Below are 144179 nucleotides of genomic sequence, written 5' to 3' on the forward strand. Positions count from 1 at the left end.
CAGCCAGTCACATCACATCCACAGTTAAAGAGCAGAAATGCACGCGTCTATACTGCCTGCCTGCTTTTAACTGCTAGCTTTTACCTGCCTAGGCAATGGTGCTGGGCAGAATGGCCTTCCTATATGAACAAACAACTAGAAAGTCCTTACTTGAGACTCTTCCCAGGTGATTTTTAAGTTGTATCAAATTGATGTTGAAAACTAACCAGCTAACTGTACTGCCCAGAATAGGCAAATCCATAGAGCTTGAAAACAGCTTACAAGTTACCAGGGGCCTGGGGAAAGGCAATCATAGACAGACCCACTACTTAATGGGTACAAGCTTTTTTTTTGGGGGGGGTGAAGGAAATATTCTGAAATGACATAGTGATAATGATTATATACCAATGTGAACATGTTAAATTCCACTGAAATTATACACTTGAAAATGGGGAGTATTCCAATAGAAATAAATTGGTGGCTGATGCTCCTTGGGCTGAAAACATAGGTAACCAGGTTTCTAATAAGTTTTTCTTAAAGTAGAAAATGCGTATGCTATAATGCTAAGTGAAAAAAGCAAGGAACCAAAAAAAAAAAAAAAAAGTAATACCTGCACGTAGAGAGAACAAGTCAGAGGAAGTATACCAACATATTACCCACACCTGTCGCTCAGTGGAAGGGCTCTCTAGCCGACTTTGGTCTCATCTTTTTATTTTCTGATGATTTTCACTATTCCTTTAAAATAACACATACAGGGCTATAGATATGGCTCAGTGGTCAAGAGCACTTGCTACTCTTCTAGAGGACTTGGATTAAATTTCCAGCACCTACATTGTAACCATTTGTAACTCCAGTACTAGGGATATGGACTCTCTCTTCCAGGCACTAGGTATGCACCTAGTGTATGTATGTATGTATGTATGTATGTATGTATGTATATGTATGTGAGTATATGTGTGTATAGATATATGCACAGGCAAAATAACCACACACATAAAAATTTTAAAAATAAAAAATACATATGAAATCTAACTATTATGATGGAAACAACATCCCCCTTATGTAGTAAAAACAAATAGAGTTTAGAGTAAAAGGAGAGAGTGCATAAAGGTAAATACACAAAAAAAAAGAGTGCAAATCAAGAAAGAACACACTTTGGGGGAGCAATCATGCAATTTGGACTTGAGAATTGCCAGGGAACAGATGGCAGCATCCAAGTAGACATGTGCAATGGATAGCAAAATCATATGCAAAGACACAAGTGGCCTTTGAAGCAGGCCCTTGAGAGGCCCACTGAGGAGACTGTCTGCTTAGCCAAACAGAAAGGCCAAGGCCCTGTTCACTTCGTCATAGTGTTGCCTCCTCAGAGCCCTGCCAGAGACTTGGAGGTTTCCAGAGGGCTCAGAACAGTACAGAAGAGGTTGCAGAAGAAAGAGGTCTCTGCTGGTGACACAAGCAAACATAGCAGTTGACATTTACAAAGTACTTCACAGTTTGTAAACATTCTCACACCAATAACCTAAATGTTAGTATTACATCATCTTTTGTGATGTCCCTATCTCTCTCCCGTGTCTGGTGACTACTATTCCCATCTTACTATGGAAAGGGAAGCATAGAGAAGTGACAGGAATTGATTTGTTTAACATTTGTACAACTCTATTTATCTGTCTGTTTGTCTATCATCTATCTACCTGTCTATCTGTCTACCTACCTACCTATCTAGCCATCCATTAAATCAGCCATTTATCTCTATTTTCCTGATTATAAGTAATCAATGTTGTTTAAATATTTTTTAAAATATGAAGATATTCCACTAATAAATAGAATAGAAAATAAAAATCTCCCACAATCTCAACCTAGATAATAATTTTTAAATTAATGTGTGTTTTTTTTTCAATTTTTTTTTGTTCTTTTTGAAACAGTTTCTCTGTCTAGCCCTGGATCTTTTGGACTCACTTTTTAGACCAGGCTGGCCTCAAACTCACAGAGATTCACCTCCTCTGCCTCCCATGTGCTAGGATTACAGGTGTGCCACTGCGCCCAGCTTCTTTCAGATTTTTTAATACTTTTTTTTGAGACAGGGAATTACTGTGACTCTGAAGGACTTGGAACTTTCTATGTAGATCAAACTAGCCTTGAACTTGGTTTTGCCTCTTGACTGCTGGAATTAAAAGCATGTGCCACCATGAACTATATATACACTTGAGTGCCATTTCACAAACTACTTAACCTTGAAAAGTCTCTCTGTGACTACATGAGTGTACCTTATGTGTTTTCATACTCTGTTGCATAGAGGGAGCAGTATTTACAACCATTACTAGCCATTTATTGATACATTCAGGGACTTATACTTTTCTTCATTGTTATCCTTACAGATCTGAGTAACTGTTGAGAGTAAGTGACTATTGAGTGCTCAACTCTAAATAGGATATCTGTGTCACCGCTCCAAGTCCCAGGAAACATCATTCATGAGAGAATGGGAATGCTGAAGGAACTAGAAGATGGAGAGGAGTGAACTTAAGCTCTGTCTTTTGGATATGATATGATTGTAATTATAAACACACAGCAGCTGTGGTTACCTGCATAAGTTCCAGGGCAGCTTGGGCTATATACCAAGACCATATCTCAGAAAAAAATAGTATTTTTTTTTAAATTGGTCTACTAGAAAAAAATGGTGCATTGTTCTTTTAATATGTTTGAAAATAGTGAAATGTTATACTTTTCTTTTTTTTATATATTGTTAGTCTTTACATTTCTGATTTTGTAAACTGATCATTCCTTGCATTTGATAACTGGCTTTGTATTAGTGATCGAAAAGAGGCCCTCAGAGACCGCATAAGATTATGATATATTCTTTTTAAAGGGTTAAGTAAACTCTAGAGATTTATGTCCACCATAAACTGCACTCTTAAATGATTTGATGTCATTTTATTGAGCTGAACAACAACAACAACGTTAACCAACAGTAACTGATATCTGCACTTCATGGTGATTTTCATTTTGTGTCTTTAATAATTTATTAGCCACATGATGATAACATAATATAGTCACATAATCTAGGAATAGTAGGAGTTCCTGCATGTGGGCACAGTATATGTGTGTGTGTGTGTGTGTGTGTGTGTGTGTGCATGTGAAAATTTAAAATATGTGTTTGTACACATGCAATCTGAGGATATGTGGAAATGTGTGTGGATAGTCATGTACATATGAGTCTATGCTTTGGAGGATGATGAGTACAGGAATGGAGAGAAATGGAGACATTGCACGGCCACAGAATGACTGGAGACTCATTCGGCATCATCTCTCAGAAACAGGAAAGTGATTACTTCCTGTCAGCCTCTATAACGTGCTGTGTCATCTGTCACTGTTTCAGAGTGGTGGTCCTGATAATACCACCATAAATTAGTGGGTATTGGATATAACTGTATTCTGCCATGAAACTGTTGGGGTTGGCTTGGGCTGTGTGGGGACTAGAACTAGATTAATGTTGGAAGATCTTCAGATACTTGTGTGCTACTTTGGGACTCTGAGGTTTGTAGTGGTGATTGTACTTACACTAAATGGTATCTTATGACACAGGGGCATACTTAATTTCAATTTTCACAAGTACTGTAAGATTGCTTGTAAAAATACTGTACCACAGCTTGAAAAAGGCTCAGGAAACATTGTGGAAAAAGAGACAGAAAAGACTGTAAGAGACAGATGATGTGAAGGAGTGGTGTGAAATGCTGTCTTCTGGACATGACATGGGTGTTGCATCTATGAACTCACAGCTTCAGTGATGACCTACCCAAGGCTGGGTCCATTAGCATTTCATCACAGATGGAGGAAAGGATCACAAGACCTTCTCCAACCCATAGCAGTTATAAACTGTTAAAAGATATAAAGAGAGGGAGTCAAACTCCTTAGTGGTATAGACACTGGTACATTTTCCCCACTTGAGCAAATCTATCCCACCATCTCATGCATATAACCCTAATTGAATTCAGTGGATACATAAAACATAGACATTAAGGTAGGAAAGGAACTTTGGAAGAAGGGATTTGGTGGGAAGGGGAAATGGTTTAAGACAGGATAATAAAAACTTTGATCCAAGAACTTTATATATAATATATAAATAATATATAAATTATATATAATTTTATATATCATGTATATAAAATTGTAGAAGAATAAATAAAAATGAGTACTAATGAACTGTTTCAGTTATGTTCGAGAAAACTTTGTGAATACCATCTCATTTAAATTTCAAATAATCTTAAAGTACCGTGAAGGTAGGGGCTATCTGGAGTAGATGATAATGTAAATGATGGCTCCTTGTAGAGGAGATGTATGACCCTTTAGATTCCAATCTCTATTTCTCTGAAGCAAACACTAAGACTGAGGGAGGTTCAATTTCTTGCTCAAGGTTGGAGAACTGATGAATGTCAGAGCTAGGGATTCCAATCCCTCTGAAACTGATTCTGTGGATGTCTTGAGGTCTTTAAGTCAATTTGGGCCTTAGGAAGGGTATGAAAGGATGACCTTGGTTAGAGCTATGTTTTGAAGCCTAGAAAACACTCTAGAGCTTCTGTGCTGTCTGACTATGCGACACATAAGCCTTTATCAGGGCCTTTTAGTGAGAAGCAGTCTCAAGAGGCAAAAGAAATCAGTAATTTGGCTCAGAAAAAGGCATCAGAGAAACAAATTGCTGTTGCATCATGAATGTAATAAGGCAGTTAGGTGAGTGGAAATAATTTTCTTTTGATTATATGCATGAGGATTGTGTAGCAAATTTGAAGTCCATGTTACCTTTCCTTGGCCTTCTCCTCCCACTATCCATGTACTTATAACTACGTCTCCAAACTGTCCAGCTGGTGTGTGCTTGGGGGACACTAAGCTAACCTTATATATTAGCCCAGGCAAAATAGAATTAGGGAGAAATTCTTCTGCCAAAAGAGTCACCTGTCAATGTCAAATAGAGATGATTTTTGTGTATCTACTATTTCCTTATTTGCATCAAGCCTGACTCATAATTATATTGTACAATTTGACTATACTGCCAAAGATGATAGAAAAAAAATCTTTAACTGAAAATTTATTTGTTTTCTCTTTTCCTTTTCTCCAAATTTGGACAGATTCACTTTCACTGAAAGTGAAAGAAAAAAGGCTGGATTTTTATGGAGAAGGCAAGACATATGTCAGCCAGACCAACACCGTACCCGAACTCAGCCGACTCACAGTATGTATTGATCTGATATCCATGACTAACAGCTCACATTACTGGATGGCTTTCTTCTGTATTGCTAATAACACTCTCCTGGGCAGAGAAGATGTAGACCTTGAACTTGAGGGAGACCATCAGCAGCTGATACTGTACAACTTTGGCAATACCTTTTATATCAGTTATCACTTGATTCAATTTCACTGGCATACCACATGCTTGATACGGGATGGTGTGAAGGGCAGATTAGAACTCTTCTGGAACAAAGAAAGGATACAGCCTGCATCCTAATGGGACTTTGGCCCTGGGGCACTTTCTTAGGAACAGAAAAGGCCAGATTAAAACTGTGATACCTTGCTTTACCAGCAGCTTGTATTACTTTCAGGTCTGGGACCACCTTCTGGAAGATGAGGAGTTTATGACGTGTTTATATGGAAATGTAGTTAGTTGGGAAGATGATGTTTGGCTCATCCACAAGATAAGTCCAACTACTGACAAGAGACTGCGCTGCTGTGAGTAACTTATATTTTTTCCCCCTCAGCAAGAGTAGAATTGGCACATCACTACTGTGCTCACAAATAAGAATGAAAATATCCATTCCTAGATCAAGCCTCTGTCTTCCTCTAAGGCATCTAAGGTTCCCACAATTTTGCTACCTGCTTTTTGACGTAGAGAAAACACAGTTTTCTTTCCCTTTTTATTTTAATATAACTCTGAACTCATAGAAAATGTGTAAGAACAACAAAAGCCATAGATGGTTTACCCACATTTGTCAGTGGTTAGCCCATTTCCATCCACAAGCTTTATCATTCTTCCCATATTCATCTCTCTCCCTTATTTTCCTGCTATGCATTCATTCTATTTTCCCTCTGTCCACTCTCTTTCTCTGCATCTTTGTCTGTCACACACACACACACCATTTTCCTTGTTTTTGAGTCATTTGAGAGTAAGAAGAAGGCATGATTTCTGTTTACTACCATTTGTCTCAGTATATGTTCCTGAAGGATAAGAAATTATTTTAACCATGAGCAAAATAAAAAATTTTGACATAGCTACAACATTAACATATAATTTCTAGGTGATCCTAAGAATTAGCCAATCATCTTTATAATTTTCTTTGCAGCTATTTTTTTTGTTTGGCTTTATATCTGTTTTACAACCATGCATTACATCTACTTATCAAATCTCTTTACATCACCAGTCTTTTCCTTAAAAACAAAGCAAACAAACAAACAAACAAAAAACAAAACTGGATGTTTCTAGTATATAATCCAGTTGTTTAGTAGATCATGCCTTAGTTTGGCTTTGTCTACTCTTTTTTACAACTTCATTCTGACTGTGCATTTTTGGTAAGAATATAGCAAAAGTGATGATGTGTTTCCTCATGTCAGTAGAAACATGGGGTTAAATTGTCCTCATATTCATAATGATAAATTTGATCACTTGATTTTGATGTCTGCCAGATTTTGTCACTGGAAATGTGTTGTCCTTTTCTTTTGCAATTATTAATTAATTTCTAGAGAGATGTTCTGTGGCAATGTAAATGTCTGCCTATCCAACTTTCTTTTTTTATTTTTTCTTTTTCCTTTTTATTATTTTTATTTTTTAATTATATAATTTATTACAATTTATTCAATTTGTATCCCGGCTGTGGTGCCTTCTCTTATCTCCTCCCTATCCACTCTTCCTCCCTCTTCTTCCTCTATGCCCCCCTTCAGTCCATTGATAGGTGAGGTCCTCCTCCTCTTCTATTTCACCCTAGCCTATCAGATCTCATTGGGACTGGTTGCATTGTCTTCTTCTGTGGCCTGGCAAGGCTGCACCCTCAGGGGAAGGTGATCAGAGAGCCTGTCACTGAGTTCATGCCAGAGAAAGCCCCTGCTCCTCTTACTAGGGAACCCATGTGGAGGCTGAGTCTATGGGCTACATCTGAGGGGGAGGTTTTAGGTACTTTCCATGCATTGTCCTTAGTTGGGGTATCTTTTGGGGCCCCAGGGTTCAGGTTTTTTTTTTCTCTCTGTTAGTCTCCTTTTGGAGCTCCTATCCCCTCCAGGTCTTTCTATCTCCCCCTTCATTCATAAGATTCCATGCTCTGTGCCCAAAGTTTGTCTGTGAGTCTCAGCTTCTGCTTGGATACCTCAATCAGTAGAGTCTTTCAGAGGCCCTCTGTGGAAGGCTCCTATCCTGTTCCCTGTCTTCTCCTGCTTCCAATGTCTATCACATTTGTTCTTCTGAATGAGGATCGAGCATCTACCATAGGGTCTTCCTTGTTGTTTCACTTCTTTAGGAGTATAGAGTTTAGTATGTTTATCCTATATTGTATGGCGAATATCCACTTACGTATGAGTATATACCATATGTGTCCTTCTGCTTCTGGGTTACCTCATTCAAGATGATCTTTCTAGTTCTAACGTTTGCCTACAAATTTCATGATTTCCTTGTTTTTAATAGCTGAGTAGTATTCAATTGTGTAAATGTACCACAATTTCTGTATCCATTTCTCTGTTGAGGGACATCTAGGTTGTTTCCAGCTTCTGGCTATTACAAATAGAGATGCTGTGAACATGGTTGAGCAAAAGTTCTTGTTGTATAGTTGAGCATATTTTGGATAAATGCCTAGGAGTGGCAAAGCTGGGTCTTGAGGAAGCACTATTCCTAATTTTCTGAGAAAGTGTCAGATTGATTTCCAAAGTGGTTGTACAAGTTTACATTCCCACCAGCAATGGAGGAGGGTTTCCCTTTCTCCACATCCACTCTAGCATGTGTTGTCACTTGGTTTTTTGATCTTAGCCATTTTGATGGGTGTAAGGTGAAATCTCAAGGTTGTTTTGATTTGCATCTCCTTGATGACTAAGGACGTTAAACATTTCTTTAAGTGTTCCTCTGCCATTCAATATTCCTCTATTGAGATTTCTCTGTTTATCTCTGTAACCCATTTTTTTAATTGTATTACTTGGTTTGTTGGTGTTTAACTTCTTCAATTCTTTACATATTCTGGATATTAGCCCTCTGTCTGATATAGGATTGATGAGGATCCTTTTCCAATCTGTATGCTGTTGTTTTATTCTGATGATAGTGTCCTATTCACCAAATGGTGCTAGCCTAACTGGATGTCTATATGTAGAAAAAATGCAAATAGATCTATATTTATCACCTTGCCCAAAACTAAACATAAACCTCAACATAAACCCAGACATGCTAAACCTGTTAAAAGAAAAAGTCAGGAAGAGCCTTGGACTCATTGGCACAGGAGACTTCTTGAACAGAACACCAACAGCACAGGCTCTAAGATTGACATCAATCAACGGGACCCCGTGAAACTGAAAAGTTTCTGTAAACCTATCCAACTTTCTTTCAACAGTTTTACATTATATTCATGGCTTTTGCTTAGATCAGTCACAACTATGATGATGGTGAAGTTTCACATTAGCTTGTATTTATTCTATTTTAAACATTCTTCCCCTTCTTCCAAATTAGTTAATTCATGTTTATTTGTATAGGCATGAAATTCTGGATTCTAATTTTATTTGCAAGGTTTCCACCTGTTACTATTGTTTATTTTGATATAACCATTATTTCATATTTGGCCAGTGGGAGCCCTTCAATCTTGCTCCTGTGTCCTTTTGACACATTTCATCATTCTTCGCACATTTTCTGGCTTCCTGGCAAAAAAAGATAATTTAGGCTCATTTCATACTTTTTTCTGTTTGGCCAAAGAATCAACCATTTTGACAAGGAGTAGTGGTTCCTTTTGGTAAATATGTGTGTGTGTGTGTGTGTGTGTGTGTGTGTGTGTGTGTGTGTGTGTGATAATTTACTTTTTTGGTGGTATAATGATGTTAATCAAAGTCTTCTTGGCATTGTATATGTATATTTATCTTTCTTTCTAGTTTTGGGAAGGAAATATAGGGTGGCTTTTCCATCATGACCAACAGCAGCATCTCTAAAGTACATGTGGTCAGTGACAATATAATTTTTCACATTTCTGGAAATGTTTGTGTTTTGTTCTTTTTTTAATTTTATTTTTCTTATTAGTTACATTTTGTTAACTCTGTGTCCCAGCTGTATCCCGCTCCCTCATTCCCTCCCCCACCCCACACTCCCTCCCTGGTCTCCTCCCTGCCCCTTTCCAAGTCCACTGATAGGGAAGGACCTTTTCCCCCTTCATTTGACCCTGTTTTATCAGGTATCTTCAGGGATGGCTGCAAAGTCCTCCTCTGTGGCCTAACAGGACTGCTCCTCCCCTCGGGGGGGGGGGAGGTCAAAGAGCCTGCCCTTGAGATCCTGTTAGAAATAGTCCTTGTCCCCTTACTTTGGGAAACTACTTGGTTACTGAGCTACCACGGGCCACATCCGAGCAGAAGTTCTAGGTTATATCCATAGATGGTCCTTGGTTGAGTGTCAGTCTCAGAAAAGACCCTGTGCCCGGATATATTTGGTCCTTGTAGAGCTCCTATCCTTTCCATATCATGCTAACTCCCCTTCTTTTATAAGACTCATAACCAAACCCTCGGCAGAATGCAGTGTTTTGTTCTTTAGATTTTGGAGGCCATTTAGGGTAAGAATGGGGGCTAGGTCTAAACTCTGATTGTGGAGATTGTAGGTTGTAGGATTATGCTACCCCCAATAGTCTGGGTGCTAACTGGATTAAAGACAACAACACATTGCAGTGGGTTTTTGTTGTTTTGAGACATGCATGGACTGATGTAAAAGTCATTCCTTATGATTTTAGCTGAAGACACTCTTGTTGTTTTCTCTCTCTCTCTCTCTCGTGTGTGTGTGTGTGTGTGTGTGTGTGTGTGTGTGTGTGTGTGTTTAGGTCTTCCAAGAAAAAGAGACTAGTTTTAGCTGGCTGTAATGACAAAACTGAGTTAGAGATTCAGAAATCAAGCTTGAATAGCTTACACAGTGTGTTTAAAGTAACTTTACTTTTTTTCCTCTAAGAAACCAGAAGTCTAGCCCTTATAAACACACAAACTTTATGGCAGCTTTTGCAATTATAATGGAGTCTCCCCCTCCCCTATAATATGGCTAATAAATAATTAAGTCTAACTAGTGTTAGGGTGCTGCACAACCTCCATTGATTTTTCTCTCCTGTACAGTTTTTAATATACAACCCATCTTCTTGGGCTGATTGAGTCCTTGTGGATATAATACATAAATAACCCAACATAACAAACAGAGGAAAAGCTTTACCAAAAATGACAATTAAGAAAAATAGTAGAAAATGTTCTCTTTACTATTCAGGTTTCTTCAAGTGTTCTTTCTAAACCTTTGAATAGGAGGTCCTAAACTGAGGGCCAGTGTAGCCTAGACTGAGTTTAAAAAGTCCTTGAGATTGTCTAAAGTCGCCAAGCAGATTTTTTTTTTTCTGTTGAAGACAGAAGCTCTAGTTTCCAGCACATACTGATAATATCGGTTGCTTTTTTTACTAAGTTCTTACCAAGCTCTAGGCATTTTATAGATGAGAAAAGAGAGGTTACATCATTTTCTAAGGCTACTAATCAAGTAAATTGTGCAGCTGACAGTTGAACAGAGATGTGTCTAGTTATGTAGTCTGTGTTCCTTTCATTCTCACTGTCTAAAGCAGTGGTTCTCAACCTTCCCAATCCTGTGATCTTTTACTGTAGTTCCTCACGTTATGATGACCCTAACAATAAAATTATTTCATTGCTATGCCATAACTGTAATCTTGCTATTGTTATGAATCATAATGCAAATATCTGTGTTCTTCAATGGTCTTAGGTGATCTTGTGAAAGTATCACCTAAGAGGTCGAGACCCACAGGTTGAGAACCACTGGTTTATGGACAATCTGTGGCCCCAATAAGATTATGGGGTCTTGGGGGCTTCCTTTGCGGGGAATTACTGGTACTGATAAACTCACCTACAAGAATTAGGGAAGCAACTTGAGTCACTGCTATTCTCACCACTAAAGTGTAATAGAATAAAATTTTTTGCATTTCTGTCTTGACCATATGACAGCTAGGAAAATGGTGGATAAATATGAGTGATTACAACATGCTGAGTTCTAGCTTTTGCTTAATAAATAGCTATTTATTTTTCATAGAAGGATTATAACCCTTAAAAATAAATTTTAATGAGGACATTTGCAGGTTACAAATCTCAATAAATCTTTTTATGCATAATATATATATACATATATATTTATATTCATGAGAACAAGGCTTTGGGGGAACACATAACAGAAAACCATGAATCTGATCTGGGTTTAACGAACAAGTATTCACTACAGTTGGAGATAACTCAGAAATTTTTAAACAGCATGGTGATAAATAATAACAGTAAAAGTGCTAGTTATTGCAAATTTATTTCTGGGGAGATTGAAACTTCTTTTCTTTATTTTTAAAAATTTCACAGTGTAATATACATAGCTGTGAATAAAATATATTTTAACAATACAAAAGTGTGCAAAGCAAAACTTACCTTTCAGTTTTTCCATATCCTTAAGATATATTTTATGGTGTATATAAGTACATATGTATATATACATGTTTATGTATGGTATGTATAAGTTAATAACTAAAACATATATACATAACTACATATTGCTCTACGACTTAACAGTATTATTATTATTATCATGGGCATAAAAATACATTTAAATTTACTTTTGGAGCTGTCCATATTTTATGGTATATATGCAGCATAATCTATTTAGCTGAGCTACAAGTGATGGATATTTAAATTGCTTCAATGTTTTATCTATAAATGATGCCACAACAAATTTCAACATGTATGTATGCATCTCAATATACTTAGGCTTGAAATTTTGTGGAACACATTTCTAGATATATCATTTCTCAGAAAAAGTACGTGAGCTTTTGTAATTGTATTGAGCTTACATTTTGCTAGTTATTTTATTAATGTTTATTAAAATAATATACCTTTTTAAGTAAAATTAATAGATATATACAGTAAAAAACACAGAAAGATACAAAACCTAAATGAAATCTTTCACTTCAGTACCTTATCCCAAGCTACCTCAATTGTTACTGAAAAATAACAATTGTTAACGATTGTTAGATACGCATGAGCATGCAGAAAAATAACTTTGGTTTAGACATGAATATTTTACTTTTCACTATTGGGATCATTAGACAGTCTCCAGCATATTTTTTTTCTAAATTTACCAGTACAGATTGGTGATATTTCAATTTCAGAAAACGTAGATATCCCTAATTATTTTGGTATAGGCTATTGAATGATATAGTAGAGTAAGGCTATCCTATACTTTACTCCATAAGCTCAAATAATTTGAAGGACTTTTTGTTTCCAGTTTTTGCTTTTGACCAAAGTCTCCATGGTTTTTAAAAGTAGTAAGTGGCAACAGAATTCCTTGATGCACCAATGGTAAATTTCAGTTCTCTTAATTTTAGCACCAATGGTAAATTTCAGTTCTCTTAATTTTCATTCATACACATGGTACCCCCCCCAAAAAATAATTTAACCTAATGTGTGAATGTATGAAGACAATGAATTTTCCAAAGATACAGAAATCAAATTCCTCTAGGATTTGAGAGATCTCTTTTATTGAAAAGAATGAAATGATATGAATTGAGTCCATCCTGGGAAATCTACAGTCTGTTAAAAGCATAGCAATCCTCCATCTGGAGGCATTGATTTGTTGAGCTTTATTAATTGATAGAATGCTCCAGCTGCCTTGGATTACTTTATGAACTGTCCATTCTTGAAATATGCAGAGATGGATTGTATTGTCGGTGTACTTTCTAAAGGCCATTGTTTGGCTCACTATTAATCCCTCTATCCAATTATCAGTTCTCATACGTACAATTCTGTGGTGATGGGCTCTACAGCTAACAGGCAATTTGGTCTTGCCCTTGTACATCAGTTCTTTCTGCTATCCTCATTTTTCATGAGGAAAGATAAGCACAAAGAGTTTGTAGTTCACTTCAACCTCCCTTATTGATATTCCCCTGCACAGGTTGATATTCAATAGATTCATAGATGGAGCCTGTAGCCTGTCTCTCTCCCACAAGATTTATTTTTCATTTCCTTACTTGAAAACTGAAATCAGGCACAATTTTGGCAAACCAGTTTTGTATTATTCAAAGATACTAATTTTGGATTTCCATACCCCATGGGCAAATCTGTTTGTGGCAGTTTCTGGTCACCATTAGTTCTCACAAATCTAATCAACACATTGAATTATATTTACAGAGGTCGTGATTGAAAGAAAAGCCAGATGCAATATGTGAGCTAGAACAACACACAGATTTAATATGAGTTGATATATCCAAATCACAACAAGAATTTGGTATCTTTGTAAATGTTCTACTTAATATTCTGTTGGCAGGTATGTCTGCCACCAAATGCCTCATAAATATTCAGCTACTCTATACCTCTGGTCTCCAGCTCCAAATGATTACACTAACACAATTTAATCTGGAGTGAAAGAGCAAATGGCAATTAAGCCCATAGGTCCCTGTGAATTTGCATGTATTATCCCCACTTTAACATACAGACTGTAAGGCTCATGTATATAATTTGTGAAATGATCACTTGTTTATAAACAGAAAGAGAATGAGTGTGGCAATATAGGGAGCCCACGGATTTTGGTGTCCTTGCAGTACAAGAGGGTATTTGATATGGCTTTCACTACCTGGGCAATATGAGATTTTATATTTGCTTTGTTTTTTTTTAAATTATTTATTTATTTATTTCATGTGTGTGCTGTTTTGCCTGAATGTATTTCTGTATACTATGTGCATGCCTAGTGCTCAAGGAGGGCATAGAAGGGCATTTGATCCCTTGGGACTGGAGTTATAGATGATTGTGAGCAGCCACTTGGGTGCTGGGAATTGAGCCTTAGTCCTCTAGAAGAGCAGCCAGTGCTTTTAGCAACTGAGAAATCTTCCCAACCTTTATCACTTGCTTTGTTTTTAAACATTTTTTTAGTTAATTAATTAGTTAATTCATTTTAAATCTTTATTATAGCCCCCTCCCTCCTCTCCTCCCGGTCCCACCTTTCCTACCTCTTTTCCCCATCCCTCCTCTTCTATTCCTCAGATAACGGGACCCACCCACTCCAGCTCATCAAGTTGCATTAAGACTGTCTTTATCCTCTTCCCCTGAGGCCTGGGAAGACAGCCCTGCCAGAGGGAAGTGATCAAAAAAGCTGGCAACAGACTCCATGTCAGAGACTGCCACCACTCCCCTCACAGCCTGAGCTACAAATATGCTACATCTGTGTAGGGGTCCTAGGTCCAGTATATATATAGTCCTTGGTGTTCTTGGTTGATGCTTCAGTCTCAGCAAGCCCCTCTAGGTCCTGGTTAGTTGGCTCTGTTGGTCTTGTAGAACTCCTGGCACCTCCAGGTCCTTCTATCCTTAGCCTCACTTTTCCACAAGACTCCCTGTGTTCTGCCCAATGTTTGGTTGAGTCTCAGCACCTGTTTTTTTTTTTGGGGGGGGAGGGGGGAGCAGGAAGGCAGAAGGCCTACAGAGAAAAGAGAAACCGTGGGCAGCGACCTAAGACAGGCTAGGCTTCTGGGAGGATATGGAGGTGACTTTAGCTGAGACTCCTAGTAGCTGGGGTCATGGAGACTGAAGAGGACACCCTCTAACTAGACAGGACTCCTAGTGGAGGGAGGTGGAACACCAACCTACCCACAAAAACTTCAACCCCAAATTTACCCTGCCTCCAGGGTAAATAAGATAGAACAGAGATGGAGGGAATGCCCAACCAATGCCTGGCCGAATCTGAGACCTATCTCACAGGAGCGAGCCACCATAACACTATTAACAACATTCTGCTATGCTCACAGACAGAACCCTAGCATAGCTATCCTCTGAGGGGCTCTACACAGCAGTGGATTGAAACAGAGGCCGAGATTAAACAAAATCTTTAATAAAATAATTTTAGATTGCAGTACAGTTGGAGATTTCCTGCATACCTCACATAGTTTATCTCGATGGAAACATTATGTAAGAATTTATAATGAGCAAGGGGATACTGATACTGCTATAACCCATCAATACTATTTCAGATTCCTGTAATATGTATGCACATTCCAAAGAGATACTGATATTGCTATAACCCATCAATATTATTTTCAGATTCCTGTAGGTTATGTGTGCATGTTAAATTGTGTATGATTTTGTCATATGTATACATCAGTGTGCCTACCATTAGAGTCAAGTCTGAGTCGTTTTTATATCATTGACCTCTCTCACACTGAAGTTTTATAACCATAAGCAGCTCCTGTCCATCCTTGCCCTTCACATTTATTTTTGTCAAGTCTCTGTTCATTGATGACGATTATGCCCTGTATTCCTAAACATTTGTCATCTTAAAAAGATAAAAATATGGGGCCTGAGACATGGCTCACTCAGCTCTTTAGAAAACTGTCTGCTTTTACACAGGACCTAGGTTTGATTCCCAGCACCCACCCAGTAGCTCCCACACTGTCTGTAATTCCATTTATGAGGAATCCGTTTGCCATGTTCTGGCCTCTGAGGGTACTGAGTATGCCTGTGGGACACAAACATGCATGCAGATAAAACACCCACTCACAGAAATAAATTAATAAATAAAAATTATGAATGCAATTATGTAGCATATGGCCATTAAAGTGTGACCTTTTTCCCTTTAGCTGAGTTTTCTAGATAGTAGGTGGCTATGTGTTTTCATAGTTTGTTTCTTTTCATTGTGGATGGTATGGATGTTTCACAAAATTTCTCTTAACCTTTTAACCTGTGGTGAATATCTGGACCATTTCCAATTTGGAAAACCACAATTTTTTTTCCCCCTGTGGTAAACGCTTGTGGGCCACCATAGGTCTTTGCAGGCTTAATTTTATAAAGTACTGCTGTGCAGGTGGGTATTCATTCCTATGCACAATGGCAGAGTAATCCACTTTCTCTGCTTTCTTCAATGTTTTGTGTTGCCTATTTCAAACATGCTTGTAAATGTGTAGTGATTTTCATGGTGGTTTAAATTCACATTTCCTTGATGCCCAATGATGTTCAACATCTTTACCCTGTACTTAGTGGAAATCCATTTGTAAAATGCTTTTGTCTTTTGCTTTTTAAAGATGGAATTAGGGTGCTTGTTTGTTTAGTTTTTTTAAGAGTTTATTTATTTATTATGTATACAATCTTCTGTCTGCATGTCTGCCTGCATACCAGAAGAGGGTACCAGATCTCAATTTAGATGGTTGTTGGGAAATGAACTCAGGACCTTTGGAAGAACAACAGTGCTCTGAACCTCTGAGCCATCTCTCCAGCCCCTTACCATTAGTTTTTAAAGCTTGTATTCGTTAAATTTTATTAATTCTTTGAGAATTTTGTACAGTGTGTTTTAATCATATGCATCTAATTCCGCAACACTTTCCAGATCCACTCCCCTTCCCCATCCACCCAATTTAGTTTCAAATGTTCTTTATATGTTCTAGTCATTGTTGGATACATACTTTCAAATTACTTGATAACTACTGTGAAAATGTCTTCTGCTCCACAGAATTAAAAAAGAAACCTTCATATGGCTAATTTATCAATCTATTTTTGTAGATCACAGTTTTGGGGTAAAGTCTGAGGACTCCTAGGCCCAGACTCTATTGCTTTTTGTTTCTTTTTTTCTTGTATTACATTGAATGAATGTGGTGAGAGTTTATATCCTTTGCCTTATTTGCAATCCTTTAAAAATAAATTCATTTTTATTAATTACAGTTTATTCACTTTGTATTCCAGATATAGCCTCTTCCCTCATCTCCTGCCATGACCCTCGCAAGTCAAATGATAGAGGAGGGCCTCCTTCCCTTCCCTTTGACCATAGCCTATCATGACGCATCAGGACTAGATGCATTGTCTTCCTCTGTGGCCTTGTAAGGCTGCTCCCCTCTCAGGGGGAGGTGATCAGAGACAACAACAGAGTTCATGTCAGAGACAGTCCCTGTTCCCCTTACTAGGGTACCCACTTGGACACTGAGCTTCCATGGTCTAAATCTGTGCAGGGGTTCTAGGTTATCTCCATGCATGGTCCTTCTTTGGAGTATCAGTCTCAGAAAAGACCCCTGTGCCCAACATTTTTGGTTCTGTTGCTCTCCTTGTGGAGCTCCTATCCCTTCCATGTCTTTCTATCTCTTCCTACTTTCATAAGGTTTCCTGCACTCTGCCCAAAGTTTGGTTATGAGTCTCAGCATTTGCTTTGATACCCTGCTGGACAGAGGATTTCAGAGGCCCTCTGTGGTATGTTCCACTCCTGCGCCTTGTTTTCTCCCTCTTCTAATGTCCACCTCATTTGCCTTTTTGAGTGAGGATTGATCATCTTACCCAGGGTCCTCCTTCTTGCTTAGCTTCCTTAGGTGTACAGATTTTAGTATGTTTATTCCATATTATATTCTTAATTTCACGTATAAGTGAGTATAAACCATGTATGTCTCTCTGCTTCTTGGATACCTCACTCAGGATAATCTTTTCTAGTTCTCACCATTTGCCTGCAAATTTCATGATTTCATTGTTTCTAATTGCTGAGTACTATTCCATTGTGTAAATGTATCACAATTTCTGTATCCATTCTTCCACTGAGGGACATGTGGGTCGTTTCCAGCTTCTGGCTATTACAAATAGAGATGCTATGAACATGGCTGAGTAAATGTTCTTGTTGTATAGTTGAGCATATTTTGGATAAATGCCTAGGAGTTGTATAGCTGGATCTTGAGGAAGCAATATTCCTATTTGTCTGAGAAAGCACCAAAATGATTTCCAGAGTGGTTGTACAAGTTTACATTCCCACCAGCAATGGAGGAGGGTTCCCCTTTCTCCACATTGTCTCCAGCATGTGTTGTAACTTCAGTTTTTGATCTTAGCCATTTTATTGGGTCATTTTGATTTGCATTTCCCTGTTGACTAAGGATGTTGAGCATATTTTAAGTGTTTTTCTGCCATTCCATATTCTTCACTTGAGAATTCTGTTTAGCTCTGTACCCCATTTTTAATTGGATTACTTGATTTTTTTGCTGTTTAACTTCTTGAGTTCTTTATATATTCTGGGTATTAGCCCTTTGTCAGATATAGGGTTGGTGAAGAACCTTTCCCAGTCTGTAGACTGTCGTGGTTTTTTTGTTTGTTTGTTTGTTTGTTTTTTGTTTTTTGTTTTCTAATGACAGTGTCCTTTACTTTACAGAAGCCTTTCGTTTTCATGAGGTCATATTTATTGATTGTTGATCTTAGAGCCTGTGCTGTTGGTGTTCTGTTCAGGAAGTTGTCTCCTGTACCAATGAGGTCAAGGTTCTTCCCCACTTTTTTTTTTCTAAAAAGATTTAGTGTGTGTTGTTTTATGTTGAGTTCTTTGATCCACTTGGACTTTAGCTTTGCTCAGGGTGATAAATATCGATCTATTTGCATTTTTCTACTTGTAAATATCCAGTTAGACCAGCACCTTTTCTTTAAGATGCTGTCTTTTTTCCATTGTATAGTTTTGGTTTCTTTATCAAAAATCAGGTGTCCATAAGTTTATGGATTTCTTCTGGGTCTTCTATTTGATTTTCCAGTGTTTAACAAACCTTGCATATCTGGATCTAGAACCATTTGACCATGGTATGAATGTCTTCTACAGATTGATGCATTTAGGTTGCTAATATTTGTTGAAAGTTTTTGTATTTTCACATTAGGCAGTATGAGCCATATTCACAAAGCTGTATACAGCATGCTTTTCTCTCATGTGTGGAATCCAGAAAGTGGAAAAGATAAAAATAGATGGGGACTATTAGAGAAGAGGAGCAGGCTCAGTAAGAGGGTGGGATGAGGGTGCTATAAAGGGGTAAATATGATTAATGTATATCATATACATGCAAGAAAATGTTACAGTGAAACCCGTTACTTTGAACAATAAATTTTTGGTCATAATATTCAATAAACATTCTTGTCAGATAATTCCAACACCTGATTCATCTTGGTGTTACTATGAGTTGATTGTCTTTTCTCATTCAAATTGACTTAGTGTCTTGGATGTTTTGTCAGTATGAGGAGAGTCTGGGTGTTATTTAAATTCTTAATTTCAGCAGGCAGCATCTTGTTTAGGTTTAACACACTGGTCTTAATCTACCTGTGTGGTCTCTGCTTCTAAATACAGACTCGTCTTTAGAGTCTCTGTGGTGTTCCTTTGTCTTACTTGGTTTATTTGTGACTCTTTTGCTCCCATAGGTCCCTGGCGGTACTGCCTGTATGAGAAACTATAGTCCTAAAGAAGCTAAAAAACAAAGAAGACCCTAGGGATGAGGCTTAATCCTCATTCAGAAAGTCAAACAGAATAGACATCTGAAGTAGGAAAAGACAAGTAACAGTACAGGAACCTACCACAGGGGGCCTGGGAAAGACTCTACCCAGCATGGTATTGAAGCAGATACTGAGACTCATAGCTAAGCTTTGGGCAGAGTGCAAAGGATCTTATGAAAGAAGAGGGAGATATAAAGACCTGCAGGGAAAAAGAACTCCACAGGAGACCAACAAAACCCCAAAACCTGGGTCCAGGGGGTCCTGCAGAGACCAATACTCCAACTAAGGACCATGCATGGAGAGACCTAGACCTTATGCTTGGATGTAGCCCATGGCAGCTCAGTTTACAAGTGTGTTACCTTGGAAGGGGAGCAGGACAGTCTCTAACATGAACTCAGTGGCCAGCTCTTTGATCATCTCCTCCTGGAGGGTGCAGCCTTGCCAGACCACAGAGGAAGACAATTCAGTCAGCCCTGATGAGACCTGATAGGCTAGGGTCAGATAAAAGGGGAGGAGGTCCTCCCTTATCAGTGAACTGGGGAAAGGGCATAGGGGAAGAAGGGGAAAGGAGGGTGGGACTAGGAGGAGACGAGGGAGGGGGCTGCAACAGGGATACAAAGTGAATAAATTGTAATAAAGGTAATAAATTAATTAATTTTAAAAAGCAAAAAGAAAGGAAACTTAAAGGTTCTTTTCAGGTGGTGTATCCAGATTATCTCATGGTGGGGTTGAGTTGTGGTGTGATTTCTTGGTGATGGCTCTTGATTTAGCTTTCTGTGGCTCTGAACAAAAAGGGCCAGGCCACCTGCTGCTACTAGGCCCTTGTTGGTTGTCTGTTTTCTCTTTATGGGGAGAAAAATCTCATGGCTACAGATACAAAGAGGCTGCCTAGAGCAGACCACTTGCTGCTATTGCCTCTATCATTCCTTTTTTTTTAATTACTATTTATACATATGTATAGGTACAGACACTCTTGGGGCAATGGGAAAAAAGTCTTCCTAGACCAGGTGCTATGAAACAGGTGAAGCAAGCGGAGTCAGTCTTGGTAGGTGTAGAGAGCTGTTTATTTGGCTGCCTATTGGTAGCAGAACTCCCAGTCCTTTGCTGATGGTGTCAAGGTTGAAGAATGTTGTGAGAAAGCCTCCTTATTGATCCAGAAGGTGATTAAGCCTACTTGGATTGCATTCTATTCAAAACAAAACAAAACAAAACAAAAAACTATTGGAACCATGTGACTGCATTATCTATTTAAAATATTATAAAAAGGAGTTTTTAACAACAACAAAAAACCAAACAAAACAAAGAGCAAAACCCAAGCAAGCAAGCAAACAAAAAACCCAACTTGTTTGCCTAGATGGAGAAGCGATAGGTGCTGTCCCAGCTTGCTTTCTTGAATCTTCATCCAGGTTCTTCCTAATTCTTGTCACAGATTTTTTTTCCCTTACCTATGGTTCTCAACCTTTCTAATGCAGTAATGCTTTAATACAGTTCTTCATGTTGTGGTGACCCCTGCCCATAACATTATTTTCATTGCTATTTCATAACTGTAATTTTGCTGCTGTTACAAATAATAATGAAAAAAAACTGATATGTGACCACTGTGAAAAGGCTGTTTGATCCCCAAAGGACTTGTGACCTGCAGGTTGAGAACGATTGTTTTACACCGTTTCCAGGGCTTAGAGGTGAGGTGCAGGGGAGAATGGGTCTGTGCTATCTTGTTCAGTTGAGAAACATGTCTTTCCTTTTAACATCAGTTCTCAGGCAGTAGATGCTTGTGTGTGTGAGTGTGTGTGTGTGTGTGTGTGATTGTGTGTGCATGTGTGTGTGTATAGATAGATGGCATGCACCAAAATAACAGAGCTGACATGGTTTGCTTTGTAGCTGTCTCAATCACTTGCAAAATTTTATTTCTGAGGATAGTCATTATATTGAATGGGGATAAGTATACCATTTAGAGACCTTAAAAAAATCTTTACCACATGGAGAAAAGAGACAAAAAAAATGAAACTGAAGTACAGTGAATTTAACTTCTCCAAAATGATGGCTATATAGAAAGACCGTGTGGCTTAATTTAATGAAACCCAAAGTACATATGGATTAAGAACACCGATGAAACTATAGAAGCAGTTTATGTTCATAATCCGCTTGTATTGCACACTGATGACCCTGAACGCATTTGTTATCTCATTGTTACAGATTGCTAGACTTAGCATTTGAAAACACCAGAGGTTGCCTAGGAAATAATGCTTCTTATATTGCTCTATTTTTAACCATGGAAACTTAGGTTTGCATATTTCAGAAAAATATCCCATTGTATCTTTTGGATGCAAAATTCCTTCCTCCCAGAATGAATGCTATATTAACTCTCCATTCATAACAGATTCCTGTTTTAAAGAGCTATTGATATTTGATTGGTTTCTATCTGAGATATGAACAAGTTTAAGATAGATATTGTTCCAGAGAATGGCTATAATTTGAGATCCCCGTTGGTTTTCAATTCCTGGACTAGCAAGTTCACCGTAATGTTTCAGTTTAGCAGTATGATGCCCTCCTTTGAAATGTGTATATTGAATGCTATTTGGATGATTGCTATATTTTGGGCTGTTCAGCATTTGTAGAACTTAGCTTCTTAGTATCAAAGTTCGTTTCTACTTGGTTGTCTTGAGTACAGTCTGTATTTCTCTCTTTTGGGTTTGAAGTATTTGGGGGGCATGCATTTAGGGGTGCAAGTTCTTCCTTCCTCTTTCTATCCCCCCTCTGCTCTTTTTTCTTCTTCCAGCCTCTCTTCATCTGTTATTACATATGTATAGTTGTATGTAATTTTTGAATCTATAAAGAATTCTAGGACTCACAAGTGGAAGAAAATAATGTGTATTTGTCTTTCATATTTCACATAATACGATGATCTCTGGTTGCATCCATTTATCAGCAAAGGACATGGATTCTTCTTTATGGCTGAATAGAACTCCATTATGTATATATAAGATTTTTTTCTTCATTCATTATCAGTTGGCAGTCACCTAGGCTGATTCTATAACTTTGCTATTGTGAATACTGCTATGGTAAACATGGATGTGCAGATATGTCTGGGGTGTGCTGACTCAGACTCTTTCAGTTATATACCTAGCCCTGGCATAAAAAGGTAATATGGTAGCTACATATTGAGTCTTTTTGAGACACTTCCATTCCTCTATACTGATTTTCAAAATGCCTGGACCAGTTTGTATATTTACAAGGAATGTGTAAGTGTTCCCTTTCCTTCACAGCCTTGTCAACATTAGTTGACACTTTTTTTTTCTTGATGATTGAAATTGTGCTGGGGTGAAATACAATCTTTATGGTTTCTGGGTTTTTTTTCCCCTAAAGATACTGAGCAGATTTTCATGTGCTTATTGGCTGCTAGAGGGAAGCATAGTGAAAACACTAAAAGGTAATAGGAAGAACTTTCTGAAAAGGACTCCAATAGTTCAGGAAATATTAGGAATTGGCAGATTAGGTATTTTGAAATTAAAAGGCTTTTCAAAGAAAACAAACAAGAATGAGATAACTCCAAAATAAGAGAAAAATTTCAGTATCCACCAGACAAGTTAATATTTAGAGTATACTAAGAACTTAAAAAAAAAAAAACAAAAAAACAACCCTAAACACTAAAGGCCCAAACAATTCAATTAACAAATGGGCTAAAGGTCTGTGATTTTCAACAAATAAAGATTTAAATTATTACTAATAATTTTGTAAAGAAAAAATATAGATAGAAAAAAGCCTTTGCATCTGAAAGATTCAATGGGAAGTTTTCTGAAACATACAAACCTGGGTTTGTATATTTGTATAAACTTTGGGTTAACCTGGATCAATAGAAGATGCACAGTTTCCTAAGCCATCTCTAGTATTTAAAAGCCACATGCTTGGCAATTGCATTCCAACTCATTTGTTTTAACTATCTAAATCTTTGTTTCATTTTTGTTTTTAGAGGCAGGGTTTCTCTATGTAGCCATGGCTGTTTTGGAACCCACTCTGTAGACCAGGCTAGCCTTGAAGTCACAGAGATTTGACTGCTCCTGTCTCTGGATTAAAGGCATGCCACCACACATAGCTTTCTTTTTCTAGATCTTCTTTTCCTAAATCATAGTTTTCTTTTTGATATGCCTACTGGAAAGAGTAAAAATAGTTCTATATCTGTGGCTCAGCTCTTTCAGATAAAATTATTTCTGAGTCTTACTTCCCGTTTTGAAATATCAAAAATGTTTCCCATTAGATGTTACAGGTTACTTTAACAGTGCTTTCAATGCTCCATGTAGGTAGGTAACAGGCTTTTTTTTAATGATATTTAAGGTTTTTCCTACCCAAATAAAAACAAAACAATAACAACAAAACAAAACAAAAAACCTAATGGGAATTGTAACTCTTTCTCTTAGCGGTTAGCGTATTCAGAGAGTGACTCAAGCTCTGAGTTACCACACCCCCCGCATGTGTTAGAAGTGGGTCCTTCTTCAGAGAGAGTTGCAAATCCGATTGGCTGAGATGAAATCATTGTAAACCTAGAAACCAAAATCTTCCTAAAAAATAATTTATTTATCCTGATTGCAGCTCCCTTCTTCTCCTTCCAGTTCCATCCCCTTGCACACCCCTCCCCTACTCTCCCCTCTCCTCCTTAGGGAAGGGGTTGTTCCTCCATGGGTACCACTCTGCCCAGGTGCATTAAATTGCAGCAGGACTAAACACATCCTCTCCCACTGAGGCCAGACAAGGCAGCCCAGCTAGGGGAAATGGATCCAAAGGCAGGCAGCAGAGGCAGAGACAGCCCCTTCTCCCATTGTTAAGGGACCCATATGTTGACCAAGCAGCATATTTGCTACATATGTGTAGGGGGGTCTAGGTCCAGCCCATGCATGTTGTTTTGATTGGTGGTTCAGTCTCTGTGAACCCCCAAGGGCCCAGAATAGTTGACTCTGTAGGTATTCTTATAGAGTTCTTTGCCCCTCCAGCTCCATCAATCCTTCCTCCCACTCTTCCACAAGATACCTTGAGTTCAGCCAATTGTCTATGGGTCTCTGCATCTGTTTCCATCAGTTTCTGGATGAAGCCTCCCAGAAGAGTGATGCTAGGCTTCTGTCTACAAGCATAGCAGCATAACATTAATGTTGTCATGGACTGGTTCTCTTCCATGGGATGGGTCTCAAGTAGGACCAGTCTTTGGTTGGCAACTCCCTCAGTCTTTGCTCCATTTTTGTCCCTACACATCTTGTAGGCAAGACAAATTTTGGGTCCAAGGTTTTGTGGGTGGGTTGGTGTCCTTTTCCCTCCACTGGAGTCCTGCCTGGCTACAGGAGGTGGCCACTTTGAGCTCCATGTCCCCAGCTGCTAGGAGTCTTAGCTAGGATGGCGCCACCTTAAATTTCCTGAGACCTCCTCTATCCCAGGGCTCTGGCAAATCCCAGAGATGACACCCACCTCCAATTTCAGTTCTCTCCCTTGGGTCCTTTCTGTAACTTGGCATCTTTTGGTCTATTGGTCATAGCATGGTTATCCTGTATTTTATTGCTAATATTCACTTCTGAGTACACACTATGTATTCATGCAGTTTTGGTTACCTCACTCAGGATGATTTTTTTTCTAGTTCCATTCATTTTCCTACGAATTTCAAAATGTCCTTGTTTTTAACAGTGTTATTCTATTGTGTAAATGTGCCACATTTCTTCATCCATTCTTCAGTCAATTAACTGGTTTTTACAGCTGTTTGAAGACTTCCGATTCTTACTAGTTTTACTTTCACATGACAACAAAATCTTAAAGTACCCTATACACACTTGGGATTTTCTGTATATGCAAGCGGAATTAACTATCAAGGCTGTGACATAAGCTAGTAGTTGTCTACTACCATAATTATTTCTACTTTATAGATAATATGCTTCTGAGGAAGATTGATTCCAAATGCCAGTTTCTCTAAGATAAATACGCATGATTTTATTTTGAGAGATTTGAATTGAAAGATTGTGACTCACTTGTGAATTTTACCGAGTGTCATTTTCATGTGGATGTTCTGTCCTCACCTCAAGTTCTACATATGCGGGTCTAACAGCATATTTCCTTATTTCTGTGAACATTATCAGTCCTCTGTGATTTTCCCTGAAGCAAAGTGTGTAACCTTTGTGGGTTCTCTGTCTTCTTTGTGTCTTTTTGTTACCACACCATGCCAGCAGTTTCTCTATAGTAGCTGTAGGCACAGAGATCTTCCCAGTATTTTGACCTCATCCTTTCTATTTCTTTAGTAATCCACAAATTCTGTACCGGTCTAGGCACTCACTAGAAACTTAGTTTACAATGGTGAGCAGGGAAAGATGATGTTTTTGTCCATATGTCTTCCTGAGGAAGGCAGACATGTAGGAACACACTGTGTAAAACTGCAGCTGTAATAAATGCTATAAGAAAGAGGTAAGTGGCATCCCAATAGTTCTTGTAGATTAGCTTGAGCTTGTCATTGGCATTTGGGAAGGGAGGCTTCTTTGAAGACTTGATATCTGAAGGCTGAGTAGATGTTACTGACATGAAGAAATGTGGGGAAAAACTGTAAATAGTGGCAGAAGCACTTGTAAATCTCTTAAGGTGGAATTAAACTCTCGATTGGGGGAATCGAGAGTTGAGGGCAGAAACTCAGAAGAAAGGGTAGGGTAGAGCCCACAGTTACACTAGTTAAGTAGGTAGGAAATCAAATATGCTCTCTTAAGCAATATATTCTTCATTCTGTGAGTAATGGAAAACATCAAAGGTACGTGTGTGTGTGTGTGTGTGTGTGTGACAGAACAAGATTTACATTTCCAAATGTTCTTTCTTTTTGCATCTGAGACAGAATGGAAGGCACTCAAGAGTAGTGGCAGAGACTTCCCAGTTAACTGAAGAATACTGACAGTGGGAGAACACCCAGTGAAGAACACTCCAGTTGGTTTCCCAATACCAAATGCTCAGCCCAACACACACACACACACACACACACACACACACACACGTAAGATTATACAGACTGAGCAGGTTATATTTAGGAATGTATATACATAGACATATATATGCACATAAAAACAATTAATGAGAAAAGAGGCCATGAATTTTAAAGTGATCAAGGGTATATGGGAAGGTTGGGAGAGAATATAGGGAAGGGATAAACAATGTAATTATATTATCATTTCAAAAATAAGAGAAAAACAAACAAAAAAGATTATGATGCTGTTGAAAGGTAATAGAGATCAAAAGAAATTAATGAATATTAATGTAATAGAAATAAATAGGACTTATAGTCCAGGAGATATTTAGTAGGTATAATACCTAGGACAAGCTGATACATTAGTTATGGCAAGGGAGGGAGAGAATGGAAGAGGTACCTGGAGAAGTTTTAGGCTGGCATAACTGAATGGACTATTCAGTGAAGAAATACTAGAAGACCCAATATAGAAAGAAGATAACATGTTTAACTTAAAGTATGTTCAGTCTGAGGTATTAATGAAGTAGCCAAAAGATGGTGACACGTGAATGATTGGTTCTTAAAAATGTGGAGTTTAGAATAGAAATCTAGCCTAGAGAGATGAGATTCATTGGTGTAAATTGATAGTGTAGGTGGGTAAAAACCATAGAATAAAAGGAGAAGAAGGGTTAGAACAAAGCTTGGTCCAGGCAAGGAGCTAGAGGAATGGGGACATCTGGCATAAATAACTTTAAAGAATGTTAGATGTGATGGGGAGGGAGAGATGGGGCAGAGGTATATGGCATTTTCATTTTTACTGAAAGAGAGGAAATAAGTTTTAAACAAGGAGGGAAAGGCTCATTAGGGAAAAGAAAGGCAAAGTTTGAGAAATTGCAGATGACAGGATCTAAATTAGAGTTGAACTTCTGTCTGATGATCTCAATTACTTTTTCCTTTGAAGCAGGAGGCATGATTATCCGATAAACATGTGGAGGTGGTGCTTGACAATGGGGCATGTTTGAAAGGGTTATTGTAGAATAGGAGCATGAGCTGAACAGCAAGAATTAGTAAGAGGCTCTGTGGAAGGCTCATTTAAGGTTGGTGATCATGAGTTTTTAGAAGGAGAAATGTATCCTCTTGTGACTGGGTCCATCCATGATTGATTGCACAAACAGATGGGGAACCTGGAATTTCCAGATGAACTTATATTTCCCACAAAATGTGGTTTGGTGGATTAAACAAGATGGCATGCGGCACAGAACTTGGCTTGGAATAAGTGTTCTATACATGAAAATATGTTACTTTCCCTTTAGATCCCAGTCTCATCTGTATACTCTACCACCAATGTCTTCAGTACATAATGTCTCTCACTCCTAGGTAGACTGACTTTTTCCTCTATCCATCCATATTCAGTGCCATGTGTCTTTGTCTTCTCCACTCAAACCCCATGATTGCTCAAAGGTAGCCATCTTCTAAGAAGACACCTCTTTATTATCTTTGAGCCAGTTTTGCTCTTTTGCTGCACTGATTTTCTATTATGCATCAAAGGTATTTAGAATCTGACTATATCCCATTGTTGTCTTTATTAGAAATCCTGTATTTTTTCTTTTCCTTAAAGTATTATCTTTTTTTAAGAAAACAGTTCAAGCCTGGTGTGGTAGCACATACCTGTGCTTTTCAATGTTCAGCAAGATATGGTGGGAAGATCCTGAGTTGGGCTAGCCTATGTGACATAGTGAATTTTAGGTCTGAATTAAATGCTGAGACCATGTCTCAAAAAATAGAGCAAAATATTTCAATATGTAACTTTCCCAATAAGAGTATGAATTCTTTCAAGGAAGAAAACATGCTAGAAAACTTTCTATTTCTCATGGTATTCACCATGCTTGTGACATTTAATTGATTTGAAAGGAGTATAAGCTCTGCTGTTATAGTCTTCAAAGCAGGATTGTATTGTCATATGGAAAGAAAGACACTATGATAGGGTGCTAGAATTATTAACATTTGTTATTTATTTTATCCCAGCCTTTGACATTTTTATAGTGTTTATAATACAGATTTACAATATCTACAGGGATGTATTATCAATGCATATATACTCATATGGGTATACATAAATGGTCAAAGGGTCAAGACTTTTGGATCCTGAGGTTCCCGATAAGACCATTTTCAAACTTCAGTGTTCAAATGAGTGATAGAAATTTGACCAAGGGCAACCGCACTTGTGTGAATCTAAAGCCCACATTTTGGGGGAGATTTTTAACTTCACAACAGAGTTTCAGTAACGGATGTGAAACTAATCAAGCTATTGATTTATTCTTCCATGAGTTTTGATAGGTCCCTTTCCAAAAGTGAATCACCTCAATCAGTGTACAGTTTTGTAAAAGTGCCCATATCTTTTATGCAGATACTATATAATAGATGCTTTCTTACAAGTTATTTACCCAGGGTATTATGAAAATCAGCTAGAGATTTACAAAGTAGAAAATCATCTCAAGAAAAATTAAGTAATCAAACAACATGATTATATCTGATACTCATGTCTCTTTAAAATGAAAAGAAATTATAGAACTCTTTCTTAAAAAATTGTCCCTAATTTCTAAGGCTGAATCTCAAGTAACACATGCTTTCTGATTTTTCAGTTGTTTCTGAAAATATGAAAATTCAAGAAATGAGTACAACTGTTTCACAGCACATCGACCTAACAGCTCCTTCCCAAATTACTGGGCTAAATCCACAGAAGACTGTACATGCATCCACAGTGTTTCCAGAAAGCAAGCCTGCTTTTACAGTGAATCATGCAGCCATCACATATTCTCATACATTATCCTCACCTCTAGCAACAGTGAGTGCATCAAAAGAGTTAAGCACATCTACAGCCCAGACAGCTCCATTTTCAGCAGGTATCTTGTATGTGTCGACAACCATTCCTTTGCCTATCCAGTGTACATTCATTCATACTTCCACTGGCTCCACAAATATAACAGAACACCCATATCTAGGAAAAACAAAGACAACAAAAATGGTGGAAGCCGTGACTACGGAGGCCTTTCATCCAACTATAGCTACTTATTTATTTGACACATCTGTAATCACCAAGAATTATACTGTATCTGAAACTCTAGCAACTCAATCCGAGTCACCTATTGGGAAAACAACTTTATTCTCGATGAACCAGTCAACAATCATGTCTACAACATCTTGCCCCAAACACAAATCCACAGATGTGGCTATACCCCTTACCTCTAAATCTGGACAAGAATTTCTTATATCTTCAGCTGCCAGAACTTTGTCTTGGTCCACATTAGAAGAGACTTCAGCTATTGCTACTGATGTTGGGATTGCATCAGCCTTCCCACCAGAGTCTTTGCTCACCTCCGCAGTTGCTCCTTTGAATTCTGTATTTACTGGAAATCGGGTGGCATCTACCTTGCCAGGAACTGAGGTGGAAACACCTTTCACGGCCCATTCAGGGTTGCCTATGGAGACCATACCTTCCCTAAGAACACTGAAAACAGAGTCAGTGCCTACAAATTTCCATGATGTCTTTTCACCCGGTGTGGTGCATACTATATCTTCTCCCATGCTTAAAGAGACCTCTTCCACAGTCTTTTCTTCCATTACATCCTCTCCAATCACTGGAACCCAGGATGAACATATAGTTATTGATACTAAGAGTACACATCCAGCCTCACCTCCCAGAACCAAACTTGTTCCTACATTGGCTGAAGTCTCTCTTTTCTCCACCATGGAAGGGCTAGCATACACCCAGAATGCACCTACAACGGATGAGCCCATGCTTACTTTACTATTTACTAAATCACCTTCAATGTACAATACATCTGAATCAGGTCTCACACCTGTAACAAATAAAACAGACTGTCGGTTCACCAATGAGACAACTTTGATTTCTAAATCAGGTCAGACCTCATTGACCTCTATGAATACAACCACCATACCTACATTCATACCTAATAAAAATCTCACATTATTATTCCAAGGTAGTACTACTGATACAGATCATTCATCTATGACCGCTAATATCACCCCACTTGAAGCACCCACAGAGAACAAGGCTACCACCAGCTCTGATGCTACTACCGCCAGGTATACAATAGCTGTATCCAAACCAACATCCCAGGGGCTTAGTAACTTCTCCAGTGTGTCTGAAATCACCTTTATACCAAGTCAGCTTGAATCTCAACTCAGCACCTTAGTGGTGAAAAGCAGCTCTACACCCACAGTAGCTGCAAACAAACTTCCCTCAACACCAAGGGAGACAGTTGTTCCTTCGGTGGATATGTCTACCCTTCCTGACATTACACCACATTTTTCTACTGAAAAGAGCATTTCTGAAGCAACACAAATAGAAACAAATTATGTGAGCACAGTTGATGATACTATGGCCCCTCTACCAATGTCTGCAACGACACAGAAAGTCTTTACCACTGTGACAAACAAACCCACTTCCTGTCATCCTAAGGTAAAGTCATCCATAGCAGCAGTAGCTAAGGCTTCTCCATTTTCAGCAGTGTTGGAAACAACAGATGAATCAGCACAAATGGTGACAGCTTCTGTCACTGTTTCCCCTTTTCCAGATACAGAAGAATTGACTAATGCATTGAATAATGAAACTGCAACTGCTGAAATGGGAGTCAGTTGGCTTTCAACAAAAATGATGAAAAGCACACCTAGGAGTTCATACAATGGAACTACAGAAACCTCTAACAGGTCTCACACCTATGTAGTATATTGGACTTCAGAGACAGCTGAGGGGAATGGGGCTTCTCCACCCACTTCTGTGAGCACCCAGACATTCCCTGAACTTCTGACTTCTTCAATAACAAGGATGATGGGAACCACTTTCTCCACTGCTCCTCCACAGAAGACAGCTGTGTCTTCGTCGCTTGGTATCTCGCCTCAACAGACTGCAGCTCCTCACTCCTCAGCAACTCCTCAACTTATTACAAACATGCTCTCACTGCCAGTTAACAGCTTTGCTCTCACCTCTCCTGCCACCACTATGGTGGGTTTTGATGAGTCTAAGGTTACCTTGTCCCAGCCATCTACATTGGCCAGGGATTTCACTACATCTATGCTCTCGGTTGGCTTAACTGTACCAACAGTGACAAAGACCATAGAATTGGTGCTGCCAAGGAGTCCAAAAACTTCCACAAGCAGTGATATCATGTCTACCCACATAGACCCACTCCATGCCACTTCAGAAGTCACAGAGATCTCTTCCACAGCAGCATTCATGGCAGTTTCTTCTCTGAGAGAGACTTTGGTAACCTCGCTGAGACCTCCCACTCTTGTGATAACTAAAGCTATAACCACCCTTCCTTCCATCTCAGCTGATTTAGTAAATCCATCCATATACACTCTTGTCTGCTCAAGGCCTCCTGCTAATAACATTACCATTGTGTCCTCTACTTGCATTAGCTCAACTGCATCTACATCAGTAGCAACAACACCTGCATCTCATGTTGAGGCTTCAACTCATGGTTTTAGCTTTCCTTACACTTTTAGTAGTGCTGGAGATGTCAGTATGGCTTCTGGACCCACAGAGACCTCTGCTGGTGGTGAGAGCATGTCGCCCCACACCGCTGCCAATAGGTTTACTACCTTAGTCGACAGTGAATCTACCACAAATTTCATAAACACACCAGTCTCCACCCAACTGGTGGTTGCCACCTCTGTGTTGTCTTTGGACAAAGAGCAGACCAACATCTCCATGAAGAAAACCCCCAGGACTACAAGGGTGGCAGAAATTTTCCCATCCAAGAATTCCTTTATTTCAAACTCCCAGAGCACTTTCCCTTGGAAAATGACAGGCTCAGAATTTTCTGAGATCACAGAAGTCTCTAGCCACCAAACACATTTGCCTTCAGAGATTCTACCTGGTTATCCATCTTCTGGAAATGTAGGCACATCTTCTACTTCTGGGAGCAGACAGACCACACAAACATTGACCTCAAGTGCCAAAATATGTGTTCATGCTTCAGAAGGGTCAACTACTCTTGAGAAAACTGCACTCCCTTCACACGTTCCGACAATAACCAAGTCTTTGTCTCCTGATAAAGAAAGGACAAGAGCCCCTTCAGAATATCCTCCCAAGACTGTGGAAAAGATAGTGAGTTCTTCTCCTGTGACTCACCCAGCTACAGGTCACCAGGCTACTCTATTTGCAGATGCTTCCAGGACAACTAGAATATCACATCCTGTGCTCATCAACACAAGTCTTTCACACCTGCTTTCACTTAAGACACAACCTGCAGCGACATGGATTGCTTCTTCCACTTCTGGAAGCACACAGACTTTCCTCAAGTCCTTCTCTCCCTTCACAACTGGACTACTCAACACCAATTTTACTATGATCACTCCCGATGGGAGCACTACAGTCTTTTCAGTTCCAAATGAATTTACAAACTTTCCTGAGGAGACCTCTATGGAAATGTCCACTTCTATTGACCAAATGGCTTCATTGCCACTCAGTGTCACTGCCTTTACCTCCAAAAGAGTTTCTAACACTCCCACAATGCTAATGACTAAATCTTCTAGAACAACACACTCTGGTGATTTGAAATGTGTCTCCATAGGTACTTCTGGGCTTACGTCTGAGAAGTCCTCAATGCCAACTAATAACTCTGATTTCTTAACTACAGTGCTTTCTTTTGAAACTTCCATAAGACTTGGCACATTCTTTACTTCACTGTCTTCATCTCCTCCCAAGACTACTAAAACCACCCAAGCATCAACATTGGATATGACACCAGTGTATTCTGGGCCTACTTCAAAAAGCACAGTAGCTTCATCTACTTTCACTAATTCAGAAGTGGCAGAGGTACCATTCAATAACACAACTACACCTCTTTCCTCTCCAGTAGAACTAGATTTTTCATCTATGAAAACTATTCCAACCATTAGTGTGGCTCGGACAGTGACTTCAGTTATAGACATCACTCCCTCCTCTCAGCTCAGTTCTAAGAATACTGAAGATATTACCTCCATTCCAAAAACCAGGTTTTCATCATTACTTTCAACAACCCAACAATCACCACAAAAAAATGAGGCTACCACTCTGGACATATTACCTGGGATCACCAACAGTTTCCTATCTACTGAGAACAGTGGTGGAGTGACAGAGCTCATTAATGCCCATTCCAGAATAACTGTACCTGCAAGTGGGCTTTCATCTACTCCTTCAGATAGTTTTTATACTTCCTTGAATATTCAGGTTTTCCCATCTTTGACTAACTTTAGAGGCACCCTTAGACCTACAGAAAGTGTAAAGCCCACAGTAACACAACCTTCCCTTGATACAGGAAAGACAACTTCCTTGTCAGAGAATATGATCTCAAGCGAAGTAACAAAGAGCAGCACATGCTTGAATACTCCTGTTTTATACCCTTCATGGACCCAAGCCAGTACAACTACATCTTCTTTGACATCATTTTTTTACTCACCTCATAGTACTGAAGCCAAGTTTCCTCTTACATCTCAAAAGGATGAATTTCCAGCATGGGGTACAAGAATTACAAGTAGTATCACCAAGTCTCCACTTACAACTTCCAGAAACACACCCAGAGTTGAATACTCTCAGTTTCCATTTTTCACAACTACTGCAATGACACCCATCAGAATGGAAGCAGACCCTCTTCACTTTACTCCCTGGACTTTCTCAACATCCACAACATCTCAGATTGGTTTGGTCTCTAGAGATATTACAGCAATGCCATCAATTTTCACATCAGAAAGCCTTCCTACTTTTGGGATTTCTGGGAGTACTTCATTATCAACATCTTCCACATTTCTCTCAACCACTTTGGCTGCCATTAAGCATACATTTGAGAAAACATCCATGCTGGTAACCCCTGAAACCACACTCTCACCAAATTCTTCTGTAATTTCCAAGGCTACTTTATGGACTTGGAGCTTACCTAGTCTCCCTTCAGACTCTCTGACATCTGTATCTAACCCTCCTCAGTTTTTAACTTCACCTGCAGGAGAGATGTCGGAATCCACTTTTCCATCTTCTGACATGATAGCAACATACCCTAACTTTACAATAGGACTTCGTTCTGATAGAAGTGTCACACCCAAACAAGCTATTCCTGTAGCTATACTGGGTGTCATCACTCTTGACTCTTTGACTTCTCTCCCCATATCTACAAAACCCAAAGATGACAGTCTATACACATCTACATTCCTTGAATCATCCCCCAGAACTCCTGTGGCCAACAACTTCACAACTGTGCCTGAATCCATGTCCTTTAGTAGAATAAGTACATTGTCTTCTATAACCAGTTATGACCTATCAAACCCTATGGAAACATCTGTATGGAGTAAAGTACAAGATACATCACAATCCCACACTTTAATTTCTCCAGAATCCACACTGGACACTGTTATGCATATAACCACTACTACAGGTGCTTCATTTCCACTGATGTCTACTGAAATGACACACCCTTCTACAGCAACCGAGTCTTCACTAATCTCTTCATCTTTTGAGACAACTTGGATGAACTCCACATTTTCCTTCTTATTTACACAAGCATCTACTTCACCAATTACCACAGTGTCTACAGGTATTTTATTTATATACGCTTAACAGAGTGCGTGTTCTGTGTTCTGTGTTCTCCAAGTTCTCTGAAGGCAGAAAAGAGGAAAACCCGTGTATGTATTTCTTATTGCCTTAAAATCCTTGGCGCACAAGTACCTTCTCTAAGCACATAACTATCTAACTATATGTCTTGTCTTTGTTGAAATGTATTACAATTGGTTCTTTTTACTCAGTATGGCATCTTAAAACTTCCCTTTCAGTTGGTTTGTTCTTGATTTTCTCACTGTGACCCTTCCCATGTGAACACAGACTAGGAAACTCATCTTTACCATGTAAAAGGATCATACTGGGGGTGGGATAGGTGGAGAGATGGATTAAATAAGAGAACTGTCTGCTTTTCCAGAGGACCCTGGTTCAATTCCCAGCACTCACATGGAAGCTCAAAAGCCCCTGCCACTACATTTCCAGGTTATTTTACAGTTCCAGGAGATTTGACCCACTCTTCTGGCCTGCACAGATATGCATGTAGGCTAAATACATACATAAATAAGTAAACAAACAAATAAACAGATAAATAAAGGGTTATATACCCTTATGTCTGATTATTTTAATCACACAATAGAAAACACACACACACATACAGACACGCACACACACCCCAACCACACATACATAATGTACCTTGCCTTTTGAATTACTCCTGTGCAGGTCTGAGCCCTCTCTAATGCCTACATATAGCTGGATAGAATTGCTTATCCATAGTTAAGGAGTATTTGGCTTCCATATTCTTCAAATGTTGGACAGTACTACAACCTTATAAATATATTTTCTTAATTTGTTTCATTTTTGTTTTTTTTTTTTTTTTTTTTTTTACGTGTGTTCACCACATTCATGCCTGGTGTCCAAAGAGGCCAGAAAAAGGTGTCAGATATCTTGGAAATGGAACTACAGGTATTTGTGAGCCATCATACAGGTGCTGGGAACTGAACTGAACTTAGTTTCTCTATAAAACCATCTACCCACTATCTATCTATCTATCTATCTATCTATCTATCTATCTATCTATCTATCTATCTATGTGTGTGGACATGTGCATATCACTGTCTGCTTGTGGAAGAAGAACAACTTGTATTAGTCAGAATCAAACAAATCATCAAGGTTGGTAGCAAGAGCTTTTATTTGCTAAGCCATTTCCTTGGCTTGGGTCTGTAACTTTTAAGATTCTAAAATAAACATATGACAAGACAAGATTGAGAGGGGCATAAAGAGAAAACTCTAAAGGAGGAAGGAAGGCAGTGGGTAGAAAACAATTATTTTTTTAGGTTATATATCGTAAGACATATAGCACTTACTGTCACTGTTGCATGAGCTGGAAATCAGTTGACCAACGAGAGTAGAGAATTTAGGGGAGTTATTGCAAGTCCATCAACTGTTAGAAATCCAGGGAAATGGCCACATAATCAAAGCAAAAATTTCTCGGTTATGTAGCCAAAAATGTCAATTCTTAATATCAAAGTAAACAAAATTTAGGAATGAAAACGATCTTTGTTTTGTGTTCTTTACAATGGAGAGTACTTCTGATCTAATTTTTAGAAGTCAGGTTTCTTTTTCTTTCTTTTTTTGTTCTTTTGTTTTTTGAGATAGGGTTTCTCTGCATAGCCCTGGCTGTTCTAGAACTAGCTCTGTAGACTAGGGAGGCCTCAAACTCAGAGATATGCTTGCTTCTGCCTCTCAGGTCCTGGGATTAAAGGCATGTGCCACCACTGCCTGTAAAGAAGTCATATTCTTAACGTAAATAACTAAAATTAACCTATTTATTTTTATCTTTCATTACAGTTTCCTTCTACAATATCAAAATGAGCTTCTCTGTCTTTGATGAAGAGCCACGGGTCCTCATTACTACTGTTATACATGAATTTGCAAAAGATTGGGTAAAATACTTTTAAAAAATATTTATTTTTATTTTATTTACATTGGTGTTTGACTGCATACATGTCTATGTGAGGGTGTTGGATCCTCTGGAACTAGAATTACAGACAGTTGTGAACTGCCATGTGGACGCTGGGAATTGAACCAAGGTCCTCTGGAAAAGCATTCAGTGCTCTAAACCACTGTACCATCTCTCCAGCCCTGGGCCAACAGCTTTTTAAAATGCTGATGGTACTTTTTAAATACATGTGAGTAATACAGGATAAATTGAAAGTAGACTCTGTTTCTACTGATAATCCATTTCATAGTTAATCAATTTAGATCGTTTTCACTGCAATTTAATCTGTATGCAATACTCTGAAGATGTCTACCATCTCTTTCACAGTACTGGTGTTAAAAGCTTTTATGAGACGTTAGTATTTTCATTTCTTGAGATCTACATATTTTCCTCTACACACACAAATTTTAAGTCATTGCCAAATCTTCTTAGTTGGGAAAAATAGAGCAGTGATAACAAAATCTATGCATAGTGTTTACGTAACTTTATTTTCCATACTTTAATTTTTTCCTCTACAACACAGTGGACATTTTGCTTGTTTTTATGGTTTTTTTTTATTATAAAACTAATATATGCTGTGCAATTGAAGTTCATATAAAGACTTCCAAAACAGGTAATGTCTGACCTCTACTGCTGCTTTTAAGTTGAAGTGTATTCTGTGAGATTTGTCTTTTTTAATTTTTATTTTTTTATACTAATTACAGTTTATTCACTTTGTATCTCAAGTGTAGCCCCCCCCCCTCTCATTTGCTCCCAATCTCACCCTCCTCCCATACCCCTCCCCCCATCCACTGATAGGGGAGTTCATTCTCCCCTTCCATCTGACCCTAGCTTATCAGGTCTCATCAGGAGTGGCTGCGTTGTCCTCTTCTGTGGCCTGGTAAGGCTGCTCCCCCCTCAGGGGGAAGTGATCAAAGAGCAGGCCAATCAGTTCATGTCAGAGACAGCCCCTCTTCCCATTACTATGTAACCCACTTGGAGACTGAACTGCCATTGGCTACATCTGTGCAGGGGTTCTAGGTTATCTCCATGAGTGGTCCTTGATTGGAGTATCAGTCTCAGAAAAGATCCCTGGGCCCAGATTTCTTGGTTCTGTTGCTCTCCTTGTGGAGCTCCTGTCCTCTCCATGTCTTACTATCTCTACACTGTCATGGATGTGTGTTCTTTCAGAAAAAGAAATTGTGTCATACTTGTTAAACCACTTTTTAGTTTGATCCCTTGCCAGTTACCTGTGGATTATTTTTCAATTCTGGGGAACAAAGCCAGATCACTATACAGACTAGGCAAACAGCTTACACAACCGATGAACACCAGGGACACAATATTATGTAGTTATCATATTCGTGGTAGTGGAAATAGCTCTATAACACACAGTTTAACAGAAGCATAAGAATTTACTGTATGTCTGTAACAAAGACATTTATTTCATTTTCAAATCTTGATGTTTATTGGTAGGCATTCTTTTTTCTCTATTTTTAAAGGGTTCCACAAACAATGCTCTTCCAGTTATTTTAGAGGCCCTTGAATATTTTTATAATATTAATTTTTAAATTTTAAATCACTAGATCAAAAGTCAGGAACATTTTACATTTGAATAATTATCGTAAAATGGTCTTCAGAGGAGTAACAATATCAATGCACACCTTCGGCTCAGCAGCGAATGATCAGACTGCTTTTCCTTTTCTCCATTAGCACTTACATTGGAGTGTGTATGACCAAATTCTAAGCGCTTGCAAATAAGTGTTTCAGAGTGTTCAGGCTGCCTTACAAAGATGCACCAACAGAGTGGCTTTAAAACAGGCATTTGTCATCGCACAGTTCTAGAAGGGAGTCAGTACGAGGTAGACATTCAAGAGAAAAGGGCTAGAAGGGGTGGCTTTGGGTGAGCTTTCGTTGTTTGGCCTTCTTGCTGTGCCCTCCAATGGTAGCTCTTCTGTACACACACACTACTGCTCTCTCTCCATCCTCTTAGAAGGGTTACTGTTCCTATTGGACTTGGCTTCTACCTTTAACTTTTAAGCACGCCCCTAATGACTTTACCGACCAGTAGAACCAGATTGAGGGTTAGGGCTTCCCTGGTTGAAGTCACACTGGAGGGCATTGTAAGCTACACAGTTGTAGCTTAGCTCCCAACTGTGTAACAATGGTAACTGAAAAAACTGGAGCAGGTTTGGGAAGGTTGGGCTCACCGACATGACCACTGCAGTTCACATTGTCCTGTGAACCACTGAGTTAAAGCAGAAGAGTGGCTACACAAACACTGACATCTCTCTCTCTCTCTCTCGCTCTTTCTTTTTTTAGTTGAATTTCATGTTTCAAAACAGCGAATTTTCTCTTGCTAACTTGCGTATTGAAATTAAGAGCAGGTATGTGAATGACTTCTTCCATGAGCTGAAGGGAAATGGAGGGACCACCTGGGTCTATGAGTTTCCCTTGTTGTTATCTAAGATTGAAGAACACATTTGTCTCACTGTAGGTTGTAAAACCAAGGGAAGAACAAAACAAATCAAAACAAAACGAGAAAGGAACCAGTGAAAGCAGACTCATTTTGCAGCATCTCCCTCTCAATGTAATAAATTCAGTTTCAGGAGAGTGAAAATTCTTGTGTGAGAAAGGCTTTGGCTTATTTATAAAGCCTCTGATGGCAGGACCCAGACACCTCTCACTAGGTGCCACACAGTGCCATGTGTGGCTGCTCCTCCATATGCCTGCCTACTTTCTATATGTTGGCTCTTTGATTTCTCTTGCATGTTCAAACAACAATATGTTCATGAAAGTTTATGCACAAATGAAGATCATCATACTGTATTGCCTTAGTCTGGGCTAAAACAAAACAAAACAAAACAACATGTTAGAGACTGGTTGGCTTTAGCCCCAGCAAATGTTTTCCTCACACTTCATCTTCACATGCCAACGAACACAGACAGGAAGCACTTCTGTCTTTCCTCACTAGTTCACAAATGCTATTGTAGGAGTTCCACCTCACTTACCTAGTTACCTCCCAAAGAGCTCATCACCTAATATCAACTCACAGAATATTAGGCTTCAATGTAAGCATTTTGACTAGATACCAAAATTCAGCACCTCCCCACAAAAAGTCTGAAAGCAAATAGATATTCATAGTTTCCAATTTTGTTTTTAAAAGTCACATGTTGGCTTATTCAAAGCAAAAGTAATAATGTGGTCATTGTAAAATATATATAGAAATAATGTATAGAAACCTATAACATGGATATTGAAAATCTATGAAGAATAGATTGAAGAATGCCTGTGAACATCTAATGTCATATATTCCTGAAGGTTTTTCCAATGTGTTTAGTAAGAGACTGCCTACACTATATATTCTTTAACAACTTTCTTTTCCTGTTTCATACTACATCATACACACCTTCTATGTCAGAGTATAAAAGCCGTGTTTTTATTTTTTCCCTTTCTTTCTTATTTCCTTTTTTCCTTCTTTCCTTCCTTCCTTCTTTCTTTCCTTTCTTCCTTCTTTCCTTCCTTCCTTCCTTCCTTCCTTCCTTAATTCCTTCCCTCCTCTCTCTCTCTCTCTCTCTCTCTCTCTCTCTCTCTCTCTCTCTCTCCACACTGTATCAGTGTGTAAGTTCTGGCTATCCTGGAACTTATTATATATTTTTATGATCTCAGGCTGTCCTCAAATTCACAGAGATCCATCTGCTTTTGTCTCAGGGATAGTGGAATTAAAGGCATCTACCATCACTCCCAGCTTAGTCTATTAATTTTAATGATTGCATAGATATTTGAGAAATTCCCACCATCATACATGCATTTTTAAATACACTCTTGTTTATAACATGACAAGATTGGTTCCTGGATCTGTTGCTGACTAAAAGTCTTTCCACAACTTTAGTATGCAAATAACAATTAAACTCATTTTATGGGTCCCCTTTTTGCTCCAGCACTGCTGGAACTCTGCTACCTCACACCTTTCATTATCCTTACCTTGTGATCCATGCATTTCGTGCTACATTTCATTTTTCTATTATTTGTGATGCTTTTGATACAGACAGACTTCCAAAGAAGACATGGACATGTACAGACGTATTGTAAGTAAATTTTTAAATTGAAGCTACCTGTGACCCATCTTAAAAATGATTAGACATAAGTAAATAGCTCTTCTACTCAGGAGTATATTACTAAGAAAGTTCAGTGGTAAAAGTTGAGGGTCAAATTAAGTTATTCCATTTAGGATTGCTTCTTCTGAACTGACAGCGTGACAGCTTTTTGAGGAAGATTTTGTGGGCTGAGTGTGTAGAAGGACTCAGGATCATAAATGGTAGTATAATTTCTTGACTGTGAACACCTCACAGAAAAACCTCACTCTTCCAAGATTCAATTGTTTATAAATCTGCCGTTCACCTAACACAACCAATTCCTTCCTCTAAGGTATATTTGTAGTCAGAGTACAGCAAAATTGATCTCACATTATCTTTGACCTAAATTCCAGTACTATTTCAGCTCCTCAGAACTGTGCAATTGTATATTCTAAAATGGTTAGACACCACACAGCTTTCAAGGTATTTAAATGTGAGATAAATATTTTGACTATATAAAGTATAGAAAAATCCGATAGTGCATTCTATGTCATCTGCCATCATTGAAAATACTTGCTGTAAACAGCTGTCAGAATTTTAAAATGTAACACACAGCTAACACAATGGAACTGATATTTTCCTAACTCCTATGTGTGAAAGCTCTCATGTGGTACCCTGCCAAAGCACCCAGTTCCTTCTCATTTTGACTGTGGGACCTGGCACAAATTAATCAATCTTTCTGTGCCTCCATTTCCTTATTTATCAAATAAGTGCTGTTAGAAGGACAGAACTAACTAGTATCTCTTAAGTGCTTACCACAGCTAAGGATGATTTGATGGTTTCTGTTTATTATCACCAACATGCCAATATCCAGAAGGCTTGGACTGGGCTGCTGGGTAGATCATTAACATTCCTGAGAGTCAGTTATGTCATCTAGAAAGCAGAGGGACAGCCTTTAGGCTTGGTGTGTTGTCCAGCCTTCAGGCTTGGTGTGAAAACTAAACATAATAATGTGCTTATGGGATATTTGAAGAAGGCAGTGGTTGTGTAAATGTAAAGAATAATTATTCTCTTGTAAATGATAAGCCCTCTGTTTAAATTGGATGTTTGTTCAAAGATTTCACTGACTATGTACTTTCCTCTCCCCCCCCCGCACCCCGATGGGTTGGAACAGAGAAAAGGACAAGGAATGGCTACAATTTCTCATGTACCATACCGGTAGGAAATGAGTTTATTCATAGCTGGTGCATTTAATTCTGACTTTTCTTCCATTTAATTTTGTGTGTGCCATGTTCAGCCTTTTGGTCAGAGCTGGCAGAAGGAGATCAAAGTACCTGGTGCTTATTTCACAGATGCTCTAATTAGACTTTTACATTCACTGACTAGGTTGTTTCAATTGGTCACAGCATAGCCTATCTGTTGCCTTTTTGTAGTGAAGAGGAAATGGGGTTCAAAGTAGTCATAATTTGAGGATAGGGAAATCAATTGTTTGTTGTGGTCAATAAGGTCAATGAAATGCTAAGAAAACAACAACCCCATGAAAAACATCCCAGATCGTGTTCATACTCATGGGACAGCTTCTCTTGGAATAATGGCTCTTGCTGTTTGATATACACCATGCAGGATGTAGAGCAGTGGTTCTCAACCTGTGGGCCATGATCCTCATAGGCAGCTGAAAGACCCTTTCACAAAGGCCACATATCAGATATCCTGCATGTCAGCTATTTACATCACAATTGATAACGGTAGCGAAATTACAGCAACAAAATAATTTTATGGCTGAGCGTCACCACAGCATGAGGAACTGTATTAAAAGATCACAGCATTAAGAAGGTTGAGAACTACTGAGATAGAGCCAAAGGCAGCTCATGATGAGATCAATGATATGTACAAGGTGCTGGATTGAGGGCCAACTGCAATGGAGAGATTAAAAGAGTCTTAACATGACAAGATTGGTTCCTGGATCTGTTGCTGACTAAAAGTCTTTCCACAACTTTAGTATGCAAATAACAATTAAACTCATTTTATGGGTCCCCTTTTTGCTCCAGCACTGCTGGAACTCTGCTACCTCACACCTTTCATTATTTACAGTGGAAATAGGAACTTGGAGAAGAAAAAAGCTCCAATTAGAAGGGGTAGAATGCATGGGACTTAATTTACCACCTATAGGTCAGGGAAAGGATAAGTCATTCTTTTGATTTGCCATATGGAGAAGCTTGACATGAAGGCGGGGGCATCTAACTTCCGGTAATATTAGGATGCTCAGTAAGCATGTTCATCAAAAGCTGTATGCAAAATGGAAATGGAAAAAAAAAGGTGTAGGCAAATTTATGAATCTGAAATATTCTCTCTAGTAGCATACCAGAATAATCTAGAATACTTAATGTCCTTACTGAGGTCAAGGACAGCTCTATTTTTTTTTATTACTATCTTTTAGTGGACAAAAATACTTGGTAGAGTTTGCAGGAAACGTTATCTTCCTAAATCTCAGTTCTTTCATCTGTAGAATGCGAATAATAACATCCCTATCTCATAAGGCTGTAGTGAGAATGAAGTGAATCAAAACATGTGGAGCAAGAACTCCATAAATGTTCCTTACCGTTATCATCCTTAGTCTATTCTAGGACTCAGCCTTCTGCAGAACACCTCTGTATAGACTAACTCGATATGTGCCAATTTGCCTTCTTGCAGTAATGATGAATAAATTGAAGGACCAGGACAATAAAAAGGTTTCTTTCAAATAATAACTCCTGAGTACTCTGTCTTCCCTATTAATTACTACAAACTCCTAGAGAAATCTTCTGGCTAGGCTGGTTTCAACATAATACAAATGTTGTGGACCATTCTCTTTTTTTTTTTGCCTTTTTATAATTTTTATTATTAGTTACATTTTATTAACTCTGTATCCCAGCTGCATCTTGCTCCCTCATTCCCTCCCAATCCCACCCTCCTTCCCTCATCTCCTCCCTGCCCCTTTCCAAGTCCACTGATTGGGGAGGACCTCCTCCCCTTTCGTACAGCCCTGTTTTATCAGGTATCTTCAGGACTGGCTACAAAGTCCTCCTCTGTGGCCTAGCAGGACTGCTCCTCCTTTGGGGGGTGGGGAGGTCAAAGAGCCTGACATTGAGTTCCTGTCAGAGATATAGTCCCTGTTCCCCTTACTATGAGAAACCAATTGGTTACTGAGCTACCACGGGCTACATCCGAGCAGAGGTTCTAGGTTATATCCATACATGGTCTTTGGCGGAGTGTCAGTCTCAGAAAAGACCCCTGTACCCAGATATATCTGGTTCTTGTGGAGCTCCTATCCTTTCCACGTCATACTAACTCCCCCTTCTTTCATATGATTCCCTGCACTCTGCCGAAAGTTTGGTTATGAGTCTTAGTATCTGCTTTGATACACTGCTTAAGTAGAGTCTTTCAGAGGCCCTTTGTGGTAGGCTGTTGTCCTGTTACTTGTTTTCTCCTACGGTGGACCATTCTTTTGAAAATAGGTTTTGGATTGTCCTTTTTGGATGCATGCAAGAAAATTTATCAGACTATTTCCATGTATTGTCTTTCATCATTTCTCAATATCTATCATTTAATATTGATGGACTACCAATAAGCTATAGAGTTTCAGCAGCACCACCCAAATTGCACTCTGTTAACCTGACTGCAGTGTTTCTTTTCTTTTCTTTTCTTTTCTGCCCTGTTTTGTAGTTGTTCCTGCTGGGTCATTATAAAAGCCACCTCTTCTTTAGAGTCCGTGGAACTGATGAGCAGGATCCGAACTAAAATACACGGGAACCTCACTCATGGGAACTTCACCCAAGATGAGTTGACTTTATTGGTAAAGTCTGACCGTGTTGCAGTGAAAAAGCTAGGTAATTATTTTGGCAGGGCGCTTCAGTATAAATTCATTTAAAAATTATAAAACTCATAACGAATATACTGTTTGGGTGCTTCAATTCAACGAGAATAAAAGTCTTAATTTTGTTTAGACAAGGTCTTCCTCTGTATCCCAGGGTTGTTTGGAACTCACTATATAACCCAAGTAAGTCTTTAACTCATCAAATCCTTCCTACCTCAGCCTCCTAAGTGCTGGACGTGGGGCTTATAGTTATGAGTCACAAGGCCCAGCCGAGAAATCATTTTTCCACATAAACTTATGCTCACATATCCTCATGACTCGTCTACCTTTAAGAGCTTATAAATGAATATAATAACAAGGGACTATTGGTCAGCTGTGAATCTCAGCAGTGGGGTGGTCTACGAGTAGTGTGAGAGGATTGCCTTTCTGAAGCAAAAATCTGGAGGCATGGGGAATTTCATCATTACACACAATACATGCCCTATAGATAATTGCTAATTTATTGACCGATTCAGCCAACCTATTCATTTTAGGAAATGATCTGGGAACTGTCCCAGATTTCCCTCATGGTCATTTTATTTTGTAATTAGGAAAGCTTCAGTGGTAAAAGAGAAAGGCTACCAGACCACTCCATCTCTTTTTTCCTTTTCCCCAGTAGATTGCTGGAAAATCTTTTGAGTTAACATACAAGCATTAGCATGGACTGTCCTTGGCAACAAACAAATTAAATAGCAGAGGGTTGTGGATACATAAGATTAGAGTGGGATGAAGGCAGAGTAGAGTGGAGGCCACAGGCAGAGCCCACCATCATTTTCTTGCTTGTTTGTAAAGAAGAATGGACAGATATAACTGGGTCACTTCTTGATTCTCTCTGTCACCACCAAAGGGAAACATGTCTAGATTCTGGAGGTAGTGGACACACTGTAAGGACTGGGGACTTTCACATAGACAGCCTAGACTACATCTCTTTTAACATGACAAAGCAAAAACAGAGCTAAGTAGCCTTCATTGGGGAAGTTAGTCCCACTTTTCAGCATGATCAGACACATTGTGGCCCTGGGTGTATTGGCCCTAATAGGCATACTGATTTTATTGAAACCCAACCGCTTGAGACCATTAAAAAGAGATGACTACCATGGAATGGAGAAGAGATGTCTGCCCACACTTTCCTGTGTTTGCATAGCAAAGTGATAATAGGGCATAGTTCTCAAGAAAGATAATCAGAAGAAGGGGCTCCATGTATATTACTGTAGAACCTCTTTTGTGGTTTGATCTCTCCTCCCCAATGCATTGCATATATAGCACTTTAAAAAACAATTTTGAAATTGCATTGTTTACATGTTTGAAAGTGTCAAAGAATTTTTTTAAAGCGGGAAAAGCACCCCACTACCACCACCACCAATGGGTAGTTTTAATGAAAAGGATAGACTTGAGGTTATAATGAAATGTTTTGGTGTTTTTGTTTGTTTGTTTGTTTGTTTTTTGTTTTTTGTTTTTTAAACAAAGGCTGCATTTAAAACTGGTTTCCATGAAGCTTAGTTTAATGTCCTGGTTGAAATGGTTCCCTCTTGTATGTGCTGATGGTTGTGTGCAGGGTAATAATGATGGGTTATAATGGATGCTCGTGATACTTTTAAGTGCCTTTTGCCCTTGAAAATGTTGCATACATTTTTTTTTTCTTTGTAGAGCCAGGAAAATGTGAAGCAGATGAAACACCCTCAAAATACAAAGGAACATATAAGTGGCCATTAACTGACCCTACTGAGACAGCCCAAGAAAGGTGCATTAAAAATGCGAATAGGAATGCCACAAGAATTTGGTATGTATCTGTCAAGCTCCAAATGGTAGTGTACGAACAATGAGATCTGCTGCATTTGTGAGGTGTCATTTTTTTTTAGTCCATCTCCTTCACCCTTACTGCCAATCCTTTTCCTTTGTTTCACATTTTAGAGTTAAACATGTACGCATAATACAAATTTCAAGAGCACAAAAGAGAAAACTCATCCACAACCCCACCACCTCAACATACTTGTTTTTGGGTTGGCATGGTTTTGTTTTGTTTTGTCTCTCTCCAATCCCCAATCTGGCTCTTCTTTTTATGCCTTTAAGTTTTCTGTATTGGTAACCATGGTTTACATACCAATAATGCAATTTACCCTTTCCCTCAATAGTTTATCAAACATCTCCATGCTCTGCATTCATCTTTTTAATGATCAATTCGAAGCCAGCCTCAGCAGCTATCTGGTTGATGGGCCATCATAATTTACTTCATCACTCTTCTATTGTTCAGTTTATCATTTCCCCTTTTAAAATCATCAGCCCTCTTTTCTTACTCTCCGCTGCTAATGGTGTACGCCAAATAACCTAAATGGGCAAGAACAGAGGGGCAGCAGGTTTCGACAGAGGTTTAAAAGCACTGGTAGAAAGCCCCATCTCTGATTGTATCATACCCACCCCTGCTTACATCTAATGAGTCAAGAAAGCAAGCAACTTTGGCAGCCACAGTTGAAGCTCATGTGGAGCCTCTATTTTGTAGCCCACTTCTTGGTATAAGGCCTTTACTAGCATTTGCTTAGTATTATAGCTGTCTCCATGCTTTCTCACAGTCCGCTACTCCCCAGCACCAATTCAGTATGTTGCCAGCATGATTTTCTGAAGTCTGGATGCTACCATGGCAGACTTTTGTTAAAGAATGAAGTCCAAACCTCTATCACAGTCATCAAGACAGAAGGTTGCCTTTCCCATTATTGCTTGGCTCCATCCCTTCACCATGCACTATTGCCTATGAGATAATTTGTTACTGTAGACATGATGACCACTTCTGTGTGTCTCTTTCTCTGGCTGGTGACAGCAGGGAGGTATATATCCGTTCTGTGCCAGGCTTACCTCATAAATGTTTAAAGTTTTCCTTAACCAGACACGAGTACTTTATACCTGTAGTCACATAACTCCAAGAGTGAGACAGAATTGCTGTGAATTTAATATTAGATAGCACTCCTTAGGAAGTTTGAGAATAGTCTGGTTTACAGAGGAAGATCCTGTCTCAAAACAAACAAACAAACAAACCCTCAACAACAAATCAAAACCACCACCACCACAACAAACACATACAAAGGAAGAAATGAAAGAAAGAAAGAAAGAAAGAAAGAAAGAAAGAAAGAAAGAAACAAACAAACAAACAAACAAACAAAAAAACATAAAGCTTTCTTTGTGTGGTGTTTTGATAGATTCTATTTTATGTACATAACCTTTTCTTATGTTTTGTACAAGCCAGCATGTAGGACCACTCAATTACATGCTCCTGGTGAGTTTCAAGAGCCTGCCCTGTTTGTCTATGTCTCCTAATGCCATTCCTACAGTCTGTGGGTGCTCAGAGAGTGCATTGGCTGACTTGAATTTGCCTGAAGTAAATGAGGCACAGGTGAGAGTTGATAGTGAAGGATAATGAGTTACAGAGAGGATCCTTAATCACTTGGAGACATTTACCATGTAGAGACAAGACTATATTCCAATAAGAATTTCTCTTGAAAAAAGATGAGAGAGAAGAGTGATAGGGAAGAGTCATATCTAGAGGGACAAAGTCTCTTCCTTGATTCTTGGTGAGCTGAATCTTGCCCTACTCCATTCCTAGCCATTTAGCTCCTATCTGTCTTATTTAAGCCTGAAAGTTGGAAATGGACATGGGAAAGCATGCCATAGGTATAGAGAAATCCTCCCCAATGCTCTTATTTAATTGATTAATTAGTTAATGATAATTATTAGTAATTTTGAGACAAGGTATTACCCTATATCCCAATCTGCTCTGGAACTTATGGTGACCCTCATGCCTCAGCATCTCAAGTGATGAGATTATAGATGTGAGCTGCTGTACCCAGCTAGTACCATTTCCCTTAGTATTATCCTTGTCTCTTTCTTTAATGAGAAAGTGGGATAATTCCTCTTATTCCTCCTGTCTAATTTTTGCAGTTCCATCAACATCCAAACTGGCAAGTGTCAGTGGGAAAAACCAAGGCTTAAGCAATGCAAGTTGCTTCAAGGACTCCCTGATAAGATTATGGATCTTGCTAATATCACCGTAAGTGATGGTAAGACAGTTCTGTGCACATCAGAGAAATCATTGGATCTCTCTTAGTTTGCCTGCTTGATCTGAGATAAGAGAGTATAGGCAGAACTCACTCTATAAAAATTTACTTTACAGCAGCCCCATTTCAGAAGCCAGGTGCTTATTGGTGGAGGTGGCATTAGGGCAGGAGTTGGGACAATCAGACATCTATGTTTTGTTTTGTAGATTTTCATTTTATATTTTTAGTATTATTTTCCTATTCTTTACATATTTAAAAACTTTTAAGAGTCTGGCCTGGTGATGTATTTTTGTAATTCTAGCAATTAAGAGGCTGAAGCAGGAGGAGCTTGGCTTCAAGGCCACATAGTGAGAGATCCTGTTTCAAAAAAATTAAAATAAAATAAAACAACAACAATACACACATAATCACAAGACTTCCAAATCAGATATTTTATCAATTATAGAGAAAAAAAAACTGCTCTAATGAATATTACATGTGTCACAATATTTTTCAAATAGATTATTCAATTTTATAAACAATTTGGATAGTAGTGTGAATTAGTCCTAAGCATGAATTCTGAAAAGTGGGATTGATTAAGTCAATCATATGAAGTTAAATGTTCTTTTTAATAGTTGGATCAATTTATGATCCAGTTCATAGGGTATGGAAGTGCCTGGTTTAGGACGCTTTCATTCACAGAACATGTTATCAAACTTTGGAGTCTTGGGAAAATTGATTAGCAAAACCTGATATCTCAAAGTAGTGTAAAAACGTTTTTTTGTTGTTGTTGTTGTTGTTGTTTTTTTTGTGCGTGGTGATAGTTACAGGTTCCTCATTTAGCAACTATGATCTAGCGGGTCATTTTATTAGTGAGTTTTCCCTCTCTAACTTGGTTGTACAACCATCATTGTGAAACCTATAAGGCAGAATTGTTACAAAGAACCATTTCCATTATTAAAAGGATCCTTGTACTTGTTAACAAAACCCCTATTTCTCTTTCCCTATAGTTCCTGGCAAACATCAATCCACTTTCTACCTGTATGACTTTTGCTTATTGTAGCCATCTCAAAATGTTTGTGAAGATTTTTCATATTGTAGCATGGGCCAGTACCCTATTTTTTAATGGATGAGTAATATTATATTAAATTCATCTATTACTCATCAATTGATAAGCATTTGGTTGTTTTTGTGTCGGGCTATCATTTATAGACAGGTAGTGAATATTTGTAGTAGAATGACTGGTAGAAATGTTTTCTTCTCTTAGCACATACTAAAGAGTACGATTGTAAGAAAAAAAAAAAAAAGAAAAGAGTACGATTGTGGTTACCTGGTCTACTTAGTCTTTGAAGGAACTGCAAAACTGTTTTCCACAACCGCTGAGCCATTTTGCATCTTCGCTGACACCATTTAAAGGTTCCAATTTTCTCATGCTATAAACACTTGTCCATCTTTTAGTTACAGTTGGTGGCAGTACCTCCCCTCCCTAGTCCATACACTTTTATTCCGGATTTTTAGTAATTTGTGTCTTTTCTCTTCTTGCCCTGGTCAGTCTAGAGAAGAGGATTTGAATTTTTCATAAAATCTTGCTTTGAGGGAGAAGCAGATTTATAACAATATCTAGTCTTTTGAGATAGAGTCTTGTTAGGTATGGCCTGTATCCGGCTCTGTAGCTCATGATGGCCTTGAAGTTTTGATACTCTTGCCTCAGCTTCCTAAGTGTGGGGGTCCCAGGAATATGCCACTATGTCCTGAAACAACAGCAGTGAAGAAAATACAGAGCTTCTCTGTGTGCTTGCAACACGTTCACAGTCCTCCCTCACTGTCACTAGGGAGATAGCTCTGTTATAACGAATGACTCTACCCTGACATAGTTGACCTTTTATACTGGATTTCATTCTTGACACTGCACAGTATATGTCTTAGTTAGGGTTTCCATTGTTGTGAGAAAAACAACAACAACAGAAACAAAAAAACACCATGACCTTTTCAAATTGGGGAGGAAAGGGATTATTTGAGCTTACAACTCTCATTGAGGAAGTCAGGGCAGGAATTCAGCACAGGAAGCTGGAGGCTGGAAATGAAGCAGAGGACATGGAGAAATGATGCCTACAGGCTTGCTTAGTCTGCTTTCTTATATATACAGGGCACTTGTCCAGGGATGGCACTACTCAGAGTGGGATCAGTCATCCCCCATCAATCACTAATTTTAAAAAATGCCTGACAGATTTACCCCACAGGCCAAGGTGATGCACACATTTTCTCAATTGATCCCAAACAACTCAACTATAATCTGATTGGCCTGCTCTTTGATCACCTCCCCCTGAGGGGGGAACAGCCTTACCAGGCCACAGTAGAGGACAATGCAGCCACTTCTGATGTGAACTGATAGACTAAGATCAGAAAGGAGAGGAGAACCTCCCCTATCAGTGGACTTGGGGAGGGGCATGCATGCAGAAAGGGGAGGGAGGGTGGGATCGGGAGGGGAGGAGGGAGGGGCTTATGGGGGGATACAAAATGAATAAAGTAAAATTAAAAATTAAAAAAAACCTAACCAGGACAGTGCATACTTGTAACCATAGGTATCCATAGGTATAAATGGGTATGACATGTCTCTTATTTAGGGATACTATTGCTGCAATGATATACCTTGACCAAAAAAGCAAGTTGGTGAGGAAAGGGCTTAATTTGGCTTACACTTCCACAGTGCTGTTCATCATTGAAGGAAGTCAGGACGGAAACTCAAATAAGGCAGAAACCTGGAGGAAGGAGCATATGTGGAGGCCATGGAGGGGTGCTGCTTATTGGCTTGGTCCTCATGGCTTGCCCAGCCTGCTTTCATTTAGAACCCAGAATTACCAGCCTAAGGGATGTAAGGATCAGCATTTTTCTCAACTAAGGCTGTTTCCTTTAAGATAACTCTAGCTTATGTATCAAGTTGACATAAAATTAGCCAGCACAACATGTATCCACAGAATCACACCCCCTTAAAGCCTCCTTGTAGTACATTTATTAATTTCTTTCTCCCATCTAGTCTCTGGCACTCAGTGTTTGTTTGTTTGTTTGTTTGTTTTTGTATTGTCTCCATGGGTTTGTTTTGCTCAGAATGATACATAGTTGAAGTTATGCAATGTGTATGCTTTTCAGGTTGACTTCCTGCCCTTGGAAGTATATATCTCCATTCCCCTATGTCTGGTTATGGATTTCTAACTTGTTTATTTTTAGTACTGGTTAGTATTCCATTGCCTGGATGTATGACAGTTTATCCATTCTCCTACATCTGGTTTGCTTCTAAATTGTTCTCTTGCTCCACATCCTCTGTAGCATTTGCTGCTGTCAATATTTTGGATTCGAGCCACTCTAATAGATGCGGACTATTACCTCATTTCTTCTCTAATTTGGAGCTCCTTCATAACGTATGAATTGAGTATCTTCTCACATGCTTATCTGTCATTTACACATCTCTTTTGGTTAACTATGTTTCTGCTATCATCCCAAACCTCAGCCAAATGTATTTGTGTGGTGAAATCCTAATCTCAAAGTGATTGAGGCATTCCGAAGGTTATGAGTGTTGGTCCTTAATGAATAAGATTTGTGTTCCTACAAAAGAGGCCTGAAAAATCTTGTTTTTAATCTTCCACCATATATGGTTACAGTGAAAAAAGAGCTGTCTTTGAACCTGGAAGTAGGGCCTGAAAAATACAGGAAATTTGCTTTTCTCATAGGATTTCAGTCTCTGCATAACTTTGTAGGTGTGGCTGGCTGTACTGCTAGATTGGGTCTTCTCCTTAATGAGTAACCATCTATTGAGGCATAGATGCAAAACACCTTACAGAAGGACCAGAGAATTGGCCAGAAGTCAGAGCACTTCTTTGCCTTGTCTTCCTTATGGAACATTTGCATTTGAGATCTTTAGCAAAGAATGTGTCGCAGAGTTAGAAAAGTCAGCCCAACTCTGATGTCCTAGATGGGAAATCATGAAGCAAGGCAGGAGATGGTGCTGCAGGCTGGAGGAGTGGGAGGAGAGATAAAGGGCTTATCTCATGCTGATCTCCTTCCTCTGAGTGACACATTTGCTTTAGACATGCTAATAAGATTTTCTCTTTGTGGGCGAGAAAGTTAACAAATAACCATAACAAGAACAAAAGCATTGCACTGGGTTCAGAATTAAAAAAAAAAAAAATTAACTGAGAAGCTGCCACAGAGAAAGAGAACAGTTAATAGAGAGAAGGTGGCTCTAATGCATAGACTAGAAAGTAAACTACAAGCTTATTAACTCTGGAGGAATCCTCTTCTTTTAAGTTGGGACCGTAGCAACAATGAATAAAATGTAAAGGATAGAAATGAACTCATATTGAAACAATTTGTTTGCATTTCTTTTTAATTTTGGTGACAAACATTAGGTATCTTAGTAAGAAAAAGCTCTGTAGTTCTCCCATGTAAATACGTGCAAAACAAAAACAAAAACAAAACAAAACAAAACAAAAAACCTCCCTTATATCACACCATTAGAAAAAAGGATTCTTTTTTTTTCAAAGTTCTTTGAGTACTGTCTGGTTCCCTGGTTTTGTTATTCACTTGATACTGAAGATGCACCAAGCTAGAATGAAATGGGCTGTAGTTTCTCACCATCATGGCAGGCAGGACAGTGAGTGATTGACAGAGAATAGGGGATGTCGTAGAGCTCAGGTATGCTATCATGTGCAAGGCTCTGGGTTCCACCTTCTGCTTAAGGCAGAATGATCGGACAACACTGTTATTTTACCCCTACCATGTGGAGAAAAAAAAGAGAGGCTGCAGAGGCCGTAGCAAAAGGCCATACTTAAGGACTCAAGGGGCAAGAGAAGCTTATATTGTCTCTATGTTTCCATGTTTTAATCGGTGTGAAGGTGCTAGTATGAATAACCATTGTGTGAGGTTGTTTAATCCTTTGCTGATATAGTCCATCCTCAAAATGCCAAATATTATTTCATCCATCTTTTCCCACAGGACCTGGCTTGTGGCTGCTTAATGTGGTAGAATTTGACAATAGCAACACTGTCAATAATGGGCCTGATGTTTTAATTTTTTTTTAAATTCTTCTCTCATATGCTACATCGGAGCTTCAGTTTCCATTCCCTCCACTCCTCTCAGTATCCCGACACCCCCCCCCGCCTCCCTCAAATCCACTCCTCCTCCATTTCCCTTCAGAAAAGAGCTGGCCTCCCAGAGATATCAACCAAACACACATAATAAGACTAGGCACATACCTTCATATCAAGGCTGGAAAGGAGGAACTCAGTACGAGGAAAAGGGTCCCAAAAGCATGTGAAAGGAGCTCATGTTTAAGAGACTGTACCAAGAAAAAGGATACCTATATTTCAGTCTTCTTAAACATTACTATGCCTTGAGAAGTCCAGTTAGGTATGCTGAAGAATCTTTATCAAGCAATTCTACCCCAAAGGGTAATTAATGATTTGGAGCCTTTGCTATTTTTTATAATATAATATTCTCATGGCAAATACAAACTAACATATCATCAGTGTCCTGTGAAGTCAGTGAGGGTTGTACACAGAGACAATGGATGCAAATGGTTCAAAATGCATTAGTGAAATGTAGCCAAATAATAAGCAGATGGTAGGTTTTTGAGAATCCTTATTTTTTTTAACACAATTTCATTGTAAGTCTGTATAATTTAAATTTAGTGGTTGGCTGTGTTTAATAACCCAGACTACAAAAATAAAATCCCAGAGACTCCCAAATTGGGTTCTTGTAAGCTTATACAAGCTGGCTTTAGTACACACTGGATTCCGCGCACACCTCTGAACTGAAGTCACTAGAAGAGGCCATGTGGAGGGTGTGCCACTCACAGCCCCAGATAATTAATACCTGTTTAGCATCAACTGCTAGATGTGAGAGGAACTTCAAGGCTAGCCTATCCTCAGGTGGGTCCAGCCCTGGCTTCAATCCCACAGCAACTTCTCAAGAGAGAATTCTCAAGAATTGTTCAGTTGAGCCCAATCAACACACCAGAGGTGATGACTAACTGCCGTGTTAAGCTGTAAAGAGGGGGTGGTTTGCTATGCAGCATTGGTTCACAGCAATAGCACAGTAAAAAAAAAAAAAAAATAGATGCACTGATTGTTACGATTAGTGGCAGATGAACTGAAACAGTATTGCAAACAACAAGAATCCATTCTGCAACCCATAAAGGGAGATTCCTTTTCACTCTAGCTTAGGGACCTAAATTTTTTTTATGCCACAACTCTAATTCATCCTGAATTTCCTTTAAAAAGTATGTAACTCCGGATGAAAAGTCTGTAATTACTTTCCACAGTTTAGTTAGTCTCCTATTGGCCTGTTGTTTACTTTCATTCTGCCACAGCAGGGACAGCGCGAAGTGAAGTCGCACCACTGAAGCCCGAGGAATCATGACTAGGCAGCTCTGGCTGTTCCATTTTCAACAAAGCCTGAACAATTTCATAACAACAGTAGAAAGATCTGGAAAGGAGGACACACTTTGTTTTCTTCCATCACTAATTTGGTTTTTTTTTTCTTCGTTTCTTTTCAAAGTTTCATATTACATTTACTGAGTGTGTGTGTGTGTGTGTGTGTGTGTGTGTGTGTACAACTTGTAGGACTTGGGTTTCTCCTTCCACCATGTGGATCCCAGGGATCAAATTCAGGCTGTCAAACTTGGCAGCAAGCACCTTTTACCTGCTGAGCTGTCTTTTAAACCTGTGTTTTCTCTGTTTCTGAATGGACCATGAGGTAGCTAGTAATAGGGATGAAACACTAATTTAGAATCCATTGCAAAGTTTCTTATTTTTTTTTCTTTTGTGCCATTGCTTGCAAACTTGTTTCTACACAAACCAAGAGCAAATCTGGGTAATGGAGAGGGGCGGAGGAGGACCTGAGTTAAAATTACTGCACTTCCATTGATGAGCTGTGGGGAAAGATGGAGAGGAAGAACAAAACAACCTCAACAGGGACTAAAGTTGTGGGGAGCTTGAGGAATGGGAGAGATTTGGAGTGAGGCTGACAGCTGTGGAGGACACTGAAGTCGGGTGGTTGGAGAAAGAGGAGAAGGAGGAGAATGGGAAGGGAGAATTTTACGCTTGAATTGTTTTCTTTTCCCAAATAGATCTGGTTAGTCCTAACATGAGCTGAGTTAAATGTTTTAGGAGTGTCCTCTCTCTCTCTCCATCTCCATCTTCCTGCCCCCTCTGCATGTGTGTGTATGTGTATGTGTGTGTAATCCTTGTTAATGGATCTTTATTGTGTGATTTTCTTCTTCATATTTTGTTTCTGGATTTAAATATGAGTGTTTTAAGTTAGGAAGACATGCCAGGAAGATCAGTTTTATATGGACTATAGTGAACTAAAGTCTAATTTGCTTTGTATTTGTTTAATAGTAGCCATCACATTAAAAGGGGGATGGTTCAAATAAAGATTTAGACAAGCATTATGAGACCAAAAAAAAAAAAGATTATGAGACAACTAATGACATTTAAACACTGACTGGAGATCTTAATTTTAACTTAATTAAGATCATGGTTAAGGTGAAATTGTTTCATTTTAAACATATGTGTTTGTGAGTGAAGCTACAGGATATAGAGATGGGGGAAAGGTGGATGAGAAAGTATGGAAAGTAAGATTAGCCTTCCACTGACACGTGTTGAAGCTGGGTGATTCATGAAGTACACAAAGATTCATCATATTATCATTTTGCTTTCTGGCTGTGCTTAAAAATTTCCATAATAAAAAGTGAAAAAGAAAGTGGGTGAGGTAATAGCTATTGTTTTTTTTCCATAGAAAAAAATCTAAATTAATTGTTTCTTATTATGTGGTCCATATTTGCTTTCTACCTGTGGGATGCCAGTTCTTGGCAGGGAATAGTAATTACCACCCTTGATTATAAAAGCCCAGACTCAATGTTTGCTGATATTTGAGTATAGGTAGGATCTTAACTCGAGCCAACAATCAAAAGTCTTAACTTAATTAGCATCAAGTTTCAAGATAATTCTTCAGTGACACAAAGATTTCCCTAATGCATTTGAAATCAGACTTAATGAATACAAAACTGATTTTTGTTCTTCTTTCCAGAACTACATCTATTGGAGAACTTGAGCCTCAATAGTTTTCTTTGGTGAACTTTGTTTCCTTGGTGTGTATTTTCATTTCACTGCCTTTTCTTTTTAAAGGGAAGGAGGCTATCCAGCATAGCCCACACTAAAGGAAGATATGGAAGTCATCTATTTCCATTTTGTTTCCCCTAGAGAATGCAGAAGATGTCGCAGGACACATTTTAAACCTGGTCAATGAGTCCCCACCTCTGGATGAAGAAGAGACAAAGATTGTTGTTTCTAAAGTAGCTGACATTTCTAACTGTGATGAGATAAATACCAACCTAACTCAAATCATACTACAAATCATCAGCACCATGACGGAAAAGCAGAGCAATTCAGCCTCCAACCTGCCTCCAGTAAGCAATAAGTGAGTCAAAATGCTTTGCTAAGGAAACAGATGTTATTGAATTACTTCCTGAGAAAACAGACAGTTACGCATTGACAAGGTCCAGTTCAGTGGATGACACCATTTGAATACGAATGAATTCTCAGTGATAATGACATTTCAAATAAATTCTCGTCCAAAACCCACCCTGAAATCTCTCTAACTGCTGCACATTTCTAAAAAATGTATCCAACTCATGGTATCCTGAAAAACTCAGGAATTGTTCTGGTTGACACTTTCACAGTCAGTGACCAACTCTTTTCAATTTCTGCTTGAGAAGCTGACTTATGAATGTCTTAATTTTTTTTTACTCTTTCCTTATGTTTTTATTTATTATTGGAAAACTTTCCATACTTATCCAATATAGTTTGATTATAGATAGATAGATAGATAGATCAAGCTGTATAGAATAAGTATAGAAATATATATATCTCACTGCCTCCATATACATATGCATATATATATATATATATATATATATATATATATATATATATATATATATATATTTCACTGCCTCCTTCCAACTCTGCCTAGTGCCCCATTCCCATCTTAAGTGTAGCATTAACTGAAGTGGCTACAGGGGGCTATTGATAATACTAAAGAACTAAATTTTATATGAAGCACTGTCATACATCCTTTAACCTCTTAGATCAGTGATTCTTGAAATTCCTATGCTGTGACCCTTTGGTACAGTTCCTCATGTTATGTTGAACCCCAACCACAAAATTATTCTGTTGCTCCTTTATAACTGTAATTTTGCTACATTATGAATGGTAATGTAAATATTCAATATACAGGATATCATATATCTGATGTACAACCCCAAATGAGTTTAAATCCACAGGCTGAGAATCGCTGTCTGAAACTATTCTACTTGAAGCAGTGAATCCATCCATTCTTTCTCTAGCAGTTCTACTCTCGATTCCCTGTCCTGTTCATCTGCTGGAGCCTCCTATCCCAGCCCTCTACTTCCACTGTTGCCCATTTGTGGCCCATTTTCTACACAGGAGTCAGAGTTAGGTTTCAATGCATACATCAGATCACACCTTGCTTTTCAATCCACTTGGTGGCCGTCCTTTTAGGTTAAATAAAATCTGAACTCCTTCTAGGATAAAAGAGTCCATAATGGATCTGACTTTATAAAAGATAATTTCATTTGATTTTTGAAATGACCAGGAGACATGCTGGTACTATCCCAGACTTTGCTTGCAAGGGTCATAGATCTCAAGCAGGTCATTTTGTTCACAATTACAGAAATTAGAGGTGCTAACATGCAGACTTCTGTCTGCTTGGCTCCAAAGCTAAGGCTCTTACCAAACAACATCAAGATGACAATGAAGTCACAAAGTCAAGCTTCACAGTGATGATGTCTTGGTGGGAGGGTGAGTTTTATCAATAAGACAGAAATAGTGCTGTTTGCTTGTGATTCTTTTCAGAATTCTAAGGATAATCGAGCATGCTGGTCACAAGATGAACTTTGTAGGGAGAACAGCAAATGTCACTGTGGCCAGGCTGGCTTTGGCTGTGCTGCGGGTGGACCACAAGTTTAAAGGGATGGCCTTTAGCATCCGCTCCTCTGAAGACGTCATAGCCCCGCAGGTGAGTGCAATGCAGGAAATGGAGAGACAGGCAACCAAATGTTGTTCTAGATCATCACCCATGAAGTTCTTAGAATGGCAAATGTATACCCTTGGGAGATTTTAACCTGAATGGGAATATTGGGAAAATATAGAAACCCCAAGGTAGATTTGTGTATAACCCTTGGTGTCTGTGTTGTGTGCAATAATTTAAGAATTGTCTCTGTCACCTGAAATCATTGCAAGTATTAGCTGATTATTGGCTATCACATAGGGATAACTTATTGTATGCTGGATGTTATACTACTGAGTATTGTTGGAACACATAAAGTAACAGGAAAGTCAAGAGATGTGCCCAAGGACACATATCCTAACAGCTAAGCTGGAATTCAGATCTATGTCTGACTATATTTATAGTCTGGTCTCAGGTTAGGTAATAGAAGCAAATGTCAAATGTTTATGTAATGTGGATGCTACTTACCCTGATTTATCACATTGTACCTCATAGATAAACGCAACAATTATATAGCAATAGTAAAAAGTCTCTGCCCCTTTCCACTGTCTACCAGCACTTCAGCCTCAGGCAGATCATTTGCAGCTTCAAAGCAAACCGAGAGAACAGATTTTATTTGATAGCTTAAGACTGTAAATTCATATATGGGAAAGTATACAAAGCCTAAGTCCAAGGTCTGTAGGTTTAGCTAAGGCATATGTCCACATAATCCAAACCCTATCAAGATAGAGAATATTGTCATTGCTCCTGAAAGACCCTCATTTCCTCAGTTAATCCCTGACAACCTCTAGGGACCACCACTATTCTGACATATTTTTTTTCTGCCAAAATTTGTTCCTGCTCTAAACAAAATCATGTGATATGTATGTGATTCTCTGGTAGAAATCTTCTTTCATATATCTTACACATTGTTTTAAAAATTCATCATTTTGTTTTCCACAGTGTTTATTGCTGAATAGTACTTGATTGAATAAATATATTATGCACTTTTTATTTAGTCTACTGTTTATTTATTCCACTGTGTATTTGGTTGTTTCCAGTTTAATGATATTACAAATAGCACTCCTTATGAACATTTGGATAAAGGTCTTTGTGTGGACATGTTTTCATGTGTCTTGGACAAATACTTAGAAACTGAATAGCTGGCTTTTTTGGTATATACTTACACTGTAAGAAATTCCCATGTTCTTTTATCCTGTGGGTAATGATAGGCAGGAAGCTTTCATTTTCATCTTGATCGCTCACATAACTTCTTTGTTGACTTAGCTGTCAAAGTCTTTTGTTAAGATTTTAATTGGCTTGTAGTTCCTATTTTTTAAATTTCTATCATTTTCTCAGTGGTGTCTTTTCATAAGCACATGTTTAGAATTTTTTTTGAAATATAATTTGTAGTTATTTTACCTTGCTAGTAACCATATATGATTAGTCTAAAAAAAATCTTTGTCACAGGCAAGTCGTGAAACCATTCTATTATGCTTTAAAAACTCTTTGGTTTAACTTTTATGCTTAGGAGGAAGAGCCTTAAATGATCTAATTTTCTTATATGGTATGAGATCATTTTATTACATATAAATATTTAGGTTTTTTTTTTTTTAAGATTTACTTATTATGTATACAATGAACTGCCTGCATGTATGCCTTCAGGCCAGAAGAAGGCACCAGATTTCATTATAGATGGTTGTGAGCCACCATGTGATTGCTGGGAATTGAACTCAGGACCTTTGGAAGGGCTGCCAGTGCTCTTAACCTCTGAGCCATCTCTCCAGCCCAAATATTTAGTTTCTAAAACACCACTTACTGGGAAATTTCCTTTTCCCAGTGGTATTTTTTGTTACCTATGACAAAAAGAATCAAGTCATAACACATATGTACAAGATAAAATAGGAGGATCTCATCCCTAAATAAAGAGCTGCAAACAATTAATGGCCACTGAGAAGAGGAGAAACAGTCTTCTCCAGGGATGAGCCTCTGATAGGTGGTCCAATCCAAAGACATCATCCCTGAACACATATATACTAAGTGAAATCGGTAGGCTGTGTTTATAAATGTGTATCTACCTACATCTCCCTATATATGTAATAATTTAAGAATAAGAGGTCATGAATTTGAAAAGAAGTGGAAGAAACATAGGAGAAATTGAAAGAAGGAAAAGGAGGGAGAAATAATATAAAAACAGTGCTCATACATGAATTTCTCAATAAATACATACATACATAAATAGTTGGGAAAATAAACCTATTTTTAGACTTTCTGTGTTTTTTTTTTCTAATAAATCTTTGGGTTATTGCTGCACTGCATTGGTAACTACATTTGGTGTGTGTGTGTGTGTGTGTGTGTGTGTGTGTGTGTGATATGTTTGTGCATATGTGTGTTTATGTGAACCTCTGAATATGTATGCACAAGCCAGAGGAGGATGTAAGGACTCGTGATCTATCATTCTCTGTCTCATTCTCTTGAGACTGGTCTCTCACTGAACCTGAAACTTGCTGTTTTAAAGGCTAGATTCTCTTGGTCTTCTCCTAATTCCTGCAGTGTGAAAGGTAGTATGAGCACTTTACCTTCTTTTTTTTAAGGTTGCTACTCTAAGCCTTTTCTAAGTCTATATGAATTTTTACATCTGCTTGAAAAAATCTGTGCAAAAAGACAGTGGTATTCAGGTTGGCCATTGAGCTGGAGTCCCAGACCTCAGGTTGTTTTTTTTTTTTTTTTTTTTTTGTGTGTGTGTGTGTGTGTGTGTGTGTTTTATACTGAGTACTACCATTCTGGCATGTCATTTTATTCTTTTTTAATTTTTTATTTTAATTTTTATTAATTACACTTTATTTACTTTGTATCCCCTGTAAACCCCTTCTTCTTCCCCCCCAGTCCCATCTTCCCTCCCACTTCTCCAAGCATGCCCCTCCCCAAGTCCACTGATAGGGGCAGACCTCAGTTTCTGAAATAGAATCTTGCTATATATCTCACCTGACCTTGAACTTATAATGTCCCAGATAGGCTTCAAACTCACACTCTTCTTGTCTCTGACTCCAAATTGCTGGTATTTAATTGGTTTGTACCACTACACCTGGCTGTGTTTTGATCAATTTATTCCTAAGTATCTTATTTCTCTGATGTTGCTGCAAATGGAATATTTTAAAATTTCAATGATTTTATGCAAATATAAAATGCAATTTGATTAAATATAAAGTATATAATGTGGGTTGACTGACCAGGCCTAATCCTGAATTCCAAGATGAAAAATGTTTTTATAGTTTAAGATTTTGGAGCATTTTCAATTTCAGAATTTTGGATTAGAAATTACATAAGTAGTCTATGCAAATAATTCATAATCCCAAACCTGCAAAATCTGAGACACTTCTTGTCTAAGGATTTTGGTAAATGATATTCAACCTGTGTACATCATTTGTGTATTATGAACAATTGCTAAATTCACTTACTAGGTTGAGTGATTTTTAGGATAGCTGGCAAAAGGGTTGTGAATCTTCCTTAGTGATTTTTATTTCTCTTTTTGTATAGGAGTGTTTGTGGTATGCGTACATGTGTGTGCGTGTATGCTTGTGCATGAACAGAAACAGGATGAGAAAATTGGGTACTCTGATCTATCACTTTCTACCCTGCTACCTTGAGACAGGATCTTTCACTGACACTGAACCTAAGATGGTGGCTGCAGCAATCCCCTCTACCCTCTTGCTAGTGCTATGGCCACAGGTGTGTACAAATATGTTTGGCTTTTTGCCCTGTTGTCATGCTTTTGCTACAAGCACTCCTACCTCCTTTCCCATCTCACTACCACCCTCTTTATTCCTTTTCTTAGCCTTTAATTTTTCTTCTAACATTTTTATTATTATTTATTTACTTTACATCTTGATTGCAGCTTTCCATCACTCCTCTCCTCTCAGTCCCTCCATCTCAATCTCCCCCCTAATTCACCCCTTCTCCTCTTCTCCTCAGAAAAGAGGAGGCCTCCCATGGATATCAACCAGTCCTGGCATATCAAGTTGCAGTAAGACTATGTGTATCTTCTTTTGAGCACCGAGTAGGCAGCCCAGCTAGAGGAGAGGGATACAAAGGCAGGCAACAGAGTCAGAGAGAGCCCCTGTTCCTGCTATTAGGAGTCCCACATGAAGACCAAGCTATACAACTGTTACATATGTGCAGAGGGCCTAGATCGATCCCATACACGCTCTCTGTTTGGAGGTTAATTCTCTGTAAGCCCCTGTGGGCCCAGGTTAGTTGACTCTGTAGGTTGTCTTGTGGTGTCCTTGAGCCTTCTGGCTCCTTCTATCCTTCCTCCCCTTCTTCCACAGGATTCCACAAATTCTGCTCCATCTTTTACCCATGAACTTCTTGTAGTCAGGACCAATTGTGGGTCTGAGGTTTTATGGCTATGTTGGTGTCCTTGACTGGAAGTATTTTCTGGTTACAGGAGATGGCCGTTTCAGGCACCATATCCTCCATTGCTAAGGAGTCTTAACTAGGGTTCCCCTCATAGAATCCATTGTCTGAGAGATGTTCCCATAACCCAGTTGTCTCTCCCAGTACTCTCTTCTTCCATCTTTCCCCCACCTCAGACCTTCTGTTCCCACTAGTGTGTGTCTATTTTTGTTTGTAGGTGCCATTGTCTTATGCATATATGAGTGGGAGTCACAGATCAACATTGGGAATCTTCCTTCATCACTCTCCACCTTATTTTTTTTTGAGACAGGATCTCTCACTCAAATCTTGAACATGTATTTTTATTATTTCAGTTGCAAGTATTTTTCACCTTCTTTAATGCCTCGATTACTTAGATGTATGTTGAAATACCAAATATTTGGAGATATCAAAGGCATTATTATTTATTATTTGTTTCATTTTGGCCACACAATACACTTGGTATGGTTTCATTTAGTTCCGTGTTATGAAATAGGATTTTATGTAGCACAATAATGCTTCCATCTCAATTTGAAAAGTAACTGAACTTCTGATCTTTCTGCATCTACCCCCTAAGTTCTCAGCTGATAGCCACAGCTGATTTAACCTGGAATAACTTTAACCTATTTAAATGTATTGGAACTTGTCTTTTGACCATGAGTAATTGGGTATAGATTTTGTGTTCATGAAAAACAGTGTGCTTTTTATAGTTCTTAGGTATAGTGTATCATATATATTAGTAAGATCAAAGTGGTTGATACTATTAGAAGCATCTGTATGTTTACTAGTTTTTTTCTTAAACTGTTTTCTAGTTGAAAGGACTATTAAAATCTCTAATTCTTTTAAATTTTACCAAATTTATTTTATACTCATTTATATTGTTGGGTTGTCCTAATACCATCCTTAATCATAACTTATTTATCATCATGAAACTTCTCTATCTCTGATGTGTTTCTTTGAGACAGGGTTTCTCTGTGTAGCTAAGAACCGGCCTTGCAGGCTAGGCTGCAATTACTTCTCTATCTCTGATGTGTTTCTTTGAGACAGGGTTTCTCTGTGTAGCCAGGACCTGCCTTGCAGGCTAAGCTGCAATTACTTCTCTATCTCTGATGTGTTTCTTTGAGATAGGGTTTCTCTGTGTAGCCAGGACCTGCCTTGCAGGCTAGGCTGCAATTAGTAAGGCAACATCCTTTACACCCTGAGTGCTGGAATTATACATGTGTACTACCATGCCTGGCAGTCTCATCTTCCTCGCAGCCTTCTTAGAAGACATTTGTGTGAATGTGTATGTGTGTATGACCACTATTTTCTTCATATATAAAGAACAATTCTGGTAGATAGCATATAGTTTGTGTTTGCACATTGTATTAGTCCTGGCGATTTCTGCCTTTTATGTATGCAGTCCTTTAATATTTAATATAATTGTTGACATGATTAAACTTGATACTTAAAACTTTAATCTTATTTTATTTTCTATACATTTGGTTTTTCTTCTTCTATTCTTTTTGTTATGTTTTGTTTTACTTTAAAATATTTATTATACTTCATTTTAATTTTTATTAATCTTTACTCTTTATTTTATCTTGAATAAGCAAATATTAGACTACAAGACAATTTATTTCATTATGATATATTCATTCAATGGATTTTGATCACATTTATCCTCATGTTTTTCTTTTGTTGCATAAATTCTTCTCTTCTATTGGTCTCTCTTTCCTCTAGATAGTCTCCCTTATACTTTCAGCCTTTTAAAATTTAATTGATGATGCAAATGAAAACATTCAACATTTGGATTTATTTTACTTAATATGACAATATTGAATTACCCTCATTTTCCTGCGGCATATTTCATTCTTCTTATGAATAATATTTTATTGGGTATATATATATATGTACAATTGAAATCCATTTTTAAGTCAGTTGTCACCTCAGCTGATTCAATATCTTAGGTATTGTGATCAGTATCACAATCACAATAAGCATAGGTATACAGGCATATGTCTTACATATGACTTTGATTTTTTTTTTTGGATATAGACTCAGGGGTTGTATAGGTAGATAATATGGCTGTACTATTTTGGTTTCTGATGAATCTTTTATCTTGATTTTCATAGTGGCTGAATGATGTTACATTTCCACCAGCACGATTTGTCCTTTTAATCACACTGTCTTAGTTCATATTTCTATTGCTGTTTTGGCTACTGATTTGATTATTATGGCAATTGAGCTGTCTGGAATTAAAGTAAACTCCAAGTCTTGGGTGGCAGTTCAAAAAGCAGTTGAGTCCTTCATTTTATATTTAGAGTTTTTCCTCTGTATATACGACTCAGAGACCAGGTACAGAATCTGTGCAGTTTAACTCACTCCATTCCAGAAGTTCCCCATCCCATCCTTCCAATGGCTGTGCTTCTCCTGACCTTTAGTTTCTGATTCTTCACAACAGGAATAAGTAGATTTTTTTTTCTAGCAACATTTCAGATGCCCTACAAAGCATCAGCTGGATGCTGAAAAACAGATATTTCATCCAGTATTTTTACCTTTTTCTGAGTACTTACTCTGCTACAGAAGCTTTCTGATGGTGTTCATTTTCCTGGGTTTTCAAATGACTGTTAATTTAATTTGATGTTATATGCAGGGAACTCCTCGTCCATTAAGAGCTATTTAGGTGTACCAGAAGCAGGTGCTGACTTCCCTGTTTAAATATGGAGTCTCCATTATAAGCATCAGTGGATAATCAGACAATTAACCCTAGCCACATTCTTGGTACCAAATTACTTATATGCTAAAGTAAAGTTGTCACCTAAAAGGTCATCAGTCGACTGGGCATTGGTCATCTGTGCTAAAAAATCCATATGGGTTTTAGGTTCAAGAAGTCATTCTATAAACATTATACACTAACACACACAGACACACACACACACACACACACACACACACACACCTCCCTTACTCTACACCCAACTAGGTAACAGCTCATTGATCAGCACCATAGATAATAAGAAAAATACGGGCCCAAATTCCATATTTTTCTTCAGTTACTCCCCTACTTTATGACCGCTGGATAAGTCTTTAACTTCCGTGAGCCCCATTTCCTAATATCTTCTACAACATACCTTTCAAGTTTGGCAAAGATTAAATAAGAGAATACAGTTCATCGTGCCCATATACCAGTTTTTCCCAGGGATGTTCAGGTTTGTGATTGTGTTCTCAGTGTAATTTTTAATAAAACCCATTTTCATTCTCAAAAACATTCTAGTATATACAAAATACTATTTATTACCAATGAAACTAACATATCCTTCTAACTATGAGTCCCTAGCAGAGTTTTAAAGGCTAATACTTCACTTTCCAGGCTCACTATTAGTGAAAACATTGTTTAATGAACTATGAGGCAGGTGCTTAATACTACTGCATAGTTTATTCTTGCCATCGTTTCTGCTTTCAGAACTATACCGGGGAAGGTAAACTGATGATACACTTTATTTCTTAACATTGGGGCTAATCACCTAATTTGTTATTTTTATCACCTCTGTTTTTACATATGTGTACTTAGGTTAACTTTGGAAGGTTGGAAGGAAAAGTGTGTGTGTGTGCATATGTGCGTGTGTGCGTGTGTGTGTGTGTGTGTGTGTGTGTGTGTGTGTGTATGTGTGTGTTAGTCCATGGAACCAGGCTGCAGTCATCAGCTTCAGTCCTCTGTGGGAACTCTGAATTGGAAGAGATGAGACGAGGAGAGAATGCAATTATGATGGGTGAAGACTCCATTTTTTTATTTATTTGTCTTGGCAGATTTTCCTTGGTGGTATTCCTCTAAGGAGGGCTTTGGCTTCCATATATTTGCCTAAATCATTGAGGGAGAAAGTTCCTCTTAATGGCTTAAAAACCATTTTGTTTAATTTTTTTGGACAAACCTCACTCTTTAAGGTAAGTTCTTGCCTCTGGTAACTGTCATGAACTGATGTGGTGACTCACTGTAATTATGAACTCCTGCTATTTTCATGATGTTCTGTTTATTTTAGAATATGTTCTGATTGATTCTCCAAGTCTTTCAGCACAACCTCTGGTCCTCTGCATGAATCAACATCTACTTTAATGATGCTTTATACTTTTGAATTTTCATAGCCCGTAAGCTTTGGATGGGACTTTAAGGGTTATCTGGGAACCAAATGGAGATCTTAAGATGTTTCAAAGCCAAAAAAGAACAGCATGTTCTCCTGATAGGATGGCCTTTCATCTTATTAATCTGCCCCACCCCCACATCTCTCCTGGCTTCTAGCTCTGAGTGGTCTAAACCTCACTTTAAGCGAGAGTCAGTGAAATGTGGTGAGACATGGTCTTGGAGAGCAGCTTCTGGGACTTGAGGGTGACATCACTGTCTTCTCCCTGTATGATTCCTTCTCCGTGTGCTGTAGTTTCTTGTAGTGTAAAACAGTATACAGAACTTTATATACCCCTTAAAGGACTGAAGGGTCCTTTATGTAAAGTGCTCCTGGGGTTGCCTGGCACATCCTGAGCACTGAGTAAATGCTTGCATTACTGTTGTTATTATGGGTAAGGTTCTTTGCCTATGACCACTCTATCTAATCATGCTGTTGAGATGACAGCAACCAGCATTTACATGAAGTTCAGGACAGTAAGCACTATTTTTTTGAGACAAATTTTCATTATGTATCTCTGTCTGGCCTAGAATTTGCTTTGTAGACCAATATGATGGAGATCCTACAGCTTCTGCCTCCTGAGTTCTGGGAGTAAAGGCATGTATTGCCATAAGCAGCTTTAGTTGTTACTATTTATGCTTACTACCTCATCTTCTTCTCATGGGAAACTGAGGCTCAGAAAAATAGTTTTTTTTTTCAAGATCAGATAGTGATGAAATGGTATAGTTAAGAATCAGATTCAGGCTATATAATACCAAAGTTCTGATATATGATTTTTTTCTTTCCCATTTATGTCTGTTTTCATAAACATGCATGTAGTATTTGTGTGTGGGGGTTTGTTCATGTTTGTATATATAGGCACACACACACACATATATATATATATATATATATATATATATATATATATATGGAAAGCCACACAGTCACATGTGTATGTATGAATGTGGAGGCCCAAGATTGATGTCAAGAATCATCCTTAATAGTTCTACATTGTTCAAGGTCTCTTAGTCAAACCCAGAAATTGCCAATGACATTAGTCAGGAAATACAGGTGAACAAGCATCCCCACCTGCCATTTTACATTGGTTCCAGGAATCCAAACAATGGTCCATTGCTTATGCAGAAATAAATTAACCCCTGACCCATCTCCCCAACCTCAAAGTCTTTATATTTGAAGTTAATGCATTAATTTGCCCCAGTGTGTTTGCATTACTAAGGAATCATCCAAAGGCATGAATTCCTAGTGGTCAAATAGTCACAGACTTATTTTGATGGGGGAGGGGATGTTACAATAAGAGGATAAAAATATAGCAGACACTTTAGCACCTACCAGTTTAAGAGGACCATATTATCACCAAATGTGTTTGCAAAGTTTTCTGTTTCTCTAGCATTCTGTGGCCATTCTTTTCTTCAGCTAAATTCTATTTGTTCCTGTAGGTTTAGTTCAATTCCTCTCCAGGACACCTCCTTAGAATTAATAAGCCCATTCTCTCTTCTCTGTACTCTGAAAAAAATTAGTGAACCAAATTTTGTAATAATGGCTTAAAATATGTTCCAAAGCTGTCTGAACCTTTTGATATTCTTGTCACTGTTTTGTATCATCAGAGATGCCATTATTTTTGGTCTTAATTTCCCTCCTTCCTTCAAATGGCTGTGCTTATCTCTCAGAATAAGAGATAAACTTGCTTTGCATAGATTCTACACTTAATAAGTAATTTTGATTCTCTAGCACCTTTCATTGAAATAGACTAAAGACCTTCACCCAAATTAGCCTACAGACGTCATAGTGCCAGATGAAGAAGGATTAGAACCAGTTAGTCATCAAATTCCAAGCTGGAAGGGCCCTTATAACTCAGTGTCACATATCTTTATTGTGTCAGTGAAGTCACCAAGATCCAGAAAGAGAAAGACATTTACTAAAGGTGACACAATTCACTCTCTTATTTACCCAATCATTTAGTTATTTGACAAATAGTTATTTCATTCCTACTCTGTGTCTTTCATGGTGCTGGTTACTAGGTGATGGGGCTATGATGTTAAGCAAAACAGAGCTGGGGCCTACCCTTGTAGAAAATGCAGTAAATAAGATTCCTGCACTGAAAGAGGTACATGGGTCTAGGCCTTGTGTCACTGGTGGCTGAGGATTGAAGACATGCTTCCCTGTAAATACCTTTCTAAATCTTCAGTGCCTGGGCCCCAGCCTTAGATCTATACAGCTTCCTTTAATATCTTTTGGTCAAAATCTTGACAGTCATTATAAAATCTTAGCTTATAAATTGCTGATAATGCACCACTCTTGAACATCTTGTGCATTCTCCTTTCTTCCAGTAGCTGTAGCTCTTTGGGAGGAGCAACGGAAATAAGCAAGCCTGTTGTGGCATAGGGACTCTAGGACTGTAGGAGAGGACAGAGCAAAGGCAGCCTGATTTAGGGGAGATCTCAGCTCTGAAGAGACCCCAAAATGAAATAAAGAGTGGATAGAGCTGACATAGAGGAAACTTAAGTCCAGAGGAGCAAGAAATGATTTTTACCATGTTGTATGTAAGAGACATGAATCCTAAGAGGTTAGTTAGTTAAGCCTTTGGTCATTGTGAGCAGTTCCTCCCTTGGCTTTTCCACTGCAGAAAGCTGTATATCTTAGACCAAATTGGGAGAATAGTTAGAGGTCATCTACTTACCAATAGATATTATCATGTCATCATGTTACCAATGGTCCAGAAAGGAGAAGGTCTTTGGAGGAACCAGAAGGCTTGGGTAGGCACTTACTCTCTTGGGTGTCAGCAAAACCTTACCATAATCATAGTTTCATGATGTTACACCTTAGCAGGCTGCCTTAGGGAACTCTGATGAGAAAAGAACATTAAGTCATCAGAATGTGCATTCATTATTTGTGTCATTGTTGGAAATTATGCAAGAAAAGGCTGGTTTGGGGTTCATGGTTTGAGGTTGCAGTCCACCATAGTAGGGAAACCCTGGTGACAGGGACTTGAGAAAGCTTGTCACATTATGTCTGCATCAAAGAAGTAAATGACTGCTAGTGCTCAGCTAGCCATCTTTTATTCATTCTAGGACTCCTAGTTGAAGGAATGGTACTACCTACATTTAGACTGGGCCTTCTGTGTTTACATAATCCCTCACCAGTATGCCCAGAGGACAACCCAAGCTAGATGATCCTTTTCAGGCCCGCCCAGAAGTTTATTTCCTATATGATTCCAGATCCTGTCCTTTTAACAATATTAACCATCACAACATTGTTTAGGATGAACACAAATGGCCATGAACACAAAGTAGGGCATTTCCAAGTTGACCAAGACCACATGCATGGTTACTTAAGTGCTTAGCTTGACAAGGGAGTAGCTATTGCACACCCTGTCCTCAGTGATGTCTTCTAACCATGTTCAGTAGGCTCTTCAGGGATGTCATTTAAACATCAGGCTTTCTTAGATGCAGGCACTCAGTTAACTAGCCTTATGGAATCTTGACCTTTGCAACTTTGGTCTTGTTATTATAGAGTCTCATAGCTTTACAAATATCCTTTAATTTGTTGCCCTTAAATTAACATTGTTAAACATCCTTTTCCTGCCACTCATGAGTTGTGTGATCTTTGTACATATAGGTACTGAACCTACCCAAGTCTCAGTTTAGCTGAAAAAAAAAAAAAAGGCCATATGATGTCAGTGAGGGCTGAAGAATATGCATGTGAAAATCACTTAGCCAATTATCTGGATCACAGAAGCCAAAAGAGGAAATACCTGCTGCATATTAGGCTGTGTAGGCCATGCTAGGATATAATGTCTGGACTTCGGCATGAGACTATATGGTTTTCAAGAGTGGAGATCATCATCAAATTCTTCTAACACGTATACCAAGCTGGATATTGACAAACATACTTCCTTTTCCTCTGGGGGACAGACTATGAAAATAGTTTGTAAAAACCTCATAATGGATTCAGATTCATTATTTAAAAAGGTGTCTTTATAAGGATGGTCAAGAGTTAGAACCAAGTTAAGTTGTGCAATGTGTGAATCTGGAGCATTATCAAGGCAGAGAATATTTTGTTTTGTTGTAAAAGCAACATTGAATAGTTGGTACAAACCCAATATTGATTATTTAGATATGTTCTGGATAGATGGATGGGTGAATGAATGGATAAATAAATGAATTGTTCTAACTTGTTATAATTGAGCTTTATGTGATGAAGAGATGGACTGATTGACTCTGAAAATTCATCCGTAGACTGTGATTTTTTTTCACGTCTATGCCAAAACTGTGTAGCACATCATTGATTCTAGATTGATAATGGTTATGTAAGAAATTAGATGTTTAGAACCTTTGTGTTTCATCTGCAGGCCCAAAACAACAATACTTTATTAATGACATATGTTGTCAGTGCAAGCATCTCAAATATGTCCATTCAAAACTTGGCTGGTCCAGTGCTTATCATTCTGAAGCATATTCAAGGAAACTGGGTAATATATCTATTTTCATCTGAGAATCAAATGACCTCAGGACCCCAAAGTGATTTTCTGCTGAAAAATAAATGGTCAATTTACATTCAATTCAAAGACTCCATGTTGATTTTTCTGGTTCTAGGTAGAAGTATGTTAGAACTAGGTATTTCTAGAAATAATGCCATATTCCCAAGGGATCCTGGATAGTGAGCCTTCTAGCAAGACAGTGACTAAGAATAAGCAGATCTTAGTTGTAACAGTAAATGCCATTTAATTGCATTCATTTTTGAGTGAGATAAACAACATCATTGAAAATAGCATTTGTATTCTTTGACTTTGCATGAAGAACATTAAAACATGTATTTATTATCAAATGACTAAAATGATAATCGTATGGAATAACATAAGGCATATATTACTAAATAATCAAATTTAGTTTTAGTAAAAGAATGAGTTACTGTTTCATTCTTTGATGTTAATATGTGTCCAGTGTGAAGTATTCATTTCCTATCTAAGAGACTTTATAGTATAACATATTTTCCCCCTAGTCTTAAAAAGAAGCAAGGGAGACTTGGAGAGAGAATTTAAAAACCAGATTGAAAATGAAACAGGTTGGTAAAATCTCTCAATTTAGACTGGGGCTATGACTATCAGATCATTCCTGGGAATTAATTGTCCATTGCCTCTTAGTCTCCTAGAGATTGTAGGAGCTAGGGAAATTTCAGGAATCTTCAACAGGCTTAATGAGGAAGTGACTCAACTCTGTGTGCTTAGGAATGATCACAGCTGTGTGTGCCAAATTTCAAAGCCTCATAAAGAACACCTACTATACAGCAGTCGCTTACTGGTTCTCCAGAGCTTCCCCCTCTGCAGTGCTCCAATTGGCAGGTCCCAGTAATACTAAACGACACATGCTACATTGCTAAGCGGTGACATACTGTTTTCTTACTTCCAAGGCCAAAGCTAGGTGGAGTTATACTTAAAACCAAACCGTAAACGATCTCCCCCTATGTCTCTCCCCGTGTGCGAGTGTGTTCGCGCTTACGTGTGTGTATATTTCTGTCTCCACTGGCCAAAACACTTGAAAACGCTTAAATGCACATTGTTTTTGTTTGGTGACACAAGAAAAGGTATTTGACTGTAATTCTTATTGTTGCAGAATTATGGTCAAGTTTACTGTGCCTTTTGGGATTTTGACACTAACAGTAAGTATTTATAGAAGCAGACTTTGACTTTGCCCCCTCATCCTTTTCCCTGTTGGTGGTTGGGATGTTGTCAGCTGCTGTCCAATCAGGCACTACGGAACACTCTGCACGACAGAGATATCCTACATGACTTTTAGGGCATGAAAATTAAGAAAACTCCTTTTGATAAGGCATTTATTATAGAAATTACAAAAATAGATCAACGCATGGGTAAGCAAGACTAGAAAAAAAAATGCAATTAGAAGGCCCAGTGCAGAGTAACTGAGTTATTTGAAGAGGACTGAGGAGGGATTACCTGGCTTGTTAAGTGTGCATTCCTATAGGAATTATCGCTATTTATTTTTTTTCTCTCTCTTTCATAAGAATAGTGAGTCCTTGGTAAGCCCTATGCCCTCGAACGGACCCAATCCTTTAATCATCTCATTGAGGAGATGAGATTTTTGTTAGTCCGCAAAAGCCCTCCCTGTTTGGGTAGCTGTGCATCTGTGAAAGTGGTGGATATGGTTACTCCTGACTGGCTTTTATTAGGTTTGCTACCTCCACTGGAGTCTCTAGGGTTAATACCAAATCCCATAGAATTCTCCTACACAATCATCATCTCCCAGGAATGAATGGCTAGTGGTGAGAAATGTTCTTCTACATAGGAAGCTCTGCTTGGATATTTTTCCCATCTAGAAATCCAGGAGAAGAGAGACATTTCTCTTTCTACTTAACTCCTCAGGGAACAGAATACTAACTCTCTGACAAACAGAAACAATGTGTCCTCTCCTGGCTCCCTGCCAAACCTGTCAGAAAAATGGTCCCATAAAAAGTGACAAGCTCTGTCCTCCATAGCTTCAGTAAGTTCATCCCTGTGTAGCTGGAGTACTCCCAGGAGACCCCTTGCCCCTGGCTCTTTATGCTGTGAGTGTAGAACATTTATCATCTATGGCATTATCCCAGAGAGACAATTCTGCTCACACTTGGATACCTGTCCTGAGATAAGTCTTTTGCTGTACTACCATCCTAAACCAGCTCTCTAACCCCAGGTCTATAAGGCTCCAATCAGCCATAAGGATCTTCAGGCCATGATAGCTTGAGTCCATTTAGTTTCTTGGGTGGAACTGGCTGTTTCTAATATAAATGTCAGTCCCAAGTTGGCTAAGAGGCAGCCTGTATTCCAAAGGTCTAGGTCCTTCTAAAACTTCCAGATCTATTTCTTTTATTGGCTACTTACAAAACATGTTGCTACAGCATGGTGACAGGAACAGTTGCTCATGATTCGGCTGTATCTTAATCTGTAGAGGCAGTACAGAAACAAGAGAAATGGGTGACAATGAAATTACACTATTTATAAAGCCCATCCCCACCCTTGTACCCTGACACATATGTTAATTTGGCCTATTGAATGTAATTTAATTTTGCTGTTCAATTATACCTTTCTGTCTTAACAAACAATGCTAATTATAACACACGTTCGGATGATGCATATAATAAAAAATTAAACATTTCCGAGAAAAGTAAAATTGCTTGAAATTCCCTTCTGTCCCCTGCAGATGGTCTAGGTGGATGGAATCCATCAGGCTGTAAAGTAAAGGAAACCAATGTAAATTACACAATCTGTCAGTGTAACCACCTCACTCACTTTGGAGTTTTAATGGTGAGTTGTCTCTTTATCACTCTTCAATGGAATTTTGACAACTTTTTATTAGGTTCAAGCTATTAATGTACTTGTAAGCTAAATAGTGAAAAAAATCATACAAGCAGAGAAAAGGCTCTCCTCCAATCATGTTTACAAAAATACAGCAGTGTGAATCAGGTGTTTATTTTTCTCTTCATACAGTCTGAAGCTATAGCTGAGGCAGCTCAGTGTATAGCCCAGGTTGGTCCGGACCTCCTGACAGAGCCTCCCAAGTACTGGGTGCATAGGGGTGCACATCTACACCTGAGTTTAGCATGGTTTATAGTCCATTTAAAATTTTTATTTGACCCATAAAAAGCATTCAGTCAATAATTGCCAATTTGTGAGAATTTCCTTTGGTTCACTACCAACTGGCTAGACCTTTACAACAGGAGTCAAGGGTCTCCAGCTCTGTTAGCAATTAGTTTTCCAATCTCATTTGAGGGGCCTTACTTGCTTGGAACTTTCTAGACCTCTTTCTTCTGAGGTCCGAATGATAGAATGGAGAGAATCAGTGTTTCTCTTATCTCAACACTATTGCCATTTGAAACACATAATTCTATGTTGTGGAAAACAGTTGGGCACATTGTAAGATGGACATCAGCAGCCCAGGCCTCTACCCAGTCAATGTCAACAGCACCTGCCTCAGTTGTGGCAACCAAAAAATATCTCTAGGTTCTGTCAAATGTCCCAGCAAGGGTACAAGCCCTTCTAGTCAAGAACTTTCAGAATAGATTAGTATTTCCTAGCATTTTAAAAAGTCCTAACCTTTTATTATTAATTTTTTTTTTACTTTGTGTGCATTGGCATTTTGCCTGCATGTGTATCTCTGTGAAGGTGTCAGAACTCCTGGAACTTCAGTTATAGACAGGGGTGAGCTGCCATGTGGGTGCTGGGAATGGAACCTGGATCCTCTGGAAGAGAAGTCACTGCTCTTAACCACTGATCCACCTCTCTATCCCCATGTCTTAACTATTTATGAGACATAGAACCATAAGCATCTAATGAAAGCTATGGTTTCTTCCCAAATCAGTGTACTTATATATTCAATAGTTTTGCATGTCATTTCAGATCTTTGGTGGTCTTCAAAATAAGACTTTACTGGACTATTACTTTAGACAAAGGACCACTTTATCTCTTTAATTTTATAAACATTATTTAAGGTCTAAGGAAATTTTTTTTTATGTTCTGTGTAGTATTTTGGTACACTCCATTCAGATATTGATTCACTTTATATACCAAATTCAAATCCATTAGCTTGATTATATTTTCAAGTGCTGAACATGTTAATGACAATGAAACCAAGGATTAAATGTTCTTTCACCGTGGTTGATGGCTTTCCATGCTGTGACTCGGTAAGCTTTAGTAGGTCTGGTCAAACCACATGTGGTCTTATCACATAGACTTCCATATCATTTGACTATAGAAGAGCTTCAGCAGGGTTGCTATATGTGCTGGGAACCAACTGTTCATGAGCACCAGGAGCATTTTACTCCAACCTTGTTCTGATGGATATGTAAAGCACTATGTATTGCGATTCTAGGATTTGTCCAGGTCTACAGTGGATGCAGCGAATGAACGGATATTAATGATTATCACATACACAGGATGTGGCATCTCCTCCATTTTCCTGGGGATTGCAATGGTGACATACATAGCCTTCCAGTAAGTTTGTACAACTTAGTTTTGAGTAAGTTTAACTTGGTTTAATGGATGTGTTGTCATTGAAACCTTGTTAAATTCATGAATAAAACACAATAGGAAGATGTTAGATCATTAGATTCTGAAGTTGGAAAGTTAAAAATAAAGCAAAATTAACTCTTATTGGAGTATTTAAAAAGGAAGAAGCTTGCAATTAAGAGTAAAATTTCTCTACCCTGATACAAGGACAGGAATCATAAAAGGAAAAGTCTAAAGTTTCATTAAAAACAAGAACCCTTTCATCAGAGGGAAAAAATTAAGATAGTAAAAGGACAACCACAGACTGGGAGAAGATACTTGCATTGTGTGTGTGTGTGTGTGTGTGTGTGTGTGTGTGTGTGTGTCTGTATGTGGGCATGAATACAAATTCAAAAACAAGACAGAAAATTGAAAAGTGGACAAAAAGACTGAAAGAACACTTCACAGAAAAGGTCACCCGTGGGTAACCCTAATTTGCATCCAAATGATTAGTAAGTATATGATCATATGGTAAGGTTCTCAACATCATTACTCATCACGGAAATGTTAATTAAAATCATAATTATCTTAAAAACTGAGCTTGAATTGAGAGGGGGATAAGTTAGAGGAGTATGTAAGGAGTTGGAGGGGGAAATAGAGGTAAATATATTTCATTTCAGAGCTGTATGAGAGTCTCAAGAACAAAAACTATAAACAAGCAAACAATTTAATTTTATTAACAATAAAACCAACCAACCAACCAGTCAAAATATCCAAACCCTGGGATATGCCTGGGAAAGATGACATTTTAAAGTAGCCACAGGTGAAAGTGTTCACAAGAAAACAGAGCCACTGTAACTCTCATAGACTACAGCAAGGGGACTTATGAGACCCTCACAAACAACTCTTGATATTTTACTAGATAAGATGTAGCAGTGCTTAATTTGAAAGAGAGACCCTGCCTATCCTAACATTTGTTTGTTTGTTTTAAAGCAAACTTCGAAAAGATTATCCTTCCAAAATCCTGATCAACCTATGCACAGCATTACTGATGCTCAACCTAGCATTTCTGGTTAATTCCTGGCTGACATCATTTCAGAAAGTGGGACTATGCATCACAGCTGCAGTGGCACTCCATTACTTTCTGCTGGTGTCTTTGACTTGGATGGGCCTGGAGGCGGTCCACATGTACTTTGCTCTAGTCAAAGTCTTCAACACATACATTCCCAATTATATCCTGAAATTTTGTGTGGCTGGCTGGGGTGAGTATTCTACTATTTGGCCTGATGTCTTTCTTTTTTTTTCTTTCTTTTTTGGGGGTGGGGGGAGGAATTGAGACAAGGTTTGTCTGTGTAGCCTTGGCTGCGATGTGTCTTTTTAAAGACTGTCTTTTTAAAAATTTAGTTCCAACTTAGTCTGTTTTTTTTCCTCCTCCTCCTTCTCTTCCTTTTCTTCTTCTTTCTCTTCCTCCTCCTCTTTCTTCGATCCTCCTTCCTCATTCTCTTCTCCGTTCTTCTTCTCTTCCTTCCTCCCTCCTTCTCCCGCTCCTCCTTCTACTACTGGTCCTCCATTCTCTTCTTAGAAAAACTTGAGACTGGGTGATTTACAAAGAGAGATAGTCTTTCTAAGTTCTAGAGGATTGGACATAAAATATCAAAGAGTCCACATCTGATGTGGACCATTCTGCACTGTTATAACAAAGTGTGGGGCATCACATGACCATGAGTGAGGGGAAGGGGACAGAAGTGATCCTTTTTCAAGAGAGTCACTGCTGAAAAAAATGTGAACTCATTTGTTAGATTAAAGCATTATTCCTGAGGACAGTTCCTCTATCACCTAACCAACTATTGTAGATTTAATTTCTCAGTACTGTGGCAATAGGGATCAGGTTTCTACAATATGAACTTGGGAGGACCTGTTCAAAATATGGCAGGCACCATTTGGCTTGTAATTTCAGACCCAAGTTTCTTACTAGTGTAGCTTAGGAATTAAGGATTACATCACTGGAGTTTAAATGGACATCTCTCTTCCTGCTTATGTGGTTCCATACATTCAGCTGAGTGAAGAGTTTGTGCCAGATGTGTATTGAACACTGGCTTGTGTTCTGTGCTGCATCTATAATAACATTCCTATGATATTTTAGCTCCCTCCTTACAGAAGTCACAACAATACTTACTGATGTGGTAGTGAATGGTCAGGTATCCCTTATAGGTGCCAGCCATGAAGTCAGCACAGCATCTGTATAGAGTGGGTCCCCTTATTATTCTTATTGAAGACATAGGGGAGGGTTATATTTGGTAAAACACACACCCAAGATTTGAACCAGGGAGCCTGTCTTCAAAGTTTGGACTTTGAATACCAATGATCTTGCCATATCACCTGAGAGACAGGAAAAAAAGACTTCAAATTGACCCTTACCATACCCTTTGACTGTTATGACCACTGTTGCCCATGGAAAAGCCAGGAATGGAGCTCAGCATGGGTACTTCCTTCCTTCTCTCCCATTTTTCCTCTTCATCACTCATTCTCAGCTCCATTCACCAGATCTTTCCCCCTTCTTTTACTCCATTCCATACATGACAACAATTCCTATAGCTTGCTTCTTGTCTCTCAAAGCATCTCAATTATGCTACTTCCTAAGGTACAGGGAAAGGCAGGAAAGGCTAGGGATTGTACTCAGGGGCAGGAGAATTTTGAAAAGTGATAAATATAATGGCAAATTAAGGTCATTCTAAGGCCAAGTGGAGAAAGATACAAGGAGACATACACAGTGATTAGGAAAGTAGATAAAATCGCAGATCTTGACTTCTCACCCCAGGCTCTGAAAAGAATAACACCAAAGTGAAAGGGGACAAATGACAGTGTTGAAATGGTAACATTCTCTATTGCTGAGGGGTCAGTTCTAAATGGAAGCTAGGGCTTTTCGACTCTACGGCTGCAGTTTAAGAAGATCAGGGTACAAAGCCTAACATCTCTACAGATCCAGGGGGTGATAAGAAAATGTCTTGTGATAAATTCCTAGAGAAAAAGGGGAGCTATGCTATCCCCTAAGTTCTTCTCTTCTCCTATTGATGAAGACACACAGTAAATTCTTTTAAATTCAGATAAGCTGAGATGTAAGCCTTTGCCACCCTGGTTTATGTGGACACATACATGGTCATGGGGGAGGGGCACTGCTAAGCTGCTACAGGGTGTTTGGAAGCATTGTAAGAGCAACTAGAGGAGAAATACTAGGATCTCTGTAGATTTAGCAGCTGGCCTTCTTAAGCCAAAGTGGGCTGTCGTGAAGGTGTAAGTCAAAATCAGGTAGAAAGTTTGAATAGTCCTATATCCCCCAAGGAAATAGAAGCAGTCATCAACAGTCTCCCCTCCAAAAAAAAAAAAAAAAAAAAAAAAGCCCTGGGCCAGATGGATTCAGTGCAGAATTCTACCTACCAGAAGTGCTAACTCCAATTCTCTCCAAACTAATCCACAAAATAGAAACAGAAGGAACATTACCAAACTCATTCTATGAAGCCACAGTCACCTTGATACCTAAGCCACACAAAGACCCAACAAAAAAAGAGAACTTCAGACCTATCTCTCTTATGAACATTGTTGCAAAAATACTCAATAAAATACATGCAAACTGAATCCAAGAACACATCAAAGATATCATCAACCATGATCAAGTAGGCTTCATCCCAGGCATGCAAGGGTGGTTCAACATATGAAAATCCATCAATGTAATGCACCACATAAACAAAGTGAAGGAGAAAAACCACATGATCATCTCCTTAGATGCCAAAAAAGCATTTGACAAAGTCCAACACCCATTCATGTTTAAAGTCTTGGAGAGATCAGGAATACAAAGCACATACCTAAACATAGTAAAGGCAATATACAGCAAGCCTATAGCCAACATCAAATTCAATGGAGAGAAACTTAAATTAATCTCACTGAAATCAGGGACAAGACAAGGCTGCTCACTCTCTCCATATCTCTTCAACATAGTACTTGAAGCCCTAGCCAGAGCAACAAGGCAACTAAAGGAGATCAAGGAGATACAAATCGGAAAGGAAGAGGTCAAAGTGTCACTATTCTCAGATGATATGATAGTATACATGAGCAACCCCAAAAATTCAACCAGAGAACTCCTTCAGCTGATAAACACTTTCAGCAAAGTGGCAAGATACAAAATCAACTCAAAAAAATCAGAAGCCCTCCTGTATACCAAAAACAAAAGGGCCGAGACAGAAATCAAGAAAACAGCACCCTTCACAGTAGCCACTAATAACGTAAAGTACCTTGGGGTGACACTAACCAAGTAAGTGAAAGACTTGTTTGAGAAAAACTTCAAGTCTCTGAAGGAAGAAATTGTAGAAGATATCAGAAGATGGAAAGATCTCTTGTGCTCATGAATTGGTAGGATTAACATTGTGAAAATGGCCATACTGCCAAAAGCAGTCTACAGATTCAACACAATTCCTATCAAAATACCAACTCAATTCTTTACAGAACTTGAAAAAAAGATTCTCAGCTTCATATGGTGAAACAAAAAACCCAGAATCTCCAAAACTATCCTGTACAACAACAGATCATCTGGAGGTATCTCCATCCCTGATCTCAAGCTTTACTACAGAGCAATAGTAATAAAAACTGCATGGTATTGGCATAGAAACAGAAAGGTGGATCAATGGAACGGAATAGAAGACCCAGAAATAAACCCACACACCTCTGAATACTTCATTTTTGACAAAGAAGCCAAAACCATTCAATGGAAAAAAGACAGCATCTTCAACAAATGGTTCTGGTCCAACTGGATGTCTACATGCAGAAAAGTTCAAATAGATCCATACTTATCACCCTGCACAAAACTAAAGTCCAAGCGGATCAACGACCTCAACATAAAACAAGACACATTAAATCGGTTAGAAAAAGAAGTGGGGAATACCCTTGAACGCATTGGCACAGGAGACAACTATCTGAACAGAACACCAACAGAACAGGTTCTAAGAGCAACAATCAATAAATCGGACCTCATGAAACTGAAAAGCTCCTGTTAAGCAAAGGATACTGTCATTAAAACAAAACGAATGCCTACAGATTAGGAAAGAATCTTCACCAACCCTTTTTATGACAGAAGGCTAATATCCAGTATATATAAAGAACTAAAGAAGCTGAAAAGCAACAAACCAAGTAATCCAATTAAAATTGGGGAACAGAGCTAAACAGAGAATTCTAGATAGAGGAATATCGAATGGCACAGAAACACTTAAAGAAATGCTCAAACTCATTAGCCATTAGGGAAATGCAAATCAAAACGACCCTGAGATTTCACCTTACACCCATCAGAATGGCCAAGATAAAAAACTCAAGTGACAACACATTCTGGAGAAGTTGTGGAGAAAGGGGAACCCTCCTCCATTGCTGGTGGGAATGTAAACTGGTACAACCACTTTTGAAGTCAATCTGGTGCTTTCTCAGACAAATAGGAATAGTGCTTCCTCATGATCCAGCTATACCACTCCTAGGCATATACCCAAAATTTGCTCAAGGACATTTGCTCAACCATGTTTGTAGCAGCTTTATTTGTAATAGCCAGAACCTGGAAACAACCCAGATGTTCATCAATGGAGGAATGGATACAGAAACTGTGGTATTTTTACACAATGGAATACTACTCAGCAATCAAAAATGAGGAAATCATGAAATTTGCAGGCAAATGGTGGGATTTAGAAAAGATCATTCTGAGTGAAGTATCCCAGAAGGAGAAAGACAAACTTGGTATATACTCGCTTATATAGATCTACAAGATATGATAAACATAATGAAATCTATACACCTAAAGAAGATAAACAAGAAAGCAGACATGGGGTAAGATGATCAATCCTCACTTAGAAAGACAAATGGGATGTGCATTGGATGTATGACAGGAGTCTACTGCAGAAGGCATGTGAAAAAAACTACCTAGCAGTGTTTCAAAACAGATACTAAGCCTCATAACCAAATCTTCAGGAATCCTATGAAAGAAGGGGAGTTAGTATGACATGGAAAGGATAGGAGCTCCACAAGGACCAAATATATCTGGGCACAGGGTCTTTTCTGAGACTGACACTCCACCAAGGACCATGTATGGATATAACCTAGAACCTCTGTTCAGATGTAGCCCGTGGTAGCTCAGTAATCAATTGGTTTCCCATAGGAAGGGGAACAGGGACTATTTCTGACAAGAACTCAATGGCAGGCTCTTTGACTTCCCCACCCCCCAAGGGAGGAGCACTCCTGCTAGGCCACAGAGGAGGACTTTGCAGCCAGTCCTGAAGACACTTGATAACACAGGGTCAGATGACAGGGGAGGAGGTCCTCCCCAATCAGTGAACTTGGAAAGGGTCAGGGAGGAGATGAGGGAGGGAAGGTGGGATTGGGAGGGAATAAGGGAGCGGGATACAGCTGGGATACAGAGTTAATAAAATGTAACTAATAATAAAAAATAAAAGTAAATTATAAAAAAATCTGGGAAATTTAAATTAATTAATTTATAAATTAATTACATTTATATTTACAAGTTAATTAAATGAAATTCCTAGGAAAGTAGATTTGTCCACATTTTATAAAAAACTAATGACTGAACATGGAACCTCCTACCTGACAACCCAGATTCAAAGACATCCTGGGCTCCAAAGCGAACTCTGGTTCAGCCAGGCTTCTAATATGATACTCTGCTTCAAAAAAACCAAATCCCAAGCAAACAGAAAGCAACCGAACAAGAAATAGGGATTCTTACAATAATTCTTGTTGTATTTATATGGACAATATGGACATAGTAGTAATGAAAGGACAGAATTAAAAAGGAGGGAAAACATGATGGCCTATCAACGGAGAAGAAATGCTTTGTGTGGACTTGTATTCTGGTGAACTAGATGCTGTTATTGTCAAACTGAGTTGTTGGCACTTGAGCCGTTTTCCTAAGTAGTGACTATTGCATGGAAGCCAGTGGCATCCTGCTTAGTTTAGCAGACTGGAACACTCCTAGCCTAGAAATGTTTAACTTAGAAGAATTCACAAACATTTTGCAAACAATTGTATTTTGGTGTTCACACATCTGTGGCTCATTTAAGCAGTGTCTTCCTGTATCAGTCCCACAGCTGTTTGATTAGGATCCTTCCCCTGGATTTAACCGGTTTATGTGCCTTGCTTACCCACTCTAGGAATTCCAGCACTCACAGTGGTCATCATACTTAGTGTAAGAAAAGACCTCTATGGAACTCTGAGCCCAACAACTCCATTGTAAGTACCAATGTCTCTTGCTTTTCAGGCGGTGGAGGTTCTAGGAGTAATGGGATCTTACTGGCCAGCCTCTTAGTCTTAACACTGGCTTTTCAGGAAACTCTTTGTCAGTATTTCTGCTCAAACACAGCCATGCTGACTGGTGGAATGGTGAAGTGTTTGGATTCTTTATGATCATGACTAAGTCATTGTGCATTTTAGATGCATTTTGTTTGTTTGTTTTTTGTTTTTTTGTTTTTCTGGAAAATGGGGCTAATTGCTCTCAGTGTTGTGTTCAAGTTAAAATGACATTGCTGTTATAAAGTGTCTTACTTGTTGCCCGATCCGTGGCTAATGCTATGCAACTGGCAGTCATGTTGGCTCCAAAACCTCACAGACCATGGGAAAGATTTAGTGGCTAGTCTAAGGAAATATTGAAAGGAGTTGGGAAATGTTCCATCTTTCCAGAGGGAGACTAAAAATCTTCACATTGCAGTAAACTGGCTAGATTTATTGTTCTCTCTTGATCTCTGTCTCTTTACAATCTGATGCACAAGCCCATCTCTTTGACTCAGCCACATCTCAAGAATAGCTTTTTATTCTACTCTATCTCTTTTGAGCCTTCTTTGGAGCCATGCAATTTTCCAGGCTGTATAACCTTTTATTAAAGTTCCCCATATCCGTTCTCTTTACCATGCCTTCTCGAAATCACATCCACTATAGATTTCCTGTCCTGCTGTGCTGGGATCAAGTGTAGGAGGTCCTATGTCTAACACTCCTCTCTCTGTCTTTCATATTGAGATGGCAGTTGCCAGAGGTTCAAAATTACAATGACCTCTGCAGCAAATGCTTTTTAACTAAAATTCCTGGTTCTCCCTTACTTCCTGCTCATTTCTTTCCCCTTCCTTCTTGTCTCCAGCTCTCTCATCCCTCTTTGCCTATTTCGTGACTTAAAAGGTCCCCAGTATCTCTCTCATAGTTATTCTTCTTCAAAGATCAAAAGCAAAAACAAAACCAGAATGAAATCAACTCCCCCCACCCACCACACACAAAGAGCCTTTTTATATGTGGATTTGTTAGTGAGAGACAGATAACTGTAAGAGTTTTGTTTTGTAAATAATTATACTTTGAAAGGTAATTCACCTCAGGGTACAAAATCCAAAAGCACAGAAGGGTTCAGGCTGAAAACTAAACCTCTTCCTCAATGCCCAGCTATTAAGTGTTTCTCCTTTCAGGTAACTCCTATTATCAATAGTCAGTCATGTGGCTATTTCCTTGCACATAGTTTTCGACTTGCTTATTTTAAATGTTATTTTATTATTGTCACTTTTTATTTTGGGATTGTGGCTTGCTATATAGCCCAGGATGCCCTGGAAGTTGGTGTGTTGCCCAGGCTGGCTGCGAACTCAGTAATACCCCTGCCTCAGCTTCCCAGATTGGTGATATTACAAGCCTGATCCATGACACCCAGATAGTTACTTTACTTTTGATACATTATTGTACTTACCTGTGGAATACAGCAAAATATTTGAATACATATCTTTAGGGTATAATGGTCAAATCATGATAGCATATCTATTATTTCCAAAATTTATTATTTCTATGTGGTACCAACACTCAAACTCCTTTCTTCTCAGTAATCTGAAACATACAGCACAGTACTGTTTACTGTAGTGATCACACTATGCAGTAGAACACAGGAACATATTCCTGCTCTCTATTGGAGCTTTGTACCCTCCCTCATATTCTTCCTGGGCTCTGATGACTGCTTATCTGCTCTCTCATTCTATGTGACTTACTTTAGCAGTTCCTTAAGATGGATTGATTTTATGGGTGTGAGCATTTTGTATGCATTTGTGGTGCCCAGGGGAGTCAGAAGAAGAAATCCAGATCACTAGAATGTGAGTTTTAGATGGACAGGAGCCACTATGTATGTGCCAGGAATCAAACCTAGTTCTGCAGGAGCAACAAGTGGTCTTAATTTGAGCCATCTCTCCAGCCCCATGGTTCACTTTTTACATGTATGCTATTTTGCATACTGATATTTTCTTTCTTTTTTGTTCTTTTTAGTTGTTTTGTTGTTGATGTTGGTTTTGTTTTGTTTTGTTTTGTTTTGAGACAGGGTGTCTTTGTGTAGCCTTGGCTGTCATAGACTCACTTTGTAGACCAGGCTGGCCTTGAATTTAGAGATCTGCCTGCCTCTGCCTCCCTGATTGCTGTGATTACAGCCATGCACCGCCACACCAGGCTGCATACTGATATTTTCACTCAGAGGTCATCTGTATCTGAAAATATAGTGCTGCCTAATTTTGAGAAGAGTTTTCTGTAGTTTTACTTGAGGCAGAAAATGATAGACTGAGACTTTATTGGAGAAATTAAATGTTTTTTGGTTTTGTTTTGATTTTATAATTTATTTATTTTTATAAATTACAGTTTATTCACTAGGCATCCCAACTATAGCCCTCTCCCTCAGCCCTTCCCAATTCCACTCTCCCTCTCTCTTCTCTACCCATGCCTCTCCCACAGTCCACTGAGAGGGTGATCCTCCTCCCCTTCCCTCTGATCTTAGTCTATCAGGTCTTATCAAGACTGGCTGCATTGTCTTAATTTGTGACACTTCTCCCTGGATCTCCTTAGGGGAAGGTGATCAAAGAATAGGCCACTGAGTTCATGTCAGAGAAAGTCCCTGTTCCCTAGGGACACTGAGCTGCCATGGGCTACGTATGTGCAGGGATTCTAGATTATCTCCATGAATGGTTAGGCCCTCTGTGGGTAGGCTCCTGTTTTGTTCCTTGTTTTCACCCTCTTCCTTTGTCCATCTCATTTGCCTTTCTGAATGAGGATTGAGCATCTTACCCAGGGTCCTCATTCTTGCTTAGCTTCTTTAGGTGCACAGATTTTAGTATGATTATCCTATATTATATTTCTAATATCCACTTATAAGTGAGTATATACCATGTGTGTCTTTCTGCTTCTGGAATATCTTACTCAGGATTATCTTTTCTAGTTCCCACCCTTTGCATGCAAATTTCATGATTTCCTTGGTTTTGGTTGCTGAGTAATATTCCAATACACTAGTGCATTGTGTAAATGCACCACAGTTTCTGTATCCACTCCTCATCTGAGTGACATCTGGGTTGTTTCCAGCTTCTGGCTATTAAAAATACACACAAAATGACATTTACCAGTGTGAACAACATGTCCCAAAGGACTCTTTCTGGACTCAGAAAGAGATTCCAGCTAATTAGACACACAGTTGACTTAGTCAAGCTTGTCTGCCTTCAAAACTCAAAAGCAATGAGTCTCATAGTTAGAAATGTCGTTCAATGAAGTATCTGCTCTCAGGAACCACTATACATCTCTTCTTTAATAGCAAGTATAGAGCCATTAAGCCATCCAGTAATCACTGCTGCCTTTTGTGGTCCAAATTCATGATATTTTAAAGCAGCATAATGAGAGCTGTCTTCTTTTTGTTGCATTTTCATTAACTCTGATCATCTTATCATTGTTTGATATAGCATTCAGGAATGTTCTTGCTTGCTCCTGTCCTTTTATTGTAATATTTCTCATGCAAAGCAGAATTCATCTCGCAAATAAAAGCTCTGGTTTAGGGTGTGCGCAGGGTGAGAAGATCTTCTTTGGGGAAAAATACATAATTTGTTTTTCCTTTGTTAAAGAAGAGAATAGTTTCTCAGGGAAACTTACTGAGGTTGCTGTATATGTGTCCTGTAGGACTAAAGCTTATATTAGAAGGTATCCCGAACTAGGGCTCAGGAGAGTAAGTTAAGCCCAGCTCTGCCTCTAGGGGGTGTGAATGAACTCCATTGTCTTGCTTTCCCTAAGTCTAGGTGTCCTTAGATTCAATGAAGCTGACCAGGTGACCTTGGAGTGCCCAGAAAGCAGTAGTTTATGATCATGACTCACAGCAGTCTTCTCTTCCTTTCTCTGTACAGTTGTTGGATTAAAGATGATCGCATCTTTTACATCTGGGTTGTGGCTTATTTTTGCCTCATATTTCTTACGAATCTCTCCATGTTTTGCACTGTTCTCATTCAATTGGCTTCGGTGAAATCCCAAAGCCAGAAGACGCGAAAGAAGATGATCCTGAATGACCTCAAAGGCACAATCAGTCTGACATTCCTACTCGGCCTCACCTGGGGTTTTGCCTTTTTTGCCTGGGGACCTGTGAGGATCTTTTTCATGTATCTTTTTGCCATTTGTAATACTTTGCAAGGTAACTACTGTATGTTGGCTCTTTCTGTGGCTAGCTAGACCTCCAGCAAAGACATTTGTGTTGTTTTGGAAAATAATCTCACATTCCGGAATTTAAAGGAGAGAAGAAAAAGTATATCAGGAAATCCCTGCTCGTAATGGGTCAACAAGCAGTCTTTGGAAATACTAGGTAGATGTTAGCCTTCATTGAGTGAATACATAGCTCCCACTCTTACTCAAGGGTGGAGGGAACATTACAAATAAGTTACCACAACTTTTTCTAGTTTGTGATGTCTGCATCAATCAGTGAATGGCAAGGTTTCTTACAGGACTCGTTATATCAACAAACTGTGTTCGCTAATATATAGATTCATGCTTGGGTTTAAAGTTTGAAGTGCATAGTCTAGTTGAATTAGTTGAATATACCAATTACTAGACAGTAGAGACCTTAAATTTTTAACTGCACAGGCTCCATTTACATCATATATCTTAATATTTTATTAAACCACCAGACCAGAAAATTGAAGAGTCACACAGCTGCTTAATGCAAAGAGCTGGAGACAAAAGTTCTTAGTAGGATATAGGAAAATATAAAATATGTTTGTTTTCTCCTGTGTGCTGTGTGTGTATGCATGCACATGTGTGTGTGCACACATATGCGTGTGTATATAAGAGAGAGAGGTATGTGCATGTGGAGATTCATGGCCATACTCACAGGTTGACCTCTTCTAGCACTTACTTCTTCCTTATTACTTTGAGACAAGGTCTCTTAGTGGATCTGGAGCTAAGTTGACAGCCAGCAAGCTCCAGCAATTCCCACATAACACTGGGGCTACAGGTGTCTGTGCAGTTTTAGCTTTTGATAGGAGTGCTAAAGATTTGAAAATGGAGCCTCATGCTTATACATCAAGTACTCTTACCATCTAACCCGTCTCCTCAGGCACTTTTGTGCCTTTTGATTGCATCTGGTAGAAGAGATAAAAGTCTTAGCAGCTTTTGGCATACTTCTCACTGCCTTTTGTGGCTGCTGACACTTGATGGTGATGGAGATTGATGACTGAGGTAATGGTTCTACTGTGGACAAAGCCACTTTGGCTGAGACTGAGGTGCCATAACTGGGAATTCTATCATGTCACAGGAACTAACCAACCTTTCTAGAGAGTGGTCATAGAAGTGGATTAGGATCCCATGCAGACCTCCCTTCTTAGTGCTAACTCAAGGATGCTCTCTGGCTAACTAATCTGAGGAGAAATTTGTCCTGAGTATTAAAAGTGGGATTCAAGAAAGACTATAAAGTCAGTTGGAACTTGAAAAGAAGATGTTTTTTGACATAGTCATTGATCCATCCCTTGGTAGAAGGGAAAATAGTATGTAGAAGTTAATCAACTATTCTCTTGAAGATGAAAGCAGGAATCTCATAGAACCAATGTGAACAGAGGCATGATGTCTCTCTGTCTGTCTGGCAGACATGGTTTTTGTCGATCAAGCATTCCTAGTCTTGCCTACAATATAGAATGTGCAGTCATATAGCAAGGGTTTTTTCAGAGCTCTGAATTTAAAAGTCAAGTTACACACACACACACACACACACACACACACACACACAATGAGACAGGTGAACAAACTAGCAATTTGAATGACAAATGGTTAATTTGTAGCCATGACTGAATGGTGGATGTCCTGTGGCCACTTAAGAAAATAAAAATTAAGCTTAGGATGAGCCTTGTGAAGGAGGGGGTACACACAAAAACAGAGCAAACAACCTAGCATCTTCCCTCTTGCCTATCTTGTAGTGAAAAAGCCTATCAGTGTGTTGTGGGAAAGGAAAGCTGCCAGGGGAAGAAGAGCTGGCAGGCAGCTCATTGGAATTCACAGAATAACCTTTAAGTATGAAAGCTCACAAAAGTGCAAACGGGAGATGAGAGCAGCACTAGGTGCTCATTTTTCACTGTTGTCTTCTGTTCATGCTGCAGTCAGAATTCTCCCTGCTCTGAGGCTGAGGTTTGCTCTTCTCAGGTCGCTGTGCTTCCTTCCAGGCGGCTGTTGCCCAGAAAGAGACAAGAATACTGCATTCGTCACTGCTGTTGTTTGGTTTCACATAGTGATAAAGTCCTTTGGGGAGGAAATGACACAGGCCTCCAGATTGCTGCCTCCCACCTGGTATCAGGGAGTCTCAGGGCTGGGACCAGGGAACAAAGATCTTGCCAATCCAATTCTCCATCAAATGACATAAAGTCATTTGGCTCTTCCTGAAACTTCCCAGGGACTGAAAGCTCAGCATTCCATGAAGCAGAGCATTTAGCTTCTGATCCTCTCTGATTCTTACCCCAGTCTTCTTCCTTTGACAGAAAGATAGTGCAGTGGTTAAGACCTTGAGCTTTAAAGTTTCTTAAACACCATAGATTCTAAATCCTCTCACCTATAAACATGAAAACAACACAATATCTGTTACACTGTCATGGCTTGGTAAATACTAGCTGTGATTTGTTAGCATGTGACTGATCTGGTGTCTCTTCCCATCGCTCCTAGTTCTGATCTGGCAATCACACAGAGCAAGAATAATTTATCTTCTTAATGACAGACCTCTCAGATCTGTGACTAATGCCATAATGTCTCCTCATCCTGTATTACATACTGCAAGTATTTTCTTATCTAGATACAGCAGCCCTGATTTTCTCATGTTCATCACCATGCTACTTGGCTCAGCTTTGGAGTACTTCTGTTTGTCAGCATCCTTTGAGCTGGTGTCCCCTTTGAACTGGTGAGAGGTATAGTCAAACAGGGTAAATTTCAGCAGATTATCACTTGCTTCAATCCAAGATTCTTGACTTTGTGCTGGACCTCATAGCACAGACCTGTAATCACAAGTACTTTGAAGGATGAAGTAGGAGAATTACAAGTTCAAAGCCACAAACAACCTGGGAACTCAGTGAGACCTTGCTCTGAAATAAAAAAAAGTTTTAAAAAAGGAGGGCTAGGGATATAGTTTGGTGGTAGAGCATTTTTTGATCATGTACAAAGACCTACGTTCAATCCCCAGGACTAAGCAAAAAAAAATATCATTTCCACTAAGGAAGTAGCTGATATAAGTTTTCATGTTAGTTATCCTTTTGACTTGTGCTCAGTTTGCAATGAGTGCTAGAAACAATTTACTGGCAGGACAATTTGCCAATGTAGAGGCATGTTGAACTCTTTATGGAGAACAAATATTTCCAAATTACACTTGAACTAAAAAAAATGTATAACTTGAAGTCCAAACAGTTATTACTGAGGCTATAGATAACAATGAGAATTTGTGTGTCAAATTCCTGGAAGTTCAAGTGAACTGAGCTGCCACACAGTGCTGGAGGCAAAGGAAAAGGTGATATGAAGATGAAAAGGAGACAGAAGCCAGACCTTCAAAGACTTGACAGCTGGAAGATAAGATGGGCAATATGCAGAGAATTATATGCCTAACAGGGCACATATTATATGAAGCAAAGTATTATGGCAACTCAGAAGTGGGAAGGTTGATTTTAAGGTTGAGGCATCTGTAAGGGCTTTGTAGATAGTGATTTTGGGTGTGGACTATAAATAAAAGTCGTCGTGTTGACAAGAATTAGTTCTGCCAATTCCATCCCCATCTTGAAGAAATCCAATCAGTCTTGTAGGGAATTTTCAGTCAGGGTCATCTTAAGTGCTACTTTCATCTCTTCAGAAGCTGGTTTATAGGAAAGAAATGAAAAATGTCCCACATTTGACAATTGGTATCTCCAGCACTTCCCTCTCACTTTCCAGATAATGTCAGAGATGGACATGCTTTGCACATGCCTCAGTTATGCCAAAAAACATGTGTACCGGATGTTTATGACCGTGTAACAACCTACCCCCTAAATTCAGCACCTTAATACTACATACATTTCTAATCTCAAAACTGTCTGATGGTCAGGAATCCAGGCACAACTTAACTACATACTTTTGGCTCAGAGACCTTCATGAATTTGGAGTCAAGTTGTCTACTGGTGCTATCCAGGGCTGGAGTTTCTGCTTCCTAGAAGACTCAGTCATACAGGCAGGACTCATGCATCTACATGCCAAGATATTGTCAAGACAAAACACTTAATTTCTTGAAGAGTGGATGCAGGGGGATGTCTTTTATAGCCTAATTCTGCCCTATGTCATTGTTATATGAGAGTATCCTACATGTGAAAGATATGAATGACAGTGCATGAAGATGAGGATCATTGAGCACTATCTCTAAGTCTGGGTATCCTTAGAGCCCCGTGTCTCATGATATACGATAGATGGCAGCCTAGGAGAAAAACCGTGGTGGCTATGGAGTCTTAATTCTGACTTTATGCTATTCCTCCATTTGGGGAAGCCATAAAGAAATGAGAAAGAAACGAGTACCCCCGAGATTCATTAGAGCACCACTGATGATGACAAGAATAGGCCCGAGACAGGAAATCAGTGCTACCTGGTGAAGGAAGGTGAAATGACTGATCCTATTCTCTTGGCTCAGGGTTCCTCATTTTTGTCTTTTACTGTGTGATGAAAGAGAGTGTGCGGGAGCAGTGGCACACACACCTTCATTGCAGGTGGCTTCGGCTGGAGAATGTTTCGGGTAAGATGTCAATGTAGGTAAGGCTTTTAATTGTATACACTTTACAGTATTGATCATGTCAATGTTTCTCCTAATGCATATGACAAAACTACTAAAATGGAAGCTGTGTCTGTGGCATGAAAATGACTTGTGGCTTTGTGCTAAGATGAAGGAAGTCAAGGGAGGACTGTGGCTTGGGTTATGTTTTAACCTCTAGAGCTTTTATTTGGAACCAGATTTCTTAGACTACTTGTCATCTCACCTGTGCTTCTGTTAAGAAAATTGGCTGAGCACTTAATGTGTTTTAGGAACTGGGTCATAGGGCCGTTTGGCCAGTAACCAACAGTAGGTTGAGTGCATGTGAGAATCAAGGAGTGGTGACAGGTGAAGTGAACATGCCAGCATTTCTAAGATGCTTCACAAGTGAGCTGCCTGAGAGGCTCTTCTAATGGGACTCATTGACAAGTGAGAGATATAGTGGCCTCTAACGTTGCCTCTCAACACTAGCCCTTCCCTTGAGGATATCTTCACTGGAGGCAAACTAGTGTTCTTTTTCCCTCTTTTTTCTTTTTATTTATTCTTCTCTTATATAATGCATCCTGACCCTAACCTCTCCTCCCTCCACTACTCCCAGTCCCCCTCCTCACTTCACCTCTCCCCTAGATCCACTGTTTCTCCATTTCCCTTCATAAAAGAGCAAGCCTCTCAGTGATATCAACTAAACACAGCATAACACAATAGTAATAAGACTAGGTACAAACCCACATATCAGTGCTAGACAAAGAACCCAGTAGGAGGAAAAGGGTTCTAAAAGCAGGCAAAAGAGTCAGAGATAACCCCACTTCCACTATTAGGTGCCCTATAAATAACTGAAGCTTAAACAAAACAAAACAACAACGACAACAACAAAAACACAGCATGCATGCAGAGGATCTAGTACAGACCCGTGCAGGCTCCATGATTGCCACTTAAGTCTTTGTGAGCCCCTATGAGCCATGCTTAGTTGATTCTGTGGTCCATGTTCTTCTGGTGTCCTCAAGCCTTCTAGCTCCTACAATTCTTCCTCCCCCACTTCTGCAGGTTCTCCAAGTTCTGTCTGATGCTTAGGTGTGGGCATCTGCATCTGCTCCTGTTAGATGCCCGAGGATGCCTCTCTGATGACAATTGGGCTAGGCAACAATCTAAGAAACAAACTCAAAGCAATTTCATTAAAACCAGGAACAAGACAAGTTTGTCTACTTTCTCCATATCTATTCACTATACTACTTGATGTCATAGCTAGAGCAAGAAGACAACTAAAGGAAATCAAAGGGATAGAAATTGGAAAGGAAGAAATCAGGTATTGTTATTTGCAGAGGATATGATAGTATACGTAAGAGACCTCTAAAAATTGTACCAAGGAACTCCTATAGCTGATAAACACCTTCAGTGATGTGGCAGGATATAATATTAATTAAAAAATTCAGTACCTCTCCTATATACAAATGACAGATGGGCTAAGAAAGAAATCAGGGAAAGAGTATCTTTTACAGTAGCCTTAAAAACGTAAAATATCTTGGAGTAACTCAAAAACCAAGCAAGTGAAAGACCTGTACAATAAGAACTTTAAGTCTTTGAAAAATAAATTAAAAAAGATATCAGAATATGGAAAGATCTTCCATGATCATGAATTGGTAGGATTACCATAGTAAAAATAGCCATTTTACCAAAAGCAATCTACAGGTTCAATGCAATCTCCAAAATAAACTGCTATTCTATTATCAAATGATCTTTTCTTCAATTCTGGCAGCTTGTCTCAGTATCCATACAAAGGCCAGTCTTCTTCCTTCAGGAAAGCAACATTTTCTACTCTAAGAGTCTATAAGTAGCACCCAGGTATCTTTATTTTGATTGTTTTATTTTATTTTATTTTTTACGATTTATTCATTTTTTTATCCTGAGCCCCTCCCTCATCTCCTCCTGCTCCCACTCTCCATCCCTCATTCCCTCATCCCCTCCTACCCACTTCCTCTAGTCCACTAAAAGGGGGAGTTTTCCTCCCCTGCCATCTGCCCCTAGTCTATCAAGTCTCATCAGAACTGCCTGTATCCTCTTCCTCTGTGGCCTGGCAAAGCAGTTTTGCCAGGGAAAGTGATCAAAGAGCAGGCAACTGAATTCATGTCAGAGGCAGCACCTGATCCCTCTTTTCTACTGGGTGTACTAGTGACCTGCAAGTCCTTATGCTCTAGGGAAAATAGACATCTTAGTTAAGTGCATTGTATTTGCATGTGTCACACACCACAGTATAAATTTACTTTTTACAACTTCATAGAAAAACCGACTGCAAGAATAAAGGGACATTAAGCATTGAATTTCATATTTTAGAGGGACTATTGGAGGCAGTATAATTAACTAGATCACCGTTTCACTCATTTTAAGCATAGAATGTGATACATTTTACTTGTTTAACTCTTTTTCTGGTGTCATTTCAGATGGAAGAAGCAGGTTTGGGATAAATGTTAGGCATAAACAGAAGAGACTGGAGAAAGCCCATGAGCCCAAATTATTGACATTATCACTCAAATCAACAACAACCAATTCCACTTTCAAATCTATTGGATCTCTACCTGGTACTCCTTCAGAAATAAACTTCCCAAATGGTAAAGCACAAAACACTAATGTTTGCATTCATATTCAAGAGATACTCAATAACATGAAACTGTATGCTGAGTCTTGGCTAATAGTTCCTCAAAACAAGACCATATTTCATAAATAATATAATATATTTATCATATGGTATATAATATAATTATAATATAATATACTACCTATAATATATCAAGGTAAGCACTATATCTAATCTATATTGTATCTGTATGCATATCTGTGTGGACTCATTCTAAGCAGAGAAAGTACATATAGACTGATTAGATGTTAGAATAACGGAGAAGAGAAGAGACAAAAGGTTTAAAAACTTCAAAGGCTCTTAAAAATAATTGGCACAGACTGTTGAAAATCAGAAAGGATCCTAGACATACTGTACTTCAATTTGCTCATTTTCCACAGAGAGAACCTTAATCATGGTAAAGGACAGTCGCTAAGACCATTGGCAGCAGAATGAGCCAGAACTCAGGTCTTGTGGCTTTCACGGCCACTTCCTCCTACCACGAATACTCCTTGAGTTGCTACCACAGGAACTGACACTTGTGAGTGGAGACAGATATTTATGTGAGGATGAGGCATTAGGAGGGAGATTGCAGGGAAAGGATAGATCTACAAGTTAAATATGGAAAGTTTTCTCCAAAAAAAGGAGAAAGAATACTACAAAAGGATAGTAAAAGGGATTCAAAACGTTTGAAAACTGTAAGTTAAAAGCTGGGTATAGTGCAATATGTTTCATTCCAGCCCTTAGGAGACTTACAGGAGGAGTGTCCCAGATTTGAAACCAGCCTGGGCTGCATAACTAAGCCCTAGCTCAAGCCTTGGGGGAGGGGGATGCAAAATACCTAAGTTGATGCTGTGATGATTTCGTTCTGCTTGGACCATGATGTAATACTTCAGGTTTGCCTTTGTTTTTTGGAGTAGGAGAGTAAATTTAATTAATTAATTAAGTACAAATTTTTAATTAATTAATTAATACATTTTTTTTTCACTTTGTATCCAGCTGTAGTCTCCTCCTTCATCTCCTCCCAGTCCCTCTCTCCCTTCCTCTACTTCCACTATGCCCTTCCCCTAGTCTATTGATAGGGGACATTCTCCTCCCCTACTATCTGACCCTAGTCTATCAAATCTCATCAGGACTGCCTAGATTCTCTTTCTCTGTGGCCCAGCAAGGCTACCTCACCATGGGGAGATAATCAAAGAACTGGCCACTGAGTCCATGTCAGAGAGAATCCCTGCTCCCCTTACTACTAGGGAACACACATAAAAACTGGGCTGTCTATGGGCTACATCTGAACAGGGGGTCTAGATCCTCTCCATGAATGGACTTTGGTTGATGTGTTTAGTCTCTGCAGGACCTCCTCGGCTCGAATCTTTTGGCTTTGTTGGTCTCCTGTGGAGCTCCTGTCTCCTCCAGAACTTTTTCCCTCCCCCTTCTTTCATAAGATTCCCTGCACTCTGCCCAAAGTTTGGCTATGAGTCTCAGCATCTGCTTTAATACCCTGCTGGGTAGAGTCTTTAAAAAAAGTCAATTATTTTATTCCAGAGTAGACAGAACATCTTGACAGTGTATGAAACCAATCGCATTTCAACTTATTTTTAAAAAGTAATTTTTCCCCAGAATTTTTTACTTTATTTATTATAATTTATTCACTTTGTATCCCGGCTGTAGCCCCCTCCCTCATCCTCTCCAACCTTGCCTTTCCTCCCTCTTCTCCTCCCCTGCCCTTTCCCCAGTCCCTGATAGGGGAGGTCCTCCTCCCTTTTCATCTGAACCTAGCCTTATCAGGTCTCATTAGGACTGGCTGCATTGTCTTCCTCTGTGGTCTGTTAAGGCTGCTCCCACTTAGAGGGAGGTGATCAAAGAGCCAGCCACTGAGTTCATATCTGATAGAGGGCTAATATCAAGAATATATAAAGACTGAGGAAGTTAAACAGCAACAAATCAAGTAATCCAATTAAAAAATGGGGTACAGAGCTAAACAGAGAATTCTCAATTGAGGAATACCGAATGGCAGAGAAACACTTAAAAAAAAAACTGCTCAAAGTCCTTAGTCATCAGGGAAATGCAAATCAAAATGATTTCACCTTACAGCCATTAGAGTGGCTAAGATAAGTGACAACACATGCTGGAGAGGATGTGGAGAAAGGGGAACCCTCCTCCATTGTTCGTTGGAATGTAAACTTGTACAACCACTTTAGAAATTAATCTGGTGCTTTCTCAGAAAATTAAGAATAGTGCTACCTCAAGATCCAGTTATACCACTCCTAGGTGTATATCCAAAATATGCTCAAATATACAACAAGGACATTTGCTCAGTCATGGTAATAGTAGCTTTATTCATAATATCCAGAACCTGGAAACAACCCAGATGTCCCTCAACTGAAGAATGGATACAGAAGTTGTGGTACATTTACAAAATGGAATACTACTCAGCAATTAGAAACAAGAAAATCATGAAATTTGCAGGCAAATGGTGGGAACTTCTTAGAAAAGATCATCCTGAGTGAGGTATCCCAGAAGGAGAAAGACACCCATGGTGTATACTCACTTCTAAGTGGACTTAGGTATATAATACAGAGTGTATTCTTTCAGAGGCCCTCTGTGGCAAGTTCCTGCCCTGTTCCCTTTCTTACCGTTCTAAGACCAAACTTAAGCTTCAGGTTCTCACATAAACAGACTCGTTTTGCTAGCCTGATTGTGGTCAGCCTGTCACTTCTCAGTGCTAATGTCAAGACCCTTCTCTCACTTTTAGTTTTTATTACACAGACTCAAAAACTCATTTTATTTTTCAGGCCTAAAACTGATTTAGAAACTGAGTGGTATATTTAAAAAGGGCTTTGGCTTAAGATCAGGCGGTGTCCTTAACTCTGTGACCTGTGCTTAGAGCTTCATCCTTTTCTATCCTTAATATGTATAACTCTAGCTGTAGGTGAATGACCAAACAGAACTGGTTGAATCATGCTATGTAGTCTTAGTCTCCATAGTTGTATCGGAAAGTTAAGGGTATCCATGAAAACACTCTTTCCCTAGTCACTGACACCCATTGCACCATGGCCAGCTAACTACAGATATTTATTGCTCTTCTTGAAGACCCTGGAATATCATGGTTTAAAGACTGCCTGAGTTGTTGAATCTCCTTAGTAACTATAATAGTTGGGTCTAATTGGGAAATGTCAGTTTTGCAAAAAGGGTATTCCTGCTGCTCCAGGGATACTTCAATTCATTAGCAATATATATCATAAATGTAAATGTATTTTTCTTCACAGCAAACAGTAGCAAATACATGTTGAAAAATCTTAACACTCTTGTACCAAATAATAATCCAGGATTACCAAGAGGCCCAATGGCCTGTTTCAAAGTGCTCACAGATAATGACAATAGCTCTGCAAGAAGGACATGTGTATCTGTTGACCAGGAAGTGATGTTAGAATGAGTTCAACTATTTTTTTTCACAACTTTACTTTTTTCTACTTATTCATCACACCATTCCATGAAATTTTTGTATGCTTCTTTCTTGCCCAAAGTCCATCATGTTCCATTTAATTGTTCTTTGTTTTTATGCAGGTCACTTTGATGGTGGTCCTTATACCTTCTCTTCCTTGAGTTGTGAAGCTGTGCCTGCTTTTATAAGGAGAGCATTGCCTGCAAACATCAAAACAAATTCTATTCAGAAACAAAGATCATTTTCTATAAATGTCAGCAGAGATGCTCACCTGACTCCCAGCCCTGGACTGGGGGAAATGTTCAATTTGTAAAACAAATCTTCCTCTACTTTGTATTCTAAAGATTGTCTTGGGAAAGGAAGAATGAAATCAAATTTAATAAATATCAAGCTTGGAATAATTCTCTTCAGTGTTTTTTATTTTAAAAATCTTTTATTAAATTGAAAACATTGTGATAGATAGAAAGAAGAAAAAATAGTCCTTTTAAGATTTACTTATTCATTATGTCTTTATGAGTGTGTATCTACTTGAACGGATGTATGCCACATACATACAGGAGACCGTAGAAGACAGAAGATGGCTTCTGATCTATTGACATTAGAGTTACAAGTGGTTGTGAGTCACCTTGTGGGTGTTGGGTACTGAACTGGGGTTCTCTGCAAGAGCAGTAAAACCTGCTATTAATTGCTGAGCCACCTCTCCTGCTCCAGTGTTTTTGTTTGTTTGTTGTTTTGTTTTGTTTTTATTTTGTGAAAAGGAGATTGAAGCCTACGTATGATACATTAAGGGAGAAGTATCCATAACTTTGGGGATTTAGTTTCAAAAAATATTGTGTGTATGTCCAAAAACAACAAGCAAAGAAAAAATCAAGGTTTTTATTGCTCTGTCCTAAGAGGCAAACAATTTTAAGTGGCCAAAGTGTCAGGATCCCTAGGTGGCTGGATACCCACAGAAGAAGTAGGTAGAAAAGCCACAAATTCTGAAAAAAAAAAAATCTCTGCCTTGTTTACCTGTCATTAAAGAATTAAAACAAAACAAAACAAAACAAAAAACCCTAAAATCTCCAGCATTCAAGATTTCCTTTTGCGTTGTAACCCTTTATTTAAACATGTTCTGTGGATAGGGTGAATCATCTATTCACACATGCAAGGATTCCATGGTGGAGACTATTTCTCAGTCAAGACAGTTCCCCAGGGAGCAGCAAGCAGGGTACTGATGAGTGTAACAGAATAGAAACTAACTGAAGCCTTTGGCTCTCCATAAGAAGTGAAGGATGGGTCAGGGCAAGCATTATGAAAGGGTCTTGGACAAAAAAAGAGCCATCTGAAGATGACAAAAAATAGAAAGTGAAGTCTCATGGCTTTGTATTTCTTTGGGGTGGGTTGCATCTCTCTCTCTCTCTCTCTCTCTCTCTCTCTCTCTCTCTCTCTCTCTGTGTGTGTGTGTGTGTGTGTGTGTGTGTGTGTGTAAGGACTAACATATATGATGACCAATGTGTGCTGGATGTTATATGTCTTTGAGATGGATAGCATTAAGTTACTGTCACCCAAAAATAGAGTAATTTTGTTGCAATTTAGAAATCCAAAACACTACCACTAGCACCATCAACAAAACAATCTTTCTAGTTGGCAGTGGTGACACATGACTTTAATCTCAGCACTCACGATGTATAGGCAGATGGATCTCTGATTTTTAGGCCAGCCTAGTCTACAAAGTGAGTTTAGAACAGCCAGAGCTACACAGGGAAAGCTTATCTCAAAAAAAACCAAACCAAAACCAAAACAAACAAACAAACAAACAAACAAAAACACACTCCCCCAACCCAACAAAAACAAAACAAAAGGACAAAACAAAAATCAACCTATGCATTCTGGAAATGATTTGATTTGGGGGTGGGGATCTTTTGGCTATAAAATGTCTGCAGTCGTATTTGTTGTCAACAAGTAATAGGATCCTGATTGTTCTGCTGCTTCTGCAATGACGAGTTCACGCCTCATCTCCAATGCCCTGACATGCTGTGACAAACAGGGACATCATTTTATGTAAGAGTTCATGATTCCTGTCATGACTCTTCCTGTTAATTAGTTAAAAAATAGGCTTTCTGAAAATTAGATAACAATTTCAAATAGCAGGGATAACACAGATTAAATGTCTCTCTATTATGTGTTGATTTGCCCTTCCTGGGACACAAAATGGTTGATTCTTTTATGAAGACAGACCAAAGAAATTGTGGAAAGGAAGCCCCAGAATCTTTATACTGCTCCCAAGCAGCAATCAACACTCAACTACTCCCTTCATGCGGCCAAAAAGTAAGACATATGAAACTTAGTCTGCTATCTCTTGTAGGTGGTTGACTAGAGAACCCAGGCACACATAGAGCAATAGAGACATAGCGACTGATTAATTTATGGGTGTGGTGGAAAACAAGTGGTTTGTGGAAAAAAAATGATACATGGTATAGTTGGGCTGGAACTGGAGGGTGGTCAGCTTGAAGAAGGCAAGGCTCATTTCCAATACTACAGGCAAATAAATGCTCTTTATTCAACCCTGGCCAACAAACTCTGAAAGCTTGTTACAGGTTGCAGGGCATGTGAGCTGACTTCACATTCTCTTCTGTGTCTATGGGCATGATGCAAAAACAAAGTGGTACTGAACACTAAAGCTCAAGAGGATCTTGACCAGGACTTTAGCTTTTGTTATTTTTCTTTTCCAGATATTCAAAAGGTGACCATCTGTGGTGGCTCATCTACCCTACATCTAGGGATATGGGAAGGTGGGACAGAGTGAAAGGGCTGAGAAGATAAGGTTTCTATTTGTATTGTCAACACCTCAAGCCTATGATTAATTAGTGTGCTTCTGGTCATTGGTTTTTTTTTTTTATTAATTACACTTTATTCATTTGGTCATTGTTTTTAAGCCTAAAATTTAGGGAACAATAGAGAAAGGTCCAGGTTATACCCTTGTTGATTAGGTAAAATAAATGAAGTAGCATAAGCTCACACTTACAATGTCCAACACTTCATAAATACTCTTATTTTTCATGTTCTATCATGTCTCACATATCGTGGCTATGTGACTGAATGGTGTCAATTTGTGAATGGAGGAGAAGGAGGAGAAATAGTGCCCTTGCTATGTATTTTTCCAAGAGGGAAGACTACTGGATTTTTTTTCCCCTAAACACTCAAGGATTGAGAATCCTTGACAGTCACTGAGATATGAACAGATGGTATGTCATCCTTTCTTAGCCTGTTATGTTTAAATGAGTGGGCACAGGGTGAGAACGATAATTGCTTTCACCAATTTCTGCCAGATTTGGTCAATGGATAGATTCTTTTTTGCTTCCTCTTAACTGGAATTGTGAACAACTTTGTCTTTTCAATGTGTCCTTAGAAAATTTCACTAGAAAACTGAAGATGTCATATCAGCAAGCATTTAACTATTCTTAACTAAAGTCACAAATTAGATCTTGTATATGGTGGCGATTTCTGTTTAAATAAGCAAATGAGAGAGCAATTTTAATTCCCAGATGGAATTTGATATTGGAAAACCAGTCTATAATTAAGTTGGATAGTTAGGTCAGTTGTAAAATTAAACAATTACTCTAAGCTCATAATCCTTATGGTGTCTGTGTATGTGACTCAAAAGGCCATTATAGCCTATGAATTAATAATTATAATATATGAACTAATACGTATGAAAACTATTCATCATTTGATAGATTTGATCAAAGGAATTGATCACAATGCTTTTTAAAGGACTTTCAGCCTGAGGAAATTTTAGATAGGTTTCTACCTGATAGTTAGTCCCAAATCTCCCTTTTGTTTTTTTAGAACCTTTGAAGTTGTGAATTCTTTCTCTGGGTAATTAAAATGTAAATTATCTCCCGATATCTAGAAGCTGTTTTGGTTGTTTACCTTTGCAGTGTTGGGATGCTACATAGGGCTCTGTGCATGCTAGGCAAGTGCTCTATCACAGAATGATAGTCTAGCCCTTAGTTAGTCTTCCTTGTGTATATGTGCAGTGTTTATGTGTATTCCCATGTGTTCATGGTGAGGGCCTTCTGTGGTCGTGCCCCATTTTATTTACCTAGCCAGAGTCTCTACCTCAACTTACCAATTCTAGCTAGCCAGCTGGCCCCAGAGATGCCCTGTCTCTGACTCTGAAGTGCTGCCATACCTGCCTATGGGTTTGAGGGTCCTGCACTGTGGTCCTCAAACTTGTATGGCAAGTGCTTTATTTGCAGATCCTTCTCCCTAGTAACCTCTTAATTAAACAAAAACAAAAACAAAAAAACAGTATAACTTTGTAACCTAAGCTGCCCTGGAATTTTTGATCCTCTTGCCTCAGCCTCCCAGAAACTGGAATTGCAGATGTGAGTCACTATACTCAGGCAGAAGTTCCTTTTTAAAGACAGAAGCTATCCCTTTGCAATGAGTCATCAGGAAGACTGCTATTTCTAACTCCTAGTCTCCATGGAAAACAATGAGCCTAACTTCAAGTACATTTTTTTTTCAAACACAGATCTTCTGATCAAATGCATACCTTCTTCCTCAGCTTTCTCTACTGATTATTCTCTAGCTTGTTATAACATTTAAAACTTGTTCAGTTGTTCTGAACAGAGTTGAAGATTTCTTTTCTACTACAATAATTCTGATACTCCTACTGTAATAGTCCTAGATCAAGCCTCCCTTACCTGCTTGAGCATAAGTGTATGTTTGTCCTGAAGTCTCCAGTAACAGAAAACCAGTTGTCTTTAAACTAACCATGTTGTCCACTCCATTAATCAAGCAAAGGGACCTACTGAAAACATTGTGGCAACTAAACTCATTTGTGGTAAAGTTATAGAAACAGGCACAAAATAGGGTATAGATGTATAAAATAAAAAGCTTTATATGATTTGAGGGATACACTCCTGGCAAAAGAACGTCTCATGAAAGGAGCATTCAGAAGTATAAACAGCAATTTCTTGTTTACTATGCTTACTAAGACTCAGTCTTAGAGGACCATGTCTGACCAACTGAACTGTGCGTGGACAATGTGGCACCAAGATCTTTAAGGGGCCCTTTGCGTTTGATAATAGTAGGAAAAAAAAACTTTCTATTTATCTTTGTTCCAAGAATATCCATAGTGGAGAAGGCATTCTGCAAGAAAGTGAGCAATTGTTGGGAATGAAAATGGAGAGGCTTTTAAAAGACTAGATAGCATCATTCAATGTAGGGCTCAGTGGTGTCTCCGTAGACACACTTCTTTAGGAAAGGTAACAGCACTTAGATAAAGAAGTTTCTTTCCCAACCATCCCAATATCTCATTCATGTACTCACTTGCTTTCTCTGAGAAGGAGGTGAATCAGGAGGTACTGAGCAGGCTGATGAGTTAAGATAAGCTGCTGGGCTGCTAAAGGAGAGTGCTTATTAGAAAAGGTTATCCCTGCAGAGGGTGCTGCCTCACATCTGTAACCCTGCACTTGGGAGGCAGAGATGTAAGGGTTGCCACATGTTTGAGATAAGCCTAGTTTACATAGCAAGTTCTAAATGTTCCAGAGTTACATTTTGAGAAGGAGGAAAGGAAGGAAGGAAGGAAGGAAGGAAGGAAGGAAGGAAGGAAGGAAGGAAGGAAGGAAGGAAGGAAGAAAAGATGGAAAGATAAAAAAATAAGGTGATCTTCAGAGATTTATGGTACCAGCATAAGAAAACAAGCTTACTTGTTTTTCTCTCTGCCTTGCCACAGCTCTCTGTGTAAGTTCACACCTATGTAAACTTTTAAAAGCTCTTCTCCTGAAAGCATCAAAAGGTGTCTTCTAAGAGTTTCCCAAAATGTATGACCCCTTTAGAGGTCTTCAGCTTGAATTAGGAAAGGCTGTTGTAGTAGATGGCAAGCTAGGAGGAGTGCTGCTTATCTTTTTCATCCTCTGTGCTAATAGCATAGTACTTTCAAGGTGAGAGTCAGACTACAGCAGGAGGCAGGTGGCACTCAGGACCCCTCATTGGACAAGCCTTGTTTGCTGTATGTTAAAGTAGACTTGAGCCAATGTATGGTGGTTTAGGTCTACAGTCAAAGAACTCAGGAGGCTAAGACAGGAGATGGGTGAGTTTAAGGTCTGCCTGCAATATAGAGTAAGTTCCATGCTGTCCTCGGCTAAAAATCAAGGTCCTGGACAGCCAGAGGTACATAAAAAGACTTCCTTACAAATAAAAGGAAAAGAAAAAAAATCAAAATAAGAAAACAAAACAAAAAACAAGTGCTACAGTTTACAAAGTCCTGGATTCAATCCTTAGGACAAAAAAGATGAAAAAGATTCAAACAATAATAAAATAGGCTCCAAATAAATTGGTAATAAACAGTGACTTCAAATACTGAATATACCTTCCTATATAAATGCACAGGGAACATATAGATGTTTCCTGGGCATATGCAGTCCTATGAAAACTATGGTATAAATTGAAGAAAAAGTTTAGACTAGTAAATCCCCAAGTTTCTAAGATTTACCTATATTAACTTAATGTTTGTCATTAAAAACAAAGTTGGGGACTTTTGCTTATGTTCTGCATTATTTAGAGGTGAAGGGTGGCAAGACTGAAGGATGTGCTACATTAATAGGGTGACAGCACTCAAATCAGGAAACAAGGTAGATAAATGGTTAGGTAGTTTTCTCCTTCAAATTGCTATCCAGCACATCCGTCATGCTCAGTTGGTTGTGGGTAGCAATGGGACTAGAAATGGAAATGAATCTCAGTTGCAGTGAATTTTGATGAAGGTCTAGTTCATGCAAGAAAGAATTTTTTGAATCTTCAGCCCACAAACTCCCAGAAGAATAGATACTTTAGCTGCAGCTACAAGGAAAAAATAAAGATCTAGTATAAAATCTTCAAACACTGATTCTTTTAAGAAAAGAGAGAGGATATACATTAGAGTGAACCATATTTTTCTGACCTTTACTCCCTAACAAATCAGATTATGGACTATTTTCTAGCATTAGGGCTAGTGAGGGAGGGGTAGAAGAGCACTGCTTTCTCTTCTCTGCCTCCTCTAGACTCTAATCTCGAAATGGAACAGGTAATGTTCCAGAAAAACGTCTCAGTGACGTTTGGCATTATTTAAATATGTTCTCTAATCAAGCATGACATGCTGATTGCTATGGATATTTTCTTGGGCCCAGTCTTATGCTATGCTCCTTAAGGAATATCTGGTGACATAAAAGCCACATTCCTATCCATAAAAAACAGGCACTGCCCTTGAGATGATAAAACTACATGAGCAACAATTTCTCCAAAGTAGCATACGTTAACTCTTCAAATTGTGTAGTGGAGCCCTTTAGGCACAAGGCACTGTAGCCTTTCAATTACTCATCTAATTTGAGAAATATTTATTGAGCATTCTGTGTGTTCAAGGCATCAGAAAAGGCAGAAGCAGCCTGTACAATTGTCTGGGAAGCAGACAATTAAATGTGCAGTGACAATACAGTGTATGATGCATTCATACACCATGGTGAGTTTTCAATTAATACAACAGGGAGATTAACGGGTTTAGCCCATTGGAAAAGTTTGAAGTTTCTGATTGAGTTAAATATACCCCATGACCTAAAACTTCCACTCCTGTGCACATATCCTAGGAAAATGAAAAAAAAAGGACTCATAAAAATATTTGTATACGAATGTCCATTGCTACTTTAGTCATAATAGCTCCAATACACAAACAATTCAAAAATGCTTATGTTAACAGGACAATTTGTGAGATGTTCATACAGGAGAATATTGCATAGCAGTAAATAGTGAACTATGGCTAAATAGGTCAATATTAATACACACAAAATGTGCAATATCAAAGAACTAGACACCAAAGAGGGTTATTTTTTTTGGTATGATTTTATTCATTTGAACAGGTGAAACTTATGAAGGATTTAAAAAGCCAGAATTGTTATCTCTAAGAAAGTTATATTCTGGAAAAGGTATAAAAGGGAATGTTCTGGAGAGATAGAATTGACATATATCGTTCCATAGATGGTGGCTACACAAATATGTGTATATATAAAAATTCATCCAGTAGCATACTCAGAATATTGCACTTTGTTATATACAATTCATCCCTCATTTTATAAGCAGAGGTGGGAAACATTTCTGAGGGTACCTCAGTACTGCACACACAATGTATTGCATAGATTTAGATCAGAAATCCCATTTCTTGTACTGTAGCTAATCACAAGGGTACAAACATTTGTGGTAAATCTTATTTATTGCAACCTAGAGAATTATAATGAAAACTGAAAATGAAAGATCATTAAATGTAATGGAAGAAAAAAAATGTAATGGAAGTTTTGGTTTCTTTAAAAACTCAATTATGCTGTATAAATATGCTTTTGTTTTAACCCTAAGTATGGAATTTTAGTATAGGCTTTCGTATGTTTGTGCACAGCTGATAATTGTCTCATGCTGGGCACGGTCTCTGACAGCTGGTAAAGGCCTGCCTCATGGGCACAGAGAGGGGCATGGTCTAGGGCTCTGAGTATATAAGTGTGAAAGCCTAGAAAGAGAAAGTGTGGCATGCAATGGTGGTGTGTGGCCAGTGGCAGTTTGGAGAGACCAGAGATGACGGATCATGTGCCTTGGAGGTTTGGAGCAGACAGGCAGAGAGAGATGCTTTGGGGTGCAGTGGCTCTGAGGAAAGTACTGGCTGTGTTTGCTGTCGAAGGAGATTGGTATAGCCTCAGGAGAATCCATGGACTGCTGGGAGAAAGAAATTGGTCTGGGCCCTCTCTCCCCACTGACCTCTCTCCTGCCTAGGGTTGGGAGGTTGGAAGGTAGGTAGAGGCATAAACACACCAAATAAAGTAGAGTTTAAAAATTAGTGCTAGAGATGAAGGAGGGAGGGAGTGTTTGGGAGGGAATGAGGGAGTGGGATACAGCTGGGAAACAGAGTTAATAAAATGTAACTAATAAAATAAATAAATAAATAAATAAATAAATAATGAACAGCAATAATAATAATAATAAAAAAATTAGTGCTACAATTAAATTTCAGATGTAATCTATACCTAGCACAGAATAATAGTACATAGGCAACAAAAGACTGAAATGTGGCAATGTTGTTAATAATTCAAAGATATCTATAATATTTTTCTGCAAAAGAAAAATTTTTATTATGGTACATACATGGTAAAGTATATGTATGAACATATATGTATACATGTATATCAACATATATATACACAGAAAAATCCATTAACATGCACATATCATAATAGTTGTTTACCTCTCAATATGGAAATTACTGAAGCTATTACTTTTTGTGTTGTATACTTTGTATTGCTTTAATTTTGTTATCAGGATCATGAAAGTTGTATAATTTTAAAATTTACTAACATAAATTATATACTGTGTAATGACTTTCCTTGAAATAGTAGCAGCAGATGTGACCAAAAGAGGGTGGTTGAAAAACTAGAGAAATTCAACCTTTTTGTAAAGGATTTTGAGACGCCTCAGTGATGCTTAGGTATAGATGTTAAGAAAGAAGCTAGCTGCATAATTCTGTAGCAGAGAACAAAATTTAGGAATGGAGACAGAGATATGGGTAATGAATATGTCAACCAAAGCCACAGTGAGATTTCAAGTGGGGAATATTGATAAGAACTAAGATGAAAGAGCTTGTCCTTTAACAGAAAACACCGAAAAATGGGTCTAGGTAGATTGGCCTGGGAAAGGGCACCTTGAAAGAAAGGCCAGAGAAGTAGGTAGATGAAGTAGTTGCAGGAGGTGCTATGTAAACCAGGGAGACAAAGATTCGGAACAGATGATGTTGTCAGTGGTGACAAAAGCTGCTGAGGGTGTAAGTCCTCTAAGGAGAGAAATGTGGCCTCTGGCTTTAACCACAAAGTAGCTTTGATGGTTCAGGCACTAAGTGAAGTGGGGGTGGCAGGGATAAAATCAATTCTTTCTGCAGCTGTAGCTACTAGGTGACTGGGGCTGGAAAAAGGAGGGTAATGGGTTAGATTGAGTTTAAGAGAAGGTTTGGTTTGATTTTAGCTTTAAAATTTGCATAGAGAATAGTAGGGATAAGAATGGCAAAGACAGCTTTTTAAAATACAGTATTAAGATTAGCAAGACCCAAATAATTTCACAGGGTTCTAGAAGCAGTTAGTGGAGAAAGAAACTGGATCTTGGTAGTGACAGAACAAAGATACTAATGCTGTGTGCAGCGCAGATGGCTGGATACCTCTTATACAGAAAGTAGACACCCCATTGTAACAAGAAGAAAGAAGGCAAGGGTAGGCATGGATGTAGGCAAATTTATAGATTTGTAACAAGAATTCCAGAGAGCTCTCATCTGATAAATTCTATTTTCTCTCTAAAGTAGGAGGCAAGATAACCTGCTGAGAATGAGGGGAGAAGTGATGAGATGGAGGAGGTTTAAAATAGCTGCCGTGGAGAACACAAGGAAGACCCAGAGAAACAGGCTTTGCAAGCCTCCTTAGAGATCTGCTTGAAATCAGACAGCATTGTTTCGATAAGTTGGGTAGGGTGTCAGTTCCTGGAAATGAGGACAGATGTGGAATGTGATGTCAATAGATTCAAATAACTACTAAGTCACACCTTGTATAGTCACACCTGTATTCCCAGCACTTAGGTAATCTGAAGCAGGAGGATTTCCATGAGTTCTAGGCCAGCAGAGATTGCATAGTGAGGTCTGTGGGCCAGTCTGGGTTACAGAGTGAGATGCTATCTTAAACACACACACACACACTTGGACTCACTCACTCATGCTTGCATGCATACGAAGCTACACTCATACATGCATGCAGACATGTGTATTACCACCACCATCACCATCCACATTAATTCAGTAAAGAGAACATGCTAAAATAATGTTACCACATAAGGCAACCTGCTAATTGAGGCATTTAGTTTTAAGCCCATCACCCAAAGCTCTATAGCATGTTGGAGCAAAAAGACCCTAGCTGACCATTTTCATCACTGCTCAGAAGCAGTTCCCTTCTCATAGTCTCACCTACAATTCTTTTCTAAATCAGAATGCTTCCCATTGCAGCGTTATTTATGGTGACAGAGAGTTGCAGACAATCTGATATCCATCACCGAGAGTGGCTGCTTGAAGTGTGGGAGATGCACATTCTGGAGTCGTTTGTAGTACTTGGAAACAAAGGATTAGTTCTGAGAGCACCATGTATAGATTTTTTTTTAATGTAGTGATGGGTAAAAATGAGCAAGAAATGCAATGATATATGTGACAACACAATATCTCACATACAGAAATTCAAGAGCATTCTTTCAAAATGATAATGAACATTTAGTAGGAACATATGCAGATAAAATATAGTCATTAAGCAGGAGAGATGAGTTGCTAATGAGAGAGCAAGGAGAATTTGAGTGAAGTGTGGGGATGACAGGAATAAATAAGTTAAACAAGGTACCAATGATGATAAATGTGCCATGAGGTGAGTTTGATGAATTCAACCTTCTGCACATAAGGCACCAACTAAATACGGAAATAAATAAATGAATCAAAATGCCTGCCTAGCCTCTTTTAGATTTTGTTGAAAACAACATCTTTATCTTTGACCGAACACAACAGGCTGGTACAAGATCACGGCCTGACCGTCGGCCAGCACTTAGGTTTTCCCAGCTTTATTAATATTTTATTTACAACTAAGAACTGTGCATGTAAGAAATAAACAACATATGTTGGAATAATGTTCTTTTGAAATGTATACACTTTACCCTTCATTCAAATGCTGATTTCTACATTCCCCCCCCCCCCCACACACTCTGGTTTCAATCCGGATATTGCATTGTGATACTTATTCTAACCATCGCCTGTCTCAACTTTGTGTAAACATCCAAAATAAAACAACCAGCCACAATGTTGAGCAATAGGGGGGAGAAGCCAGTAGACAGAAAAAGTGTGGGAGGAGAGGGGCAGAAAGAGCTGGGAGAACAGATGCAGGGGCAGAGATCTTGGAACGACATGGAGAATGAACCAGACCTAAGATTTCACAAAAAGCAAGTATAATGGGTAAAATCTAAATGTTAGAAAATTAGGAGGGCTTGGAGGTTTAGGATGGAATAACTATTGCCCAGCATTGTGCTCTAGGTTAACTAAATAAATCCCAGTGTCTGTGTGCTGATTTGAGTATACAGCTGTTTAGGACTAACAGCAGTGTTAATAAAAGAATATCAACAGTAAATATTAATCACCACCTACAACAAACATGACATTTTAATATATGTTATTTTGACATAATCTCCACAATCAAGAGAATTAAAATGTTTCATTGCCATATAGTTATTTCCTTTTTGTTTTATCTATCTATCTATCTATCTATCTATCTATCTATCTATCTATCTATCTATCTATCTATCCATCTATCTACCTATTTAATCTTTTTAAAGCCTGATCACAGCCCCCTTCCTTCTCTCCTCCCAGACCTACCATCACACCCTTCCCCCTCTGCCTTTTCTTTTTTCTCAGAAAAGGGGAGGCCCCAAAAATGTACCAACACTGGTACCTCAGCACCAGGACTAACTGCATCCTCTCTCACTGGGACCAGACAAGGCAGCCCAGCTGGGGGAAAGGGATCCAAAGGCAGGCAACAGAGTCAGAGACAGCCCCTACTCCCATTGTTAGGGGATCCATATGATGACCATGCTGCACATCTGCTACATATGTGTAGGGGTTTCTAGGTCTAGAACATGCAGGCTCTTTGGTTGGTGGTTCAGTCTCTGTGAGCCCCCATGGACCCAGGTTACTTGACTCTGTAGGTCTTCTTGTAGTATCCTTGACCTCTCCGCATCCTTAAATCCTTCTATTCTTTCACAGAACTCCCTGAGCTCAGCCTATTGTTTGGCTGTGAGTCTCTGCATCTGTTTCCATCAGATGGATGAAGCTGCTCAGAAGACAGTTATGCCAGCCTCCTGTCTGTGAGCATAGCATAGTATCATTTATTGTGACAGGGATTGGTTCTCTCCCATAGGGTGGGTCTCAAGTTGGGCCAATCACTGGTCTGCCATTCCCTCATTCTCTGCTCCATCTTTACCCCCACACTTCTTGCAGGCAAGACACAGTATGGGTAAAAGATTTTATGGGTGGGTTGGTGTCCCCTTGCCTCCACTGAAAGTCCCATCTGCTGCAGGAGTTGGCAACTACAGGCTCCTTAACTCTGGCTGCTAGAAGTCTCAGCTAGGTTCACCCTTATAGACTCCTGGGAACTTCCCCTGTCACAGAGATAACCCCCTCAATTTATGTTCTCCCTCCCAGTCCTATCCCCATCCTTCCCCATTCACTTCCTGCACACCTGAATTACACCCCTATTACCCTTCCCACCTTCTCTCTGACTCTGAGATTCCATCTTAGACCTATCAGAATGGCTAAGATCAAAAACTCAAGTGACAGCACATGCTGGCAAGGATGTGGAGAAAAGGGAATACTACTCCATTGCTGGTGGGAGTGCAAACTGTGGAAATCAATCTGGAGGTTTCCCAAAAAATTTGGAATAGACCTACCTCAAGATCCAGCTATATACCACTCCTGTGCATACACCCAAATGATGCTACACCATACCACAAGGACTCTTGCTCAACTATGTTTATAGCAGCTTTATTCATAATAGTCAGAATCTGGAAACAAGTGAGCTGTACCTCAGCTGAAGAACTAATAAAGAAAATGTGGTTACATTTATACAATTAAATACTACTACAAAGACATCATGCAAGTTGCAGGCAAATGAATGGAACTAGAAAAGATAATTTTCAGTGAGGTAAATGAGATCTAGAAAGACACACATGGTTTGTACTCATTTATAAGTGGATACTAAGTATAATGTACAGAGTAACCATGCTACAATCCACAGACCCAAAGAAGCCAAGAGAGCCCAAAGGAAGATGCTTGAATCTCACACCAAAGAGTAAATAAAATAGACATCTGAAGTTGATGGAGGGAGGGAACTGGGTAGTTTCTTTCTTCCTGTTATAAAAATACTTGATCCATTTCTTTCAAAGATTTAGTGTGCACATGCATGTGTGTGTGTGTGTGTGTGTGTGTGTGTGTGTTCATGAGCTTCACACACATGCACTGATGCTTGCAGAAGCCAGAGAGGCATCAGACCCCCTTGTAGCTAGAGTTATAGGTAGTTGTGAGCTGCTCCACATGGGTACTAGAAATAAAACTCAGATCCTCTTACAAGAATAGGATACTCTCTTAATCATTAAGCCATCATTCCAGGTCTCCCTACATTTTGAGATAAAATCTCACTATGTAAGTCTGGCTGCCTGGAATTTCCTATATAGATCAGGCTGAGCTCAAATTCATGAAGATCTGCATGCCTCCCATTCTGAAGAACTGGGATTAAAGGTGTGCGCCATCAAGCCTGACATGATTCACTCTTAAGTACTCTTTTTTAATAAACCAAGCATACAATACGATATTATTAACTATAATCATTATGCTGTACAGCAGAGCCTCAACATTGATTCAGTCTGTATCTGGAAATATGCATCGTTAGAGAAGTGCTTTCTAATTTTCCCTAACTCCAGGTCCTGCTATCACCTTTTTAAAGTCCTTGTTTTCATAAGTTCCATTTTTTTCAGATCCAACATGTGAATTATTTCATACAGTCTTTTTTTGCCACATCTGGCTTATTTTACTTAAATTATACTGTTCCAGTTATCCCATGTTGTTGCAGAAGACGAGAATCTCAAGAAAAACAGTTTAGTATTTGTGGATGTTTTTATCATATACACCCTCATTACCTTCTTTTAATTCCCTTCCACTCCTGCTGACTTTCTCAACCAGTTCTTCCTACTACTTCTATGATGATTCTTGTAAAAAATATTGTGTAAGAAGCCACAGTTGTTGTGTGTTCATGATTATAGTAGCCCTGTCGTATCAAGAAGACAGAATTTATGGCACTTCTCTCCATTCCATTGTGTACATGCATGACAGTTTCTTTTTTAAGTTTTGGATATTTAAGTTGTTTTGATAACCATGCAGTTGTAAATAATGCTGCTACAATCAATCATGGTACTTGAATGACATGCGTCATAGTGACTCTTTCATAAGCTGGATTTCTGTTTAATGAATATATAGGTGTGGGATTACTCAGTCATATGGTAGTTCTAATTTTCATCTCACCACACATTTTTCTATAGAAGAAACTAGGGCCTAAGATGTCAAAGTCACTCATTTAGTTGCAAAGTTTGAACTAGAGTCAAGTGTCTACTATTCTGTTCCCTGTGAACATTTGGAGAGATTCAGAAAAAACCTCATAGGTTTTGTGCTTATTGCTATGTTGTTCACTTCTTAAATAAACTAATCTGCATGCTATTGTTTCTACCTCCTCAAAGATATTTTAAAACATAGAAATGAAATCAAGGAAACAATATGCTGCTCTGATCTGCATACAAGAAGGACATGTTCAAGCCACTAACACTGACCCAGAGTTTAGGGTTTCTCTTTTTCCCTGATAATTTTTTGTATTCTATGCTCAAATCTCATTCTGATTTATAAGGTTTGATTAGTAAACTGATACACATATGTAGTGTGCAATGATGAAACAGTTAGAATGCCCATATTAAACATGAAGAATGATTAGCATAGGATAACTGGACCTATTTATAAGGTATAGGCAGTCAAGTCTTATTAACAAATTTTTAAATCTATGCCACAATTTTGAATGCTCTAACTTTAGTCAATCCACTGTTGAGGATTTAAAAAGTTCAGTTAACAAGTTGGTCATAATAATAATGTCATTCTTAGTTTGCTATAGCAGTGCCTCATAGGGCCTTAGAAAGCTTGACGTTTGTCAACAGGCTTCAGTATTCTATTGCAGTTTTGGTTGAAAAGTTTTCTGCCTTAATTATTCTCACTTGTATACCCATGAGTCCCATGAGCTTCCAACCTTTCTATATAACTCAGTGACTTTTTATGCTTATTAAGTTTTGTAAAGAACTTAACTTTATTGAAGTACAGTCAGTATACAAAAGAAAGCTACCTATTTATATAATGTAATGAGCTGAAGCATATAAACACCCGTGATAGCATCACTATAGTAAAAGCAATGGATATATTGAGCCCTGTAGGTTTCCTTGTGTCCCTTTTCCTCTTTTAAGGTAAGGACATAGAACTTAAAATCTACTCTCTTAATAACCTTTTGAAGATCACAACACCATAGTAGTAGCAAAAGCTCTGTGCTGTGTTGTGCTGTAGATTTATAGAACTCATCCAATTAATATAACTGACAGGTCATATCCACTAAATACCAACTATTCATTTTTCATTTCTCCATCCCAGGGGGATGGGGCAGCCTTACCATGCCACAGAGGAAGACTGAAAAAGAGTCCTGATGAGACCTGATAGGCTAGGGTCAAATGGAAAGGGAAGATGTCCTCTCCTATCAGTGGCCTGGGGAAGGGGCATGGGAGGAGAAAAATGAGGGAGGGTGGGATTGGGAGGGAATGGGGAAGGGGCTACAGCTGGGATACAAAGTGCATAAATTGTAGTAAATAAAAAAATATTAAAAATAATGTGTTAATCAGGGTAAACCTTTTAGAGAAGGTGGCATTTGGGAAAGGGGAGAGGAAACTAATCACCTGACTAAGCATGGTGGACAAAGGCATCACTGGTTAGATCAAGAGATGAATAGGTATGGTGAATGAGAAGGGGAAAGGTGTCAGTTCTCAACCCCCATCAGAGAAGCTTGTATTTTCCATAGGCAGTGATTAACACAGAGACCCATAACTGGCCAAGGTGTGGAGAATATAAAACTACATAATTCTTAGCCCCAAATGAGATATCCACATTGTGCCTCTTCCTTCCAAGGCTCAAGGAACGTTGAGGAAGAGGGAACAATAAGACTGTAAGAGTCAAACCTGGTGAATTAAGGCAAGGAAACAATGTCTTCCAGACACAGCGGGGCAGCTGCACATATGTCACAGTGCTTTGTGACAGCATGTACAATCTCAAGCCAGACTATATCCCAGCATGGAAAGGGGGTGGGCATGAAGTCTCACTCGTAAGAGAGGAGTTATTAGCAATTGATAGCTGCTGGGAGAATGAGAGCCTATTTTCTTTAAGAGTATAGTCACTGGTCGATTGTCCATACTTAAGTGAAAGGCCACACATTCTTGAATATATAGGAAAAACAAATGGATTTGATGAGTAAATAGGGAAGGAGGGTAGATATGGGAAGAAATAAGGGAGTAATGAATATGGTTGAAACTTATTGAACATAATTCTCAAAGTCATAAAAAAAAAGAAAAAAAATTACGGCAAGGTGACTGGTTACTTCTAGACATATTTGTTAAGCCTATATGTAATGACTTTAAGGTTTCATCCTGAACAATCCAGATAAAGATACTTCTTATCTGATATAAATTATACATTATAAATGCATAATTTATAATTTATACCAAGCAATGTTTTTAATTAATTATTTATTTACTTTACATCTCAGTTAGAGCTTCCCTCCCCTCCCAGTCTCTGCCTCTTCCCTCCCCTCCCTTCATCCCCTCAGCTTCCGCCTCAGAGAAGGAGAGGCATCCCATGGTTGTTAACCGTCCTTAGCATATCAAGTTGTAGTAGGACTGGATACACCTTCTTCTGTTGAGGCTAGACAAGGCTGCCCAATTAGGGGAAAGGGATGCAAAAGCAGACAACAGAGTTAGAGACAGCCCCTGCTCCTGTTATGGGTTCCACATGAAGACTAAGTTGCATATCTGTTACATATGTGCAGGGGACCTAGGTGAGTCCTATGCATGCTCTCTGGTTGATGGTTCATTCTTTGTGGGTCCAAGTTGGTTGACTCTGTAGGTTTTCTTGTGGTATCCTTGAACCCTCAGGCTCCCTCAATCCTTCCTCCCTATCTTCAACAAGACTCCCTGAACTCTGACTAATGTTTGGCTGTGGGGCTTTGCATGTGTTTCCATCAGCTGCTGGGTGAAGCCTCTCAGACGAGAGTCATGCCAGGCTCTTGTCTGCAAGCACAGCAGAGTATCATTAATAGTGTCAGAGATGGGTTCTCTCTCATGGCATGGATCTCAAGTTGGGCCAGTCATTGGTATGGCTTTAAGACAGAATTGAGACGCGGAGTACAAACAGTTCTTTAGTGACTGCTGCTGCGAATAAGAGCAAAGAACTAGGAAGTAGGCTGTGGAGATGAAGCTTCCATTTCTTCCTCTATTCAAAGGTCTAAAAAGCCTTGTCTATCTCTTCAGGTTATGGAAAAATTAAAACTTATTCAAAAAAGATTTTGAATGTGATGATACTATATCTAATTTGTATATCATCATTTTTTTTCTTAGATCAAAACTTTTTTTTCCTTAGACAAAGATATCATTCATCATGGGAGAACAATAACAACAAAACCTTCTTAGAATAAGTTTTGCTGTAGTGTACACCAAAGTGCATCTCAGCCATGGCCTCCAAAGGCTACATGTATTGTGCTCATCAAGGCTCTGTTCCCTGGGATATAACTAAATGCAACTACCAGACACCTAGGATACAGTTTAATTAAAACACACTCTGTCAAAGTGGGACAGGCATGTACACCAAAAAGCATATCGCTTGACTGTGACATAAAGTTGCACCCCTTTCCCTCATACATACATTCACTTTTCTCTCATCCACTAATCTCGGTATTTAAATGTATGGAGGTCAACTGGCATGAGAGTTACCTCTTGTCCAACTTAATGCGCCTTCTAAAAACTTTGTCAAGAGGATGAAAAGCAATATTATATAGACATCAATTTGGGAAGACTGAACAGACTTAAAAAGAGCTTAATTGCAAAATCAAATCAAACTTAAAGGAAAGGAAACTTGAAAAGTACAGATGGGTATGCAGAACTGTTAGAGTGACATATATTAATTGGGCACAAGTTGCTATGAGCAGTTCATAATATTTATTATTTAATACAGTTGAGCCTGACTGACTCTTTCTTCTCTGTTAATTCTCCAGGCACCAATATTTCTATAAATGAGGAGAATGTTTTCTGAACCAGCACATTCCATTGCTTGTTTATTTAACTCTCAATTCTTTCCTATTTCTTCTTTTTTATTTTTATTTTAAACTTATTATGAAAAAAACATTGCAAATAAAAAAAAAATGACACATTGAAATTAACCAGACCACAGAACTGTACAATTCACTGAGCTTCTATACTGTTAGAGTAACCATTTTATATTTATTTGTTTACTTGGTTTCTTTTAAAAAGTATTTATTTTTATTTACTTTACATCCTTGTTGCAGCCCCACCCCTACTCTTCTCCCAGTCCCACCGTCTTTCTCACCCCCTTAGCCTTCCCCTTTTTCTCATAAAAGGGAAGCTTCCCATCCACTCCAGTTCATCAAGTTTCATCAGGATTGAACCTGTCCTCTTCCCATGTGGCCTTTCAAGGCTATCCCATCAGGTGAAAGGGATCAAAAAGCTGGCAAGTGAGTTCCTGGCTGATGCAGACCCACTTCCCTTAATAGAGGACCCTCATGAAGCCTAAGCTCTCCATCTGTTACATCTTAGTAGAGGGCCTAAGTCCAGTTCCTGAATGGTTCTTGGTTGATGCTTCAGTCTCAGCAAGCCCCTCTGAGTCCTGACTAGTTGCCTCTCTTGGTCTTTTTGTGGAGATCCTGTCATCTCTAGGTCATTTTCTTTTTCCTGCCGCTTTTCCACATGACAATGTTTGGCTGTGAATCTCAGCATCTGTTTTGAGATGCTTCTGGGTAGAAACTTTCAGATGACAACTCTGACAGACTCCTGTCTGCAAATTTAGTAGAGTATTATTAATAGTGTCAGGGGTTGACACTCTCAGATAGGGTGGGTCTTTGGTTGGGCCATACATTGGTTGGGCATTCTTTCGATCTCTGCTCTATCTTTATCCCTGTACATCTGGTAGGCAGGGAAAATTTGAGGTTGAAGTTTTTTGTGTTGGGGTTCGTGTTTCTCTTCATCTATTAGGAGACTAGTGTAGTTAGAGGATATACCCTTCAATCTCTATGGCCTCTGCTACTAGGAATCTCTGCTTGAGTCCTCCTTGTATTTTCCCAGGGGCCTACCCTGACATAGGTCTCCAGCTTGTCACAGAGTTTCCCCTACCCTCTGTTTCTCTTTTTCTACAGGCCTTCTGTCCTCTCTCCCTCTCTCTCCCCAGGTCTAATCTCCATCCTCTTCTTCTCTATGCCCCCTCTCCTACCTTGGTCCCCCTCTTCTACCACTACCTCTTTCTATTGTATCTCTCCTTTTATGCACGTTCAAGTATGCAAGTGTGTGTGTGTGTGTGTGTGTGTGTGTGTGTGTGTGTGTGTGTGAACATCCATGCTCACACCAAGTATGAGCAGGTGCCTATGAGGGCCAGAAGATGATGTCAGATTCCCTGGAACTGTCAGAGTCCCTGGAACAGGCATATGTCACCTTGTGAGTGTTGCGAAACAAACTGGGTTCTTCTACAGGAGCAGCAAGTACTTTCTCTCAGTGAGCCGTCTTTTCAACCTCCCCTTCCTGTTGCAAAGCAGGTGTTCTTCTTTTTGAAAACGCATCCCTCTGTCACCTTAGCAGAGGCATACTTCCATCACTCCCTTTTCTATGACCTCCCAAATGCATCCTTGTGTGTTCACCATGCCCAACCCTCTGACATACTACAAGAGCTACTTTTCTCCTTCCACCACCACCTCATTCTTTCATCATCAAGCCCATCATAGTTTCTAGTCTCTGATTTTGCAGCCACCCTCCATTCCATTGCAATCTAGGTCTTTACCTCTCCAAACCACTGAAACTGCTGTAGCAGACATTACTTGTGACTTACTAATCAGCTAATATGATTGTTGTAAACACATTATGTAGAAACAGGTAGATGTTTGTGTCTTTCTGAGTTGTTAGTATTTATTGGATAACTATACATTCACAAATTGGAAGCACTCTCTTGACTAGTTCTGATTCCCCTTGGATAGGTAGTTGAGACAAACATGGGCTCTTTTATCCCAACCTTAATTACTAAAAAGCTCACATGGTCCACATTATGCAGTAAATGTTTGCATGGATACATATTCATATATTCATATAGATATGTTGAATATCCATATATATCATATCTGTAGGTTACAAAATATCTATAAAAGGCTAATAAAGCCACAGTAGAGTTCAGGGAATTTCAAAGGAGCCTAACAGAGAAGGCAGCAGGGGAAGTCAATAGGTATGAAATATAAGTCTCTGGAGGCATCAGACAACTAGCTTTGATGTAGGCCTCTAGAGACACTGCTGGAGGGTGAGAGTTGAATGGAGTGTCAAGTTCTTATGGAACTGCAGAAGCAAAGTAAGTTCATGGAGGCCATAGAGGTAAAGGACAGAGCCAGGGACAGATTAGTGAATGGGTGAATAAATTAATGCTATCCTACTGGTTACTTTTATGTTGCTGTAATAAAATAGTATAATCAAAAGCAACCAAGGAAACAAAGAGTTTATTTTGTCTCCCTGAAGGCAAGAATCTGCAATGGTTGAGAGGGCATGACATGCTGGCAGTAGCACGAAGCTGGGTGGTAACATTTTGGTCCACACACAGAACGTAGAGAGCTAGATGAGCAAACTGGATGAGCCACCCCCATCAATGTACTTCCTCCAGCAGGGCCTCCCAAAGGTTTCATAACCTCCCCAAATCATGCCACCAACTGTTCAAACACATGAGCCTATGGAGGATTTTTTTAATTAATTACTTGATTTTATTAACTATCCTTAAAAACTATAATTTAAAAAATTATTTTTCTCTCATCCATTACATCCAGACTGATGTTTCCTCTTTCTCCACATCTCCCCAATTCCCCTTTCCCCCAGATCCAGTCCTCCTCTGTTTACCTTCAGAAAAGATCCAACATCCCTGGAATATCAACTAATTGTGGCACATCAAGTTACAGTAACACTAGACTCTTTTTGTTTAAACTGCCAAGGAGCAGACAGATAGATAGACATACATTTGAGAGACCATGTCAACAGGGAAGACAAAGCTCCACCTGGAGCCCCTAGGATTGTCATGAACTCTCTAATGGCCTGTCCCCTAATACACTCACCATGTAGTCAGGTAACAGTCTGCCTAGGCAATCACTGTTATGGGGGCCAGGTAAAGTCAGGCTTACACCTATTTCTCAGTCTAGAGTGGCTGATAAGCCCTTTACATATAAATCTGGTTTTCCAAATTTGATTTTAATATATATATAACATTTCTCTGTGGTCTCTCTCCATTTACTTTGATGGATTTGTAGGGTGGTTGAGAAACTTTAGACTGGTATTCTTTTAGGAGTAAGTTTTGATCAGTCTGTGTCTCGTGGATAGGACCAGGCAGATGGTGCTGTTTATGTATCCACCGAGGCACAGAGTCATGCTTTAACCCCAAAACAGATCCAAATGCTCTTTGTAAAATCGAGTCTCTGAGGGCAAGGCAAAGTATATAAAAACTATTGTTTTCCACAGTGTGGAGTAATTTAGGGTAGGCACAATCTGACATCAACACTGGTGATGCCCTCTAAGCCCTTACCCTCTCCAACTTCTTGTAACATTAAAAATCTTAGCAAACTTGCCCTCCCTAGATTTCATGTCACCTTTCAGTAGCTGGCTGGTTCTTGTTGGCTTTTCCTGGGTTTGTCTTCTTATCCTTGACTGTACTCTATTCTCCTGGGAAAAGACAGTTTACTTGTATGGCTTTCATTACTAATATGCTCATAACATCAGCATCAGTATCACCAAGCCAGCATTCCCACTGGACTCCAGTGCTGCACTTCATCGGCACGTCAATGACACCTAAGCATCCCCAGCTGGATGTGTTCAGGTTCTAACTCACTGTTTTCATTTTCTTCATCAGTCTATGCCACTACCTAAACTAGAAGTCGTGTGAGTCATCCAATTCTCCAAATTTATGGTTCCTCTCATTCTGTTAGCTCTTCAGCCCTGAAATATGTGCAGAATCATTGCTCTCATCTTGCTGTATCCCAGGCTTGGTTCAGACATGTCAAACTTTTTGATATCGCTTCACAACACTGTCATCTACAAAGCTCATCTTCAAGAACTGCAGGTTCTTTAGGTTATTTTATTTTTTATACAACAGAAATCATATCATAATGCTTTAAGTATATATAGCATTTTGTGTTGACTTTGGGCCACAGATGGGATGGCCATTGCCTTTTAGACCTTTCACTTGTAATCCCTGCTTTCCCTTTCTGGCCCTCACCAGCACTACTGACTTCTACCACAATGGGTCCCTTGGTCTTCCCTGGATCCCCAACAATTATTTTATACCCAGGAACAGAATCTAACTTCCATTTCTGAAATGTATCCTTTATATTATATAAAATGTCATCTACTTTCAGCTTCCACTAGATTCGTGTTGCGAGCCATTCACGTTGCACAACTGAGTAGCCAGTACACAGAGGCCCTGAGGCAAATGTGTTGTAATGTGTTGTCCTGCATCAACAGAACCCGAATTAGCCCCTCTGGGTCCTGGGTTGTTGGCCTATGACATACTTCCTCTGCCCCTTTCTGAAACTCTTATGCAGATAGTAAGCGATAGGGTTAATGAGTGGATTTCATCCAGGGAACACTTTCCTTGTTCTGTACAATACATATGCCTAAAAGGAAAATGTCCATTTTTCTAATCCAAAGCAAAATGGAACCCCACAGAGTGCTTAGGAAAAAAAAGCAGACAACAGCCTTTTTCAGTGACCTCCACTCAGCTCATTCGGAAGAACGGACTTGATTGCAGGGTTGGCCCAGCTAGTTGTAAAAGATTATACATGTTTAAAACAGGTGTGTTTTAAAAATGTTTCTAACTGGGTTTTTTTGTTGTTGTTGTTTGTTTCATTTTCCTTTCAGTTAAGAAATCCTATTATCACACTACATTTCTTAGATCCTTCCCAAAACCAAATGTAACATATTATTTCAGGGAAAATTATATGACGTCTCCCTTTCCCTAGTTAGTCTGAACCCCTGTTTTTTCTAATGCCATTCTTTCATACTTTTTAGTCCTAGCCCTTTGTCAGTCAGTTAGTGCTAGTATTCACTGAGTGACAGCTATTCATTGGTCATTGGGCTAGACCCTGAGACAGAGGCAAGGGAGGACTATGTAAACTATTGCAGATTCAGCACCCTACCACCTGCCTGGGTCCCACCTTTGCCTGATGAAACACTTCTCTGTGTATGAGCAGTCCCTCATCTTTCAACATTCAACCCACATAGCAGGCATGGTTATGGTTGCTCACTGTGCCTCTGTGTTCCTCCCGAACTTTGCACACATCTTCACTGCACTTCTGTTGGTCTGAATGTTCACCATTATGTCTAGGCAGTGACCTCCCCAGGAGCAGGAGCAGGAGCTGTAAAGGGCTTAGTGAATCAGAAATGGCACAAACAATGTCAGTCTAATGAAGGAAACCAGAAAGAAAAGAAGCATTTTTAGTATCCTGAGTTCTACACAGAGAGCCTCTTTCTGCAGCCTGACAAATTTGCACGCCACTTCAGGGGTGATTGCTGATTCACTTTCCTATTCCTATGCAGGATCCTTCTCTAGGCTCACCTTCTGTTTGTAGCATATAGAATCCCTTGTGGATTTCATGAAATGCAAATTCTGAGGCAATAGGTTTGGGAAGTGAGACTAGGATCCAGCATATCTAAGATGCCCCAATTGAAAATTATTGCTACTGAATAGCAAAGAGTCTAGAAATATTTTCCTACTTCTAGGTTTTCCAGTTCCAGCATGTACTATCAAGTAGAAAGGTCTAGTACCAAGCTATCCTTTTTTGTGGTTGAAACCCAAGCCCTGCTTCAGGTAGGTACTGGTTACATCCACTGAGAGGAAACCTATTTTCCACCCTTTCCATTTTGTGCAAAGTTTCTGTGAGCTACGAGCAGCCTCAGAACTGCATCCATCAGAAGAGAACACCTTTCCCGCCTACTTCACACAAAGGTGCTGTGGACTCCAGCAGTTCTAGACATAAGTCACACTCCAGCCCATCTCATCAAATATATATCCTTTGCCTGCATTTAAAGCTGACCACTCGGGCTGATAGTTTTAAATGCAGTGCGCAATTCTACATGCTCTGTCTTTCCTGTGCATGCTTCTGCACTGGTTGCTCTGGAAGAAGCAGCAGGGTGTAAAAGAGCACTGCATACTTCCTCAAAGGTCCAGGGCACCTGCTCAGGCCACTGATACCTTTTTGCTAACTAACCTCATGAGTCCCGACCAGGCATGCTGACTCTCTGAGCCTTAGCTTCTCATTTATCAATTTGTGAAGAGATGTTACTGGCTCATTTGTGTTACCGTGGGGATAAAAGAGAGAGCCTAGGAAGGAAAGTCCTTTGTAAGTTTTAAGAGTCTGTACAAATGTTAAGGGTTATCACAGAGGAGTTAGGAGGTATAACTTTAAATCTCTTTGTAATTCTGCCCAGCTCAGTAGTGTAGTGCCGCATTTCAGAGAGCCTACTATTGGTTGAACGACTATGGGAGGGCACATTCTGAATTCTTTTTAGCAAAGGCAGCTTATCTTGGTGAAAAGTGCCATGTGCCCACTTTTTGTAGGAGTTGTAACAACTCCACCAGGCCACCTACTTACCAAGGAGATCTCTAGTGCAATCAGGAGGGCTTAGCTGGAAGCAGAAAGTATAAAAATGCCAAAATAAAGATAACAAACTCCGAAATGGATGGTTTCCTGAGGAAGCTTTCTCTGACATTTTTTTCTTTCAAATTTGGATGGTTGACTCACCTGTTTATATGCTAAAAAGAACCCCCTTATTTTGATTTCTGAATACTTTCTCTGCTACTAGTCAAACTTATTATAGAATAAAACATTTTGATAATTGCTTTTTAATATGATGAAAGGTTGGAACCTTTCCCAATGACAAGGAAATGAGGGAATATAATGGAATAATGTCTTGTAATTTTTATAACTTCCAAATAGCAAATGAGAGAGTCGTTCATTTATTCACTGAAGTTTGCTTCCAGAATCACAGATTTACTCCTACACAGCAATTAGAAGGGGAAGATGAATGTTTGAGCGTTAGCTGTAACTTGTCTTTCTGGGGAGGAGGGGACTGGGTTTAAGCAATTGACAATAAGAAAAGTTCATTAACAAATAGAAAAATTTAGGTGTTTCTTCTATATTTTCTGAAAGTATTTTCTACATTGACAAACAAACTATTACTGTAATTTACAAGGATTTTCTTTTTAAAAGGACCCCAAAGTAAATGTTTCAAATGTTTACATTTGAAGCATCACTCTTCCCTTTAAAATTAGGGTTATTAAGCATGATGTGGTGGTACATTCCTATAATACTAGCATCTGGGAAGTGGAAGCAGGAAGATCTGGAATACAAAGTCATGCTCAGTTTCATAGTGAGTTAAAAGACCAGTCTGGGCTACATGAGAACATGTCTCAGAAACCTAACCACATACACAGATACTGACACACAAACACACAGACAGACAGACAGACAGACAGACAGAAACACACACACACACACACACACACACACACACACACACACACACACACACGGAGGCAGTGCACTGATTAAGCACATGGAACAAGCCTTGCCTCCATATCCAGTCCCTTTGTAGGGTACTCAGCTTCTCTTTATCTCAAGCCCACAGCCAACCTTGTCAATATGTGCCACAGCTCAAAAGAGCTAATCAAAGAGAATAATTTCTGTCTTGATAGTGCTCTCAATCTGTGCTTCCATTTCTGATAGAATTGCTTGTTTTTCTCGCCTTTCCCTTAATTCGCATCTCTGTCTGACTGTCTTTCCCTCCCTCCCTCCTCCCCCTTTCCTCCCTCTTTTCCTGTCTGTCCCAAATCTTTCCCACTTCTTGCAAAATAGGTTTCTTCAAAATCTTTACAATCTGGTAGATGTTCCATTTAAGGCCAACTGACTCACATACTAGCACATCTCAGCCGGCAAAGGTTACTTTCTCAGCGGGCAAAGGTTACTTTCTCTTTTGCCTTGAAACTTTATTTCTTTTTGACACTTTTCTTCATTTCCACTTGACAGTTTTTTTTCTCACCTATGTCCTCTAGCAGTTAGCTTTGAGAAAGGAATAATGAAAAAAAAGGACACCAAGTCTGTTAGTATTTTTAAGCTTTTTCAGCAGCATTACTCTTTTAGCTGAGGATTATATGTTTGTACTGAGGATGAAATATTAGAAAAGCTTGGAAGATATATTTTATTATGTGCTAAACTAAGAGATTAGTCTTTGCAACAAAATAATTCACTTGTTCTCTGCAAAATTTCCCTAATTCAAGTGGTTTTTAAGCCATATCAAATCTTTTTAGGGAAAAAAAATATTTTAAAATCTTGCCCACTGTTTGAATGTTTCACATGTCATGCTTTGTCTCTATCACTCATGAATTTACCAATCCATAGTGATTCATTGATTTAGTAGGCATGTATCAAGAGCCTTTCTTTGTGCTGGTCCATTTATCAGTCTCTAAAGACCTAAAGACAATAAGAAAAGTACATAGAACAATGATAAAACTCTCTATCCTGTTTGTAAGGTAAAAACAAAACTACCCTCAAAGAGCTCACCCATTAGTAAGAAACAAACATGTCTCACAGAAATAGAATCTATATGCTATGACATGTACAAGTAAAGTTTATGACAACATGGAGAATGTAATGGATTAATTTGAAATTGGATGAAGAACACTTCACAGAGAAAGTGATTTTTAAGTTGATCATTGAAAGATGGGTTGATATTGCTGGACTGTGTGTATGAGAGAGAGAGAGAGAGATTCCCATGATGAAACAATATAAGAATAAGGATTTCTGCTCCTGCGTTTGTGTAGTTACATGAGGGTAAGGTAACAAAAGAAGCTCCCCCAAAAAACCTGAACCTAGAACCTCTGCACAGATGTAGCCCATGGCAGTTCAGTGTCCAAGTGGGTTACCTAGTAATGGGAACAGGGACTGCCTCTGACATAATCTGATTGGCCTGCTCTTTGATCACCTCCCCCTGAGGGGGGAGCAGCCTTACCAGGCCACAGAAGATGACAATGCAGCCACTTCTGATGAGAACTGATAGTCTAAGATCAGAAAGAAAGAGAGGAAGACCTCCCCTATCAGTGGACTTGGGGAGGGGGATGCATGCAGAAAGGGGAGGGAGGGTGGGATCGGGAGGGGAGGAGAGAGGGGCTTATGGGGGGATACAAAATGAATAAAAAAAACTGAGGAATCCAGAAAAAACAAAAACCTGAAGCTCACAGGAGGCCAACCTAAGTTTGAAAGGGTCACTTATAATCTCTCAATTGGCTTCAGTCACTTTCCCATGTTGTTCCAGTTGTCGTCTGCCATTTTCTGTGGCACTCTCTTAGAGGAGGGCTATGGTGACTAGAATGCTAGGCATACCCTGGTGCTTACTCATTAAAGACTAGTCCTCCCTTTCTTTCTGTTCCTGAATGCTCATAACCTACCTTAGCCTTCAGTCCTTGGGGTTCAAAGTCATCCGTCTGTGGTCTGTAAATTGGTCATGAGTTTTGAAAAATCAATATTCTAATCATAAGGACAAAATTCACAATAGCAGAGGACCAGTTTCTTCTTGGAAAAGGATATAGGAGAATGTGAATTGCTTAAGGGCAATGAAGCTAGGCTGATTTTCATCTTCTCCTGAGCATCATAGTTATATTGGATACAGAGAAATATCTGAAAGTACATCATTGATATTTTCAGGCATTTTAATGCAATCATTTATATTTTATCCATTTAAACCTCTTCCTTTTTCTTTCTCATGGGGTTAACCGAGCAAATGACTTACAGGAAGCATGTGATTAAAACAGATCTCATTTTGGATTCCATCTCCCACATATTAGTCATGTGACTTCAACTGAGTTTATTTAATTTCTTGAGCTTTAATTTGTTCTTTATTATATAGAGATAGTAAGTTATGTCTATCTTATAAGTAAGGTTTAAAGATTAACTAAGATAATGTATTTAAGGTCTTCAGAGCCTGATTGTCTCATTGTCATTTCATTATGCTTCTTTTGATATCTTTATTCCCAATTCCTCTTTCAAAGTATTGCTTCAGTATCCTCAAAGTGACCAATATTAGAGAGGCCTATGTATTCACAAACTCTATAAACTGAAGTAAATGGAAGGTTCATTGGTTATCTGCACTTCAAAGTTCATTGTTGCAACTGACATCAGTTAGAGAAGAGATGGTGATCATCAACTTCCTGTAATTTCTCTGACCGTATCCTCAGGAAATGATCCAGGAACAATAGATAGCTAAAGTTTCCCTTGACATGATCATATGCTTTCCTACACTATTTATTTGAAAGGCTGGGGAAGGAGCTATTCTAAACTTGCACAGGAAGCAGCTATTTCATTGGGCAGTTACTTAAATAACATTATGAGGTCCTGTGGACGAAAGAGAACTACTCCTTTGCCCTGGTATTTCTTCCAGTAGTTTGGTCTCTTAGCTATTGTGCTCTTATGTAAGAGCACTCCAACTGATTCATCGCAGACAAGATTACTGATTCATGCAAAGGAAGAAAATTTGTGTGGTCCAGGTAACCAGTTTTTCAATAAAAGTATAGAATCTTTCCATACTGAAAAAGATCTATTTTTAAAATTCCAAGCACCTGCTAATGGAGCAGAATAGAGGATCATTCTTATTTACTGTGCTTGTTATGCCTGTCTTATTTAAGGGCCTTGGTGAACTAACAGAGAAAATATATTGGGACATAACCTCATCTTAGGAACTGCTCATCCCTTTATGTTTCACCGTGTAAAGGCTACTGTAAAATAATTAACATTCTCTTGCATTTATTAGTAGTATTGAGAAAGTAGAGAGGTGCTTTTGCAAGATGGAGTCAGACACAGATTTCTGCCCTGAAGATCCCAGTTAGAGTTTCTGCAGAAGAGCCTTGAAGACACTAAGAAGGGAGAGGAAAGTAGGAGGAAAATCCACAAAGGATGGTATCCTGGATACCAAGAATGGAGAACATTTCAAGAAGTTAGTAAACCAGTGGCCTCCGATGCCACTAAGAGTTCTGGTAATCTGAAGACTCCAAGTGTCTACTGTAATTACCATAGCAAAAATTGTTGTTGAAATGGTTCCAGAACATTTTTTAGTGTAATTGTGAATAAAGAGATCAGATCTGGGTAAGAAATATTATTTATGAAAATGGAGACAGCACAGCACATGAAATGAGTAGGGACAGGGAATTCTTAAAGGGACTTGGGGGCACAGAAAACTCATAGCCTTATGGAATACTCAAAGCAGAGTGCATTTACTGTATTTCCAGCTTAGAATCCCTACCCTGAGGGGAGCTTTTTGAAGTAATGCTGTTATTCTGGGTTTCTCTGTAGTGGCTCAGTCTGTCTTTCCGGTACATTCAATTACTTTGTCTGCTCCATGGAAAAAGCATAGTGATCCCTTAGTTGACCATGAGCACTCCTAAAACAAGTATTTGGTGAGTATATACCACATGTGTCTTTCTGCTTCTGGGTTACCTCACTCAGGATGATCTTTTCCAGTTCCCACCATTTACCTGCAAATTTCATGATTTCCTTGTTTTTAATTGTTGAGCAGTATTCCATTGTGTAAATGTACCACAATTTCTGCATCCACTTCTCCACTGATGGACATCTGGGTTGTTTCCAGGTTCTGGCTATTACAAACAAAACTGCTAAGAACATGGTTGAGCAAATGTCCTTGTATACTTGAGCATCTTTTGGATATATGCCTAGGAGTGGTATAGCTTAATCTTGAGGAAACACTATTCCCAATTGTCTGAGAAAGCGCCAGATTGATTTTCAAAGTGGTTGTACAAGTTTACATTTCCACCAGCAGTGGAGGACGGTTCCCCTTTCTCCACATCATCTCCAGCAAGTGTTGTCATTTGAGTTTTTGATCTTAGCAATTCTGATGGGTGGGAGATGAAATCTCAGGGTCATTTTCATTTGCATAAGCTTGTTGAGCATTTCTTTAAGTGTTTCTCTGTCATTCGATATTCCTCGCCCAGAAGTAGAAAGACACATACGGAATATAATCACTTATAAGTGGATATTAGCCACATAATATAGGATAAACATACTTAAATTTATAGTCCTAAAGAAGCTAAACAACAAGGAAGACCCTAGGTAAGATGCTTAATCCTCACTTAGAAGGGCAAACAGAATATACATCCGAAAAGGAGAAGACAAGGAACAGGACAGGAGCCTTCCACAGTGACCTCTGAAAGACTCTACCCACTAGGGTTTTGAAGAAGATACTGAGACTCATAGCCAAACTTTGGGCAGAGTGCTGGAAACCTTATGGGAAAAGAGGGAGATAGAAAGACCTGGAGGGACAGTAACTCCTCAAGGCCAACAACAGAGCCATAATACCTGGGCCCAGTTGAGCCTGCAGAGACCTCGCATGGAGAGGAACTAAATCCTTTGTTCAGAGGAAGCCCATTGGCTGCTCAGTTTCTAAGTGGGTTCCCTAGTAAGGGGTAGAGGGGCTTTCTCTGACATGGAATCAGTAGCTGGCTCTTGGATCACCTCCCCCTGGGGGGGGGAGAAAGGAGCAGCCTTGGCAGGCCATTTAGGAAGATGATGCAGCCAGCCTTGATGAGACCTGCTAGGCTAGGATCAGATAGAAGGGGATGAGGTCCTCCCCTATCAGGGGACTAAGGAAAGGTCATAGGGGAAAGTTTGAGGGTGGATGGGACTGGGAGGGGTTGAGGGAAGGGGCTGCAGTGGGAATCCAAAGTGTAATACATACATACATACATACATACATACATACAAAACAAATATTTGGGAACTCTCAATGATGTCAAAGAATCTAGACATATCTAGATGCTGGCTTAGATTCATCCATAAATTATTTTCCCTCCATCACCCTTGAAAGTGCCAAATCTGAGCATCTACTCAGCCAGCTGGTGACATTGTAGAACAACTGATTGTTAAAACATTTATACAGTGGTTGAGATGATGGCATATTGAAAATTACTACATCGTTATACAGACTTTAGCAAAGCTTTAGCTGCATAAACACAAGCTCAAGAAACTTAAAAACCGAACTATGGGTTAGGTAAGTCCATTCAAGTTTTGTAGACATTTTATTTGAAGGTTCCACCAAATTATAGGAAATTCAAACATTTAGGTGCCAATTGCTGAATGATTTGACTCCAAATCCTTGCAAAGTTTTGCCACTGAAAATACAAAAGCTGCCCGCTTTGTGGTACACTCTGTGGAAGAACATGTTCTTTCAGGATATGGGTGACAGGGCACTTGATTGAGGCTACCTTGGGTGACAAATACATTACATTAGATGACTTTGAAATCAAGGCCTAAGGCACAAATATGTGTTTTAGTTCCCCTCTTCCTTAGGGTGAGCTGTTCTTCTCAGGCACACTGACGCTTCCTCAGGCAGTTTAGGACAGTCTTGAAGATGATCCTTTATCTTAGAATTTCAATCCTGGCTTTTTTTTTTTTTTTTTTTACGAGTATCAATCTCAGAAATCGCTCTTATTATTCTTTCTAGAGGCAAAAGGGTCATCTTTTCCATAAGAATCTTTGTGTTTTGGCCTATTGGCTCAGAGTTTCTAATAGGTCTTCTTCAGATCAAGTTCTTACCATTGCAGCTGTTTGACTTCAAAAAAAATTTGTTGTTGACTACAACTATGGGTTAGTCCATTCCTATCCAGACCCCCAGAAGCAAACCGGGACCCCGCTGCTCATTAATGATGATTTTGGGTCAGAACCTAACCTCTCTAAGTCTGGATTTTCTCATCTGTACAATAGGGCTAAAGAGAGGTGTGTGGGCTGAAGGAGGCAGGTCGAATAGATCATATATGGCATATTCTAACTTTCTCACTATTATTTTTGCCTTCTATGAGTATACACATGGTGTAAGAGCAGGGATTTTTGTCTATTTTGTTCACTACATTTCCCCCCAAGAGCCTGGAATACGGATTGGTACACTGTACCCATCTATTATTTGTGTAATGAATGAAAAAAGTGTCTTCTCTTTTTCCTTGTAGTTTTTACAGTTTGATACATGTAAATGCCTGCTAAACCCTTTAATACTGGGGTTGGAGAGATGATTCTATGATTTTTTACCTAATATGAGATTTTTAACCTTGATCTTTCAGGGAACTCCAACCATAGAATTAAAGATTTCTATGAATGCAGTGTATGTACAGGTTGTGAAGATGTGTATGTCTTTGTGTGTGTGAAATGGCCAGAGACGAGTGTCAGTGGCTTCTATTATCGCTTTGCACATTATTCCTTTGTAGGGTCTCTCACAGAGTCTGGTGCTAGGCTGGCAGCCAGCAGGCTCTAGCAATTCTCACCTCAGTGCTAGGGACCATGCCCAGGTTTTCTGCAGGTGCTAGAACCCAAAATCCAGTCCTCAGTTCTGGGCTTAAACTTTCAGACTCCAAAGCCAAATTACATAAATAAGTTTTCCCATTAAGAATTTTGCTAGGTCACGGAAAGAGACTTGACAAGCTATGGGCAGATGCCAATTGTGTGAGAACTCCCTCTTTCAATAGACTAGGGGAAGGGGATAGGGGGAAGAAGGAAGGAGGGTAGGAACAGGGGAGGGAGTTGAGGGAGGTGGCTACAGCAGGGCTATATAATGAACAAGTTATGAAAAAAATAAAAATTAAAAAAAGAATTTTTAAACTTATTAATGAATGTGTGGAGTGGAGTGCACTTGTGTGGAAGTCAGAAGACAACCTGTAGGAGTTGGTTCTCCTTCCACTGTGTGACTCTTGGGACAGAACTGAGATAATCAGAATTGTCAGCATGCGCCTTCACCACTAAGCTATCTTCTCTGACCAATAGATTAATTTTCTAACCGCCCATTCATTAGATGTACAATTTGTACAAGTTACTTCACTTGTCTCTATTTCAATTGCCTTATATCTATAACTAGGATAATAATAGAATATTGATAAGCATTAGACAAATTAAATGCCTACCTGTGCATGAATAAAGCTGTACCCAATGTCTTTATTTACTGCTTACATAGTTAGGAGTCTTTGCTCTTTCAGTCTAATATGCTATTTAGTTGAGATAATCAGTTAGTTGGGTTAAGAATTTTTCCACTGCAATGAATGACAGTCTTCCAGTTTTCCAGAAAACACATAATTACTTCTGTGAAAGACAGAGCAGATTAGTCTGTCTCAGATCACCATGCTATGCTTGGTGGCTTTTCACTGTAGCACTCAGATTCAAAGTTTGTCATTGTTTACTCTGTCATATAAAAAGCTGTCCTTTCTTTTGTTGCTGAGAGTGTTTTTGAGACAAACAGTATTCTGGACCTCTGTGATCTTATAACTCCTGATCCCTAACAACTCTTAGAGCTCAGTGCAGTATTAGCTGTTTGTTGAATGAATACTCCATTCTCTGTACCACTTGTCATAGTATCATTCAGAGAAAGCAGGAGTCAACAAGGTTTTTTATTCTTTTTTTTCTTTTTTATGTAAAAAGGCCAATAAATATGTCAGGCACGTGGGTGCTGTGTTCTCTGTTACTACAACCCAGCTGTACTCTGAAAGCAGTCACAGACAACACAAAAGCAGAGGTGTGGCTGTATTCCTTTAAAACTTTACTTACATTGATGAGCAGCCATGCTTTTCCGATTGCTAGAATGTGGGTCATGGACTCAAATGTACCATTTTTATTTTACATTTAAAATGATGATCAGATGTTTAAGCTGTAGGTGAATTCATCTGAGTTCTATACCATTCTAGTCAAAGTTGTCTATATTGGCTTCACCTATAGTAGGGTTGAATTAAGAGCAGAAATAAAAATAAGATCAATAAAATTAATGAACCAAACTGGTGTGAAGGTCAAGGGTGGGCTCAGGTGTAGTGCTAATTAATTCCTTGGGATTCTTTCTAAAGCATTATATTTTTTTGTTATTTTTTTTTGAGACAGGGTTTGTCTGTGTGGAGACTTGGCTGTCCTGGATTCACTTTGTAGACCAGGCTGGCCCCGAACTCACAGAGATCTGCCTGCCTCTGCCTCACAGAGTGCTAAGATTACAGGTGTTCGATTAAAACTTTTATTCAGCATGTGCACAGGTGGATGTCAGAGGACAGGTTGCAATCAGTTCTCTCCTTACACCACATGTGTAAGGGATTGAACCCAAGTTGTCAGGCTTGGCTGCAAGCCCCTAAGCTACTGAGCCATCTCTCTGGTCCCTCTATGGGATTTTTAAAATATTATTAATTTATTCTCTCACATATTACCTCCTGATGGCAGTTTCCCTCCCTACTCTCCCACCGGTCCCTCCCTCCTATCTCCCCCATCCCTATCCACTCTTCCGACTTTTCCCTTCTGAAAAGAGCAGGGATATCAACCAAACAGATCAAATTAAGTTGCAACAAGACTAGACACCTCCCCTCCTATTAAGGCTGGACGAGGCAATGCAGTATGAGGAAATGGGTTCCAAAAGCAAGCAAAAATGGAAAACAAAACAAAACAAAACAAAACCAACAGCCCCTATTCCCACTGTTAGGAGTCTCACAGGAAGACCAAGTCACACAACTATAACACATATGCAAAGGGCCTAGGTGAGACCCGTGCCAGTTCTCTGGTTGTCAGTTCAGTCTCTGTGAGCCCCTATGAGTCCCAATTCTTTCCATATGTCAGGAGCTGTAAAGCATACGACTTACAGAAGAGGTCAGAGAAAGCACTACTGACGATTTTTGCCACTTCTACCCTGAAACCTATGCAACCAAGTCACTTAAGTATTCCTGCCTAAAATGTTTCAAAGAGGTTTTTTTTTTTTCAGAATTTCATGCATGAGCACTCTAGTTTAGAGCCCCTTCACTCCTGTCACACCCCCTTCTGTAACAACTACTGTTACACACATATACATACATGAAGGTGAAAAAGGTGTTCTAGAGACTGGGAGAGCAGGACCCTGTGAAAAAGGGAAAGGGGAAAAACAAGGTGGGGAACTATAGCTAGCGAAGGGGACAGTGCTATAAATACTCCTGCTTTTAAAACTGTGATGGGAAACAGCAGCGAGGGGTGCTTATTCGTTAACTCAGTCCGCAATGTTTGTGGAAGCATAGAGAAGGAAGGTTAAAGAGAAAAAACCTCGACACCTTCCAGCCTACATTTTTAGCACTAGCAAGCTGACAAGGGGGAGGGGGGGAAGCATGGCAAACAGGCAGTGGTACCATATGGAATAGTATGGCTAATGTCGTTGGAAACCATGGACTAGTCATCATGTGGGATACTATTTGGCTGCTAAAGGGTTCCACTGCAAGGGAGAGCAGGCCTGATATTTAATGCAAGTAAAATTAATTACAATTGTAAGAGGTTGCTATCTGTATGTATGCACATGCTTTATTTTCATCCTTAGAAAGAAGGCACTCTGAGAATGGCTTTTAAGTGTTGATTAGCTTATAGAGGAGCCATTAATGATCCAGATTTCATTTGATATTTGTGGAGAAAGACTGTTTTGAAAGAGATGACAAACCCGCAGTAACCTGGGGTGATGCAGAGACCTTTTTTTTTTTTGTTTTGTTTTCTCATGAGCAATCCTAGGCTGAACAGAACAGGGTGCAGAAAATAAGAGGGAAATATCACTTGTTATAAATATGTGTAATGACTAACCTCTAGCTGATGTATTTGGCATAGGAGAATAATTAGAAATTTGAATTATTCTCCTATTTACACTTCTATTGCCAAAAATCATGATTCCACATAAGTGAGAATCTTTGCCTATGTTCATTACCATCACTGCCTGTTACTAAATTAAAATGTGTTATTTCTACAAACCTCATTTTTTCAAGGCAGTCCTAAACTCAGTCAAAGTTTATTTAGTCACTTACAGTCTCACCTAAATTAATAATTTCTTATGCTTTAGATTTTGCTAACTACTGCAAACATACACAAGAAATGTACTACAAAGGCATAGTGGGTTGTACCATTAACTAAGTCTGTATCTACCAGCACAACACAAAAAGTAAACACACATTTTAAAAAGTAACTGAATTCTCTTAGTTTTTCTGTTTTCATTAAAAGCTAATATTTATTTATTTTTATTTCTGAGATTAAAATTCAATAACATTTCTTTCTTCCCTTTCTTACCTCCAAACCCTCATCACATGACACAAATTAAGGATGTACAAAAGGTTATCCATAGACATTTTAACCTTTATTTCCTGTTTCCAGAATGTAAATCACTTTCTTGTTATAATGCAAAATAACTAAGTACTGGATATTTGATTTCACAGATTTCTCTGTTTATATTTCATTTTCCTAATATTTTACAAAAAAATGCAATGATGAATCTAGGCTTGGAGGAGAATAAAAGAGAACAATGAGAGATATATAGGAGCTGAATACATTATACATTTGTATGAAAATATCATAATGAAAACTCATTATTTTGTACAATTAATAAATCATAAAATTTGTTAAGTTTCTCAATGGCCTACCTTGGGTATAGATGATTTTACACATGTATGTGCACCTTGATGGAATTCATGTCTAGAAGTGTTAGTTAAAGAGGTAGGTGCATTTTTTTTCACAAAGAGAAAATTATAATGCTTCTAACAGCAAAATGTGAGCGTGCTTGCTGCCCCAAACTTATACCAATAAAACATGCAACCTTGTCAGCACCAGGGATCAATATGGGATTGTGGAGGATTTTAAATGTGCATTTCTTATCATTACTGAGTCTGAGCATCACTTTAACAATTCAGCAGCCATCTGTATTTGCTCTCCTGTAAGCTGCTTGTTCATCTTCACCTAGTTTTCTCTGACATATTGCTCTTATTCTTACTGATTTATAAACACAATTCATTTGGGGCAGTTTGTTCTTTATCTGATATTAATCCTTTCTGGAGCTCCTCCACACATGCAATCAGTTATCATTTTCTTTGTTTGGATGTTTCTTGCCATGCAGAGAGTCTTTATTATTATCTAGTCAAACCTAGCAGCTTTATCTTTTCATGGTCTGTGGGTTTTGTGTTTCTATTAGAAAAGTCTGTATTCCAAGTGTAAAAACAACAGACATCTAAACAGAAGTGTGATGTGTGCATCTACCTGCTCCCGAGTTTAAGGATCATTTCTACCTGTGGCATCTTCACATTTAACCCTCAGCCTTGCACAGTGAACACAGTTGCTATGGAAATTCGATGTATCTCTGTTCTCTTTAAAACTCTCATTATTTGTCTATTTGCTCTATTATGAGTAAACCCCTGTGCTAGGCACCCTGTGGGATGAAAATATGAAGCAGAAATTAGACCTTATTCTCCTTGCTGTGCACTGGAGGAGATCAGTGTGATTTCAAAACTTAGAAAAAGCAAAGAGGAAAGTGGAATGAGCTGATGGTTAGTGACTAACTATAGGTTGAGTACAGGCATGCCTATTACTAATTACTGATGTTTTTATCTTGTAGAGCTAGGCTTGACAAAGTTTATCTGTTCAGGGCTAAGTAGCAAATATTTTAAGCTTTACCGTCACTTAGTTCTTCATGAACAAGGACAGTAGTTGTGTTCCAATAGGAAGCTTGGTTGTTGGACACTCAAATGTGAATTTAATGTGATATTTACATGTCATAATTTTTAAGAAAAATTTCTCCAAGCATCAAGAAATGTAAAATCAACTCTATATGGGTAATACAAAAACAAATGGTCCACAGGTCAAAGCTTGCCAGTCGTGCTGTAGGGAAACAGCTGTGAAATTTTATCTCTGAAGACAAAATTAGTTCAGAAAGGTTTACCAGTTATTAGTAACCTCAGAAAACTAATCCAGAATGCATGGCTTTATTAAAGTTTTGCAAAAGAGATTGGAAAGCAGTGACCATTAAGGGGGCCATAGTAAGTTTGTGACCTGGTGCCAGCTGCTCAGCTAAACATGGATTAAAAGTGGAAAGGATGGTGTTCTTTGAATCAAATTCACATATTCCTTCTGTTAAACTGCCTTTCACCCAATATTTCTGTCAAAGAAGCTAGAAACTATGGTGATTGATGCCATAGAAACACGCAGTGAGCGAGCTGGGTGATGAGCTTGTGCATCATGGCATGGCTGAGAAGCAAAAAGCTTTTTAGCTGCCAATCTAGAGGTAAAGTAATGGAATAAACTGCACTGCCACTAGCATGCAGAGAACTTACTGTTTACCCTGAGCTTTGCACATACATCATCACCCGTAATTTTAGCTTACATTCACAGTGACTCTATGAAGTAGGTGTCTTTATGATTATACAGATGGGGATTTGAGACATTGTCGTAAATTCAGGGACCACATGGCTTTCAATGCTAAAGCCACGACCACAACTAACAAATCATTATCAGGAAGATGCCAATACTAAAAGCTGTTTACTGCATGTTGGCTGTGTTCCAAGCACAGCTACACAACTGACGTGATGCTTCAATTGGTCCCACAACTGCCCAAGTATGGATCCCTGATGGCTTTTTGCATAGGGTCCCAAGTTTTGCAGTCCGATAGACCCCAAGGTTCAAGTCTGTTCTGACACAACTTATCCAATTTCTGTATTTCAAGTTTCTGATCTAGAAAGAATGACACAACGCTATACTTCTTATGAATACAAGGCACTGAATGGAAAATGCTTATCCTAGCAGTCCAGTAAATCTTTGTTAGTACTATATAGGGTTGATAATACTTCTTCCAACCCTGTCAAAGATGATTAAAATATGATACTCACACCCTTTATTTTCATATACCTTTTATTTTTAATTTTATTTTTATTAATTACAGTTTATTTATTTTGTATCCTAGCTGTAGCCCCCTACTCCATCCCCTCCCAATCCCACCCTCCCTCCCTCTTCTGCTTCTATGCCCCTCCCCCAGTCCAATGATAGGGGAGGTCTTCCTCCCCTTCCATCTGACCCTAGCCTATCAGGTCTCATCAGGACTGGCTTCATTGTCTTCCTCTGTGGACTAGTAAGGCTGCTCCCCCCTCAGGTGGAGGTGATCAAAGAGCCAGCCACTGAATTCATGTCAGAGATGGTCCCTGTTCCCATTACTGGGGAACCCTCTTGGACACTGAGCTGCCATGGGCTACATCTGAGCAGGGGCCATATACCTTTTAAATTTGAAATAATTATATCAAAATTTGCAAAATGTAGAAAAAGTCCTGTGTGCCCTGCACCCAGATTCCTTTAATAACGAATTTGTGCAGAGCTGTTGGACAATATCAAAACCCAGAAAATTCACATTCATACATTACTGTCGACAAATAGCTAATTAAATGTTCCCATTTAACATGCATTTACATGTGTCTGAATAGTTTTGTGCACGTGTCGATTTGTGCAACCACCTCCACAATTAAAATGTGCAGCAGCTGGGTCCATTACCACAAAACAACTCCCGCACGCTCTTTAGATTTATACCTGACCTTCCTCCTTATTCCACTGAAGACCCTAATTTGTTGGTTTGGCCGTTATTTAAAAAGTTACATGAATAGAATAATGGGGTATACCAGTTTTGGGGATAAGCTTTTATTAAGTTTAATGCCACTGCAATTTAGCCGAACTATTGCCTGTTATCAGTAGTTCACTCTGTTTGGTTGCTGACTCGGAGTCTACTGTGTGGCTATAATAGCGATTACATAACTGGTACCCATTGAAGCATATTTAGACTATTGCGATAGTATAAGTAAATCTGCTATGAGTAGCAGTGAAAACTTTTATGTGAATATATGCTTCCATTTTTGTTGGTCAATCACTGGGCTGTATGTGTGCTTGAATTTAGGAAACTGAAGAAGTCTTTCCAAGCAGTTTATACTGTTTCTCCTCCTCCCCCCCCGACCAGTTCAGCAATGTACGAGTGATTCAGATTTCTCCACATCTTTGTCATTATTTAGTGTTATCATATTTTATATTTCATCTGTTTTAATAGTTATGTTGTGCTATCTCATCATGGTTTGAAATGTGTACTCCTCAAATGGTCATTGACATTAACCATTTATTTCTGTGCTTATTCGATTCCCGTATCTCCTTTTTGGTGAAATATCTGTTGATATCACATGCCCATTTTGTAACCACTTTTTATTTACTGCTGAGGGATTTTTTTTATATGATTAGTATAAGGTCTTTGCTAAGTAGATAATTTATGTTATTACCTATTTTTTTATCCCTAAAGGAGTTCAAGATTCTGATCTTATTTGGAAATGTAGTTTCTAAAGAAATACTCAAAATAAACTAATGTCGTAGCAGTTTATGGGCTTGTACCCTTATGAGAAGGGGAGATTGGGGTGTGTCTGCACAAGGAGAACACTAGAACAAAGCAAGCAGTGAAACAACAGTTTGCCAGAAATCACCAGCAGTCAGAAATGAGAAAGACTCTTTCCTCTACATTTCCCCCAAGAGAATTTGGATCTGCTGACAACTTCATGTTGCTCATTAGGCTTCCAGTACTCTGTGAGAATAAATTTCTGTTGTCTCAGGGAAGCAAGTTTGGGGTCACTTATGATAGACCTAGAAAACTGATTTAGTTAATGAACATTTTCTTCCAGTCTTTAACTGTTATTTTCCTTCTCTGAATATATTCACAGGGAAAAAATAATTTAAATGAAGCTAAGCTTGTTTTGTTTTGTTTTGTTTTTGTTTTTTTTTCTCTTATGGGTCATACATTTATTATTCAATCTAAGAAAAACTCTTTTGTCTGACCCAAGACCGCAAGTGGCCCTTCCTGTATCTAACTGCCTTTACATTTTGTCACCAATCAAGTGAACGTATTTATTCAGAGTCTTCATTCTATTCTATTGATTGATGTATTATCTGCCAATACCAGACCACCTTTACTACTGCAGCTAGGTAGCAATTTTTTTCAACATTCACACCCCTTTTTTCCTTTATTTTTATTTTTTAATTTTTTTCAACTTTTATTAATTACACTTTACTCACTTTGTATCCCCCCATAAACCCCTTCTTCCTCCCCTCCCAATCCTGTCCTCCCTACTTCTTCTCCTCCCATGCCCTTCCCCCAGTCCACTGAAAGGGGAGGTCCATCTGACCATAGGCTATCAGGTCTCATCAGGACTGTCTGCATTGTCTTCCTTTGTGGCCTGGTAAGGCTGTCACCCTCCACCTCAGAGGAAGGTGATCAAAGAGCCAGCCACTGAGTTCATGTCAGAGACAACCCCTGTTCCCTTATTAGGGAACCCACTTGGAGACTGAGCTGCCATGGGCTACCTCTGTGTAGCAAAGTAGAGAAATTCTTTCTATTTTATTCTTTCTCCAGAACAGTTTTAAGCTATCCTAGCTTTTGCTTTTTCAAATATATTTTTTGAATAATCTTCTTTTTACAATCTTTTGATAGAAAAATATCTTTTGATAGAAAAATCATTGCACCCGAGAGATTAGTATGGTAGGAGAATTAGCATCTTTACAGTGTTTCCTAATTCACAGACAAGGTATGCAATTCCTTAGATTTCTATATTTTTGGTTATCAGTATTCTATAATTTTAGGAAGAGAAAGCCTATATACATTTTGTTAGATTTGTACTGAGTATTACATTTTCTTTAGATTGATTGAAAAAAAGGTTGTGTTGTTAATTCCCACTTCTACATATTTGATTTAATGTATAGAGATATAAAATAATGGGTCATGCAATAATGAAACCTGTTACTTTGTATGCCAATTTAAATTTTAAAATTCAAAAGCAAATAAATGGAAGCAATACATTATTACTTTTCCAAGCTTCCAGAAAACAAATAAATCAGAAGTTATGTTACTTAATAACCTCTTGTCCTTTATTTTAGACCTCCTCCCACTATTACAAGTTTAATTTCGTTTTCTAGAATATTTGTGTGCTGTATTTGCATATGTAAAACACATATTTCTGTATCATGCCTGTTTCATAAATATAATTTTTAAAGCCTATAAATGTTTAAGATGTAGCAATGTATGTTAAGACCATATTGCTGAAAACACTACATACTTTGGTTGCACAATGCAGAGAATTCAGTTTTGAAAACAAACTCTTTGCTTGTTGGCTAGTGCTTGAAGGTGTTGCAGGTTGCTGGGGAAAAAAACACAGCAATGGTCTGATCCAGGGATAGACCCTGTAAGCTACAATACTGACACACCTGGCAAGATGTGCCCACTGTTGCAATAGTGTCAAGAGTGTTTATGGAGGTAACCAGCTGCTCTTTGGAATGTATTTGAGCTTCCTTTCATAGGAGGTATTTCATGGCTGGTACTAGAAAACAGGTCAAAAGTCTATGCCTAGGGAAGTCATAGACCCTAGAGGAGAACCTATTCATGTTACCAAACTGCCTATCAATTATTTATGTTTATATCCATATATTTGTGCTCCTCCTAATTTTGGTAACAGAAGCTTTTTATTACAGTGGATGGTGGTTAACAAAGAGCCTCATTGATGTAAAGTGCGCTAAGAATAAGTAACTGCGAGTGTTCAGCTATAGAAGAGTCATCTGTATCAATCCCTCAACCTCAGAGCTCAGGGGATGTCACAGAACATGAAGCAGAAAGAATGTAAGAGTGGGAGAATGGAGAAGAGTACAGTGAAATGCTGTCCTCTGGCCATATCATGACTGTTTCATACATGAATTCATAGCAGCTGTGTTTACTTACACAAAAACAGCTAGTAAATTTGCAGCCCATAGAGGAAGAACCCCCAATGCTCCAGTTCTAGTTGAGGATGTATTGGCAGTTGGTAATTTCAAGGGGAGGGACAGTGACTTGTCTTTGAGGACATAAAAACTGGTAGGTGCCCACACCCTATACCCATGCACATATAAGCAGAACTAACAGTACTCAGTGGGTTTCAAGAATGAATGAATAGATAGATAGATAGATAGATAGATAGATAGATAGATAGATATAAAATTGGGAGAGAGATGTGACGATAGAGTCCAGTGGAGAGCTGGAGAGAAATAAGGGTAGATATGATCAAGAGATATTGTATATGCATACGAAAATTTCAAAGAATAAGTAAATTATGTAATAAATACATAAATGAAATTTAAAAATAACAACAATAATTATTGCAGATAAATAATCAATGGTAATCATTTATCACAAAATAATTTAGACTACTAATCTTATCAAGTTTGTCTAAGCTTATTTATTACTTCATAGACTTTAAAATACCATCACCTATTCTTTCAACCTTTCCAATCTTTTCTTTTTTTTAATTAAATTTTTATTTTTTATATTAATTACAGTCTATTTACTTTTTATTTCAGCTGTAGCCTCCTCCCTCATTCCCTCTCAATCCCACCCTCCCTCCCTCATCTCCTCCCTGCCACTCTCTAAGTCCACTGATAGAGGAGGTCCTCCTCCTTTTCCATCTGACCCTAGCTTATCAAGTCTCATCAGGACTGGCTGCAATGTCCTCCTCTGTGGCCTAGAAAGGTTGTTGGCCTAGAAAGGTTGTTCCTCTCTGGGGGTGGGGAAGGTCAAAGAGCCAACCACTGAGTTCATGTCAGAGACAGTCCCTGTTCCCTTTACAAGGGAACCCACTAGGATGCTGAGCTGCCATGGGATACATCCAAGCAGGGGTTCTAGGTTATATCCATGCACTGCACGGTCCTTGGGTGGAGAATCAGTCTCATAAAAGACCCCTGTGCCCAGATATATTTGGTCCTTGTAGAGCGCCTGTCCTCTCCAGGTCTTACTAACTCCCCCTTCTTTCATATGATTCCCTGCACTCTGCCCAAGGTTTGGTTATGTGTCTCAGCATCTGCTTTGATACACTGCTAAGTAGAGTCTTTCATAGGCCCTCTATGGTAAACTCCTGTCCTGTTTCTTGTTTTCTCCTACTTCCAATGTTCATCCCATTTGTCTTTCTAAGTGAGGATTGATCATCTTACCCTGGGTCTTCCTTCTTGTTCTTCTTCTTTAGGTGTACAGATTTTAGTATGTTTATCCTATCTTATAGGTCTAGTATCCACTTATAAGTGAGTATATACTGTGTGTGTGTTTCTGCTTCTGGGATACCTCACTCAGGATGATCTCTTCTAGATCCCATCATTTGCCTGCAAATTTCATGATTTCCTTGTTTTTAATTGCTGTGTAGTATTCCATTGTGTAAATGTACCACAATTTCTGTATCCATTCCTCCATTGAGGGACATCTGGGTTGTTTCCAGGTTCTGGCTATTATGAATAAAGCTGCTATGAACATGGTTGAACAAATGTTCTTGTTGTGTACTTGAGCATCTTTTGGATATATGCCTAGGAGTCTAGGAATGGTATAGATGAATCTTTTTCTTATTTCAGTTTATTTACTCTACATTCAAAGTGTACCCCCTCCCTTGTCTCCTCCAAGACCCCCCCTTCCCTTCTTTCCCCTTCCCTTCTCCACTTCCCTCCAGAAAAATGGAGCTCCCTTTTCCTCATATAAATCCTCCCCAGCAAATCAAGTCACATAAGGAATAGCATAGGGTTTTTTCTCTTGATTTATTGCAGCGGTTAGAATTCTAAGACCATGAGAAATTCTTAACCATGAGAATTCTTAACCATGAGTGTTAAGAGTGATTTTAAATTCCTTACTGCTGATCTTTTAGGAGAAAAATTCAGTCTTTCAGTATTA

General features: G+C 38.9%; 1 protein-coding gene across 1 annotated transcript; it reads left to right on the forward strand.

The window, feature by feature from the left end:
- Positions 1-843: 843 nt before the first annotated feature.
- On the forward strand, positions 844-98988 carry Adgrg4 (adhesion G protein-coupled receptor G4). Its single transcript, XM_060374674.1, is given in 25 exon segments — positions 844-868; positions 1473-1547; positions 5115-5457; positions 5459-5694; positions 29035-34983; positions 36795-36889; positions 39247-39311; positions 40973-41012; positions 42166-42218; positions 44703-44866; positions 46540-46672; positions 48820-48938; positions 57173-57389; positions 58847-59009; positions 67203-67337; positions 71922-72041; positions 73183-73228; positions 74764-74867; positions 76432-76553; positions 77541-77809; positions 83738-83816; positions 87749-88029; positions 92509-92617; positions 95074-95228; positions 98798-98988. Coding segments are annotated over 25 exon segments (9288 nt in total).
- The last annotated feature ends 45191 nt before the right edge of the window (positions 98989-144179 follow it).

This window comes from Meriones unguiculatus, chromosome X (assembly GCF_030254825.1).
Source record: "Meriones unguiculatus strain TT.TT164.6M chromosome X, Bangor_MerUng_6.1, whole genome shotgun sequence".
NCBI lineage: Eukaryota > Metazoa > Chordata > Mammalia > Rodentia > Muridae > Meriones > Meriones unguiculatus.